Consider the following 119,796-nt stretch of genomic DNA (forward strand, 5'->3'; position numbering starts at 1 on the left):
CTGAACAGAAATATTTATGGGGAACGTGGTCGGTTTGATTATTGAAAATTAAAGGGGAATGTTTTCATGGGAGCGCTGTGGCTATTCAAAATAAGCCCTTAAGAGGAACAGTTAAGCTATTCAGTGTCACTGTTGAGTCTTAACCTGGTGTCAACTGTTTTCATAACTCAATAAAGACCAGACAGTGAGCACACGTACACTGCAGCTCCTTAGATGAACACAGTTAGGATACAATGTAGCCTCCATTCAGCCAGTACATTTAGCCAACGGCTACACAATGAAACAATCTGAACTGACATTCATTCCTATCTCTCCGTGAGACTACACAAAGCGCCCCTCTCCCTTTTCCTACAAATGCTTTACCTTTATATCGCTCCAACACATCTTCATACGCTTGGGCGAATTCCATCTCCTGCGTATGACTGGTCGGAAGTAAGCCTGGTATAAAGCCGGCCATGGCTCTCCTTTCCTCGGTGGCCCGGCACCGACAGGCCCGTTAACGCATCAATCCTGGACGGTGGATCAGGGTCTTCGGCAACACAGCTGTCAAGTCCGGTTTGCCTTTAAATCCACGGTGGAAGTCAAGTTATCCGTGCTGCGTTTTAAATTGTATCACCAGTTCGCAGTTTGTTCTTCAACATGCCAAGCCTAGCCTACTGCAATTGTTAGAACTTTCGACTGCAAAAATTACTTCTTGTCATCACTGGGTCCTAAAATAGTGACAAACATCAGGCGCTATCTATTCATCCTTTGTTAAATGGTGAAATTCATTACGCGTGACGAACGCTATAACTTGGATATTCAAAGTAGGCTATATGTTTACGTACGTGTCCATATTTTATCTAAACATATTACACAAGATGCATCGCTGGCCGCGTGAAACCAAGTCGAATCTGCTATCTTGCCCGGCGAGTGCCTCCGAGTGCGCGAAGACGATTCTGAAGTGTGTGTGTGTGTTGGAGGGGCGGTCGTAGTGGGCTGGCCTTGCGGTTCCTTCCGAAATCCAGAAGCGAGCCTCAAAAGAAACAGTATCCGCACACCGGCTCCTTTATCTCTTGAGGACTGGATCCTCTTCCGACGGCACCCGCTGCCGTATCCTCGGCGTTTCCTCTGCTCCACGCCGCGGTGTAATGGCCGCTTCGATTAAAGGGACAGCTAGTGGATGCGATTCCTAGTTTGCATCTCTCTCTATCTCTATGCCTCTCTCTCCGTCTATCTCTCTCTCCCCTCCTCCCGCTCTCTCTTTATGCCTATGGAGCTCAGGTTTCCCCTATTCTTCCTGCAGTGCTTGTCATCCATAGCTGGCCACGCCAGGCACATCCAGCCTGGACGGAACACCACGGCAGGCGGGCCAGATTGCGTGCGGAGAGGTGGGGTGTGTCGCCACTCGGTGGTAAAATTAGAGTGGTGCAAATAAGCCCCGTTTCCCCTTTAACGTGACGTGTTCGATAAGCAGCTTTGCAGGCCTATTTTGTCTTGGAAGAATCCGTCCTAAAGCCGCCATCTAATGGCCATGGAGAGCCTATCCAGCATGGGTAACATGGACAGACACGCACTACACACATAGGCTATCAAATACCAACCAGCTTAATAGGTATCAGCCACATAACATGTGGTTCTTTGATGTGATCAGTTAATAGTCCAATTATGTAACAGCACACAGGTCATTACACAATTAGACATAATGGAACATGCTGTGAGTTGGCCTATGCTTGATTCAGTGAACATTTGGCTATGACTTTTAAATTATTATAGAGTCAAACCGTACCTTATCAATTATGTTATTTTTAACCACAGAGGAGAGGCCAGCCAGAAGAGGGCCTGTTGAGAATGTGATGCACTCCTCTTTCATCAGGTGTAATTCACCTGCCCAGCTGATAACTAGAGAATCTGTCCCAGATGCTGATCTGACCATGCACATATACCTTACGGACCAGACCAACTCCTCACACCCAAGTGTATGTCTGTGATGGGGTTAGTTGTGTGTGTGTGTGTGTGTGTGTGTGTGATTATGATTTGTGTGTGTCGGTTGTTTGTGTGTGTGACTGTGTGTGTGTGATTATGATTTGTGTGTGTGTGTGTGTGTGTGTGTGTATTTGTAGAGAGTGTGTGAGAGAGAATCAATAGTGTAGGACTCTGGGGGGGGTTAGCTCCACCATCTCTTCCGGTCAGTATCCGCTCAAGCTCTCCTCCTGAGCTATTCTCTTACTCCCAGTTCCAAGTCATCATCCCTCTTTTTCCTCTCTTTCTCTCCATCTCTCTTCCTCTCTCTGTTTCACTGCTCTGCTTGGTTCTGGCAGTACACACAAAAATATCACACACTGACACACACAAACGCGCACATACCCTCACACATTACTTCTAAACTGTTGGCATTCTGGCCGGCACACACACACCCTCTTTCATACGACATCTCCATTAGGCTGTTGGTGTTCTGGCAGTCATAGCCCTCCACTCACACAACACCCCCCCCCACACACACACACACACACAGAGGGGGAGGCCCACAGGCATCTTAAGTTTCAGAGCAGAGAGGGGGGAAAAGCCCGGATACTGTGGTTGGCACCACTTCACCCACACACAGCCAGGCATTTTACACTCTGAACACACACACAAACACACATTTAAAAACACAACTCATAGACAGCTTGATACCACACAAAGGATAAACACATATGCAAGACAAAAAGACCTACACACACACAAATCTAGAATATGCACACCCAAAAACACACAGGACAGTACAGACTTAAACACAAATATTGTCCTAACGAAAATGCAAAAGCAGTGGTGACTCAGCCTGGCCAGATAACTCCCCCAACACACACACACACAAACACACACAAACTCTGCTGGCTTTCCCACCATCCTGTCACATTAAAACTTAACAGAACAATTGCACCACACCACAGTGGGCACATATAACGAATAACTCTCCCCAACACCCCCACATTTCACAAAGTCAGGCTGCATCTATCTATCCACGGGCCTCCACCACCTTTAGCGGCAGCCGAATCCGTCTGCTAATGAGGGATCTGGGGATAGAAGCGTAATCCTGAGCCCATGCTCCTGGATCTGCCTTAACACTGCACCCTGCAGAGAGGATCAGTCACCATGATATACGAGCACCCTCTAGTGGACAATAAGGTGAACTACACCATGGTGCTGGGGGGTGGGGTGGTGGTGGGGGGTTTTGACAGATACTGTAAATGCAATTACACCTGTTTGAATCACGGTCTTGTCACGCTCTATTAACAAGATGACCCCATATTGAAAGGCCATCAACATTACGGCATGAGCGCATTCACACTGTGACTCTATAAGGCAGATCCCACTTATTTTGTGGGGAATTTCCGATAAGATATTTGGAAAAAAAGCTATGGCATTCAATCACTTACACACACACAGCACACACACACACACACACACACACACACACACACACACACACTCCATTGCCAAGACTAGAACATGTGCATGTGTGTGACCTCTCTGAGTGTTTTACGTAACTGACAAAATTGACTTAGTGTGGCATTCCAATTCCAAACATCAACACACACACACACACACACACACACACACACACATGTGTGTATTCACCATCACACACACACACACACACACACACACACACACACACACACACACATGTGTGTATTCACCATCACACAAACACTCCTTCTGTCTCTTGATATGTCATCATTACTCTTCCCTCTGTCAGCCTGCTTTTGAACCCTAGTGCTCCTCTTTTTCTTCTGTCTTCCTCTTCACTCGCTCCTCTTTCAAGGCACTCAATCTTTCCCCGTGCTTCTCTCTGTCCTTTTTCTCCGAGGCAGATTAATATTCAGCAGCTCTCTCTCTCTTCCCTCTCTTTACTACACTCCCCTGTTTGTTTTGGGGTTTCTCACCCTTTCTTGCTCCCCGGGTCTTTCCTCTGCTTCCCCCGTCGCCATGGAAACCAGACAACTGGAGGAGTGTGAGTGTCCCCATGGCAACAGGGGAATAGAGGGAGCCAGGCTGCCCTTTCAGTTGCCTGAAGAGAAAGAGAAATAATTAAAAGGCACAGGCAGGCCCCCTGACACCTCTATTATACACACCCGCCAACGTCTGGGAAGCAAAACACACACCAAGGCATGTCCTCCCCCGAGACCATTCAAATCATCACCACTGGGGACATGGCCAAAACCAGGCCTGGATTTATCAGCATGGAACAGCCGGTGAAGCTGCCAATGTCGTTTAAAGAGAAAGCATGAACTGCATATAAACATATAAATCCTATGCCCTTAAACTCTGCAAACAGAAGTCATGGGAGTTTCCTCTGCATGTATTTGACATGGTTCTAAAATGTGGCCAGGTCTGTGTTTGTGTCACATTTAGGTCAATCCATCTTAAGATTCCACCCACAGTACAACAGCTCGAGAGCTCACCAGGGAACGGGGTGTTTCGGCTGGGGGATTCACTGACTCATCACATCTTTAGAATCACAAACCCCCAAACCACCGTCCTCCTTCTCCTTACCCCACCCCCACACACACACACACAGCACCAGACACTGAAATAGCCCAAGAGCAGCCACTCGCAGTCACCCAGCTCCACTCATCTGCTCTTCTCCAAGACACAGCAGACCTAGGAGTCGCACGTTCACACCAGGGGAGAGAAGCTGAGTGTAGCGTGGAACAGCAGCATGGAAATCAGCATAGCATCTCTGTTATGCTACGCTAACACACACACACACACACTCTCTCTCTCTCTCTCTCTCTCTCTCTCCTTCCCTCTCTCTCCTTCTCTCCTCTCTCTCTCTCCTTCTCTCTCTCCTCTCTCTCTCTTCTCTCTCTTCTCTCCTCTCCTCCCTGCCACTCTCTCCCTCACATTCTTTCTCTCTGCCCCTCCTCTCTCCTCTCTCTCTCTCCTCTCTCTCTCTCCTCTCTCTCTCTCTCTCTCTCCTCTCTCTCTCTCTCCTCTCTCTCTCTCTCCTTCTCTCTCCTTCTCTCCTTCTCTCTCCTTCTCTCTCCTTCTCTCTCCTTCTCTCTCCTTCTCTCTCTCTCTCTCTCTCTTTCTTTCTCTCTCTCTCATTCTCTCCTCTCTCTCTCTCTCCTCTCTCTCTCTCTCTTTCTTTCTCTCTCTCTCATTCTCTCCTCTCTCTCTCTCCTTCTCTCTCCTTCTCTCTCCTTCTCTATCTTTCTCTTCTTCTCTCCTTCTCTATCTTTCTCTTCTTCTCTCCTTCTCTCTCCTTCTCTCTCTTTCTCTTTCTTTCTCTCTCTCTCCTTCTCTCCTCTCTCTCTCTCTCTCCTTCCCTCTCTCCTTCTCTCTCTCTCTCTCTCTTTCTTTCTCTCTCTCTCATTCTCTCCTCTCTCTCTCTCCTTCCCTCTCTCCTTCTCTCTCTCTCTCTCTCCTCTCTACTTACAACCTGGGAGGACAGACAGTGATTAGGGATTCAGACTCATGCCAGGGCTGGGATCATATGCGAGCAACTACAAAACAAATTGATATGATGTAAATGTGAAAGAGGTGTAATCCTCGCTAATCCACTACTAGCATCATGGACACAATGCTCTTCCTGTAGGAGAAACTGGAACAGGGATCTGGAGATCCCTCACCCTGCCCTGGTGGCTTATCATGATGGAGTGGTGCAAGTACAGAGAGGAGAGAGGTGGTGGTGTTTTAGACAGAGTGGATGGAATCGATTCCTACCTGCCACGCGCACAACGGCCCTCTCGGCTGGGTCGAGCACCGAGTCCTGGCTCTTGCGCTTGCGGCGCTCGTGGCGCGAGAGATTCCAGGGCAGTGTGTCGCCGGGAGGGCCGTGAAGCGGGGCGCCGCAGGCGGCGGGACAGGGCGACGGCTTGACCCGGGCTTCGCTTCTTGAGGGCGACTCGGCCTCACACCTGGCCCTTCGCTCAGGCTCTCGTCATCCGAGGACAGCATGTCGCCAGAGGGCCTGAGGAAGAAAAGAGAGGGATGAACAGGAAGACAGGAAGAGAGGGAGGGAGAGATAGATAGCCAGCACAGACAAGGGGGGGGGGAGGGAGGGAATTAAGGTCAGACCAACGAACAGTAGAGCAGTAGAGTTGAAGAGTCACTCCCCAGTATTGTATAATTCATCAGCATCACTATAATCCCATTTAGGTCATGAATAATGCACTCCCACCGCAACCCGTGTCAGTCACCTCGCTTCGTGACATAACGCTGGAGTAACAAACATGAGGTCGAAGGAGGCAGACGCACAGGGGCACCAACTAGGCTCAGATACTCTAGCTGCGCATCTCTGTCAATGAAAATGGGCGTCAGTCGCACGTCCACTCAGACTGCACGAGAGCATCCAGGAACCAGAGACAGCAGAAGAGAGGGAGACAGAGAGGGACAGACAAAGAAAGAGAGAAAGAAGGAATGAGGGAGGGAGATAGGGAGAGGAGAGAGAGAGCTTTTTAAAAAGTACATGAATGAGAAAGGTGAGATTGGGAAAGGAGTAGGCCAGTAGGGTAGAGAGAGTGAAAGGCTTGCAGGCACAGGAGAGTGGAACAGCCTCTGTTGCACATCTATTAATAATGTGTGTGTGTGTGTGTGTGCTGATCGATGGGAGAAATCTGGCGCAGCCCCAGAGAGCCCTCAGCTTTGCCTGTGATCAGCTGGAAGAGAGGAGGCCCCTGGGAGCAGCAGAGGGGCCCTGTCCATCAAAGCTTAGGAGGAGCAGATCGATTGTCTGAGCTCAGCGCGTCTGGGGCAGGCCTCTCCTCGCCTGGACCATTCTTTACCGACTCACCTGACTCTGATTCAATCTGACATCACCCCCTTGTCTGAGTGTGTGTATGCTTGTGTGTGTATGTGTGTGTGTGTGTGTCTATGTCTGTGTGTCTGTGTGTGTCTGAGTCTGTGTGTGTGTGCGTGTTTGTGTGGTGCTACTGTTCATCTGCCTCCCTGGCATGGTGTGTGTGTGTGTGTAACGGATGCCAGCTAGCTTAGCTGTTCTTGTGGAACGTTGGTAAATCTCACTCCCCAACGCCTCAAGAGTGCTGCTGGCATGCGAGCCTCCCGATCCGAGGTGCTGCTGTTCGCGGGTTCGAGTCCGGGCATGAGAAGGGCTCAGGTTACATTGGTGCCATGACCCAGATCCGGAGTGAGGTTTAGGGGGTGAGTGTAACGGATGCCAGCTAGCTTAGCTGTGCGTGTGGAACATTGGTAAACTTAACTTCCCAAGTCCGACACCTCAAGAGTGCTGCTGCCATGAAAGTTAGTAGCCTGGGCTTTTAGCTCGATTGTCAGCACGCTCAACTCCTGATCTGAGGTTTTGCTCTTTCGCGCTGTCCGGACATGGGCGGGGCTGAACCGCGCAGGTTCAACACAACGCAGGGTATGGCTGCCAGAACTCCAACAGCGCACAAGCACATACACATAAGATCCCCCAAGTGGCTATTGCAATAGAACGCTCAAGATTATTCATTATTATTACACGGCTCTTCATCGCTCTTCACAAGGCAAGTAGAACACTCCATTGACTTGAATGAGATTTCCCAAAGTTCTAGCGGTCATTATTTCTGAGGAAAGGACCTCTGAAAAAAATAATGACGCTGTCAATGGCAACAGAGTTTGTGCTTTTCATATCACTACGCAAGGACTAGAACTTCATTCAAAAGTGAAAGCAGATGGTTGATCAGCTGTGTTCTAAAGAATGTTTGATTCAATTTCAGCGTGTGTTGTTGCGAAATATTTGTTTCAGCAAATGCCACAATGAACGGTAACAAATAGGCTAGGCTATGTAGGCTAAAGTCATATCGTGGGGAGTTTATTACGTGTCAATTTCAGCGTGTGTTGTTGCGAAATATTTGTTTCAGCAAATGCCACAATGAACGGTAACAAATAGGCTAGGCTATGTAGGCTAAAGTCATATCGTGGGGAGTTTATTACTCCCCACGATTAAAAACGTGGGGAGTTTAAATTTCGTTTTGGGAAAATAAGTCCCTTCAGGCCGGAACAAGTCCGGTTTGCCCTGTCATTGCCCTGTCATTGCCCATTATTTTCCCAATAATGACCGGCGTTCTATACATTATCCCTTACATAGCAATGATGGCTACAACCTGATCACGTCTTTGATATCATGTTCAATATATGCAGTGTATTGGTCCTTGTCTTTGTTCTGTGCCGTCAACACAGAAGTATCTACACATCTATTTGTAGAAGGGAATTTGATAGGGATTTCAGGGGGGTGGATGGGATTTCTACTCGATCAATATAATGGCCAGCCATCAGTTTCACAAGCATTTTGTAATCACCACTGCTGCTGAAAGCATGGTAGCTTTGCCCAATGTCTTTGATTTCAGAGTTTACCAAGCTCTGCTCTCTGCCTGATTATTCCGCCAGCCCAGGGGTACTGTTTGTGTGTGTGTGTGTGTGTGTGTGTGTGTGTTTCACGTATGAGTGTGGTCTGTGGCAGGCAGAGGGAGTATAAATAGTGACAGAATGGGGGTTCAAAATCACGCTGTGTCATTACGCTTGCGTGCCACACCATGAAAACAGAAAACAGTTTTTGGGGACATAAACAAAAAATACTAATTTAATCATCTCTGCCTCAGCTCTCTCAGTGGCACTGTAGGGATGATACTGGCACACATACTGCATGCACAGTGTGTACACACACACACACACACACACAGAAAGAGAGAGTAGAGTACTTGTGATGATACATAGAAATTGGTGTTTGCATTTTGTATGGAATTTTCCAGTAATTTGTGAGTAAAAAATGTATTTCTTATCCTACTAAATAGTTTAGCATTTTGGTCAGGATTACATTGCAGACTTCATTTATGAACCAATGTTTGTGTTTGAATGGCTCTCAAGAAAGACTGATGAGTTGTGGTAAAAAGACAGTGCTGAATGGTACTATTTTCATACAGTCAAATATAATTACTCCAAAAACACCATGATATATCAAGACGGACTTATATTGCCTACTCCCTACGGTGTACTTTGGACTAATGAATAACTCCATCACATAAATAATGACCATTTAATTGAAGCACAACACAGGCTATATCCATTTTAAAATGTGATACAGAAGTCCAGTAAATATCACCCTCAAAGAGAGAACACTGATATAGCCTAAACATGATCACCTTGTTGCATGTCATGTTCACTTGTTAACAAATTGTTACTCCATTCTCCACAGCTTCTTTATTGGGTCTGAATATGTAAAATGTTAACTTTTATAAATTCAGAAAACATGTCTATGTCTATAACCCAGAGAATGATTTTAATATGCCGATGTGTAAGTGGTGACCCTTGTTAATTGAAATATCAGTTAGGACACCCAATTGGCTGTTTCCTGCTACAAGCTCATTATATATGTGCTGTGCTTTATATGACTAGTTACTCTGATGAAGGTCTGACTGACCAAAATATTAGTTCATCAATAAATTGGTTGATCGGTTGAATAGGCAACAAGCAGTATTACACTCTTCTTGTTCTTGCTCTTAAATTATAGGCTACTTTGCAAAATAGATGCAAAGAGGCTCTCCTCTTTGAGACTTCATTTATGGCCCAATATTGTGTTTAAATGAATCTCAAGAAATACTGATGACTTCAAGCAAGGGACAGTGCTCAATGGTACTTTTTTTTATATAGTCAAATATTATTACTGCAAAAATACAATGTAATAGCATGACATAGTTATAAGTGTAGCCTATTGCCTATTCCCTATTCTTAAGGTCTCCTTTGGACTTATGAATAATTCAGGCATATCCATATTAATATTAACCATTTAATTGAAGCACAAGACACACTGTATCTATTCAAAAATGTGATATTCCAGAGGTCCAGTAAATATCACCCTCAGAGAGAGAAAACTGATACAGCCTGAACATGAAAAATCCCCAGACATGACAAGTGAATAAAGATACCATGAGAAGCCCTACAAACTAAGCTATAACGGAAGCTCCACTCTACCACAGAATCATACCCTACTTTTTCGGGCTCCGGATATGCTTGCCCACATCTACTGGCATGTATGATAACTGTGCTAATTAACAGCGAATCAATGATGATTAAACAGAAAGGACAATCTCTGGTATTTATGTCCAGACTTTTCCTTTGGTAGCCCGACCATGAGGTGTGTCTCTGGCGGTCACTGCAGCGGAAGGAGTGAACGGGCACGCACTCAGTTCCATACCATGAATTCATGGGTAGGCTATAATAGGTGATTCCACTGATTTTGCAAACACAACCGTTCCCTAACAGACGGTGCAGACAGTGTGGTGTCGTGCATACGGCCGCTTGCACCAGGGGCGGCCAACCATCTGGAGCTAATCAGTAACCTATGCTTACACGAATCGTGCTCTTTCTCGTTTCTCCTTTTTTTTTTTTTTTTTTTCTTATTTTGACATCCTTCAGTCTCCTCACATGGGTGTGGAGAATAAAATGTGGAGTTGCTTTTTGGGGAACATGAACGGTCTCATTTTCTCTCGCTGACAAATTAGCCTACCCGAACAGTCCAAATAGTAGCCTTGCCAAGTCTATAATCAAGAGTGAACAAAAACTCATAGATAGTCCCAGCCCCCTTACTCTTTGTGGAATATACTAGCCAAGGCCCTCTGTGACAAACCAATGGAATGCAGTCATGAACTGAGAAGTAATTTTGATCATCAAAGAGCAGGAGCTCCACTCTGACCAGAACGGAAACAGTCTGTAACCTATATGCGAGTGTGAGTAAGCTATGTGCTGCAGGCAGCAGTGATTTTAAAAGCAATGCCATGCACGAAGCACACTGAACCTCTTTGTTGGAAAAGTATAGTGGATGACGGTGTTGTGTTTTTTATTCGTATGACTAATTGTCGTCACGATTCGCTGAAAAGCAATTATATGCCCATAGCCTTTGGTGCATACACGCTCACAGACAGAAGCACTTTACGTTCTCACACTCGTGTCGGTGTTACACTATTTAACAAATGATTGAATAAACGTTTACGCATAGTTGCTTAATAAAAAAAATATGCAGTAACAACAGTGAAAGTAACGTCTTTGAATAGCCTACCATTAACAAAATGTGACAGTATTCACATTATTCACGATGGTAGCTTTAGTTCAAATCAACAGTAGCCTAGTCAGTAGACCCAGCCTCGTTACCCATACTCTCACCATTGCGCTAACGGATTTGGACCTTACCGGATAGCCGTGGCCACCGGAACCGAACGTGGGATGACACAGATGAGGATGCGGTGGTTCCACGAGCCCTCTTCCTCACAACAGAGACGGCTGACCGTCCTCTCCTCTCTCAATTGCGGGCCTGCAAAAGACAGCAGCCTAGACGTTTGTACCGACCCGGTATACGGAAGAGCAGGGTACCGCGACTGTGATTCGGTAATGGCTGGCGATTCCCCTCCTTTCCTATCTTTTTCTCCCTCCTTCTTTCCCGTTCTCCTCCGACCCCCACCTCTCTCTCCCTCCCTTACTCTCTCTCGCTCTCTTTCTCTCACACTGACTGATTTCATGTGCTCAACCTTTCCACTAGGCGAATGAATAGTAGGCTACGGGTAGCCTAGACTAAATTGGGTATCCATAATTTTCAACAAAACAAGAAAGCAGAAAAGTGCTACATTAGGACGGGTTTTGGCACATTTATTATATAGAAAGGCAGCAAAAGACACAATCATATAGGCTAGGCCCTATCCCACCGTTTTGGCTGTTTCTCTGATTGATGTTAGTCTGCGTATGATTGAATTAATCTCTAATCCTTGTGGCAATCCTTTGATTTTACTACAGCATCCTTTATCCGTGGTCATCCTTGTTTAAATTCAAAGATAACGGGGTAACAGCGAGTGACCCAGCTATTTTCAAGACTTTCAGTTCTGCACCTGTACCCAAATGGTCACGATCACCGAAATCGATCGCCCCGGACGCACAGTCGTATGGGCGGAATTGCGCCCGACATTTGGGATTAGCTTGCTGGGCTGCTGATGGTCTAATCAAACAAAAGCTCAGCGCAATTCCGTATGAATGACCCTGCGAAAAATAACCACCTCAGTTTACGGTCTGAGAGTCCACATGGGCAGGCCTACCTTGCCTGTCTCTGCGCTCCTCAAAGTTGGGTGCATGGATAAGTGCACTGAGATACAGCCGGCTGATTGTAGCCTACTCTGTTTTCTCCCCACCACAAATAATTCGTTCCCTTTGTATAGTGCATGACAACTTGGTTAATTTAATAATGTGTAGGCTATGGCATGACTTCTGAGGACGGATTTAATGAAATGGTGAAGCAGTGACGCACTCTGCTCTTCATGTAACTAATTTCACCACTGACTGGAACCTCGTGATTTAGGGTTCGCCTATTATCAGTCCGTATAGCCTACTGTTCTTCATGCACATCCAGTTCGCCAGTTTTAACAAGCTGACAAATTAACACTGGTCCCCAGAATTCCATTCTTCGTAAATGTTGTGACATAGCAATTCTGTCCTGAGTGATTGAAGTCTAGTTAGGACATGGAGGTCGAGAAGAACACTTTTAAGGGCACCCAGGCAAAAACGTCCTACACTGATGTATCCATTTCTTTGTGTTTCAGCGCCATCTGGTGATCGAACGTCGACCAGGTAATCTCATCAAGATGGAGACAACCTTAATTGAATTTTTAAAGTGGTTGCAGGTAGTCGTTTTGATTTTGTAACCGCGTAATCGTTCTGTGTTATTTAGTGCTCCTGCTGCCAGGCCACTTGGAAATTCAATTTTGCACGAAGATGCCTTCATATTTATCTGATTATGTTATGGACAAACGGTCTCAAGTGAGCAATTTGTGGATGAATAATAGGCAGCCAGCGAGTATGATCCTTTAGGTTGGGTTGTGGTGGGTTTTCTCATAGATTATCAATTAATTTACCATTTACTTCCAGTTCAGTTCTCATAATAAACTGTAGCCAAAGAAAGAATTTTGCAGATTTTCATTGAACATATGGTGACCGTGAGCCCTCTGTCCAGATGTTGCCGAAGTCTCATACAACACATGCAAAGTTTGCTGTAGCTAAAATTGCCTAATCTATAAGAATTGAATCACCTGACCAGACAAGGTCAATGACCACTGCACTTTATACTAATTGTCATTAAACCTCTCAAGACATTGTGTCAGAATGTGGTTTAGTCATGTGAAGGAAGACTTGGTGACATTGTTTTCTAAGAACAAATAAAGTTGTAAGCATTACACAATAACCATCACAGATGATTTAATTATAAATGATTAATAGGTATTTCAAGGAATAACAAAATACTTCAAGAATCTCTGATTATCAATTCAAAACATTTAAGTTACATAATCATAACACAACATCCATTCAAGACATCATTCAGAATCATATGAATGCCACACGTAATTGGAACCCACCAAGTAATGTTTTTGTTCAGAAAATCATTCTGATCACAAAAGACACTGTTCTTGTCCACTTGTATCACATATTTATTCTGTAAGGTATCCAGCTGTGTTTTTTGACAGTAGCATCTGTTCCTAGAAGCCTCTTCATGTGAGGAGAATGGAGAAAAAGGCAAAATAATTCCTAAGGTTCATAGTTGGAGAGATACAGATGAAAGTAGCATCTTCGGGTCACCAAGTGTACCTCCATGCTAACAGATTGTTCAAAAGGCATGCCAGGAAAAAACGTTTTGCCATCAACCATTCAAGGTGGTTTGGCATACATAGTACAATGATTATACTGAAAAGATGCCTAAGTATAGTGGAGGGTCTGTGATATTCAGAGTTTTTACTACAAAGGCCCTGGGAATTAGGATGCATGCACGGTATCATGAACTGAATGAAATACCAGGGCATTTTATATCAAAATCTGGATGCCTCAGCACTAAAAGTAGACATGATTGGATCATCCAGTATGTTAATGATGCAGAAATCTATGTCCAGATCCACGCAAAAACACAGAAAATAAAATCAAGTTTTTACTATAATCATCTCAGTTCCCTCATCTGAACTCCAAATCACAACAGAATGCACAAGACAGGACCTGGGAATTTGGATGTTCCGGAGATATGTTGTAAAGAAGAATGCTCTTTAGGACCACCCAAAAAAAAAAAACAGAGCACAGAAATAATTATATCCCTTTTAATGGTTTAACTCCACAGTTCAGTATCACAAAGTTCACAGCATTTTCACATTTTCAGGAATAGTTTTCTAATCTATACAAAGTGTTTTCAAACAAATCTCTGACTTTGGTTTACAAGGCCTTTAAATATGGAGTGACAATTGTATCCTCATCAACTGGCTCAAATTGCACCTGTAAAATAGCATGACTGACAAATGACAAAAAAATGCCTGTAAAAGTTACATTTTCAGACTAAAAGTAAAATTTTGGTCTAACATTGCTTCAACACCGCAACATTTTTTTTCCCGGACTTTCAATAAAGTCTGTACTTGAGCGTCATTTTCCTGAATTTCACACAATGACTACCTGGACTAAAAATGATGAGCAATGGCTGTATATTGATAGAGAATTGATCACCTTAGCCAACTGTTATTCAGCTGTTGAATGTGGCATAGTGTATCCATTGCGGCGTTTTGGAAAAGCCTCTCCTCTCTCTGGATTACACAGAACCAGCACCGCCAGTCACCTCCATCTACATTCGTCTCTGGGTCTTGGGGAACATGAGTCACTTACAGCAACATCTTACCTGGTTTAATGTTTGTTTCTCTACTTAAACCCTTGTTGGGAAATTTGCAGTAGGTACTGCCATCCTCTGGTAGATTATTCCTCCCTCTAGTTTTAAACATGCTGCTTTTTGAGCTCAGCAATCACATCTGTCCAGAATTGCAGTGTTTCACTGACCTGACCAGATGACATTTTGAAGCGTTTTGCCAAATCACATATAACAAAGTTCTGTCTGAGTTTCATCAATGTCAATAGAATTTGGTCCTCTGCTGACAATACTGATGATTTGGGGGCAAAACGTTGCAAGCAAGACACAAGGGTTTTGAAGTCAAGTAGTGGAATCCCTGTGTACAGCAGACAGTCTGCATCATCTGTCAATAAGACATCTGCAACAGTGGTGGTAGGTGCTTTGGAGTAGGTGTGGTCCTTCATTGCTGGGTCTGACCACTGTGTTTGGGCATCATGGAAGATCTGTGAAGTAGGATATGGCTCCCCAGAAACCTCAATCTCATCTGCAGAAAATACATTAAGTAGCCTACATATTTAGGTTACAGCATCAGATTAATTGCTGTAGTATCAGTTCAGGCATATTTGAGCACTCCGAGTTTGTGCTGTGTTTGTAGCGGTTATCAGACTATTCTCTACTGCAAATAAGAACTATGGCTAATGATGTAAACTTGTATACAAGCATCTAGATGTTTGTATAGGCTGCGTTTTATAGTCTCAAAATAGATATTCTTTAAAGGGAAACTTGGCAGGATTTCCCCCTCTGCTGGAGAAATTGTGCATTATGCTATTTCAAACTGTAGGGAAAAGGTAACGATAAAGAACATGGATTTGTTTACAAGCTACCGAACGGTTAGCATAAGTTTGGCAGAACTATGTGAATGTTACAAGGTAAGAAACACGATTTAAAACGAGTTTCTTGTTTCTCTTTCCGGGACGGCAAGGTTGGTTTTCCGCCTGGGGACGCTAGCATAGACAGGAACAGTCTATGGGCGCAGCCGGGAAAGTCACCATTTTCACCGGAACAGGTCATTTAACCATCCAAATTATTTCTAAACGGGTTTATTATGTTGAAATAGTTGCCAAGTTCCCCTTTAAATATTAACTTGAAGAGGGTGCCATGGTGGAGGACAAAAGGTTATGTAGAATATCAGGGGGCCATTCCAGAAAGCAGGTTTTGTTAAAAATCAGTTTGTTTGCTGTAGTTCTGTAGTCAATACAGAAATTGCACTATTCCTTAAGTTTCTCTTCAGGGAAATGTTTTGTGCAATCCATAGGTTTGACTCGTTGAGAATAATATGAGACCTTTAAACCTCCTTTCTGGAATAGCCCCCGGTCACCTAGGCCTACCTGTTGTTGTGACATGTTGTTGGGTCGGCGTCTCGTCTTCTCCGGTTGCTTCTCATAACCCAGAAAGAGCGTTGGGTACGGGTTATCCTGTGTTGGCTTCTTGTCAACGAAGTGAAACGAGCACACAAACAGTTGTTTGGGGGGATTTTTTAAGTTTAGATTCTTCAGCCATTTTCTTCTTGATTCGTCGTCTTTCGGGAGGCGATGGAAACTGTACCACCGTTGGCAGGAGCACTCTGATTTAGTTTTAGGCTTATGTTCAACACACTCACGTTTACGCCACTGATTTAGTTTAGACCAGTTATGTGGACATCCACTAACAGCACATGTTATACCTGAGCTCCGTAACGACATCTGTCAAACTTTTGCGACATTACACAGCAATAAAATAAACAATCCGAAAAATACTTCGGCTCTTCACCACAAAAAAACAGGGGTACTACTTCCGCTGCCTCACCGGAAGTTTTACTAATTTTCCCATTTACAGCAGCAGCGATCAGCGATTCGCGGAAACTTGTGGATAACCCAAATTGTCTGTGGATAATGAAAACTAATGAATCCTTAAAATAAAAAATAGATCGGTTTAAAAAATCTATAACAGAAGGCTATATTGTTACAGCATCACACATAATTAATTCCCATACAATCTGATGTATAAATCAGTCATATCTTAAATAAATTCAATAAGAGGCTAAATGAGAGAATCAGCAAGTACTCAGAATTAATTATATTTATTCTCATATTTCAACAGGACAGATAATATTGACACATTTTTTATGTTACACAAGTCTAAGGAAACGCACAGGAAAGGGTGGCAGGTGCCGGACATGGTCTCTGGTTAGGTCACGGCCGCATCTCTTCCTTGCCAGTGTGCTGAGGAGGTGGTGTATATTTCCCAGCCTGGATCAATTTGTCCCGCTGCTGCCGGATCTCATAAAGACGCTTGTTCTAAGGGAAAGCGTGAGAGAGATGGGTTTAAATATACTGGTACGCGGGTGTCCCTTGCTCAGACAGAATCTATAATGTTATCACATTATATGTCTAATCAACCTCATACGATAAGCTATATAGTAACAGTTTGGCCCTGTCACAGGATACCTTTATATATTTGGGAAGAAGTTTTTGTTATGTTTATATGTTATATGTTTGTTGCAGAGGTCCTAAAACTGATTTTACACTGACTACACAAATGACTATGCATAAAGTGTGCAGATATTACTATTACTACACAAAGCCAGTGATGAGGGTGGCATGCATGTGGGTGCTGTATGTTTGTTTTCATGACCAAACGTTTGTTTGTCCCACTCAGAAGTTAGATCAAGAGTCAGTTATGATAACATCCAATTGCACAATAGAATCTGCATTTAAAGTGTAATTTCAGCGAAAATTGACTCAAGGGTGTTTTTCTGCATTAAAACACATCAAATAAGCCGTGGAGACAGTATTTTTACGTTGATCAAGCACTACAGAGCTTGCTTGATGTGTTTTAATGCAGAAAAAAACCCTTGGGTCAAATTTAGCTGGAATTACACTTTAATTAGGAACTTCGTGAAACTTTTTCATCATGCTGCTTACCGTCTTTTCACGATGCATACATTCATAAAAATCCTCAAACTCCAGTTTACACTCATTTTTGGCTCTGGTCTTCCCAATGCCACTCGAGCACTCAATCCATTCCTTCTCAAAGGCGTGGCAGTGAGCTACACGTTTGTATGGCTGCTCATAGCTCTGGGCCAAAATCCATTTGTCGACGTTGACTCCGAACTTCCCCTGCAGGTCTACGAATGGCATGGTGCTGATGGCTAAGGAGTAAATAACATGTTACACATTAGTGAGATTTATTACTTATTAATGAGATTCTAAAAGTCACTAAAGGTTTACTCATTGTTTGATAGCATTACTATATGCAGCTCTAAAAGAAACCACACTGACCACACTGCACATTTTTCTGATCCTACGGTTGCTGGGTGACATTTGAATGAGTTTATGGTCATATTCAAATTTGCAGTGGTCTCTTCATTTTGAATATGACCGCCAACTCATTTGAATGTCAACTCAGCAACCGTAGGATGACGTCAGGAAAATGTGCAGTGGTCTCTTAATTTTTTCCAGAGCTTGTTATTCCAAATTCGTTGCACTGCCATTTCAATTCAATGCGGTGTTGTAAAATTAATCTATAGCATGCAGTCCTATGAAAGAAAAAACCTCACACTCCAACAAACTTACATGAGGAATATTCCGCCTCATTCTGAATCTACAACATTTGCTGGATTGATGTGTGTGTGACAGCCCTAGCAATTCAGACAGGAACTGCACATTTAGTAATGAGCAGGGATGTAGTGGAGGCTACACACGTAAACGCCGTTCACGTTCCTCCTGAAATTTGGAATAGCGTTTACGCACCTCTGAATTGCGTTCATCCACCTTTAAATAGCATCCCATTCATAAACAATTCTAAATTAAGTTTACGTCGTTTTACAATTGTTTGTAAAATTGTAAGTTTCATATTTTTGAACCTGGCCTGTGCAAAACAGTTTATCCATATTGCGATGCATTATAGTGTCAGTGACCAATCGTCTTGCAGCAGTCAGCAGGAAGCATTAAAGTGTCACACCACATCTCATGTAAATGAGTTTGTATAATGAATGGATTTTTAAAATGGATACAGATTTCTGAAGCATCAAGACTGCATCCCTCCTACTGATTATGGCAGAAAACGGCCTCGACTAAAAGGCCAAAGGGTGGGGTGATTGAGCCCCAGAAACAATACAAAACTTCATGTATTTGAGGTTGGTTTGGTGCGCGGTAGATTCAAGCCACTGAGTCAACAAGGCACGGCGTTGACATTATTAGGTTACCTCAAACACAAAGTTGCAAATCAACTTAGCCTATCTTACAAGTAAAATTCAGGATGTAAAGTCAGATAGATACTGAAATAAAGCTTAATTTCTAATAATTAGCTCACCAATAAAATACAATCTTGGGTACAAAGTCATCACAACTAATTGTGGGTGATGCTACATGGCTTCACATCCCAGACATAATACATAATACAACATTGCCCTTTTCGAAATGCTACTGGCACTGGCAGAGACATGTACAGTATTAGGTCAATTAACTTAAAGGTGTAGGTAGGCTATATCATTCAGACTGGACTCCTACACACTTAATGCACACTAAATGAATTGCTATATATTATTTAATTAAGTTTATAGGTAGTCTGTCTGTAAGATTTTACTTTTTATGGTGATTAGGCCATTCTGACATACTTATTACATCCTGGCATTTTTGTTCTCTCTTTATTCTGATTTAATAAACTTCAATCATATTTAATCCTTCTGGAGTTGACAATGAACTTAGATAAATGTAGGAATTCAATAGTGATTGTGTGGCTTACGAGGGAACACCCAGTGATACCCTTGGTACCATCAAATGGTAGCTTATAGCGATGTGGTCAGGATACACACCGGTATACCGTGGTCCGCCTGATCACAGAATGTATAGTTTTACCACTATACCCCTGGTAATGAGTGATATTCTGTTTTGTGAGAAAATTAGGCTATAACTTTCAGAGTAATTTATTCTTAAGAATGTAGGGTTTCTGCAACATCCAGCATACTGTATATGGCTCTTCTTCTACTTCTGGTTCCATATTTCTATCTTCTACCTAAACATTAGTAGGCTACTTAGTTCACTTCTAAACACGTTTTGCTTGCGAGTTATACGCGGTCATCACCTGCTTATTGCCAAGTAATAAAATGTAATGTTTTACAAAAGAAATAACAATCTGGCAACCCGAACATCGTGCAAAGTAGCCTACGTTAGGTAACGTTAACGTAACTAATTACCTATAGATTTCGTTATCTATAAACAAGCCAATTGAAACAGCCTACACGGAAATGTTTGTAAACCATCACCTAAGACGAGTACAACTAATCTAAACGCAGATGTTTCTTTCTTCACATGCCAAAATCAGTAACATTAAGTCACTGCAACCTTTACAGCTACACAACGTTTCAAAGGAAACATTAAGTTATCAATTTCGGCCAATTGCCCACAAATCGTTGATAGTATGAAATGACAGAACAAGTAAGAGCTAATTAACTTGGGACAGGAGTAACCTACATTGAGTTCCAGTTCAGCTGGTTCAGCTCTGGAGATTGCTAACGTTTTCGTACCTACAGATAGCACTAGCACTAGCAAACAAACAAGTTAATGTGGAAGGCCGCTTGGCTCATTTTCAACTATTTCACATTAATAATAACGTAGACCCTATGTATGATAAAAGTAATACTCTTATTATTTAATTAACAACTTGATATCGTATATTTCTGCAATCAGAACTGAAGAATAGACACTGAATCTTACCTTACCCTGCAAACCAGAGTCACCTTCTGAAATCCTCTCAAAATATACGGCGTATCGTACTGTCGCAAAATTCTTCTTCTCTTGTTTTATTTTGTGTCGCAAAATTCTAACATGTTATCATGTGTAACGATAGAGGGCGTAGCAACATAGTATACGCTCACAGCTCAGCAAAGGTGAAAACCCAGATAGCAGTTTTTTTTTTTTTATCAGACTATTGTTGAGTATTAAGACTACAATTGACTAATATTATTTTTTATGTACACATTATTTAGGTCCTCAGCATAGCATATTTTTAGACAACTTTCCTTTTTAGGCTACTGTGGAGTAGGCTAGATTAGATTAAATTCAACTTTATTGTCATTGTGCAGTGTGCAAGTAAAAAGACAACTAAATGCAGTTTGCGTCTAACCAGAAGTGCAAAAAAGCAGACAAGTGCAATGTGATATACAAAGTATAGACAGGTGGTGCATAGGCAGGACAATAAATATACTACAGTATGCAGTTGGTTTACTGAAGGTGGTTTAGAGTCATATCAATTTATAGAAATATGTGCAGTATATTAGCAGTTACCTTATAAGAGCAGATTAAATATGGCTATGTAATATGAACAATCTATGAACAATATGTACAGATATGTGCAATGCACAATATAATAGTAGTAAGAATAATATAGATATATGCAGTGTGTTAACAGAATGTATTATGAGAAGAACAGAATAAATATGGATATTCAGTACGAACCTTATAGACAGATATGTACAGTATGTACAGCTATGTGCAGTGTGGTAACAGTACCATTGTAGTGCAGAAACAGTAACATTATAAGAGTAGTATATGGCTATGTATAAGTGTAATTACAGTATGTAGATTTGTAATAAACAGAACACTATGTGGGATAGGATAGTGCAATTGTCCTTGTTGTCCCTGTCAAGGTTGCCATGGTCATGGACACCTCAACAGGCACAGGCAGTAGCCTTAGCCTAGGCCTACTTCTCTCTTAGAAGTTGGTTACACTCACCCTTCTTTAAAAATACATTAAATACTGAAAAAGAGGGGATAAACACAAAACAGAGGTCTCGTGTGACTTGGTATTAAACCAAATCTATAATAGGCTACGGTACTTGCCAAACACAAGTAGCCTACGTTTTCATAATCTAAAAGTATTCTGGTTGTTTTCAATATATTTATAAACAATTCATGTTTTTCCTGCTGATTGAAAATACAAACCAAGACACCACTTTTTGCCACAGAAAAGAATGTTTTATTTTTCCAAAACATCAGTCTTATGATATAGTCTAACACAGAAGAGCCACACAGTAACAAACTCAGCAAATACATGGTCTTCCTTTTACCATTCTGTATTGCTGTTAGTTTCAGGGACTATTCTCAGTCATGTGTACTTCTTTATTCACATTTCATCTTGATTTAATAGTCGGAGTCCATTAAAATCATTGGTCAGACTGCCAAAATATCTTTCTCATAAGTAACCCTCGGCAAACCTGTAAACTTAAGCATTCAGCAGCGAGAGCGAGGAGAAGGTACGTAAGGCCCCTTTTCAAACTGTTGGGCTGTTAAGTATCTGTCAAATTTAAGTCACCTCCTCATCCACACACGTAAACAGAGTATAAGACAGCAAAAGGAAAGAGTAGCAAAATAAAGGTAAACATAGCAGTAAAGTGCTCAAGTGCTCTCACATCCATTCATTCTGCAGTGGGACAAACAACATTCACATTGGATAAACCCACCTCGCTCATCTTTGAAGATGTGTTCAAAACTTTGTGCAGCTTACCATTTGCTCTGTGTTCTGTGTATACTCACAAACGAACAGTACACGCACACACAAGATAAATCTACACCCACACATATGAAAACCAACACATACAAACACATGTTTGCGCACAGACAGTGATGTCACTATATAGAAAGATTGTTGCAGAACCAGTGTGTGTGCTGGGCTAGCACTGTCATTTTAAGGCAGGAAGTCAGCCATTCAAGTGAACTTGTGATCCCTTTCAGCCTCTTTCTCGCTCTCTCTCTCTCTCTCTCTCACACACACACACACACACACACACACACACACACACACACACACACACACATAGTCTAGCCAACTTCAGACCTGAATCTCTGTGCTAGTGAGATTCATGTCTGAACATTAGTCTCTGTGCAAACTCCACACACACACACACACACACACACACACAAATTCTCACACCATGGCCATGCAGGCACATGTTCACAAACATTCTTCCAGCTTCAAAGTCATTCAGATATTTTATAAATAATTATTTAACAAAAATGAACAAGCAAACTTCTTTGACAGTAAGCCACTCCCAGGTACATTCAGACACCCATGGGCTCCTCTTAAACCCCACCATGGCTATGTGCTCACCGATTCCATCCATATCATATCATCATTGTTCTGTCAGTTGTAAGGGTTTTTTTTTTTTTGCAAGATTTGTTTGTGGCAAATTAATACATTTTTAATTAATGTTATTTTCTGTTAGTCTGTTTTTGCTAAAGTAGCCAAGGCATTTTTGCACCAAGAAGTAAACAGATGAAGTTGTACAAGTTATCTTAGAGGTAGACCCCCAAATACACACACACACACACACACACACACACACACACACACACACACACACAAACAAACACTCAAATTCTGCTCTCAGAAGTAGAGCTGCCCCATCGCCAGTACACTCCACCAATAAGTCTCTATGGTAGATCCCTGTCCCTTCTTTTGTGTCAGAGGACCCGAGGGCTTTGGGATGGCAGGTCCAAGGAATTCTGGGACTGATGGCACTAGTGTCAATGGGCTGCCTGCCTTTAAAGGAGTTTGTTAAAAAAAATAATAAGCAGCAAATGTGGGGAAAAAAGCTTCATAAACAAACAAGGAGCTGGGGAGATGTAGGACTTGGCTGATTGTGCATTACGTTCGCCAGAAACTCTTCCTCTTCATCTCGTTTCTCTCTTGCTCTCTCTCTCTGTCACACGTACAAAATGACATTATCAGGACAGTGCAGGCCGTCGCCGGGAGGCGGAACTCGACAGGTGGGCTGGAGCGGGGCCGGAGCTCTAGGCGAGTCGCAGTCGTCCGAGGTGAGCTCGGCGATGTCGTCCGACTGCGTGTCCGACATCTCCAGGTCACTGCGGATGCTCTCCGGCTGTGCGAGCGTCACGTCCCGGAGCCCTTCCCTGAGAGACACGCCCGGTGACAGCCCTAGTAACGAGCCCGCCAGCACACCGCCCCTCCTCGAGCTGCAGTCCAGAGGCTCATCAGCGGCGGCCGCCGCCGCCATCATGGCAGCCGTGGGAGGGGCCAAGTCCTCCTCGCTGGTCAGACAGAGGTGGCTGGGTTTAGTCTCAATGTCCACCTGAATCTCCAGGTTGGTGCCCTCCCTGAAAGACAGACAAAACCAAGATGAGAAATGTTCAGTACAGAGGATCAAGTGTGTGTGTGTGTGAGTACTGGTAGTTACTGAAGGCATCATGCATGTGTGTGTATATGAACGGGCATATTTGGCTGGGATCATGACGTTGGGAGCGTTTGTTTGCGCGCGTATGTATGTGTATCTGGGACAGAGTCTGAATCTGAATGTATGTTAGGGTGTGAGGGAGTGGTCTAGCCTAATGAGTGAGTGTGTGTGTCTGTGTGGGCACGCATGTGCATACCGGTCTGGTATGGTGTAGGAGGAGGTGATGGATCCTGCCATGCCCCTGGTGCTGGCACAGTCGCTTCCAGTCTCCCGCCTCACCGTCTCTTTCCCCAGCTCACCGCCTTTCACCTCCAGTCTGTTCACACAAAACACAATATACATCAATCATCACAGTTACATCACAGTTACATCACAGTTACAGACATCACAGTAACAGACCTCTGTTATGTCACTAGGTTATATGGTCATGAGCCAGCTGAAAGTCCAGCTTGATCCTGATAAAGTTCATAATAACTTGGAAGGAGAGGTGCAAACGCACACCAAAAACGAGCTGCAGGCAACTAGTTAGCGCAATTAGTTGATGGAGAGAGATGCCGCACACTCCGAGTACGCTAATTACTTTATTGAAGCGATAACGTTTCGGCCAGTCTGGCCTTCTTCAGATCGCATGCGTACCATGCCAGACTGCCCGAAACGTTATCGCTTCAATAAAGTAATTAGCGTACTCGGAGTGTGCGGCATCTCTCTCCATCAACAAAGTTCATAATAACAACACATGTCAACAGTCTAAATGTGCCTGTTAGTACATTGTTGAGAAAAAAAATAAGTTAATAAGGGGTAGAGAAGGTTTAGCAGGCGGTTTATTGTAAGAACCCATTAACCTCCAGTAATCTCCACTTTATATCATCCCTCTAAGCCCTCTCTCCTCTCACCTACCTGCTGTATTTGCCGGCTCTCGCCCCTAGAGCGCCCCCTGCCAGTGTGTTGAAATGTGGCGTCTCAGTGAGGGGTCCTGGTGCCACGGAAACGGCCTCACTGGGAGAGGTGGTACTCAGGCCGCTGGCCCCTCCCTCCAGGCTGCTCTCACCAAGACTGGGCGACTTCAGAGCACGCCATGCATCGGCCACTACAGAGACAGGTGAGAGAGAGAGAGGGAGAGAGTTAGATAGTGACAGACAATAATTGCTTTTGAATAATTTAACATTATGCGTAATGATTTAATAATTTAAACCAAGCCAGATGGAGTATGGTTCTTTCATTACCAGTAATTGGCCCATCATCTTCATCGAAGTCGATCCGCACACCGTTCCCTTTTCCACGGCTCACACCGCATCCACCCCCACGGCAAAGAGAGATAGGTACAACCCCGTACACATACGCCAACATGATAGGCACACCAATACCTGCCAAGCAACAATGAGCTCATCACTGAGTGACATTTCATTACAAAATATCAACTACCAAATGGGATTAAAACCAAAGTTAACTTAAAGCAATCCCTGTCTATGTCTAAAGTGTAATTGAAATACTATTCATGGCAGTGAATTGTTAACCACTCTAATGGGTTTTAGGAACCCTACTTTTATACGACTGTACATAAGTGTATTATTTTTACTCAGATCAATCAAGTCAGTACCCACCTTATCTACCTCACCAAAACTGGTGACTTATACTTAAGTATATTTATAGAGTTATAAGAGTATATTTAAGAGTTGATTATTAGTGCGGTATTTTAAAAGATGACCATAAGGATCCTTACCCACGCTGACCGCAGCGATGACGGGAGCGGTGATGACAGACAGGGCCACGCCTCCTGTGATGGCAAGGTTTCTACGGTGATGTGACGTCTTCTTCCCCTCATAGTGTGAGTGGATCTGTCACAAACATTGAAGGAACATTCATTTAAGCCATTTGTTTAATCAACATCCAGTAAACAGCCATTAAATAAACAGATTTTGTTTCAGCATAGACCACTGAATTATACAGGTAATCAATTATCTGATGGGCCTTAGGAGACACGGACAAGGACCAGGTGTAATGGTAGCCAGAAGGTTCAGCCTATGGGTTTTAGCTCCCTTGCTAGCACACCCGCCTCCCGTGTCCAAGGTTGCGAGTTCATGTCCAGACAGAGACTGTAATATCTCTCCAAAATGCAGGTTACACAAGCAGCCTGCGGCCTTTGGCTTAGTTCTACTGGTATGACTTTGGAGGATTCAGAGGAGATATTTATAGCACTGCATTGCTCAACAATAACACACTGTACAAAAGTAAATACCCCCTTGGTTTTGAATGAGCCATGGTCAGGAACAACAGATGAGCCATAAGCCTGGGGTTAAGACTTCTCATATTTATTTCATCGGACTTACTCCCTTTCAATCTGACAACAGCAAATCTTTTTAAACTGCTGAACCCTACAAGGTCAAAGACCAGCACACTAGGCACATCATAATAACAACAAAGGGGCTTGACTCCTGCTCTTGTCTGTTGAATCCCACCATATGCAGAGGTAGGCCGTGTTTAATGAGGCTGTCCATCACCATCTGCACTTAATTAATCGCCACTAATCAGCAGTTAATCAGTGACACTGAGGTGTAATGTGATCAAAATTGGACATCTGTCACTAAAGAGGATTCTAACGAACTTAATCAGAGATGACAATCAGCAAGAGGAGGTCACCCGGAACAAAGGGAGGTTTCCAGAGAACTGGTTTCCAGAGGACTGAAATCACATGTGTTTACAGTAACGTGCTGCTGTGGGAGTAGAGGTCCGCCTGTGCTGAGCGGGTTATGTGTGGCGCAGTTTAACACTTGTAACTTATGAGTAATTCATGTTGGAGCCATCATGACTAACACACTATTAAGTTTTTCTCCTCAAGTCCACCTAGTGAGAAAATGGCCTCTGTCTCTTTGTCCTCCCTTTTTTTTCCTCATATGAATATCTATTAGGGGAATTACCGCACAGGGAAATTCACTGTTATAATGCAAATGTGTATGTAAATGTTCTTCCTGCAACTTGTGCACATTGATGAGGCCTTTTGCACCGTTTGCAGTCTTGTATTTGCATTTCATGGTACATTATGTCAGATGCCATTATCAACAACAACAGTCAACAAATCTTTACCTTACGCCCCACGTACACTGGGATGCCAATAACCATGGCAGGCACTGCAATGCCCGCGATCAGAGTGATGCCCACTGGCGCCCCAATGAGAGTGCCTAGCTGCCACAGGATCTTCTTCTTACGACTCCATGGCTTCTTACCCCAGAAGGTACAACCAGATGGGCTAAGACAAAAACAGAGAGAGACAGAGAGAGTTCAGTAAAGTAGAAGAAACTAGGTAGAAGGTGTGCACATGGAACCATATTAACAACTGTGGCTTATCTCAATGTCAATTATAATATTACATACCTAATATCTTGCGCAGAAATAATACTAATATTTTAGTCTAACTGTAGTTTGTTGACTCATAATAACGTGGACATGTTCAGCGCTGTAAGGGTAGGTAACTCTGTTGTGTTGCGTCCTGTTGTGTCGCATTGTATGTGAGATGGGACACGTTATGTGAGCGACAGGTCTCACCTGAGGTAGTGTAGGTCTGAGATCTCCTTCATACAGAGCCAACAGAACTCACAGCCACACACGGCGCAAGTCATGTGATTACAGCTCCCATCATTCATCTTAATGATGTAAGCACCACAGCGTGGGCAAGGCTTAATGTCGTCCGCTATAGGGAACAAAAACGTGTGACAGTGCATCAGAACAATGCTGTGAGGGGAACAAACAACTGGGACATTACATGCTTGTTTTTATTCATCTTGAATGAGTAATGGTTTCATTTCCCCTATCTCATAATTGGTAAAAAAATGAGTTGGCTTCCTCAACGGTCTGTTGGATGTCTGAAGTGGCAGACAGGGAATTCGTAATGACAATGAATACACGGGGCAAACTCAAAATGAGAATCGGTAATACAGTCCCAGCACCATAATACAAAATCCATTTCCTACGCAGGACAAATGGAGGTAAGACAGGAACATGACTTGAGGGTATTACTAACGACAGAACAATAGAGACTAATGGAGACGAACAAGGAATAAAGAGGTAGAAAGAAGGCTACTGGGAAGTGGGTCGAGGGGAGTCTCTTCACCTGGGCCTTGCTCTGCGGTGTAGCTGGGTGAGTGGTTGCTGTTCCTCTGCTGGCGGGCTGAGTCGCACGTCTGATTGGGGTGCCATGGCTGCTTGCAGTGGTAGCAGAACTCCGCGCCGCAGCCCTCCCTTCCACACACCAGCCGCGGGCAGCTGGCACAGCCGGATGCGATCAGTGCAAAGCTGCCAATGGGAGAAAGAGAAACCAGGTGATTAGACAAAAAAAACAAAATCCTTATATGCAAGTCCCCCCACTCGGCAACCATCTTGATAATGCACTTTGGGCAGTTATTCAGGGCAGCTAGGCATATATTGACATAAAAAAGTACATCAGGCAAATCTGTGTTTAAATCGGAATTGAATAATATAAATGTCTCCCCCAAATCGCTAAAATAAGGTAAAACGAATGCAAATACAGTTGGTTACTTACAATACAGGAAGGTGCGGGATATGTGTAGACAACATTACAAACTAACCCTATACATTTCTATGTAGGATTCTTTGAGTGCTGTGTCTCCGCGTTAAAAAGTCTTAGATTAAACTCTCTCTCTGTCTCTTTCACACGCACACACACAAGGGCAAACTGCCAGTTTGTTGTCTGGGCATGTATGCTAGTTGGATGGTAGGGTGTTAAGACCCAGAGAACTGGCCGGCCACAGACACCAGGTTGGCACTGACACCAGCCAGTAGCACTGCTGGATGCGTTGGTGTTTGCTGTGTCAGCTGTGTCAGCTGTGTGTGTGTGTGTGTGTGTGTGTGTGTGTGTGTGTGTGTGTGTGTGTGTGCGTGTGTGTGTGTGTGTGAGAGAGAGGGGGCAGACTGAAGAGGCCTTACTGGCAAGGTTAGTAATTAGGCACACACATGCCTCCTAAACAAAACCAGACAAAACACAAACCCAACTCTCGACTCTCAGCCATTCACTCACATTCCTGCTGTAATATTTCCAATGCTAATCTCCAGCCCAAACCATAACTATGTGTTGAGATGTTTTAAAGGAAAATACATCCTTAACCTAAGGCCACTCTTCAAGCTAAATACAGCCTAGCTACACCTTCATGTAACAGAACATGCTAATTTCCTCGCAGTTGAATTTACAACAACTCCGGCCTGCTAATGCTAATATTTTGTGCCTAATCATCACATGCGCTTTGAAACAGTTGGTCCTGAGCACTAGACGCAGCTTCAGAGGTATCCATCATTATCTAACACAGCTGTGATCAGGAGAGTGACTCACCCACACACACACACACACACACACACACACACACACACACACACACACAAACACACAAACACGCTAGGACATGCACATGCAGCGTGAAACGCAGTGTCAGTGGTCAGCTTGTCTGCAAAAATGTGAGGTGTGAATCAGCTGGTCATCTCACACGCCGTGGACCATGATGCTCTGAAAGCCACTTCTGGTGTGAAGTGTGAGCGACTGCAGTGGCAGATCACGTGCACCACTTCACCATCCCACTACAGCACGGATCTGTCTGAACATGCAGCCATCTCATTACGAGAGAGTGTGAGGCCGAGACATCACTATCACTGTGGAGTCTCTAGATTTTGTATGTATGGCCACAAACACATTTATATAGACAGACAGGCACAGACACACACACTTTAACACAACAGCACATACTAACACCATGGTGAAATGTAAAGGGGACAGCCTTCATACTTCAGCCAATGGGCAGCCAACACTAAAATCAAATCTTAGTCTTTGTTGCCCCTGGCAACACTACTTGTGCTGCATCAGAGCACCATAGCAACCAACAGGCACTGGAGAGAACACAGAGTCTGGTGCTCTGATTGGTTCTCCTCCTCTGTCAGTCATCTTCATGCTGAGCAGGTTGGAGATTTTTAGAGTGAGGAGGGGGCTGCACTGGAGCTTGCAAACAAAGAGCGAGCACTCTCAGAGAGAGAGGGAGAAAAAGAGGAGAAGAAAAAGGCAGAAGGTGAAAGAGAGATATGAGAGCCCATGCATGAGACAGGCAGAGACAGAAAGGGGAGAAGGATGTGAGATTGAAAGAGAGAGATAAAGTCTGAAAGAGAAAGATGCACAATGTGTGTGTGTGTGTATGTATCAGAGTGAGAGGATGGGAGGTAATGATTAAAGCCTCTGGATTGCCATAAGATTGCTGTGTGTCGGATGCAACAGCTGGGGGAGTTTCTGGTTACACACACACACACACACACACACACACACATTCTTACGCACACACACAGGAACACATAGTCACGTACACACACACACACACACACACACAGAGATACACACACACACACACACACACACACACACACATATACTGTACAAGGCCGGTGCTTCTCTCTAAAGTGAATCATTGTGTTTTTCTATGATTAAGAAAAAAATGTTCCGATTGAAACACAAAACTCAATTGAAATGCATAAACGAGGAAGTGGGTCTTGGAATACTTCTCTAGATTTACATTAAACTGTAGTCATCTAAATGTATAATAAGGTCAAAGCATCAGTCACCAGAGCTCTTATGTTTGTCCTTGTTTGGTACTGATCTGAAAGAGGCATGTTATGAGATATCTTCCGTGACTCACAGTGACTCCAGTGAGTAGTTGCTGATTTGTCAAAGCCACAAACTTATCAAATAATATACGAAGATAAGATAATTGCACTACATATAACATAACTTGACCTCAGAGAATTAACTTTGTAAGGAGAAACTGAAACTGAGCGAGCTCCTTAAGAGAGCCAGAGATTGATTGATGGCAAAAGGGTGGAAAACAACAGCTTTTATACATTCAACATTGACATCAACATCAACATTGTGATCAATCAAGATTTTATGAGCTCAGTCATCAGAACTACAGAGAAGTCTAAACAAGCACAGTCACCCACTCCAACATCGGCAGAACCTCCGGTCTTACACGTATGTCTGAAAGCGCTTTCTATGTCTTACTCTCTCTCTCTCTCTCTCTCAGTCTAAACAAGCACACTCACCTACTCTCTCACCCTCATGCCTAACTCTCTCACTCCCCTATGTCTAACACTCCCTCTCTCTCTCCCTCTCTACAGTGATTTCTCCATTCTACATTTGATTGCACAATATTTGTGTAATTTCATGCCCAGACAGACTAATGTTTGCCTAAACATTACTGAGTTACACAAGAGTGGGAAGAATCATAACAAAACCACAATCAGACTCTCATTTACCTACAGGAAATACCTCCCACACTTTCATACACACAAACACAAGATGAAAATCTCCCTCCGCACAAAAAAAATCCCAATTTACTGGGCCAAATGGCTTCACAGCAGCGTGTCTCTGTGTGTGAGTACTTGTGTGAAGGGCATTGGATGTGACACACACACACACACAGACACACACACACAGACAGTGACAGCAGGTTGCAGTATGTAGGTCATCTCCATTCTGCCCACTGATGTGACATTACAGCAGAGTCTGCTATCCCTAGCTGTATGCTAACATGTTTCCACACACAACACTAACTTTCATAAATGGAAAATAAACACAATTAAACAGAATGTAAACATCCCCACACAAAGCCATCCAGACACATTATACTATAATCTATCTATACTATAATCTATATAATCTGTACCACCCCCTGGGAATCAGTGAATCTAAAACAACAACTCTCTAGGTCACAACCACACCTTCCCTCCCCAAACCTCCCAGAATCCTTAGGGTGTCTTACCCGCAGTCCGGGGCGGGGCACCAGCGGCAGTCGGGGTCGGAGGCAAGGCAGCGGCGCAGCAGGAACTCCTCGTACTTCTCCATCATGGGCTGGTCGTCCAGGATGGCGGCGACCTGCGACGGGGCCAGGCGCTCGGCGCACTCGGGGCAGGCCAGCTGCACGCGGCTCTCGCTGATCTCGATGCGTAGGTACTGGCGCAGACAGCCCAGGCAGGAGCGGTGGCGGCAGCCCTGCAGCTCGGGCAGCTGCTCGGCCGGCTTCTGCGTCAGGCACAGCGGGCACTCCAGCAGCTCGCCGCCCGAGACCGAGCCGGCGGCCGTTCCCGTTCCCGTCGCCGAGCCGGAGCCAGAGCCTTCCCGCGAGCCGCCCAGTGACCCGTGGCTGGATGACAGCGGCTCCGACGTCTCGCCGCTGGGCAGGGGCAGTGGGGCATCCGAGGGCAGCGCAGGGGAGGTAGCGGGAGCAGTGGGGGGCGGAGGCTGGGGCTGCTGCTGCTGGGGGGTCAGGGGTAGGGCAGAGGCCCCTTTGCCCCCACGAGGGCCGCCGCGGCCCCCTCGTTTACTCTGGAACAAGCTGTGGAAGGAGATGCGCCGCTGCTTCTTGCCCGGCGTCCGGCATTTGGGGTTGGCGAGGCCACTGACAGACGAGTGCGGAGATTCGGCATCTTTCTCTGAGCCCATGTTCCCACAGAGACTAAGTCCACTGCTAGCACACAGATGCCGGTACACTTGTGTGTATGTATGGTCCTGCTGTGAAGAGGACGAATGGATAGCTCCTCTGGGCTTGGCCTCTAACACACACTGTAATACTGTCCTTACTAAAAATGTCCTACAGTCACTCACAGGTCGACACTGAGTGACCAAAAACAGGATGTCAAAGCAGTGTATTTCAACAGTTATAACAATTAACTTCTGTTCAAGGACAAAAAACTAAACAAGGATGTGGTCAGCAAAACGAAAGAGAAAATGTTTCTCTCTCTTTTGTGTCCGCGGTAGTTGTCACATCCAGTTGATCAGTGCAGCAAATACAAAACAATATTCTGTTACCTGTATACTGGCATCATTGCCATTGCTGTGTTCAGCTGTATAAAAAGGTATTTAGAAAAAAGCCGGTACAAAACAAAGAAGAGGCGCAACGGGAAGTGTCTAAGGCAAGTGTTTGATTCAGAAAAATCCCAAAGGGCTCAGTTCCAGTTCCTCCTGTTCTTGAGTACTCGCAGGCTTTCTGGTGAAGTTGCTCCTCTCTCTCTTTCTCTCTCGATCTCTCGCTCTCGCTCCGTCTGTGAGAAAGACAGATAACACAGGAAGTTAACACACTGCGAGCAGCTTACAGAGGGAGTATGCTCAGTGCTACTGCCTGCGCACACACACACACACACACACACACAAACACCTCCTCTGTTTCGATTTTAATGTTAACTCTTGAAGCACCAGAATGGGTAAAATGGGTACGCTGAAATCTGAATGACTCATCGTGTGTCATAACGAAAATCTGACACACACAAAAATAATTAAAGGAATACACAACAAGATCCAAGAACATCCATACACTCATGTAGGCTACATTAGCCACTGCTAAATCATATAAAGACTTACCACGATGGAAGGCCTTATAAAAGCAAATTCAGTCTACAACGTTAATGTTGTGTACAATTTCATTTGCTTTTTCATTATCAGTCAGCATCCCTGTGTCTCTTTATTGATATGCGAACTTCTCTATGTTTGTATCTCTCTTGCTACACACACACACACACACACACACAAAAACACAGTCTCAAGCTCTTCCTCTCCACTTCACACTGTGCTGCTACTGTGGTTGCCATGGTGATCCCCTCTACGAGAACAGCAAACAAGGACCCACACAGTGACTCTGACACTTGTGTGGATGCTTTTACACACACACACACACACACACACACACACAGAGTCATTGACATATACAGGGCGGGCGGATAGACAAACACACTGTATGTTTGTGCCGACACCAAATGTACTAACGTAACATTGAACGTGTATTCAAATGCTCAGTGTAGCTACATCAGTGCAGAGAAGCTCCTCTAATCAGGTGATGCTGGGAACTCTGAAAGAGGGAAACCACGAGATGGTGCGGTGATGATAAGCCGTAACTGAGACCTGACCTGAGATATGCACACACAAGGGAGGGGGAGACAGGCAAGCGGTAACGGAGAGACGGAAAACAGAGAAATCAAGTGGAAAAGGCACGAATGGGGGTGTTCAGTACAGAGCAAACAGGAACTCTCTCTGACTCAAAACAGAGTGCTCTTCAGAAACAACCAGTCCCTCACACTTCCAGGCCTATGTTCTTCAGAGCTCTCTCTTATCGCACTGTCCTCAATGGGGCAGTGAGGTAGGCATTACAGAGCATCCTCTAGCGTGCTATAGATCAACAGGGTACCGATGCCTTTGACATTATTCCGTAAAGTACACACTACGTGCACAAAAAGCAAAGCCATGCATATATGTCTACTATGTGCACATAAAAATATCCCTGCCTAGATAAATATATCTTCTCATGTGATAGTAAGATGCTTCTCTTTGTTACAGTAAGGGTTTCTGGCATTCAAAATGTGCCAGTGGAGATCATCAGATGAGCAGGCTGAGAGTCAGAACTCTGCACACAAGACCTAGATAAGAGGGCTCTCAGCCGGTAATGTTAACACACGTATCATATCCTTTTAACACTACTGAGTGTGCATTGAAGGGGTTTGGCTTGGAACTAACAGCACAAACACTGCACACGCTCCTAAACGGCGAGCACCATTCCATATATGACATCACCACAGTTGCCATGGAGCTCGAGTGAAGTAAAATGCCAGCACTGATCATAGGAGACACACACATGCATACACCCTCAACACACACACACACACACACACACACACACACCCTCAACACACACACACTTCTGTGAAAATTTAAATCAGCAAGTAAGAACCCTATATGCTCCATTCCAGTCCCTCTTCAGAGCCAGCACTTTCAGATGATGACATATAATTACCAGTGCATGTGTGTGTGTGTGTGTGTGTGTGTGTGCGCGCGCATGTGGGCAGACGAGTTTCACTTTGAAAATCAGCATGTCTACAAACACGCACACAACCTCACACACGCACCTGCAGCTAGCAAAAATATCTCCCCCCCCCCCCTTATTTCCTGTGGTGTGTGTAGTGATGGCAGGGGGATGTCATGACATACAACTGTCCTAAAGAGAGAGTGTTTGTGTGTGTGTGTGTGTGTGTGTGTGTGGTGGTGGTGGTGGGGTGCACCAGGAGGTCATAGGAGTTCAAACGTAGCTCTATTCTCTGTATCTACCATGCGGTCTAACGTGCGGAGTAATGGAGTCTGTCACTACTTACACAGTTCTCCTACATCTCTACAGGGTCGAATTACATTTTTATATTACTTCTGGAAATATACGGTACACTCCTGTTTCATTTTTTGTATGACTTCAGGTGAACATGGCACATTTTCTAAGCCTCTAACATCTACAGGAAACCTACCACCTCCACATGCATGCATATCACCGTCAAATCTACCTGTTGAACTCGTATTGACAGCTCTGCCCTGTTGATATTACAGCCTTACAGCCAACATAAAATAGGTACCTTAAAACACTATTAAACTACCTTAAGACACTATGAAATTACAATCATGATTTCAAAATTGTGTTGTATGAGTCAAGCCATATCCAAGTCTTTGAAGGCCTCAGACAGTATTTTTTATATATATATTTAAATCTTATCAATTTGAAACCTTCCATTCCCTCAAGACAAATAGGTGGGGCATTTTAAAAAGGTGAAAATAATGGAAGACACTTTTGGTAAAAACAAAATGAAAGTAAAAGATGTAAGGTCAGCAAAGACATGCAATTCCTGGATCTCCTAGAACATCTGGTAATATTTTAACTTGTTGTCTGAAGAAGAAAGTTACAGATGGCTGTGAATCACCCATCCTAGAATTATGTCAAACTGAAACAAAAAACATCAATGGTAGGTTGGGTAAACTTCATTTGTTGCCCAATTGTCTCAATTCGTAAATACTCACATTTCATTTTGGACATACAATTACACTGATGAAATGCAATGTTTTAGTCATTCTTTAAGATAGCAGTCCCAAAAATTCAACAGCATCTCCTTTTTTGGTGTTTCCACATTCAATAGCACGTCTTTAACTTTATTTGCTCCTTTGTGATAATACCTCTTGTCAGTGGCTCTATGATGAACTACCTTTAACCCTTAAAGGTGTACTGTCACACCGGTGTGATGGGAATGTTGGAAAATGAACGTTCTAAAGAATATCTGGGTTCATTGAATTCAACCAGAGACTTGCAGTTAGGGCACTGAATTCAACATAGAATTTTAGAATTGTTGCGGAATGGAATCTTATGTTAGAATGTTCAAATACGTAAAATCTCACTCCTATTTCAATGCAGGATTGGTAGACTTTGTCCGTTACTGGATGAGATAGCCATCTACACAACAGAAGGAGCACTTATATGGAACATCACAAATGTGTTATGAAACCGCATTATGACAGAGAGTGTATGTAATAGATGATTCTCTGCTAGAGGAGGAAGTTCAGAAGGCTGCAAGCTGCAAGCCAGATGGACAGAGACAGATTGAACTCCCTCTGGTCTTTAGTCAGTCTCCCAGACACACACTTGAACACATAAACATATACACACGGCACACACACGCACACTTACACACTTGCATTTGTTCAGACAGATTAATCTAGACTGTATAGGCTAACATTGCCATAACTAGGTCATCCCAAAATCTATGTCAAAGTGGTTAAAGTCTTGTGAATTAGTCATACTACATCACAAAATTGTTCCACGGCCTACATTTATAGGTTTATATTCTACAGACACACACACACACACACACACACACACACAGCAGTGAAGTTGTGGCTCACATGTCTGTTAAGTGTCCAGGTGGGCTCAGTTAAGAGTGCTAGCTGTTACGCAATCCCTTCAGCCTCACTGCTGCTGAGCAAGTGAATGAGAGAGTGTGTGTGTGTGTGTGTGCTGCAGCAAAAGGCTTAGGCTACTGCTATAAATGTCCCAGACACAGGTGCCCTGAAAACAGTTCATGCCCAGCACATCACAGTGGGACTGATACTGGCAGACTTAAATAAGTAGCTTCTGTGTAAAAATATCTAATTTACCGTACTCAAACTGTACGGCTCAATAAGGGGAAATCTTTCTAAAGAGAAAGGAGAATGTGATGTCTACTTGGCAATGTAGTAATGTCTTCTAAAGAGAAACATCCCCATTTCCAGTTCAGGACTTCCACAGAGGAAATTCCTCTATGAAAAAAGTCCTTTTATTTTCTACAGAACAAAACCACATACCGGTTTGAACAACACACTTTGCCTAATTAGTCTCCAACATCATTGGTCTAATAAAATACAGAACACACACAGCAAAATGATCAATTGTGCCTGTGGCTATTTAGGATCAGATTATGATGTTATCCTGATGTCTATGTGGACTGGCCTACCCATTGACCTGTGTATTTATATGTGGGAGGCTCTGGGAGCTCACATTCATGTGCGAGTTACCATCTGATAAATAGGCCTCTGTATATGAGTGTGAGTATGTGAGGGAAATAGAGGGACCAGCAGGGAGAGAATGGATGAGAAAGCAGATGAGTTCACATAACACTCCCTCACAACCTCTTTAAGATCTTTCCTGGGACTCTCAGCTCATGCAAGTCCTACACAGCAGCAGCACCTCTGTCTGGTGCCACCTGACCTGACAGACACAGACACAGGACACACACACACACAGGTCGAGACCTCAGCACACAAACAGATCAGACATCCTCTCTCACAACCCTATTTTTGTCAATCAGAGCTGTCCACTAAGAACACACACAAACAAATTCAGCCCCACCTGACGACCAAACAAACAGACACACACACACACACACATTGTTGACCAAAGCTCACAGACCCCACTCTAAGACACAGAGCCAGCTGGGTGTGCCCAATACCCATGTCGGTGGAGGAGTAGGGCTAGACTGCTTCTTCTGGAACATTCTCTACACCTGCCAGACCTACTGTGGAGTGTAACACAACGAAGGCTGCATTTGCCTCAGTGAGAGGGCAACTGGTCAGAGATGAACTCTTTTTCTTTGATACGCAGCTGACACTAAACACTGTGGTTACTAGATCGAGAGCGTAGGAGAGACAACCACAGCCATGTCTTTTATGGAAAGCTCTCATGCTGTGTCTAACCAAGGCTGCTGTGGAGTTCTGCTAAGCCCCTGAGCTGAGTCAACCTGGTGAAGTGAAACCAACTGATGCTCTTAGTGGAGACAGCACAGGAATGAAAGGTAAAGGGAGACAAAAGCACACACTCAAACACACATAGAAGGCTATATGTGGACACATTCGGGGAAGTAGAGAAGGTGCTGGTCAGTTCTATAATTAGAGGTGTGTTTGGGACGCTGAGTGCTGGGCCCATAAATGTTTAATGTATAGCAAGCTGAAGCTGAGGACGGTGAAGAGAAAGTGTGGTCCGCCAGACACTAGGCCTAAACCTTAAAACAGCACAGTTGAAAATCACATCACATACAGGACAGCGAGTAGAAACAGACTAAGATATATCTTTATGTCCCATCACTGCAGATAGGGCACAGTGCAGAGTTAAAAGCAGATGAGGAATGACATGGGGAAAAGCCAAAGAAAGAGAGCAGATGAACTAAGCCACATCACGGATAATCCGAGTGTGCCTCCCCTTTGCTGTGTGGCATGATATTAATATCTTAGCCTCAATACAACACCACTAAAAGACATGAGAAAAGAGGAGGCGCGGAAGGGCAAACGTCCCAGGGACTCCAGAGAGATGCTAACCCTAAAATAGTCCATTCACTAATGTGCCACCTCCCGCTGGCAGATGGGCTACAATAACGTCACTGTATTGGACTGATACACACCTTCGTAGCCTAGTCTACACCTCAGATTTAACTAATTGGTAAGTTTGCCAACTCTGAAAGGCAATAGGCTATTCAGCATTGAAACAAAGAAACGATTGTGTATATCAGTCGTACGTTTAGCCCAATGCGGCCTGTATTGGGCTGTCAGCAGTGTACGATGTGTCTCATCCTGAAAACCATATCACGGGGATGTGAGCGTGAGAGTCCAGCGGCCCGCTGCGACGATATGGCTAGCTCATACTGACCGTACAGGTGTGCTGACGGCTGACAGGGAACACGCGTTAAGCTAGTAGCAAAGGTGTAGTGTCGAGGTGTAATAAAATCTAATACGGTCTTACCTGGCGGGTGAGTTAGAGCCAGCTGAAACCAGTGGTATTAAATCTTCGGGCGCCGCTGTGCGCAATGACGCTTCAGGGCGTGTTTTCTCCTTCTCTTTTGTATCGGCAGCGGCCCACCTAACCAGATCCTCTACCTAGGTCCAACTGAAATAGCTGCCTTACACACAGCGATTTACAGACTATCCAGACTCGCCCACCGGCTCAGTTCCCTCAACCAGTGCCACACAGACTATCACAGCTCGCTTGCTTTGCTTTTCCACTCACGTCAGAGAGGAAAGCCCCGAGCAGTGACGTAACCCGCATTCTGCTCGGAAACCCCACCCCGTGACGATATATCGGAGAAGCAGAAGACGGAAGAGCAGAGTGTGGATCAGAACCCCATTGGTTTCGGTATGAGCGCACAGATCCTATTTATTGTGGCCTTTTGCACTCTCTTTCCCCTGTCCTTTCGTTCTCAGATTGAAAACACTTCTAAAATATGGATCCTTAAAAGGAGCCTGCTTACAAGAAATGGAAACAGAAATTCACAAATTTGCAAATCCGTGGAAAATTGGCTTCCTCTAGTATACCAAGATGCACTGTGCAAATATCCAAACATATGAACAGTACACAGACAAAGACATTGCAAGTCGATTATGACTGTACAAAAGAGTCTTCTTTGTTTATTAAACACATGATCCAGGTTTTAAGTGATGGTGGCTGTTATTGTTTTTCTAGGCAGAAGGGCACTTGATTAAGCAACCCAGAAAAAAAGTCCAGCATGATTTTGTATTAAGTGCTAGAGGAGAGCTGAGGCTCTGGTTGCTAGATTTCCATCCCCAGGCCTGGACTGGTGACTGACGGGGCTTCACACGGCTGAAAAGGAGAACAAAAAAAAACAAAAAAACCTTCAGACAGCAACAGACGAGACATGACAGACATTCATTCAGAGGCAACCCCTGTATTTAGCATTTAGAATACACTGGCCTGAACAGAACTTACATAAACTGAGCACTAACATCTGTGCCCAAATAGGCACATCTAACACTGCTGATCACTGTGGGTCAGTGTGCTCATATCTAGACCACACACTTTTACATTCATAATATTAACACAACTTTAAAAAAAAAAAAAATATGGTATGGCTTAGGTATGCCCTGACAGCCTGAAGGTGGCTGACTTTTATATCTAACCCTATATCTGAACACTGAAACGAGTGCATTTCATGGAAATACACATCTGTATAACTGACCCGAGTAAATGCAAATCTATAATTTCTACAGAATTAAAGATGATAAAATATAAAATTAAATAAGCCTGCAACTGATGCACATTATATTTAAGTCTAGTTTTGGTCAAACCGACCGCATTAAGCATTAGACACATACAGTCAAACTGTCAGTGAGTAAGAGCATGAGTTAGGTGAAGTTTTAGGTGGATTTTATCGAGGACAGAAAAATACCGAACACAAACACAGAGACGAACCACCGAAAGAAGAAGATGGGTGCAGACTAGGACGGAGATACACGGTCAGTAGTGAGACTAATAAACCTGACAAACAGCTGGGCATGCACATCAGATGGAGAGAACAAGGTGGACAGACATGCAACAGACAGGCGGACGGACGGCGTTAAATGAAGATCACACGGTCTTTACAGGGAGAGGTGGCTGAGAAGGCGGCGAGAATGGAGGCGAAGACGAGGTCAGGGGACTGCGCGGCGTCGATGGCTCGGTGGAGGCCACGGGCGGCGTAGTACTGGACCAGCGGCGCCGTCTGCCGGTGGTACGCCTCCAGTCGGGAATGCAGCGTCGTCGCGTTGTCGTCACTACGGCGGGACAGGGGCTCGCCTGTCACCTGGGGAGAGAAGCAGAGGAAGTCATGTGACTGAACATTGGACTTGGTTGATAAGAAACCGAAGGATGGGCAGCCTCTTGTTTATAGGTCAAAAGGTAGAACCACATCCATAACGTCAAAATCATCTGTATATCATTATCTTTCAAAATAGTCTACAAGAGAAGATTACCATATCTAGTGTTTACAAAAATATGCAACATCCACATGTCCTGAATGTTGATGTCCTTGAATGTCTCAACTGAGGACCTTTAACACCATTCTTTAGAAACTTATGCAATACCGATTTGGAAATAAGACTACTCCAGACCTTCAAATATGGGTGCCTGCTTGATATTAAAAACAGACATTGCAGATGCATGTAGGGCTGAACTTTTTGGGCAAAATATCAAATTGTATTTTTTCTGACATATTGCGAGTTGATTTTCTTAAAAGTCAAGCCTCAGTTCTATATTCACTATACAGACGTTGAAATATTACATATTGTGCAAGACAGACTTTTGCTCGCCTTTTTGGCTGCAAACTGCTGCCTATGATTTTTAAATGCTTTTGCATTTAAAATGTTTTCTTGTTAATTGCATTTTTTCAAATTGTGATTTTGATTTAAAAAATATAAATAATCTTTCAACCTTAGATGCAGGTCCTCCACACTTCTATGCCTGGTCTGACAAAACTACAGAAAGTCAGTGAACAAGCTGCATATGCAAAGGGTCAGGGATAGAATTCACTAACTGCTTCACAGGGAGAATGCTCAATCATTCAGTGAGTCCTGCCCAAAGACCATAGGTTCTGCAGTGAGTGCTTTTTTTTGGAATGTGTAGAACAGAATTGGTCAGAACTATATTTGGTTCAGATCACTACCCCTGTTTTGGGCTCCTTTGCAGCGTTTGAATTACACTACAACAATCGACTATGTTGTATTTAAAGGCAGTTTTTTCTTTTAAACTCAAATGTCAATAGTGTAATACACTTGTGTAGCAAACAGTTAAAAGTGAAGCCACCCAAAGGAGCATAGTTTGAATGGGGGGGGGGCTTTGGGTGGCTTCAATTTTAACTGAGCGCATGCTGTCCCTGCTTTTTCATCATGGGTCCAGCCCAATCGTTACACTTCCTGTTCGAAAATGTATGACTGTTCTTCACTCTATTAAGGTAAACATAAAATACTCCTCCTTCCTATATAACTGCATGTACATTCTGCCCAATCACCACACCCACACCCTGTCTGATGACCGTCTGTCAATTAGGCCACACACACACACACACACACAACTTACATCATCCTTCATGGGCTCTTTGGGTGGGTTGAACTCCTCATGGTAGGAGCGGCCACTGGGCTGATGGATCAGCCTGGGGAGAGAACGAGCACACCGGTCTGTTAATACACACAGAATCCACAGTCATCCAAAACGCTGCATGGCAGACTCACAGAGCAGACAATTCAATCCCTAAGCAATCTCTTCTCTGCCCAATGCAGAGGCATCTACACCTAATGTAGGACTTTGTACACACTAGATCAGCACATAACAATAAATTCTCTCTTCAGAGTAAGTATACAGAAAATATTGTTTCATGATTACCATTAACACTTGATCAGGGGTGGGTAGTAACGCATTATAAGTAACGCACAAGAAAAAAAGTATTTTTTTTGAGGCACGACAACTTTTCATATTCCTTTTTCAAAACAGTACTTCTACTCTTACTCAAGGCCATCAAAAATATAAAAATGTACAATTTGTTATATTTAATTTATTAAAGGAAAATTCCAGTATTTAGCACTTTGAGTCCCTTTTCAGGTTTGTTTTGGATGAACTAGAGTGGTGGACACAGACATTTTGACGATTGGTCCTGTCTCGACTTTTCCGACTCGTTTTGAATCGCCTTAAACTACTTTAGAGTGGCTGCCTACAGGCATGCACAAACATGTCCTGAAACAACCCTTAACGTCCGTTTTCAAAACTGTGCAACTCACCGAGTGGTTAGTGGTGTTCGTTGATGTTCCAAAACAAGTAGCGTAGCGAAATACAGTTTGTTGTGTTCTATTTGGCATTTTATAAAATCCCATTGATTTCTGTTGGAAGACTGATGCGTTGATATTACTGCGCCACTGGAAACGGAAACGGGGGCTGTTTACATTTGGTTGTAGTCTTTTCCGAGAAAAGTCAAGACAGGACCAATCCACCACTAGTTCATCCAAAAGAAAACAGAAAAGGGACTCAAAGTGCTAAATACTGGAATTTTCCTTTAACAAAGTACTTTTTTACTTTTACTTACTTACTTAGAGTTCTCAGTTGGGAGTATTTACTTTTACTCAAGTAATTTTTGAAGGGAGTAATTGTAATTTTACTTGAGTATAGATTTTCAGTACTCTACCCACCCCTGCACTTGATCAATGGGGACTTTCTTAAATCAGATAAACATTTTGTTCTCTGGCCTCGTGCCCTCCCCTAATACAGTACCTGCCACAGACGCGGCGAACCAGCAGCGAGTCGTCCACAGAGAACTCAATGACTGAATCCAGTTTCTCTGTGCGTTTCTCCAACAAGTTATCCAGCTGAGGAGTGCGTGGGGAGAGCAGATCAATGTCACATACAGAAGTTTGGAACAAAGAACAATACATATTCATCAAGTACAGTAACAAGGCACTCTACAAATACAAATGCAAAGACATTTTGACAAAAAGCTGACAAATAACTACATAAAACACAAAAAAAACAGTCAAGCCATATTTAACCTAGATGAACCCAGACGAATCTGTGAGTGCATTTGATTATGCTCTACAGCTGTCTGGCCATCCTCCAATCCACAAGGATTTCCAAAATCACAGAAAACCCAGGAACCAATCACAACCACGTATTCGTTATGGGGAGCGCTTCATGCGATAATGGACAGAATAGTATGGTCAGCAGCACTGTTGAAAAATCAATGGCTGCGCAGATGGCGTCAGTGTGAAACAACACAAGACGTGTATCTTTTATTGAATTGAGTAAACAACCGCATTAAAAAACTGTTTACAAGAAAGATGTGTTAGCTTTATTTCCCTAATTTGGCAAGAGTTTAATGTATCAACTTAACTTTAATTTAACTGCTGACAACGCCGCTTGGCAATCGGAAGTGAAAAGATAGATAGATAGAGATACTTTATTGATCCTCAAGGGGAAATTCAAGAAATTCAAAAAAGGGTCCCCAGAACAATTCTCTTTTGAGAATCAGTCTTGGCGTCAGCTAGGCCATATAGTAATACTTAATAGATGTTTCAATGCAAAGAAAGCATTACAATGAATTAGCTACTGGTGATAAATCCCCACTCTGACCACCCACACACACACACACACACACACACACACGGGAACCCACCATCTCGGCCTGCTTGACAGTGCGGGGGAAGCCGTCCAACAGAAAGCCGTTCTTACAGGGGGGCGTATCCAGATTCTTCTCAATGAGCTCCACCACCATCTCGTCACTGACCTGCAAGAGGTTGAGGTTACAAAAGACCAAATGAGAACAAAAAAACCAAAGTGAAGGGTGGAAGAGGCAAACCGTTGAAATGACATTAGACGGTCATAACGGCAAAGATGATGCACTGTAATCTGTAAAAGCAAAGACTAAAGTGCATTAGAAGAACTACACACACACACACACATTTCGCAAGGGGCAGGTGAACAACTTCATGAGCTAATGACTGCTTTCAAGATTACGCTGGCCTCATTCAGCTTTGGTGATACACACTAGTAAATTGCATGTTTATAATACTCTGCGTCCTCAACTGCCCTGCAACCCAACACTTCAGTGTTCACCCACCAGCTTCCCAGAGTCCATGGTCTGCTTCAGGCGCTGTCCAAGCTCAGAACCGGACGCCACCATGGCACGGAGCATATCCCCTGTGGCCAAGTGACACACGCAGTACTTCTCTGCCAAGCGAGGAGCCTGAGAAAAAAAAGAGACCAACGAAATACATAAAACATACCCACACATGGGCTGGCATACAAATACATTATTTGCCCACCACATGAGCTTGGGGCAAAAGAGCAAGAGGTTAGGTAAAACATTACAGATGAGTAATGATGAATAATTAACTGTAAACACACAGCTCAATTTGTGTTCAAACCCTACTAAGCTTGGCCTGTGACATTACACCACCTTGTTTAATGGTTTTACTTTTCTTGTAGAGAGCAAAATGCCTGATAATTTTGTGTGTGAATCGGTGTTGACAGATGATTTATAAATAACGTTAACACAAAGAAGGTTTACGGCAGAAACCTTAAAAGCAGCTAAGTGCACGTTAATCCAGGTAAGTGCACAAGATATAAGTTACTGAGTACTGAGCCACTTGTACTTTTTTGTAACGTTAGTTAGTAATAACAAGTTGCCTACACCGTGAGGACATATCTGCCCATGCTGATTATTCATTCTTATCGGTAAGCAATCAACCATATGTGTGTCAATTTCAATGTCCCACCACTAATGCTAAAGTTAACTGGAAGGTCATAAGGCTTATCTAACTGCAGTTGGCACAATAAGGATGGCTTGACATGACCAGCGCGCATCTTAATACAGTTTAAGAATTCACCAAATTAGTCAAACCAGGGTTTCACTGCAATCTTCATGAGGTGTATAGTTTCCTAATGACAGAGCTACTGGGATTTTACTGTAAAGTGTCTAATGTAGTTTGCTGGAGTAACGTCAAGTACAGTCGAGCTAACGTTTCAATCCGTTAGTTAGCTATGACAAGAGGCTGCCATGTCCCAAAGCCATGCGGTCGCACCCCGGCATTATACTTATCCATTCTCACCTGTGTGCCTTTGCCAGCGCCCGGCGGCCCGAGCAGAATGGCTCGGATACCCTTCCGGACGTCGGACACAGCTTCGTTTAGCTGCGTGCTGGGGGCCATGATCCCAATTCAAATACGGTGGACTGTAACTTTACCGTCCTTGCGTGCGCCCCGTGCCTGCCAACTCAGTCGAGAAAGGAAGAAACTCCGCCTCCGTCTTCCTCACTTCAGAATAAAGGCCCGCCTACTGAAGTACAAGTCAGCAGGTCATTGGTCAATACCTAGATCCTTCACAAAAATATGTTGCGCTGATTTGTTTATCTGTGAAGTCTGTGAGATAATATCCGGGTTTGGGGAAAGAAATTGATCCCCTTTCAACAGTTTTCTAATGTATTTTGATGTGTTTTTAAAACTCGAAAAAGATTCTTTGTTGGCTATATATGCTCAACATCAGTTGATGAATAACATATTAGTAGTCAAGTATAGTATTCAGTATAGTTTAGTGTTGGCTGGCTTTATGAAAATGCTCTGCCAATAAGGCTGTGTAGGGTCAGAGAATGTCTAATAGGGATAAGACTTAACTTCATACAAAAATTTTTGTATGAACATAAACAATTGCAAAATGTTTAAAGGAATCAGAAACTGCTGCTGTTACACGTGACTAGAATCTGATCTAATGTAAGACATCAACAGAGAAAAACTAGCAGTATGTGCCACTATCAGACAACAGCGTGTTAAGTCATATTTTCACACTAGATAATTGTACCCTCTTCTGACTGAGAAAACCTGTATCTGAGCCAAAGATTGTTAAGACCTTAACAATCTTTGTCTGAGCCTTGTGTTGCAACTTGTGACTTGTGCAAGCTGTGTGACTCTTGGCGCCATCTGATGGGTATTTACTTAACAACAACCAAGACTAATATCAGAGCCCGTTTATGGGCCGTCAATCTGTTGCAGTTCCGCTAGGGGCGATCGCGAGCAAGTGGAAAAACATGAGCTAGACCAGGGGTCCCCAACCTTTTATGTGCCATGGACCGGTTCGATTCCCATTTTTTTTTTTCACGGACCGGTGGGGAGGTAGTGGGTTGGGGGTTCGATGTTCCATGTGTTGTGCATGCATTATTTGAAAAGAACTAGCTCCAGTTATGTATGAACAGTGAAGGTAACGAACTCTAAAAATGTGAAAAACGTGAACTTGAAGAAGTAAAAATGTAACAATAGGCCTATGAACTATGAAAATTGAACAACTTGAAGCTAGTGTGAACATGCTTAACAAAATATGGGAACAAAACATGGGAACGTGGATTACGAATATAATATGCAACAAAAGGTTCCATCAGTGTGTTTGAAATGTCCAGTCGATTGCGCAATTTGGTCTTAGCAGATGGGCTCCCCCTATTAAGTCAGGTTCTGCTCAAGGTTTCTTCCTGGAATATGGGAGTTTTTCCTTGCCACAGTTGCCATATGGGTGATGGAAGAGGCTGCCAGTCTTATGACGTCATTTTCTATATTTTTGATATGTTGCTGAGTATAACATAAACAGCATTGATAATGACTGTTTGAAATGTCCAGCTGCATTCTGTGTATGAAAGGTGCTATACAAATAAAGCTTTATTATTATTATTATTATTATTATTATTATTATTATTATTATTATAGTTGCAGTCATTGCAGAAAACCCGGTCTCGCATAGATACGTGGTGGGAAATGGTAGCAACGTTTTCAGCGCTTTTACGGCTATCTCGGGATATTCTGCTTTGGTTTTGATCCAAAAGCCAGCCAGAGAGGTTTCCTCATACACTCTTAAGACCACCGTCATTTGCAATTTCTATCAACTGCTCTTCCTCCTGCGCTGACAAGGTAGGACTATTCTGGATATTGACAAATGGGTTGCGGACCCACTCATTGGTTTGCCGTGGATCTTTGGAGGATGGAAAGTAGCCTAACGCTCAAACTCATTTGAAAGCGCAACAAGGTGATCGCGCACCAGCTGCGAGAGAAAGGGCCCTGCCTCAGTCTCTCCCAAACCCCCACTGTTTGGAACATATAAAATACACCCTGTTCCCATTCATCCCCACAAATCAAGCTTGACTTTAAATACAGTGACTTTATCTGCCAGTTTAAAGACAGACGTCATTCTCCCCTGGAGTGACAGGTTGAGGTCATTAAGCAACCCGAATATGCCACACAGGTAACTGGTAAGCGAGTTTTGACACCCAGTCCTCATCACTAAAATGTGCAGCTAACGGTGACTTTTTTCTGTAAGAAATCTCTGCAGCGGCTCTCGCAACTCAAACACTCTGGCCAGTTGCTTGTTTTTTGTTGCTCATTATAGCAGTTTAGCTAACTTCGTGTGACACTACCGTTCGCAAAGAACTGATCAAGTGAAGTGAGCTGTATTTACAATATGTAAAGTGTTGAAGGCGGGACAGACAGACGTAAGAAAATAGACCTTGCAAAATGCAAACATGCATGCAATCAAACAACTGCATATAGGCCTATGCCATGTAAAAACGTGACATTATTGCGAATTAAATTTAGTTTAGTTTGCATGCATTTTTTTTAAAACTCATGTCGTAGGCTACGGCCCGGTTAGGAATGTCCCACGTCCCGGTACCGGGCCGCGGCCCGGTGGTTGGGGACCGCTAGTTGGGGATCGGTCGTCCATGCTGGCAAAACGTAGGAATCAAATGTGGCGACGGCACCCAAATTCGAAAAATTTTTTACAATGCACTGGCGGTGATAACCTACAGTTAATGTGAATCGCGGTAAATAACCAAAGAAAGGAATTTGCACTTCCATTCACCAATTAAAGGCTGTAGTAGGCCAAGTGTTTCTACATTTTGGCACAAAACGTCATTTCTGTCAGAAGCCAGTCTGGTAACATGAGGTGAATCAGACAGAAGAGGGGCCTGTCTTAGTAGCCTATTCCTGAATCCTGCCCCTTTCATTAAAATTGTGTGATTAGCCACCAGCATAATAAAATGTAAATTAAAAGACAAAATCTTATTAGTCTATAGGTCCAAACCTATGAGTGTAAGCCTTAGTTAAAACAAATCTTCAGGTGTAAGTAATAAGTCAAAGAACCATTTTCTTTAATATAGAGGTTAACAACGATAGTTTGTAATTTCTTTTAAAGTATACATTTAAAACAAATGTAGTCATACCACAGGTCCAGGGATGGATTACTGAATGGGTTTACTGGGCCCAAGAGCTCAGGGGGCCCTGAAGCCCAAGCCTCTGTGTGAAGTTGCTTCTTCTCCACCCTTCTCTTTTCACAAAACTCCGCAGAAGTCATAATGAAAAGGGTCATTTTTAAAATAATAAAAAATGAGAATGCCTCAGGACCCCTCTATCTGGAGGAGGGGGGGGGGGGGCATCTGTGCCCAGGGGTTCATAATCCATCCATGCCATGCCCGTCAAAAGTTTGGAATACCCTAATTGACTGACTTAAAGACTTGTTTGTGATTTTTAATAATATGTTTTGCATGGTAGGAAATGTATTGAAATTCTGTTTGGGGGTCCCACAGACCCCACCACAGATTTGGTCCTAACAACGCTATCGCTAACAACGCTGCCTTGAAATTGACGGTAGCAGCGCTGCATTGAAGTCAACGGTGGGGCCCCAAAAGACCATCAAACCGTATAATTCAGACGAATGGTCACCCTAGACCAGGGCTCTCCAACAGGTAGCTCGCGAGCTACCAGTAGCTCCCCACCTGTTTCTGAGTAGCTCTCAAAATAAGGTTCACGGAAATTGTTTGTGAATTTGATAACACTTGGTTCACTTGGTTAACCTGATAAAGTTCCTATCAATTCAAATTCACAATCTACAAAGACAAAGGTAAAAGAATTGAAATGAGGGTTAAAACGCATACAAAACTTATTCAGCTGTTTTGGGTGGAGATCAGCTATGTGAATACATGCTACTACTAATAGCCTATAAAATATTAGTAGCTCTCGGCCATGTTCATTTTGTCAAAGTAGGTTTTGGAGGGGAAAATGTTGGAGACCCCTGTCCTAGACAAACAATGGCATTGGCTAATCATTGTGGCTAACTACCTTGTCAGTAGTTAACATTATTTTACTGTTGGATGTAATGTTAAGCTGGAAATACAATACTGGAAATTTAAATGAAGGATCAATATTTTTATTTTATTTAATTTTAAAATCATTAGCGGACTATACAAACGCAGATACTGATAGATTGGCAAAGCTAATATCGGCAGATAATATCAGCACACCGATTTATCGGTCGGACTCTAGTCGTGAGCCTGCTCAAACCAGAGACTTTCTAATGAGGAGACACAGCACTCCAAAAATTCCTCCATAGAAATGCATGGGGTTAGTTTGTAACGCCGGCCGTTGTCTACACATATTCCACCCCTTCCTTGCCAAAACGTCGACATGTGTATACATTGAGCCAATCATGTGGTGTGATGTGACTACATTGAGCCAATTATGTGCTGTGTTGTGCAGACATCATGCCAATCATGTGTTGTGAACTCGCCGCTGGAGCACGGTTGGTGTCGTGAAGCCTTGCGCACGCGCATTTCTGCCGAATAGGTTGCCCGATGAGTACCCAAAAAGCGTTGCAATATGGCTGCTGAGTGGAGGGACTTGCCTAAAAGGACTTTGCTCAAACTTAGTGGCGCAAAAAGTGGGTATGCGCTATGCGGCGCATAGGGGCGCCAAAGCGATGGTAAAAAAAAAAATTATATATTTGGTATTTTCTATATGTAGCTACTGTACTGCTGTCCGTTTCTAAATCATTTCAACATTTTATCAATGTTCTATAACATTTTAGAGGACTAACAGGCTAGAGTAGGCGCCCTATCTCATAAGATTCCATCATAGAATTTTGACATAGAAGAGGGAGTGGGGGCATGGTGAGCGCTGGGCGAGCAGATAGGCCTATGAGTAGTGAGTTGCCGTCTATGGAAAAAGATGGATACAGCAAAAAAGGCGGTGAAAGGCTTTTGAAAGGCAACAGGTAGGATTTAAAGTGACAACGTCTGTACTTGGAATCTTGCAAATATGAATGTTAACAGACTAACTAGCGTTTGTTAAGCAATGCCGATTGAAACATAGCCTATTCCATTCAGATAGCTAGGTGGCTACCATGCTCATACTGCACTTTTAATGGCCAACTGCAAACAGAAATGTCATGCTAGCAGCAACTCATTACATGTTTCCATATCCTAACAATTAAGGCTCCTTGTAATAACATAATATTGTGTTGTCAATGTGGTGCAAACAAACAAGGCTAGAGTGCCTATCAGCCTTATCCATTGTGAGCAATAGCTGGCAAAAGGACGTTATGAGAACCGTTTATACTCTCTTAAAGTGACAATGCACCATTTATCAATACATACAAGTATAACATCAAGTTAAACATCAAATTGGCAGCCTTTCTTTAAAAACATATTCAATAGACACGAATGCACAGTAATAGTGTATTTATTGTAATTATTGGCCTTTTGTTTTGCTTTAGTTGTTTGTGTTTTTTTTGGCGGGGGGCGCCAATATTGTTGTTGCATACCCCTCAAAAATCTGTAGCTGCGCCCCTGCTCAAACTACACAACACATCGGACAGACCTGATTCAAAAATTTGTTGGATCCAACTGATTCTGGGCTAAAATCAGGTCAACATCACAGTGTCTGTCAGCACCAATTAGCTCATCATTCTGCGCTTATATGACATAGATGTCTCACAGAGATTATTTTGCAGTATTTTTAAAATATAAAAATACAATAAAGTATTTTCATACAAAATATAGAGGAGAAGTGGTAGAAGAGGAAGTAGAGGGGGAAGGGAGGGAAGTGGAGAGGAAGGAGGGAGAGTAGAGAAGAGAGGGAGGTAAGTGTGTATCAGGTGTGTGAGCTTAGGTGTGTGTTAGAAGCACTATAAGGATATCATTTAATGATATCAGGTGCTAATATAAGAGTCAATAATGGCCAAAAAGCAAAATTTCTAAATTGATACAATGGAAAGAGTGATGAAATCATGAAGTTCTCCAAAAATCACACCCACACTCAGAACATAGAGAAGTTGGATTGCTGACGAAGCGTTGTGAAGCTCACATGCTGTCTGCTTAACAACATGAAACATGGCTGAGTCGTTGGTCTACTCTGAAGTGAAGTACAAAAAGGAGTCAAATGCAGACACAGGCCGAGCTGGACCACAGATAAAAGGTGAGTTTTCCTCTGTAGAGAGAATGGAACAGACTAATTGATGACATGAGAGGAAAACATTATTTTAGGATACTAACATCAGATAATAGGGAGAGATCACTGGAAAACTGCTACTCAAACAGGTATTATATTTTATGACAGTTGATGATGGTAAATATCAACTGTCATTTCTGGTTGTTCTATCACTGAAGTTTACAGTTTCATCTAACTTTTACAAACGTTCATTATAGTAGTCTACATTGTGGAAAAGAGTTACACAGTTTAACCGAATAAAATGTAAGCTATCAAAGTTGCATGATGTTGGCATAGATGTGGGTACGTTGTTGTTTTTGGCATATAAATACCCTCTAAGACTGTTCGGACATGAAGCTTCTGACTAATGTGAGAGTATGAGAATTTTGAAATGGTTCTAGAATAAGACGACATGGATGGGATCTGAGGGATCCTCTACTTCTTCTGCCGTTATTGTGTATTGTTAGGGCTATTTGTACTGGCCTTTTCAATTGATATTTCAGCAATTAGGCCTATAATTTCTGCCCTCCATGTATTCTCCATTATATTTTACTGTTCTTCTCAGTCGCTTTGGTACATTTCCTGAAACATTCTACATTACAAAACAAACAAAACAGTAGTGCACTGCCAAAATGCTGTGGTCTCAGCAGAATGGTGATCAAAGTTCCATCTATTCTTCCCTTTATATTATCCAGTGAAGAAGCTATTTCTGGAAAAGGGTAAAACATCTATTTGAACATCTATCACAAATGTAATTGGATAACCGTATACTTGCTTCACAAATAGTTATGGTGTAAGAAAAGGGTTCCTGTTTCTCAGGCTGTAATGTTTGCATTCTCTTGTTGAACCTGGGGTCAGACATAAATAGCATCCACTTGCAATAGAAATCCATTTTGAAATACAGGGCTCTACAGTGCGCCCATTTCACTCGCACATGCGAGTAAAAATGATGCCGTGCGAGTGCAAAAAAATATTTAGGCGCACTGGTGCGAATGACTTCTAACCATGTCAATGTTTGTCTATAAAATACACCGCAACATCGAGAAACATTACTGGTGCAAACCATAGAATCACGTCGCGAATGCAGCATAAGAACTACACCTCCCATCAACGTTAGCAGTTTCGCTAGTAGTCGCTTCTATCAAATCCAAGAGCTGCAGAAAAGCGGAAAGTTAGACTAGCCAGCCAAGATGCATTGAAGAAAAGTTCTTCTAGAATTCATTGGATATAGGAGGAACAGGATGAGATTTGAGAATGCAATGAGAGAAGGAAAGGTAACCTAACATGCCTTTTAGCCCAGTTGATGTATTGGCTGAATATGCAAAATATAGCTGTAGCTTAACCGGCACAAAAGTAGCCTCCCGTAATACTCCCATTTTATTCAAAGGTAGAACGCTACTGAGAACTCCAGGCTTCCACGCATGCTTGTTTGTTTACACCGAATACAAGCTGGAGTGCAAAACGAAAGTAGGCATAACGTTTGCCTACTGCCCCCATCAATGCAGATATTTCAAATAAAAACTAAAAGTATAAAACATATATCCTTGATTAGCCTATGTTGGGTTTTGTGGAAGAGAAAATGGACTGTTTTAGTAGTAGTGTTAGGCAGTATGCTGTCAGATAGGTCACCATGGGCATATTTGGATTAGCTATAGATGGATTCACAAATAAATAAATTAGCCTACATTTGGCAGGATACTTAATAACCAGGCTAAATGCAAATATGGCAATGTATTATATTATTTTACATTAACAAAATGTAGGAAAATAGAACAGACTGAATATAAAGTAGGCATTGATCTTTGAAATCCTGTTTCCTGTAGCCTAAATGTTGTCAGTCATTCTTAATATTTGCAATTGGTGCACTGGCATGTTTAACTGTTAGCTGCAGTATAATGTTACATTATGTGTAAGTTAAGTACAGAACTGACTGTGCGCCCAAATTTTTGTCTGTGCTCCTAAATTTTTTAACTTGGGCGCACAAGTGCTCCTGAAAATAAATGTTAGTGTAGAGCCCTGAAATAGTTTGAGAAATGCTATTAGTCATGGTGATATACAGGTGCTTAGTTAAAATATCATGAAAAAGTTGATTTTGTCAGTAATTCCATTCAAAAAGTGAAACTTTTAATTCTTTTAATTTTGATGATTATAACTGAAAACTAATGAAAATCCCAAATTCATCTCAGAAATTTAGAATATTATTTAAGACCAATACAAAAAAGGTTTTTTAGAAATGTTGGCCAACTGAAAAGTATGAGCATGTACAGCACTCAATACTTAGTTGGGGCTCCTTTTGCCTTAATTACTGCAGCAATGCGGCATGGCATGGAGTCGATCAGTCTTCATTAGTTGTCAGTTATAATCATCAAAATTAAAAGAAATAAACACCTGAAATATATCAGTCTGTGTGGAATGAATGTATACATTATACAAGATTCACTTTTTGAATGGAATTAGTGAAATAAATCAACTTTTTCATGATATTTTAATTATATGACCAGCACCTGTAAATATGTTAGTGAAAGAGATAAAAAAGAGACAAAAATGAGAGACAAAAACTCTATTTGTTAACACTTTACTTGACAGTATCGACATAAGTGACATGACTCCTGACACATGAACCCTAACCCTAACCTCTAACCTTAATTCTAACCCTAACCTAACGAATGTTGATGTGTATTTGTATGGTCTGCTTTATGATGTGTATTTGTATGGTATTTGTATGGTCTGCTTTATGATGTGTTTTGTATGGTCTGCTTTATGATGTGTTTTGTATGGTCTGCTTTATGATGTGTATTTGTATGGTGATCAAGATTTCATTTATAAAAGCAGTAAAAGGGGGAAATATCCAAGGGGTGGGGGATATTTTTTTTTAGCACTGTAACATATTGACTTCTGGTTAGTACACAATGACATTTGATGTCACACTTTTAAATACACTCTTAATAGAAGATTTCACACAAGAGTTTGGAGAACAGGAAACACACAAAAACAGGAACAACGTATCAAATGATTACAGGAACATGCACCCCTATGTTACATTTACAGTAAACAGCTGCAGTATCTACAGAGTAATTTTTCAAGTGTACATGATCATCCTGTACACAATGTGGCATCCTATTCTCATGAATAGGGTTTCATGAATGTTATCATGTAAAATGATTAGCTAAGTTAGCTAAGTAACATGGTTAGCATAGTTAGCATAGTTAGCATGCTAGCATGTTAACATGCTAGTTAGCATTTTTAGCAAAACTGCTTAAAATGATTAGCTAAGTTAGCTAAGTCACATGGTTCATGATCATCCTGTACACAATGTGGCATCCTATTCTCATGAATAGGGTTTCATGAATGTTATCATGTAAACCAAGGTCTGAGTAACAAGTAGCAAACGATCCAAAAATACTATGTCAGTGAAACTGATGAGGCATAGTTTACACAATGAACAGATACACATGCAGACGGTTTTAAGCATACTTTTCTGCATGAATGTGCAAAAGAATTGGCAAACAATCAAAAGAATGATGGGACTACTAGTAGATGTGAAGCTTTTCGAGAATTTTAATTCTGACCTGAGAAATGTACCAGCAACTGAGAAAAAGGGTAATAGTGTGTACTATATCATTCAACTATATGTGAAGTCATTTTCAATACTTGGTCTTGTAGTAAACAAAATCTCTCCTCCTCAAAGTCATCTACAGGGATCTCATTAATCTGATTTTTTATAAAGAACAGTTGTATGTGGTTATCCAAGTCAATTGCGACCATGACAGAGAAAGAAATTCACATATTAAGACCCACATCATCCAAAACGCCAGCTACATCTCCGATTTGCCTCCCACCTCGTGTAATGTAATGCAGAGAACAAAACATATTCAATGAAATCCGTAGAATTTTAAGTTTCGGCCCCCCTCCTGAAACCTCATGCCACCCCTTCGCCACCCCAGGAAAAAAATCTCTAGATCCGCCCCTGATTGCAACTAGTGTCACACTAATACCAAGGATTATATCAAAACTGAATGACATGTCAATGAATATAGGTTTACACTTTACTTGACAGTATCGACATAAGAGTGACATGACACTATCATGAACATGTCATAACGCTTCTGTTATTAAGCAACATTCGTTATGATTTATTTATCTATCTATCTATTTATCTATCTATCTTGTTTTCCTCTACATCAACTTTTTTGTTGCTATCTCTCACTGTTCTCTCTCTCTCTCTCTCTCAGTTTTCTTTCCAAGTGTACACATATACTCACGCCACACATATAAAAACAGATATCGGTACTTGTTCATTCTGTTGTAGTGATAAGCTCACAAAAATACATTCCAAGACAACGCTCTCTCTCTCTCTGTCTCTCTATCTCTCTCTCTCTATCTCCCTCTCTTCACTGTCATTACCCAATTTAATTTGGCCTTTTTTACAATAATTTACAAAACTCTCTTTAATGTCAAAGTGAAAGCAAATGTTTACAATAATGTTAATGAATTAAAAATATATAATGCAAAATAAGTGATTGCACAAATATGAAAGCACAGATCAGGCTACCAATGCAGGCTATAAATGTGGGCAAAGGTATCACACAAAGCCCAGCTTGCAGATATGTTCAATATAGAGACTATCTTCCAAGATGCTGCAATACAGCCCTTAAGTGATGGGGTCTGTAGCCTGATGCCTTTTATGCTGTCATCACTGAAATCTGGGCAGAATCTTCCCTCTCGATACGTAGAGAGGAGGTGGTGAGCTCTCTCAAGAGGACTAAGCAGAACTCTGTACCTGGGCCTGACAACATCAGTGGCCGTACCCTCAAGGACTGTACGGAGTAGCTAGCAGATGTGTTCCAGCTCCTGTTCCAAAGCTCTCTGGACATTGGTAGGGTCTTACAGGTGTGGAAACACTCTACAGTGGTACCATACCAAAGAAAAACACCATCAATGACCTGAACAACCTGAGACCAATAGCCCTCACTTCCCTTGTGATAAAGGCAATGGAGAGGATCATTAAAAACTGCATGACGGGGACTCTGGACTTGAAGATGGACTCACTTCAGTTCGCCTATCTTAGCCTACTGGTAGAGGAACTGATGATGCATAACTATTCATTAGTGAACACCTGGAAACCCTCAATTCTATAGCCAGACTTTTTGTTTGCTGACTTTTCTTCTGCGTTCAACACCTTGCAGCATAATATCCTGGCCCAGAAGCTTATATCCATTTTCACGTGGATGATCAGCTGATTCGGTGGACAATTGACTTTCTGACTAACAGGTCACAGTGTGCTTGTTAACCAAACATTTTCTGATCTCACATACACGTCTACTGGATCCCCCAGGGTTGTGGGCTCCCTCCACTGCTTTTCATTCTTTATACTGATGATGTCAGGTTTCTTAAAGAAGCACTAGGCTTTTTTTTTTTTTTAAACAGTGCATCATATCAAAACATCTGAAAGTAATTCTCTTTCCAGAGTCACCTGAGGATGACGTGGTGTATGCTGCTGTGGTCCATAAGGCTGATCACACAAATCAACCAAACCCTCCTACATGTAAGAGCTTTGCTCCAACTCCTGTCTAAACTGTAAAAAAGACTGGTTATTAATTATTCTGATTTAGTCATGTGTGGTCATTCACACTTAGTAGCTTCAACAGCACGGTGACAAAAACACTGTTGATAAACAAGATAAATATACACAGAAAACACATATTCATAATCTTCATGTAAAATTCTATACCTTATGGTTGTTTGTCTTCTTACATCTGCTCTATCCTCTAACTTTATACAGTACATTCCCCTGCTGACTCTTCCCCCAAAGGGTCAAAGGGCATCAGGAGGCGTGGCCTTCTCCTATTGGCTGTGGTGGTGCTCATTCTTATCCTGGGAGTGGCCATCAGTCTTAGTTTATACTGTAAGTCACTGGGGTCATTAGGAGCATCAGGGGCAAAGTTAGATTAACAATGTCAGCATACTAATTGCTTGCCATATAAGAAGATGACTCAGTATAAGATAACTGGACAGACGTTAGACTACAGTTACTTCTGAAAGATGAGCATAGAGCAGACACTAGATCCAAGGGACAGGTGTTTCATTTCATGTGTTGTGGAGGTGGGCACAGGACATTTCACAAGTCGTGGAGGTGGACACAGGACATTTCACAAGTCTGCTACTTAACTTTGTGATTATAGTTGCCCTCCTTTTTTCAGATTCTTTCTAAACACTACAACAAATGCTGCCAGCAAACAACATACAAAACAGGACAATGGACACACAACACAAAGTACAACATATTCAACATCAGAAGAAAACAAATACACAAATCCCACAGGTGGGCTTTTGAGACAGACTTATAACAGACTTACAGAGAGTAGGGACGTCGCTGAATACAATTGTAGCGGTCCTTCTCTGGTTATAATAAGGTTAGACTCAGAAGTTTGATTTTTTTTGTTCTTCAGCTGGATGTCAGTCTGCTAAATGTAACGATGGCTGGGAAGCACATGGCAGACAGTGCTACTTCTTCTCTACAAAGTCTCTAATCTGGACTCTGAGTCAAGAAGAATGTGTCCATAAGAAGAGCCATCTGGCAATCATAAATGATGAAAAAGAGCAGGTTTGCTGAAAACATCCTAAAACTCATCCATCTTTTTCTCTACTCTACTGGTACCGCTTCAGCTCAGCTGATGTTTTATTTGTTTATGATGAATTGTGTTTCACATGAATTATGTATAATAATAATAGGTGTAGACATTGTTATATACTCTATCAGAGGTACTGGGCAAAAGAGAAATCTTCCTATGCACAACTCTAAATGCTTTCTTCTGTTTCAAAGAAACTGTTGATGGAGATAATCGCACCAAAAATGCAAGAAGCTGAGGACAAGTTCTGGATCGGTCTGAATGATAAACAGACGGAAGGAAAGTGGCTATGGGTGGACAACACTCCTCTTACAAACAAAGGGTATGCAGTTTCACTCCACTTCACATTTTCATCACTCCACATTTTACAGTAATCTACTATGACACAGTAATCTACTATGATACAGTAATCTACTATGATACAATAACACCCAAAATAAGAATCATTTTCTTGCACAAAAGAATCACTGATCTGAGGCACTCTTCTCTGGGATGTCAGTACTCAGTATAATGTAGGATGTTGAATTCAAGGTTCAAGAAGCTTTATTGTCATTCCTACATTTTCATGTAAAAGCGAAATTTAGTACTCAGATCCCGGTTGATTAAACAAAGCAAAGGCATTAATAAATTAAATTATGGGTGAAACAAATGTATCATCCTATCTAAGAAATATCTATCATTGCAGTATGCGAAGTGAATGACATCAGTGTTCAGGGTGCTCAAGTCCATGAGTAAGTTCATGACTGAAGTGCAGTGTGTCGGGAGCAGTCTGGTCAGATCAGAGCAGAGGTGATGAGGTGATGAATTTATCAGATGGGAAGAAACTGTTCCTCAGTCTGGTTGTCTTTGCCTCGATGCTGCGTAGCCTCTTGCCTGATGGGAGGGGGGCAAACCGTCTGTGTGCAGGGTGAGTGTCATCCTTCATGATGAGGGAGGCTCTGTTTTTGCACCTGCTGGTGTATGTCCTCAATGGTAGGTAGGCTGCAGTCGATGGTCCGCTGAGCCAGCTTAACCAGCCGCTGCAGTGCCTTCTTGTCTGCAGCAGAGCAGCTGCCATACCACACCGTAATGCAGGAGGAGAGGATGCTCTCCACTCTGCACCTGTAAAAGGAGGCGAGTATGGCAGGACACAGACCAGCCTGCTTCCACCTCCTTAAGAAATAGAGGCGCTGACGGACTTTCTTCAAAGATTCTTTCTTTAGACAAGATCCCTGTTAGGGCCTTGAAGGACTGCGCCCACCAGCTTCCAGAGGTGCTGACAAACATCTTTAACACCTCACTCTTCCAGAAAGCTTTACCAACATGCCTAAAGACATCTACTATCATCCCAGTCCCTAAGAGCTCCACAGTGTCATGCCTGAATGACTACCGTCCAGTGGCTCTGACACCCATAATCACAAAATGCTTTGAAAGGCTGGTAATGGCTGAGATAAAGAGGACGATCAATGTAACTGTGGACCCCCATCAGTATCCATACAGGAAGAACCACTCGCCTGATGCCATCTCTTCCGTGATCCATCTAGCACTCACTCAGTGAAGGATCTGAGCTTTAAAGTGATGATGGTTAAATGAGAAGAAGCAGCTTTAGGTGCTCATTCCTGATTTCTGATTTGCTGTTTCTCCACAGATTCTGGTTGAATAGACAAGAGCCTGATAACTGGAAGGGTAAAAATAATGAATATCCTAATGGAGAGGACTGTGTACGGATGGGAGAGATCGACTTTATTGCCAATAGTGCAGCAGGCTGGGTGGATACAGCCTGTGAGAGAAAGTTCAAATTTATTTGTGAAGCTGAAGCTTGCTTATGATCACAGAGCATCATACAACTAATTTCCTGTAGTCTCATAGTCAATATCAATGACATCAATAAACATCTTTATTACTGATCTGTTGCCAGATAATACATATTTTACCATGATAACTTATGTAATTCATGTGAATATAATAATTCATGTCAAGAGTGTGTATTACAGTTTTTTCTCAACTAATAAGTCACATGTAATGAAACAGGGATCCAACGAAAAGTTGAGAATGAGGATAGAATATTTATGAAAAGATTAGAATCCTTTTTTCTTCTATACTTTCACATGTTCCCATCATCCTGTAACAGCTGTTTCCACATGATACTTTACATTAATTCTATAGTTAAACTTCATAATGGCATGGGAAGACTTGTGCAATGTGCAATATCTCTCAAGGATGTGAACAGGCAGAATGTACTGAATATGTACTGTATCTTGCATTTTTACACCTAACAATTCTTCTCAGCAACAGCAGCATTTTACATTAATTCATAGTCTCACCGGACATCAACCTAACGTCATACAGAGGAATTCATTCTGCTTAAACAAGTTGTTCAGGTAATGTGTTTGACCCTGACTCCATAAGCAGTGGCTTTGGAGCATCATCATGAAGATCTTTTTTCTCAGTGGACAGTGTTGTACAGTAAAGGTGGCTTCACCTTTGGTTGTTCTTTTCTGGTTATTCTTCTGTATTGCAGCTCAACATTTCGAGTCTTTGCACACATTGGACCAGAAGTGGACTTAAAAAAGAAAACTTAAAAAAAAAAAAACTATAACTCTTTAGCTATAAGCATTAGTTCAGAGCTCTAACTGATTCCTCCCTTTTTGTAGAGATGAGACAACACATTCACATCACCTAACTCCATCAGTTCAACATTTGAAACGCTTTGTGTGTCTTTGTACAACACTGCGCTGTAATAAAGACTGAAGCCATATCTATGATCACAAAATAGAAAATAGGCCCATTTTTAAAAAAAAATTACCATACACCACAACATCTTTGTCTTAAACTTCTTGCTAAGCGGACGCAGCTAAGCAAATAAAGTGGCGAGGTGCAAGCGTGGAACAGATTGTGTCAGAATCGTCGATAAAAACAGGATTATCATCTACACACATCTTGTAAATGCAAGCGCAGAACTGATCGAATTTACCGACAAGGTGTGTATGCAACAACCAGCAACAGTGTCCAATGTTGAGTGCCGATATTCAAGTCTGTTAAATACGACAAAGTCTAAAGGCCAATACCCACTGGCAATGACATTCGCATCTATGGATTTGATGCCCAAGAGATAGAACAATTTTCTAAACTTTGGCATCAACGCCCATCAGACACCGCCAGGCTGTAGTGGAGGCTAAACATAGTAAACACAGTTTATCCACCTCTGAAATTTCAGAAATACTGTAGAGTTTATCCACCCTCTTATTAGAGTTTATCCTCTCAAAAGAGTTTATTCACCAATTGCAACTTTATCATTGAAAATTCAAAAATCAAACTGTATTATCCACATTCACAATATGTACACTCATCAACACACTAGGAACCATTTAATTCCTGCATTGTTAACTTTGGACAATAACCTCCACCATCATCAAACATGTTAAAAATCCAATTTCGCATGGTATAGTCCACCTTACTGTGATTCCAGAATTCATACCCACCTCTTATTTTACCACTACACCCTGGACAGTTCTCTGAAAACCACACAAGTTTACTGCTACAGTTGTACTGCTAATGAAGCATCGTTGTCACAGACACAGGCTCAGACAACCAGTGGTGGAGGAAGTACTGAAACTCAGTACTTAAGTAAAAGTACAAATAAGCAGAGAAATATTTACTCTAGTAAAAGTACCACAATGACAACCCTACTTAAGTAAAAGTAAAAAGTAGCATAATGATTTATTCTCTTAATATCTATATTCTAATTTTTTAAAAATCAGTATGGGCTGTGGCATTTTAATTAAGCTAGTTTTAGGTTATACTAGACTAGATAGTTGTAAGCTAATTGTGCTTACCATCTGTCAACCAGTTTACATTCTGACTTACAATTCTAGAGACTGTAATTCTGGTCTACTAGATCTACTAGGGTGATCTGCTGGGTAAAATATCATTCAGCAAAACACGAGAGCCTGAAGTTTGAAGAGTCCAAACAACAAAATATGCCTTCAGTATGGGTTCCATTTTTGTGTGGGGGACAGGCTGCCCCCAAACTGTTTGTTTCCTCTTTTTGGATCCTGGGCTGCCTACAGAGACTGTTCTTTTTACTTTGTACTCACATGGGCAGCTAGCGGTCGTGAGGAGATGATTGCTGAATGCGACAAAAAATGAAATTGCGTAAAATCCCAAACTGCACCTTTAATATAAGCTAACCACATTGTTGAGTTATCTGCAAACGTCTACCCCACCCCCTCCCAGAACTGCTTTTTTTTTATTTTTTAAACAGTGCATCATATCAAAACATCTGAAAGTAATTCTCTTTCCAGAGTCACCTGAGGATGACGTGGTGTATGCTGCTGTGGTCCATAAGGCTGATCACACAAATCAACCAAACCCTCCTACATGTAAGAGCTTTGCTCCAACTCCTGTCTAAACTAAAAAAAGACTGGTTATTAATTATTCTGATTTAGTCATGTGTGGTCATTCACACTTAGTAGCTTCAACAGCACGGTGACAAAAACACTGTTGATAAACAAGATAAATATACACAGAAAACACATATTCATAATCTTCATGTAAAATTCTATACCTTATGGTTGTTTGTCTTCTTACATCTGCTCTATCCTCTAACTTTATACAGTACAGTCCCCTGCTGACTCTTCCCCCAAAGGGTCAAAGGGCATCAGGAGGCGTGGCCTTCTCCTATTGGCTGTGGTGGTGCTCATTCTTATCCTGGGAGTGGCCATCAGTCTGAGTTTATACTGTAAGTCACTGGGGTCATTAGGAGCATCAGGGGCAAAGTTAGATTAACAATGTCAGCATACTAATTGCTTGCCATATAAGAAGATGACTCAGTATAAGATAACTGGACAGACGTTAGACTACAGTTACTTCTGAAAGATGAGCATAGAGCAGACACTAGATCCAAGGGACAGGTGTTTCATTTCATGTGTTGTGGAGGTGGGCACAGGACATTTCACAAGTCGTGGAGGTGGACACAGGACATTTCACAAGTCTGCTACGAACTTTGTGATTATAGTTGCCCTCCTTTTTTTCAGATTCTTCTCTAAACACTACAACAAATGCTGCCAGCAAACAACATACAAAACAGGACAATGGACACACAACACAAAGTACAACATATTCAACATCAGAAGAAAACAAATACACAAATCCCACAGGTGGGCTTTTGAGACAGACTTATAACAGACTTACAGAGAGTGGGAAGTCGCTGAATACAATTGTAGCGGTCCTTCTCTGGTTATAATAAGGTTAGACTCAGAAGTTTGTTTTTTTTGTTCTTCAGCTGGATGTCAGTCTGCTAAATGTAACGATGGCTGGGAAGCACATGGCAGACAGTGCTACTTCTTCTCTACAAAGTCTCTAATCTGGACTCGGAGTCAAGAAGAATGTGTCCATAAGAAGAGCCATCTGGCAATCATAAATGAGGAAAAAGAGCAGGTTTGCTAAAACTATTCCATCTTTTTCTCTACTCTACTGGTACCGCTTCAGCTCAGCTGATGTTTTATTTTAAAGATGATTTGTGTTTCACATGAATTATGTTTAATAATAAGAGGTGCAGACATTGTTATATATTCTATCACAGTTACTGGGCAAAAAAGTAATCTTCCTATGCACAACTCTAAATGCTTTCTCCTGTTTCAAAGAATCTGTTAATGGGGATAATCAGAGAAAAAATGCAAGGTCCTGAGGACAAGTTCTGGATCGGTCTGAATGATAGACAGATGGAAGGAAAGTGGCTATGGGTGGACAACACTCCTCTTAATACAAACCAAAAGTATGAAGTTTCACTCAACTTTTCATTGTGCATTTTATTGTAATCTACTATGACAAATACAATAACATCAGCATAAGAATGATGTTCAAATTGATATCTGACAATATGAATACTGCACAAATTAATTATTGATCTGGGACTTCAGTGTCCAGACTGTTGAATGATCTCAGCTTTGAACTGATGATGGTTTAAATGAATAGGAGCAGCTTTAGGTGCTCATTCCTGATTTCTGATTTGCTGTTTCTCCACAGATTCTGGTTGAATAGACACGAGCCTGATAACTGGAAGGGTAAAAATAATGAATATCTTAATGGAGAGGACTGTGTACGGATGGGAGAGATCAACTTTATTGCCAATAGTGCAGCAGGCTGGGTGGATACAGCCTGTGAGAGAAAGTTCAAATTTATTTGTGAAGTTGAAGCTTGCTTATGATCACAGAGCATCATACAACTAATTTCCTGTAGTCTCATAGTCAATATCAATGACATCAATAAACATCTTTATTACTGATCTTTTGCCAGATATTACATATTTTACCATGATAACTTATGTAATTCATGTGAATATAATAATTCATGTCAAGAGTGTGTATTACAGTTTTTTCTCAACTAATAAGTCACATGTAATGAAACAGGGATCCAACGAAAAGTTGAGAATGAGGATAGAATATTTATGAAAAGATTAGAATCCTTTTTTCTTCTATACTTTCACATGTTCCCATCATCCTGTAACAGCTGTTTCCACATGATACTTTACATTAATTCTATAGTTAAACTTCATAATGGCATGGGAAGACTTGTGCAATGTGCAATATCTCTCAAGGATGTGAACAGGCAGAATGTACTGAATATGTACTGTATCTTGCATTTTTACACCTAACAATTCGTCTCAGCAACAGCAGCATTTTACATTAATTCATAGTCTCACCGGACATCAATCTAACGTCATACAGAGGAATTCATTCTGCTTAAACAAGTTGTTCAGGTAATGTGTTTGACCCTGACTCCATAAGCAGTGGCTTTGGAGCATCATCATGAAGATCTTTTTTCTCAGTAGACAGTGTTGTACAGTAAAGGTGGCTCCACCTTTGGTTGTTCTTTTCTGGTGATTCTTCTGTATTGCAGCTCAACATTTCGAGTCTTTGCACACATTGGACCAGAAGTGGACTTAAAAAAGAAAACTTAAAAAAAAAAAAACTATAACTCTTTTGCTATAAGCATTAGTTCAGAGCTCTAACTGATTCACTCCTTTTGTAGAGATGAGACAACACATTCACATCACCTAACTCCATCAGTTCAACATTTGAAACGTTTGTGTGTCTTTGTACAACACTGCGCTGTAATAAAAGACTGAAGCCATATCTATGATCACAAAATAGAAAATAGGCCCATTTACTGAAAAAAAAATTACCATACACCACAACATCTTTGTCTTAAACTTCTTGCTAAGCGGCGCAGCTAAGCAAATAAAGTGGCGCAGGTGCAAGCGTGGAACAGATTGTGTCGTAAATCGTCGTAAAACAGGATTATCATCTACACATGCGCGAATGTGCGCAAGCGCAGAACTGATCAGGTACCGACAAGGTGTATGCAACAACCAGCAACAGTGTCCAATGTTGAGTGCCGATATTCAAGTCTGTTAAATACGACAAAGTCTAAAGGCCAATACCCACTGGCAATGACATTCGCATCTATGGATTTGATGCCCAAGAGATAGAACAATTTTCTAAACTTTGGCATCAACGCCCATCAGACACCGCCATGGCTGTAGTGGAGGCTAAACGCAAGTAAACACAGTTTATCCACCTCTGAAATTTCAGAAATACTGTAGAGTTTATCCACCTCTTATTAGAGTTTATCCTCTCAAAAGAGTTTATTCACCAATTGCAACTTTTATCATTGAAAATTCAAAAATCAAACTGTATTATCCACATTCACAATATGTACACTCATCAACACACTAGGAACCATTTAATTCCTGCATTGTTAACTTTGGACAATAACCTCCACCATCATCAAACATGTTAAAAATCCAATTTTGCATGGTATAGTCCACCTTACTGTGATCCCAGAATTCATACCCACCTCTTATTTTACCACTACACCCCTGGACATCGCCAGTGGACGTTGGCCTAAATTAAATCAGAGATACCTTTTGCTGAATTGAAAATACGACGTAGGGGGCGTTGTGCATATGGGCTAATATAGCCAGTAAACAGTGCAAGCAGTAGACAGTGGGCCAGTGGATAGTCAGTACACAAATATTGTTATAGGAGGTAGTGGAAGTGGTGGAGAGGGTGGAGAGGCAGACAGTCTATATAGAGTCCATCTCTCCTCTTCCCTTTAGTGAAGCATTGAAGAGTTATTTATCACCAGTGAATGATCACAGAGCTGCCAACCCTCACACATTCGATTGGTGTAAGAGTGCATGGAGCCAATCAAATGAATGAATTTCACTCTCAGTGTGTGAGAGTTGGCAGCTCTGCTGATCAGAATAGATTAAGAGGAAGTTCATGTCTGCATTTTAAACTATTGCAGAGATAAAAACATAGTGTATCATTGGTTATGTACAGGGGCGTTATCAGGGGGTGGACAGGGGGGACGTGTGATCCTCAACTTTCAAAAAGGTGGTGTTTGTCCCCCCCAACATTGATCTTACATGACTGTTGGTTTCTGGTGGTACCTTGCTAAAGATGCAGTCAGCAATTGTGCAGGAAGTCATGTTTGTTTATGTTTATTTTAAAATTATTACCACCTTTGTCTAAAACAATATACATTATATTTTAACCAAGGACCAGATTAAACACTTCATTTAGTATTCCCAGAGAGACTCCAAACAAGTTTTCGTTTTTTTCCCCCACTTTCTTTCTTTGTGCGCAATTTTCAACTGAGACAGGGGAAAGAGTGAAGAAGTCATCCGGTTCTCTAAAAAGCACACAAGTACTCACATCCAGAAAGCAGATAGAGAAGTTGGACTGCTGATGAAGCATCGAGAAATTTACATTGCCGTCTGCCTAACAACATGAAACATGGCTGAGTCGGTGGTCTACTCTGAAGTGAAGTACAAAAAGGAGTCAAATGCAGACACAGGCCGAGCTGGACCACAGATAAAAGGTGAGTTTTCCTCTGTAAAGAGAATGGAACAGACTAATTGATGACATGAGAGGAAAACATTATTTTAGGATACTAACATCAGATAATAGGGAGAGGTCACCGGAAAACTGCTCAACAGATTTTAAGTTTTTCTATGACAGTGGATGACAGCAAATTTATATCAACGTTCATTTCTGGTTGTTCTATCACTGAGGCTTATAGTTTCATTTAACTTTTACACATGTTGATTGTATTAGTACACAATGAGTGACACAGTTCATCTGTGTGACATGTAAGCTATAAAAAAAGTTGTACAGGATGCAGGATGTGCGTTGGTTGTTTTTGGCCTATAAATATGAGGCAGTTCGGACATGAAGCTTCTCACTAATGTGCCCTTAGAGGACAATCTTCTACTCTTTCTACCATTATTTTGTGTCATCATTAGGGCTAGGATTTGTACTGGCCTTTTCAAATGTTTCAAATATTTCAGTAATTAGGCCTATCATTTTAGCCCTCCATGTATTCTTTATATTTTACTGTTTTTCTTAGTTCTTTGATACATTTTCTGAAACATTTTACACATTTTCAAAACCATAAGTGCACTGTGCAATGCTGTGGTTTCTGCCAAATGATGATCAATGTGCCATCCCTTTACAGTATGTTATCCAGTGAAGAAGTTATTTATAAGGGGTTAAAACAATGAGCAACTATCACAATTGTCATGCTTACATAACTTTACTTGCTTCACAAAGAATTTATGTTTGATGTAAGAAACATTTCCCTGTTTCTCAGGTTGAACTGTTTGGTGCATTTACTTACTGTATTGTTGTGTTGAAACTGTTGATGGAAGTAACTAGTATTCCACTGTGCCATGAGCTTGTGTTGATTTCCAGGTATGTTGTAGTGCTGCAGCAACCAGCCCTGCTTGTCTCACCAAGACCAAATGTGACCCTGCCAGGCGAAACTAGTCGCTTTGCGCACAGTGCTATTTTGAGAAAATCCACGATAAACAAACATAGGCTAAATGTCGAATTTCACATTTTCGCATAATTCATATACAGTCTACACTTTCATATTGTGAACAAATTTCACGGATAAACATACGTTTTGACTGTTAAACCCTGACTTTATTTAGGTGAAGACACATTAGCAGTCATTCCCTTTGTCCACGCCGCTATAAGGTTTTACAGTAGGCTAGAGCTAAAATGTACTCATTAGGCTACTCATTACTCGTTACTCAATGTGCCAGCTCTATATCCTTCTTGGCAGATGTAACCAAATATGAATATGAAAGACTTGCCTTTTAGGGCACGAATGGTCAAAAGGGCTTAATTTTGTAAATTGTACAAAAGTGACTGGTTTCGCCTTGCAGGGTCACAAATGGACTTTGTAAAACTGTGTCCTGCATTTTACTATTGGGTTGCTGGGGGCAACCACGTCCGACACATTGTACCTGGGACTTATGTTATGGTTGCTGGGGAGGGGGCTGTGGGACCTGTAGGTATTCGCATTTCTGTGTTTGTGTGACTGTTTCCCATTTTGGACTTTTTACTCTATTGTCTTAGATAGAACGATGTCTTTTTACTAGATGTCTTACTTTTGAACAGAATTAATAAAGCCTCAACAATCAAGTACAAAACAATGGTTCTAATGACAAACTAGATGTACCGCAGAGCAGTACAAAATATCACCGCCGCCCAGTCCAGCACGTTTTCCACAAAAATAAGTCACGCGGAAAGGCATATATTCTAACTGTCTCACTGAATTGCATTATGCACACTCAATTCTCACTGGTGTCTGCTAGACAACAAGTACCAAAACATGATTAGTTCATAGATTTCACATGTAATATAGATTTTTATACAACCCCACACCCATCTTGCCTGTTCATAATTCTGAGAAATTCTTGAATTGTGTGTATGTGTGCGTGTACATGTTTATGTTTATGTGTGTGTGGGTGTGTGGATGGTGTGTGTGCGTGCATGTGTCCATGCGAAACTTGGCATGCATTCGGAGGGTGTCATAATGATCCTACACTTTCAATTTTGTGCAGTTTTGACTATGTCAGCCAGAGATATTGTGATGAAAACACCTAATGTTTTGCTTTTTAATTTTTAACTAGGTGGCGCTATACATGAAATAAGTGGTAATGGGATAGGTTGACATGGCCCTTTAAGACCAACATACAAAAAAAGGTGGACCTCCTAGGCCCTACGGTTCTCGAGATATTCACAGAAAACTGTCTCCGGCCACCTACAGGCCAGTTGGTGTATAGTAACATAAATTAATTTATTTTGTGGCCCCCCATGAACGGAATTCCACGAAACTTGGCGTGCATTCAGAGGGTGTCATAATGATCCTACACTTCCAATTTCGTGCAGTTTTGACTATGTTAGGTCACAGATACCTGCGATTACAACACCTCATTTTTACTTTTTTGTGTTTAACTAGGTGGCGCTATACATGAAATGAGTGGTTATGGAATGGGTTGACATGGCCCTTTGAGATCAACATACAAAAAAAAATGGTCCTTCTAAACCCTACGGTTCTCAAGATATTCACAGAAAACTGTGTCTGCCCTACCCTCCTTTTCAAGGGTCCAGTCCAGCGGGGGGCTACAGATCAAAACGAAAAAAGGAGGTTCCATGCTATCCATGTGGGGTTACATGCCCACCAAGTTTCGTGTACCCCGGTCTTACAGTGTCCCGGGAATCCTTGACGGAAATTTGGACATGCGAAAAAAAAAAAAAAAATCTGACTAAATCTATATGACCGCCGCTTCGCTGCGCGGCGGTCATAATAATGTTGCAGATATTCTAAAACTATGTTTCTGAATCTGAGGTTTCATTAATAATGATAACTGTTTTTGCATTTTGATGCAGTTGATATCTAGATGTGCGAACAAACTAGAGTATCAGTTGATGAGAACTTACTTCCATTCAGAATTTATACAACACATGATACATCAGTAAAACCCACAGAATAAGATCCCAGTCACCTTAGCCACAGTATGTTGCAGTTGCTGCTGTCTGGCAAAAGGTATCGCTGCCTCAAGGCCCGGACCTGCAGGCTGAATAACAGCTTTTCCCATCAGGTAACCAGACGGAGGAACAATGGACAGTGTCTGTGTTAATATAAGCAAACCCCATTGTTGAGTGGTGCATCTTATCAAAACATCTGAAAGTAATTCTCTTTCCAGTCTCACCTGAGGATGACGTGGTGTATGCTGCTGTGGTCCATAAGGCTGATCACACAAATGGATCAGACCCTCTTAAGTGTAAGATACGTGTTTGTGTGGGGAGGGGTCTTTATTAATGCTTTGCTTCAACTCCTGTCTAAACTGTAAAAAAGACTAATTATCCTGATTTAGTAATGTGTGGTAATTCACATTTAGTAGCTTCAACAGCACTGTGACAAAGACACTGTTGATAAACAGGATAGATATACTCATTAACATACCAATATACTCATTGGAAAGTGAGGAATTTGCTATTTTAATTTAAGTTACCAAGAAATTACACACAAACATGGTATGTGAAACCTTTTAAAATGTGTAACCTCAGGATAGAGTTTAAAGTGACTCTGCAAAAATTTGCCACTATTTAAGGTATGCTTTTATCAGTGAAATCATCTTCAAACTAATTAGGTATAGTCATGTGAATGACACACACACACACAATTCTATACATTATGATTTGTTGGTCTTCTTACATCTGCTCTATCCTCTAACTTTATACAGTACCTACCCCTGCTGACTCTTCCCCCAAAGGGTCAAAGGGCATCAGGAGGCACAGCCTTCTGCTATTGGCTGTGGTGGTGCTCTGCATTATTATCCTGGGAACAGTCATCAGTCTGAGTTTATACTGTAAGTCAGTGTGGTCATTAGGAGCATCAGGGACACAATAAGATTAACAATGTCACCATACTAATTGTTTGCCATGTTTGGGGAGAAAAAGACTCAGTGTAGATGCCAAACACAAGTTAGACTAGTTAGTCCTGAAAGATGAGCATTATGGTTAGACCAGAGGAGTAGACCTGAGGGACAGGTCTTTCATTTCATGAAGTTGTGGAGGTGGGCACAGGACATTTCTGGTACAAGTCTGCTATGAACTTTGTGATTATATCGTTGCCCTCCTTTTTTCAGATTCTTCTCAAAACACAAAGACAAAAGCTGGTGGGGTCTGAGTTTATACTGTAAGTCACTGGGGTCATTAGGGACACAGTTAGATTAACAATGTCAGCATACTAATTGCTTACCATATAAGAAGATGACTCAGTGTAAGATGCCAAACGCAACTGGATAGAAGTTAGACTACAGTTAGTCCTGAAAGATGGTCATTATTAGAACAGACAGTAGACCCAAGGGACAGGTCTTTCATTTCATGAAGTTCTGGAGGTGGGCACAGGACATTAAGTCTGCTATGAACTTTGTGATTATATGGTTGCCCTCCTTTTTTTTCAGATTATTCTCAAAACACAAAGACAAATGCTGCCAGCAAACAACATACAACACAGGACAATGGACACACAACACAAAGTACAACACATTCAACATCAGAAAAAAACAGACACACAAATCCCACAGGTGGGTTTTTGAGACAGACTTCTATTCTATTCAGAATTCTAACGATCCTTCTCCGGTTATAGTTAGAATCAGAAGTATTTTGTTGTTGTTGTTGTTCTTCAGCTGGATGTAAGCCTGGTAAATGTAACGATGACTGGGAAGCACATGGCAGACAGTGCTACTTCTTCTCTACAAAGTCTCTAAACTGGACTCAGAGTCAAGAAGAATGTGTCCATAAGAAGAGCCATCTGGCAATCATAAATAATGAAAAAGAGCAGGTTTGCTAAAACTATTCCATCTTTTTCTCTACTCTACTGGTACCGCTTCAGCTCAGCTGATGTTTTATTTTTTAAGATGATTTGTGTTTCACATGAATTATGTTTAATAATAAGAGGTGCAGACATTGTTATATATTCTATCACAGTTACTGGGCAAAAAAGTAATCTTCCTATGCACAACTCTAAATGCTTTCTCCTGTTTCAAAGAATCTGTTAATGGGGATAATCAGAGAAAAAATGCAAGGTCCTGAGGACAAGTTCTGGATCGGTCTGAATGATAGACAGATGGAAGGAAAGTGGCTATGGGTGGACAACACTCCTCTTAATACAAACCAAAAGTATGAAGTTTCACTCAACTTTTCATTGTGCATTTTATTGTAATCTACTATGACAAATACAATAACATCAGCATAAGAATGATGTTCAAATTGATATCTGACAATATGAATACTGCACAAATTAATTATTGATCTGGGACTTCAGTGTCCAGACTGTTGAATGATCTCAGCTTTGAACTGATGATGGTTTAAATGAATAGGAGCAGCTTTAGGTGCTCATTCCTGATTTCTGATTTGCTGTTTCTCCACAGATTCTGGCTGAATGAGCCTGATAACTGCAAGTGGGTAAATAATACTGAATATCCTGATGGAGAGGACTGTGTATGGATGGGAGAGAATAACTTTATTGCCAATAGTGCAGCAGGCTGGGTGGATACAGCCTGTGAGAGAGAGTTCAAATTTATTTGTGAAACTAAAGCTTGCTTATGATCACAGAGCATCATACAACTTATTTTCTATACTCTCATAGTCAATATCAATGACATCAATAAACATCTTTATTACTGATCTGTTGCCAGATATGTACTATTATTACCATGCTAACTTAATTAACTCACTGTCATGTCAAGAGTGTGTATTACAGTTTTTTTCTCGATCAATAAGTCACATGTAGGCTAATGAAGCTGATCTACATCATCACCTTCAGGTCTTTTTCAAGTATTTTTTTTTTTACTCTTTTTCATTGGTTTCACACATTTTTCACACTCTTCAACAAAACTGTTGACACAGAAAGACACAACTCTTGGATTACAGTTTCCTCAGTGGCTTTGGCACATTTCTTAGATCAGAATTGAAATTCTCAAAACTGTTCAAACACTGGGTAAGTAGACCAAGTTTGATGAATATCTTTCAATTGGCTTAAGAGATATCAGCTAATATCAAGAGGTACTAACATACGTTTTTGGCCCAAAAATCATTGTGCCATGCTCCATTCAAAGCCCTATATATTTTTTTCGGTACAAATTTGCGCTGTAGGCACCACAAATTCGTAATCTACAGAAAATTATGATTCAAATGATACCAAATATGCTTTTGCTGTATTTACTTCCACCTTTGACCCTTTTCTAGGCTAATTCCTTCCTTGGCCTTATTTCTTTGCTTGTGTCATTACTGTACATGCAAATGTGTTGAACTAGTTGTCATAACTAGTTGCCATAGTCTATCTAGTATATATACATATGTGACGTGACAGACAGGAACGTCAGGATGTATAGAAAGATATACAATAGAGCACAGCTCTGACCATAGGGTGCTCTACTGTATGCTCTAGGTCAGTTTTCATTTGCACAATGCTGTGTGGCTGCAGAGAGGGAAAGCCACCTCCGTACAAACAGAAGGCTCTACATTACTCTAGAGGAGTGCTTAAGAACAGAGCAAGAAGGGGGTATCAACAAAAGTGAACAGTCTTGGGTGCTGTCTTGTTTCTGATGACAGATGTGTGAAAGACTGTTGTAGGATGGAAGATTACGGCCACAAGTGTTATAAACACCACTAAAGCGTTTAAAAATAATGCATATACTGTATGCAAATAATGAAGTTCTCATTGCTGTTTCACAAGCACTTGATTTGTGACAACACTGGGTAGATGTATCGAAAAGGGGAAGATTATGGGCACAAGAGTTATAAACACCACTAAAGCGCTGTTTACAAATAGTTGTGTGTATGAAGTTCTCATCACTGTTTTGATCGCAGCACTTGATTTGTGCCAACACTGTAGGCTACTCATATGATGTCTGCTAGACTTAAAGCAAACAGCATGCAGCAATTTCCTCGCTTTTCTGGTATTTCATAGCAACTTTTTACAGGTGAATACTAAAAAAAAAAAAAAAAAAAAAAAGGCAGATAACAGGAGACTGAGGAGCTACATTTTCCTCCAAATTGAATCTAACCATGTCTCTGTATACAAAAATTGTCAATATGGGGATCATCATTCCTTCTTAGAAAACAGTAGAGACATTTGTGCAATTGTTTTATGTAAATTCTCTATCTGTCTGGCAACTCATGAAATTGTTGTGAGAGTTGTTCATACGATCGGAAACTCTATACAATGGATACATATACAAGCATACTAAGGGGGCGATCAGACAGGATGCGCTTTGCCACTTATAAATGCGAGGTGCACTATGTTTTCATAATAATGCCAGCGCTTTTCTACTTTGAGTTTGATTTTTCAATTCGAGTACACCACGCAAAAGCGAGGCACAGCAGGCGCACAAAATGTGAGGCACTCTGGGCGCATAAGCAGCGTGCAAAATGCGTAGGCCCTACTGCCAATAAGAAACATCAAAAAGGCGCACCTCACTGCAAAATCCGCGTCCTGTCTGGTCGCCACCTAACACTGCACTCAACACACTCATTGTGGGTCAAGATCATTTATTGTTGTGTACACACAGTTTTACATACGCACATCATGTGTCTTTATCAATACATATTATTATACATGTGTCAAGTAGTCCTGGTAGATTGTGGTAACTCCTTTATGAAAATTATTTCCATCAGCAGACTGTGTCTGTGTTTGCATTTGATTTTGTCCTGTCCATCACATGTGTGTATGTGAAGTGATTTAAAGTTTCCAATTGGATTTTCAATTTCAATTTCCATTAGGATCACATCAATGTTCTCATTAATATCAGGCATTAATAGCTGGCTCCGGTACTGGTTCCTCTAAAAATCTTTACTATCATCACAATGTCAAGTCAAATGTTGAATTTAATTTGTCTTTAAAAGGTACCATCAGCAATTGCAAGTAATTTCTAACCCCTCACATTCAGCAAATATCTCCTTACGATCTTACGATTTCCTGTTTCATGTTTCCTGAGGAAGTTGCCTCAAGTGGTCACGAGCCTCTCATCCCTATTTCAGTCAGAAGTGTGAACAAACTTGAGTGAACATACAGCAGAGCAGAGCTCTGTCCCTATATATAATAGTCTAACTAGACTGTTTATGATTCTGTTGTACCATAAAGAATGTGTCAGTCGGGTTTGCTAGTTTGTTACTAATTGTCACATGATTGTTTGTCAGGGAAGCTAGATGAAGGGGAACACTTTACTTGTGGAGAGACACCTCTACACCACTCCACTTGTCCAAAGTGACTTACAGAATATTAACACTACATTAGTTAAAAATAATAGTTTCAAATAAAGTTGAAAATGGAAAAACAAGGAATTTGACTTGATTTGACTCAAATAAAAAATAAAAATGGTAAGTACAAATATAATATATATAATAATATACTATGGGCCTATACAAATATGACAAATTGCAGATGCAAGTTCAAAAACACTACGCAGAAAGGGGGCTATGTTTTGTTGAGGAGTCTAACTGCAGAGGGGAAGAAACTGTTTTTGTGGCGTGAGGTCCTGGTCATGGTGGGAGGGGTGGGCAGGGGTCTGCAGCAATCTTTCCTGCCCGCTTCAGGGTCCTGGAAGTATACAGACTTTGGAGAGAAGGCAGGCTGCAGCCAATCACTCTCTCAGCAGAGCAGATGATGTGCTGCAGTCTTCTCCTGTCCTTGGCAGTGGCAGCAGCATAGATGGAGATGGAGAAGGTGAGGATGGATTCTATGATGGTAGAGTAGAAGTGCACTAGCCTGGCTCCGCCCTCCTACGTAGCCTACTTCCGCTCAATTTTCATTTCCCTTCAGTACGTCGTCTGGGTCTGCGGTATATTCGCGGGTTTTCTCCTGCAAAAATCTGCAGGTCCAATCAGCGAACAGAGGGAGTAGCTGAGAACGATGACGTTGAGGTTGTGCGCTAGTTTGAGTCAGAAATACGTCACGACCAAATGTTAGCGATTGGTTATGGTAGCTCCAGAGTGGCTCTGAACAGATCCAATAGTTTTAAACTTCAACAGAGTACTAGCCTTCAAGGAAGTTAATGCTTGGCAATGGAAAGTGGCCAGACTCTCTGTACATTATGAAATCTGTCTGAGTCTGGTAGTGCACCATCATCGACGTTGAATTTCCTCAAATGCCGCAAGAAGTACATCCGCTGGTGTGCTTTTTTGATGAGGGAGCTGTTATGCTCCCTCTTAAGATCATGCTAGATGATGTGTCCTAGGAAGGACTCCACAGTGTTTACAGGGAAGTCATGGAGTATGATGAGGGCTGGTGGTGTTGGATTCCTCCTGAAGTCCACAACTACTGTGGCCCCTATTTTCCACCCTGGCGCATGGCGGAAATCTTGTTTTCCACCTGGTGCAAAGTTTATTTTCGTATTTTGCACGTCTCGTTTTTAAACAATGTGCCAGGAGGTGTGACAGTGAACAACCTAGGGAGTTGTCTGGCACAAAACTCGCTATCGTACACTACTTAAAACGCATTACGTCATTGACAAAGAGAAACCTGGTCAGAAGTCCCTGGGGAGTTGTTCATATGTTATTTTAAGAGCGCATTATCAACAGTGATATGGGCGGGTGCACAACGCACCATCCTTCGATCATTCATGAACGCGCACCAGCGCACATCCATGCAAAACATTACGAGAGAGACATTGAGCACAGATGAAGACACACTGTCACAAGATATAAGCAACTACTCTGCAGGATAAACGTTATTTTATTTAGTCATTCAAACATTATTAGGGTAAGTGTTGCTTTTTCCAGCCTATGTTTTCGATGCGATTGAAAGTCAATAGTGAAAGTAACTGTGTAGAACTGTTTTGTCGTTAACTGACACCAAGGTGAAGTTAGTTTCACTTTGCCAATGAGTTCAAATAATAGACGAGTGCAAATGCGTGAAGGCTATACTATGCTAGGTTTTAGTAAAGCATGGTTTAGTGGAATAACTGTTGCATATGGTCTCGCGTGCAAGCAGATTCCTTCAAATGCGCCACTGACAGTCAAAATACCGATGCACACTTTGAAGCTGTTAAATGGAATGACAGATGTCATTCTCATTGATTTAAATGATGTTACGCCGAAAACACACCCATGATTGTGATCTACAGTCTACACATTGTAGGGAATGTGCCATCAGCTCATATCCCAGGATACAATCAGTTGTTTTAAATGACCCTTTAATAACCACTTTATTAAATTTATCTGTCACAAGTGGTTTTGTTTTTAGCTCTTGTAACTTAAAGAGTGGGTGAACTGCATGCACTTTCAGTGAGCCCCTTTTGCACCCAGTTTACTGCAGATAATTATAAGGTGCTTCTGGGAACACACCCTGCCTTTGTGTCTAAGGTTGTGTCTGCAGTTCAGTCTTCAGCACATATCAAGCTCTTCCTTCTGTCCCCCACAGCTTTCCTCCAATTTGTATGCTTTGTCAAAACAATTAGCCTGACGAGCCAGACCCACATTAAAATGTAGGGTCTGGGCATTGTTCGCAGTGCTCAGTCCGAGGGGCGGGATAATCGGTTGTCTTTCAAATTCCCTTTGCACGCAATAAGACTGTTTTCAAGTACCAGGGAATTCAAGCCAAAACGTTGCAACTCTGCCATCAATCATTATGTTAAGCCCACCTAACAACTCTATACACGATTTGACTGGCCTGATAGAAGTTTAATTTTTCGAGCTCACAAGCCAACGGAGAGTTGCTAGACTAGCCCTGGCAGCAAATGTAATTTGTAGATTTCTAGGCTACAAAACAATGTCTTTCACACTGGATTGTTTAAGCTATTAAAACCACCTATAAAGGCGTACATTTGCTATCTACACGTGGTATGGAGATGTCTTGGGCATTTTTTCATGGCTTAGACATAAAGCAGATTTGTTTAGCTGATTGGGCCAATTCTCATACATTCATTCGTTTTTGTAATTTCGATGCATCACTCATTGTATTATGCAGTCAGAATCTAGTGCAGTGGCTCAAACTTTTCCTGTCATTCCCCACTTTGGAGGTGGGGAATTTTCAAACTCTATCTGACCCCATTAACCTGTCAAAATGGTAATGTTAAAGGAACACGCCACCCAATGTCAGTAGTAATATATGTTCTTACCTTAAAGGAACCATATGTAAGAAATGTATTTCAATTAATCATAAAATGGCCCTGATATGTCACTAGACATTAAGAAATCATGTTAATTTCAAATACTTATATCACTGACAACTGTAGTCCGGCCAGGATATTGCCATTTAAAAAGTAAAGTTGCAGCCCTCAACTGATGTTGATGTTTTGTCATGTCATGTTGTGTTTTGGCCCGATGCGCCACCCTCCACCTATCTACTAATCACATAGTCTGTAGTGTTTCGGCATCCGGGTTGGCAACCTTGGAGGAGGAGGGGAAACACCGCTCTACAGTAATTTGAAAGTGATTGCAGTACCAGTTTTGGCTTTCACGAGTTGAGTCATCCCTCTCCCGTGTCGGTACGTGCACTCAAACGCTCTGGTGCGCGGCTGGACCAAGCGGCAACATTCTAATCTGAACAATAGAGCTGGTAAGTCCCGCCCTTTCCGCTATCCCCGCTGGACCTCTAGATTGAAAAATCGTTAATGCAAGTGAATGTCTGAAAATAATTATTTTCTGGTCCCGTTTGAATTTTGCCATGAATGTGAACATATGTTGTCTGTGAATTTTTAACATCAATTTTCGTGTAAAGATTGCTACAATTGAGCGGGTAGAAGTTTGATGCGGTTAAACTTTGTGTGAGAGCACTTTGTGGACTACAACTTTCCGCTAGACGACAGCGAACTAGTTTCCCATAACAACCATCAGTTGGTCGAGATGTAGAGGGTTATTAAGATCGACTTTGAACACAGTGAACCATACAACTTTACAATCACACTGTATCATAGTGTTAATGTGTTGAGTGAAGCTAGACATGTTTCGAATATTTTTGTAACCATGTGAGTTCATTCCTGCCGTTACAAAAACTAGCATCTCAGTTAATGTTAGCGATTAGAGCTAGCTCCGCCACAGGCGACATGTAGTCTTTTCGTTATGTCTTTTCCACAACTGATAGCGAAGAATCATATAATATACTGTCAAACTCGTAACATGAAAAATTAAATTAAAAATTCACAGACAACATATGTTCACATTCATGGCACAATTCAAACGGGACCAGAAAATAACTAGATGTACCGCATAGCGGTACAAAATATGACCGCCGCTCAGTCCTGGACATCCGTTCCGCGAAAATAAATCACACTTCAATTTGTCTCCATATTTTACTCCATCCCCCCACTCTTGAAACTTTTTTGTGTATGCTTGTTTGGCATGCCTGAGTGTGTGTGTAGCGGCTGCACAGAAAGTAGCCTACTGGTGCTGAAAAGGTGAATAGATTGTAGAATAGCCAAAGAAGATGTAGCATTGTTATAAAACCTTTAAAATCTCTAAACAATCACAAGTAGGGCAGTTCATCACAGTTCATCCATTGCAACTGGATTGATGAAAGGTCACTTACACCTGTAGGCTACATTGTATTTGGGAAAAGCAAAAGGTATCAGCATGATGTTATTTATTTATTTATTTATTATGTATTTATAAACAAAAACATCTCTGTCAGTTCCATGCCGTTTTCAACAGCTATCAAAAACAAAGGTCATTTTTGGATGGATGGATGTTTCTTCTTCTACATAAGATTTTAGTCATATTTAGTTCATGTAATACTTTATTGTCAATGCACAAATTAAGTAACAGTAGTCTGAAACGTTATTGTTAATGCACAAATTAAGTAACAGTAGTCTGAAACGAAATGCTGTTTTACATCTAACCAGTGGTGCAAATAACTGACATGTCCAAATGGGCCTTGATGAAATGCGTCGCTAGACTGTTCATACACATTTTAACGGGCCAAAGTTGAAGAGCTATTGTCCGTTATTGTTTGTGCAAATATAGGCTGATTCATGTTCCCTTGCATTGTGTAACTGAGGTCCATGGCTAGTCTGGCTTTCATCAGACCAAGCTCAATGTGCAGATCAGGCTGGGTTCACCCAGCCTAGTCCATAGGCACCCGATATTGTTTCATTTTCCGATTGAGATATACACGCTCTGGCTATTCTAAATGCAAAAATGCATCAGGGAGTTATGACAAAACGGTAACTAACAAACTAGATCCTAATAGAAAGCTGTTAGCTTCCCTAAGCTACAAGTAGGATTATAAGGTAGGCCTATTTACAACATAAATTGTCAAAAGGCTATGCTGGCGACACAAATAAAATCTCCTTTGAAACCAATGGCTACGCCTTACAGTATCAAAGCCGGACTTAAACTGCCATATAGGTAAAAGCAAAGTTTGTAATAACATTCACGCAGCTCCATGAGTCAAGGAAGCCTTGAATGAAGTAGCCACTTCTAAATGGGACCCACTACACAGTAGCTTAAGGTGTGTTGCTAAAGCAGCCATAATGAAGGTGTCATTGTTTGGATACTTCACACGCGTGCTTTTAATTTCACAGAATACAACTACCAAGCTGGAATCAAAGCACATCGATTCCCCTCTCACACCCTGCACGCACTTAAAACAAAATAAACAGGCGTCTCAGTCTCACGCATGTATAGGCAAAACTGTATCAGAGCGGTGTAACGTTGGTAAATCTTCCATTGCACAGAATGATTTTGTAGCGCGTGCAATAAATGACAGTCGAAAGATACAAACAGTGCTGCTATCAATTTGCTTGGTATAACCGCATTTATAGTTTTCTACAAAATGCAATCAATCAAATGGGCCTCCATCACTCAACCAACGCTACTTGGTAACATTACCTAGGTCTTTATTGATATTACAAGATTAACATTGCCTGCAGTAAAACCAAGCATGTCCGATAAACATCCTCAGATTTATTTCGCTTCAAGAAGAAATGGGAATTACACTTCATGTGAACATCGTCCTATCCTTATTAGATGTTCGCTGCGGTAAATTACAGTCCTTGTAGGAAGCGTCCATTGTTTTTCCAACCCACTTTTAACTTCCAACAAAATTATGTCTCACTGCAACGATCGCCATCTAGTGGACAAGCGACTACTTATCGCCAATACTGAAAATGCAGCCATGATGATGATGATGAATATTTATTTTGGCTTTCTTTTAATCCTACTGAATCTGTAATTATGTATCGGCCGTTCTAATACCGATAGTATGTGGGTGCCTGTGTGTGTGCATGTGTATATGTGTGCACCGCCATTTACAGGCCAATGAGTGAAAAAAGTCACTAAATGTACACATAACCTAATTTTTTAGACCCCCCCATGGATGAAATTCTACTGAGAAACTTGGCATACCCCAGAGAATGCCAGGTCAATCATACACATAAAATTTGGTGCAGTTCTGAACATCTTAACTGAAGATAGGGGCGATTAAAGCAGAATAATATTGCATTTTCATTTTTTACCGGGGGGGGTAGGGGTGCAAATCACAAATGAGTGATTATGAGCCAGGTTGATGTGGGCCCTTGAGACCAACATACCATAAAAGATTCTTCATCCTCAGTGCCAGGTTCAGGTAGGTATTTAGGAAAAACTGTTTTTTTTGCGGTTCGGGGCCCAGCACGGGGTGTTGATGGTCCCGGGGACGAAATTAAATTTTTCCGTAAAGTCTAGTGGGGCTACATACCCACCAAATTTCATGTACCCCGGTGGTTTGGTGTCCCGGTATCAATGACCAAAAATTCAGGAAGTAGATGACGGGAAAAATTCTTGAATTGTGTGCATGTGCGTTGTACAAGTTTATGTTTATGTGTGTGGGTGTGTGTGTGTGTGTGTATGTGCGTGCTTGTGTGTTTGCCTGCGTATGTGTGTTTGTGCATGTGCATGCATGCTTACATATGTCTACTGTGTGAGTATGTGTCATACGTATGATTACTGTAAATGTATGTGTATGCGTGTGTATCTGTTTATGCACATGGAATGGGTTAACATGACCCCTGGAGGCAAACATACGGAAAAAATTGGTCATCCTAGGCCCTACAGTTCTCAAGATATTCACAGAGAACTGTGTCTGCCCTACCCTCCTTTCGGGGGGTCCAGTCCAGCAGGGGGGCTACAGATCAAAACTAAAAAATGACGGTTCCATGCTATCCATGTGGGGGTACATGCCCACCAAGTTTTGTGTACCCGGTCTTTCAGTGTCCAGGAATCCTTGTTGGTGTATCGTCACTAAATGTACACATAAATTATTTATTGTAAGGCCCCCATGAACGAAAGTACACAAAACTTGGCATGCATTCGGAGAGTGTCATAATGATCCTACACTTTTAATTTCGTGCAGTTTTGACCTTGTCAGCCAGAGATATTGTGATGAAAACACCTAATTTTTGCTTTTTTAATTTTTAACTAGGTGGCGCTATACATGAAATAATTGGTAATGGGATGGGTTAACATGCCCCTTAAGACCAACATACATAAAAAAGGTGGACCTCCTAGGCCCTACGATTCTCGAGATATTCACAGAAAACTGTCTCCGGCCACCTACAGGCCAGTTGGTGTATAGTAACATAAATTAATTTATTGTGTGGCCCCCATGAACGGAATTCCACAAAACTTGGCGTGCATACAGAGGGTGTCATAATGATCCTACACTTCCAATTTCGTGCAGTTTTGACTATGTTAGGTCACAGATACCTGCGATTACAACACCTCATTTTACTTTTTTTGTGTTTAACTAGGTGGCGCTATACATGAAATGAGTGGTTATGGAATGGGTTGACATGGCCCTTGAGATCAACATACAAAAAAAAAGATGGTCCTCCTAAACCCTACGGTTTTCGAGATATTCACAGAAAACTGTGTCTGCCCTACCCTCCTTCGGGGTCCAGTCCAGCGGGGGGGGCTACAGATCAAAAGCGAAAACGATGGTTCCATGCTATCCATGTGGGGTTACATGCCCACCAAGTTTCGTGTACCCGGTCTTTCAGTGTCGGGAATCATTGACAGAAATTTGGGCATGCGAAAAAAAAAAAAAAAATCTGACTAAACCTATATTACACGCTTTGCTGCTTGGGGCGGTCATAATTATTTTCTCACATTCACTTGCATTGACGATTTTTCAATCTAGAGGTCCACTGGGGGTTTAGCGGATGGGCGGGACTTACCAGCTCTATGAAGCCTACCCGGAAGTTGGAAAACTGCAATACATCGAAAATCCGCTAGGGACTGGTCCCAAAAGCGAGCAAATGTCCATAGACTCCCATGTTAAAATGTCCGTTTTCACAGCGTAAATACATGTTTTTAAACCTGGTCCCATGGACTTATTGTACTTTTCGGTAGTTTCCCAGTGCCTGACAACTGTGAGGGGGGTGATTTTTTATTATTTCATTTTCATTAGTTTAGATCACATTTAGATATAAAATATATGAATAATTAAGGGCATGGTCGGCTTGATTGACGGCTGACGTCAAGGCATACAGCAGCAGACGTTGCCAGCTGAGAGGAAAGTGGAAACCCTGAAACTTTGACGTCTCAGCCATGATTATACACAAAGTTACCACATCCTTTCTGAACATCTTTATTCAAAAAGCTGACATAAAATGGTTTGCTAAGCTATTAATTGAAGCCTACTAACCGACACTTTCAGAAGACTTCGTTCCAGTTTTTTCAGGTAAGTGACATTCATTCCACTACTATTTCACGTAGCACTAGATGTTAGCATTATTAAGCATCGAGTGGGCACTAACGTTAGGCTACGTTAGCGTCATATCGCCTCAAATAAATTAATGTTGAAAATGATGACCGAATGGCAGAAGCACACACATACATTTAGTTAACTTGAATAAAGTTAACGTTAGTGAAAACCATTGTGCTTCCGTTATGAGTTAGCTTAACGTTGGTCATACTAGCCAGGTGTGAGTCAATGAACAGACAGCTCTAAAGTTAACGTTAGTTCACAAACATACTGGGGCAACAAAGCATGTTCTCGTCAAAAAAAAACCTTTTGTAAATCTGGCTCTGTGGGAATGCTTAGTCCTTTGACAATTTATACAGTCTTTGGGTTGTCACGTTTAAGATAAAAACTTCAGCCCGGAAGCATTAAAAGGCTTGTTGTCATTAGCTGAGGCAAAATTGTGAACCGCTATGAACCATTGACCGTATACTTTGAACATGGAGCTGTAATAACAAGTGATAGTTATAACTGACGTTTGAAACTCTTATTAATGCCATTTATTTGTTAAACACAAATTTGAACGAACACTTCTTGTCTATGCAAAGTTTCCCTGTAGGTAATCCAGACAGGCTGGGTGCTGGAGAGGGCTCTGGACTCCTAACTTCAATTCTCGTCTGTGCAGTCGACACTCAGAAACATCACTTCAGCACTGATTCCATGGTACTTTGACATTTTTCATACATTTAATTGGAGCAACCTACTGGTTGTATATTCCAGTTACCATATACTGAACAAACATGAATGCATTTCAGACATTTAGAGTGGCCTTTTATTTTCAGCAGTCCAGGGCACATCTGTGCAATAACTATCAAAATAATTTATCATTAGCATCTTTTGATAAGTCACACACGTAAAGTAGTTGTATTATGCCTTCAAATCAACAGGTTTTGGTTGGATACAGATTGCATAATTAAACAATATGGCACCAGTGGCTGGCTACTGTTTGACTGGACCTTGGCTTAACTGTTAATAACTACCTCAATAGGGTGTAGATATGAGCTTACACTGTTTCACTGAAAACACAAAAATACAATAAATATTTTTTCTACATTACTTTAAATACACCACATTTGTTTTTGCTTATTGCCCGCATAAACAGGGCATGTGCAATAGTTGAATACGCGTTCATTATAAATATTGGGAGTGAGTCTACAAATCTTACTTCGTTGTTGTCATACAGTATATTGCCTCCACAGTCTATGATTGCCACATAAAAAATATTTTTTTTAGCTTAATTTGTGAGCACTTGTTCATAGTTTACAGTAAGTTCAAGGATGTGACATATACCAATATTTCTGTTTTCAGATCTGGAACATTTTGAAATCCTACCAGATGGGGCAGAAGTCATTGAGCAGTGGCAGCTTCTGATTTCATGGACTTTGTTCACCTTTATTTACAGCATTTGCATCTGTGTCTTTAAAGTGATCTAATATGTATTGACTATGTACTAGCTTAGTACATATTAGTTTTTGTTATTTTAGTTTCAAAAATTCAGTGGTTACCTGTAATGCTCAAGATATACAAGTAAAAAAAAAATCACCTTTACTTCTGCATCTGGGTCTTCAATTCAACCTACTGACTGAAGCTGACGGATTTGTATAAATGTTTTTGAAAGCACAGGCAAATTGGTTTGGCATGAGTTTTAATGTAATTCGCAGTTCAGAAAAGTTCCATAAACATTTCCAAGTGCAAGTTCAGTGCCATCAACAGTAAGTTTGCTTTCTGATATTTAAATAACAGAAATGGGTTTGGCATAAGTAAAGGGTAGGTGTAACAGTCCGTCAATAGACATAAAGTGAAATGTACTGTATAGTTAGCCTGGGTGCCATTCCGAACTTAGTCCCGCCCCACGGGAAGTTTGGTCTGGCATTGCTCCATTGTGGAGCAAGTATGCTCACCCTAAATCAGGCGGACCAATCAAATCAGGCTTTACGATGATGGACAGGTGAGCAACAGCGCTTGGTCTATCACGTCATCTGAGCACGCTTAGATTAGGCTTATGTTTGAAACAAAAACGCTGTGGCTAGAAGGATACATGGCTTTTAAGACCCCATATGGAAAATTCATATTATTTAATGAGTTTGTATCACTGAAAACGATTATTTCTGAAAACTTTGGCCAAAGTTGAGATGTGGGAAAACTGGTGGTTTCACTTTCATCAAGGGAAAACGTAAGTTACGCATGTAACTATGGATCTGTTTCGACCTCACTCTGACCGTCACTACGGTCTAAAAAAGGAATGATCACCTTCGTTCTGCCTATCACCGAGACCATATGTCAACAAAGTCATGCCCATGACCTCCGGAAGCAGAACGACTTCGAGCTTGTAAATAGCGGAGATTGCTCGGTTCAGTCTCCTACCTTGAGCGTCTCAGGATGGTCCGGCGACAAGGATAGTGGCGGTCATCCCTCGGTCTCACAGATCCATAGTTACATGCGTAACTTACGATCTGTTTCGACCTCACTCTGACCGTCACTTCACGGTCAAAAAAGGCATGACACATACTCAAAAAAAAGTCGCGAGGAGCTCTAAGCTAACCATTAAAACCTCGCCGGTCACGGACATGAGGGCAGCGTCGCCAACCGAGCTGGGCGAAAGTGGCGTCCACCCTATAAAACCTGGTAAAGGCGCCGCCCATGAAGCCGCTGCACAGATATCGCTTGCTGGTGCCCCCCTTAAGGGCAGCCCAAGGCGTAGCCATACACCTGGTGGAGTGAGCCCTTGTACCGAAGGGACCGGCATTCCCAGAGCCTGGTAGGCATGGGAAATAACCTCAACCAGCCAACGCGACAGCCGCTGTTTGAAAGCGGTAGTCCCTGCTTCGCGCCCCATAACAGACAAAAAGTTGAGTGTGTTCCCTCCTCAACGACCGCGCACGGGCCAGATAAGCTCTCAAAGCCCTGACTGGGCACAGAGTGAGCAACTTGTCGCGCTCTGCCTGTGAGGCAGCAGACGGCTGGAATTGGGTCAGCTCCAGAACCTGGTTGATAGAACCTTAGGCAGGAAGGCTGGATTAGGCCAAAGTGACACGCCAGTGCCCCCTGCCTGCCACCTCAGGCAGTCTTCGCTGGCCGGAGAGGGCGACAGCTCCCGACGCCTGGCAAACAAAGAGCCAGGAGAAAGCTAGTTTTCAGAGACAAAGATCGCAGATCTGCATCTAAAATGGGCTCATACGGGCCTTCAGTAAGAGACTGAAGGGCAAATCCCAGCTCGGTGCCCGCAAAGTGCGAACTGGACGCAACCGGCGGGCCCCTTTTAAAAACTGACCAATCAGTGGATGCCTACCCAAGGGCCTGTTATCCGCACCCTGGTGAAAGGTTGAAATGGCCGAGGCATAAACCTTCACAGTACTGACCGCCTTGCCTTGATCCAAATAGAACTGCAAGAAGCGCAAAACTTGTGGCACAGGGCAAACCGCTGGCTCAAGACCCAAGCTGGCACACCAATCCGAAAAGATCCTCCACCTGAGTGCATAGCAAGCTCTAGTAGAAGGAGCCCTGGCGTTGTCTCCTGCACAGACTCAGCTAGCTGTTCAATGACGGACTCTGCAGGGGCCAAACCCACAGGCGCAGGGCACCTGGGTTCGGATGCCAGATCTGCCCATCTGCTTGTGACAGAAGATCTGCCCGGCAGGGTAACTGCCATGGCCGACCCCGCAGGAGCCGGAGAAGGTCTGGGAACCAAGGCCTCGGAACCAAGGCCTCGCCGGCCACCGTGGAGCAACCAGCAGAACTGTGTGTTGGCCCTCCCTGATCCTCCGCAGGACCTGAGGTACAAGAGGGGATGGAGGAAAAGCGTACAACAAGCCTGTCGACCAGTCTTGTGACAGAGCATCCAGGCCCAAACTGCCTCCCTGTCCCACGAGAGAGTACCACTCTGGGCAGTGAGTCGTTTCTGCCGACGCAAACAGGTCCACTTGTGCAGTCCCATACTGAGCCCAGACCTGGCTGACCACCTCTGGGTTCAATCTCCATTCCCCCGGGAGTGGCCCGGGCCTGGAGAGAATGTCGGCCGCCCTGTCCACGCTTGGAACGTGTACTGCCCTCACTGAAGCCAGACGCGGCCATGCCCATGACAGCAACTCCTCGCGCCACCTGGAGGCACCGCCTTGGTGATTGACATGATACACCGCTGAGGTGCTGTCTGACCTCACCAGAACATGTTGGCCTCGCAACCCTGGCAGGAACCTCTGCAGGGCGAGATGGATGGCCTTCAGCTCGAGGACGTTGATGTGCTCTGACGTCCAGGAGGGAGGCCACACGCCCCTCGCTGACAGCCCTTCCCAGACAGCTCCCCAGCCTGTCAGAGAAGCGTCTGTCGAGATGACTTGCCTCTTGTGAGGAAGGCCCCCCAGTGGAACACCCTGGAGTAAGAACCTCCTGTCCCTCCAAGGACGCAGGGCTCGGATGCAAGCAGGAGACACCCGCAACTTCACATGCCTGTCGTCTCTCGGGTAGAACTGAAAGGCATTGAACCAACACTGCAGGGGGCGTGCCTTCAGCAGGCCCAATGGCAGTACCAGCCTCTGGACTTTGTGGGCGGTGACCAGTCTGCCCAGCCGAAAGCCTGTCAGAGCCTCGGTCAAGCTGTCTGCCCTCCGTGGAGTGAGAGACGCGAGGAGGACACCAAGGAAATCCGCCTGCTGGCGGGGCTGCAAGTTGCTCTTTTTCCAGTTGACCGTGAAACCCAGGGCCTGGATATGGGTCAGAACCGTGTTGGTGTCGTGCACCACCTGCACCTGAGATGGGGCACAAATTAGCCAGTCGTCCAGGTGCGGTAGGATCTTTGGCCCTGGACCTGCAGGGGGGCTAAGCGGCTGCCACCACGTAAAATAAAAATTCTGGGGGCCAGTGAAAGGCCAAATGGGAGGACCTGAAACTGGAACAGCCTGCCTTGGAAGGCAAAGCAGAGGAAGGACCTGTGTGCTGGGCAGATAGGGACGTGGAAGTACGTGTCTTTTAGATCCAGAGACGTAAACCACTCCCCTTCCTGGATGGAACGAATCACTATTCCAACGTGGACCATTTTGAATGGCAGCACCTTGAGGTACTGGTTCAAGGGCCTGAGGTCGAGGACCGGCCGGTAACCTCCGTCTTTTTTGGGCACAATAAAATATTTGGAATAAAACCCAGTGTGCCGTGCGTGCAGCGGTACTTCTGAGATGGCCCCTTTCAGAAGCAACTCCTGGACCTACTTGACAAGCACGGAATTTAAAAGGGGGTCTTTCACAGACGTCATCTTGACCCCTGAAAACGTAGGGGGCCGCCGTCGAAACTGTAGGCGGTAACCGTGAGTCACCGTAGCCACAACCCAAGAGTCTGGCACAATCCCTTCCCAGGAGGTCCTGGACAGCTGGGAAGGGCAATCGACGGGCAGCCCCGGATCCCTAGGCAGGACCGCCACCGTGGCCTGCACCTCTGCCTGCGCCCGCCGAGGTCTTTTGCTGTCCTCTGGGCCAGGGAGTTGGGGCTGAGCTCTGGTCTGGTGCACGAAAGCACCGGTCCCGTGGGGCAGCATAGTTGATACTTACCTGTGGTGTTCGGGCGGGCTGCCACCGCCCATACTTACCTGATGCTGCCCTGTGGGGAACCGGAGCCCGCCTGTGGCACACACGCTGACCAGTTTCTCTAGAAGCGCCAGCCTGTTCCACTCTGTCCAGCACCGAGTCTGGATGGTACACATGCCCAGGCACCACGGGGAGACCTAACAGGTCTGTCCTGATGGCATCAGGGAGAGAGGTTTGGGCAAGCCACACCTGTCTACGGCACAGCACCGCAGAGGCCATAGCACTCCCCACATCACGCGTCAGCTGGGAGTGGGCTGACAGTGCGGCATCCACCAGGGCTCTTGCATCATGGTCCTCCGGGCTCATCGTTTTTCGCAGAGCCGCCAGAGTGATAGCCAGGACGTTGCCCATACGGGCTGCCCGTGCTGATGCGTCAAAGCAGTGACTGATGAGACTGTCCGTCTTGGCACACTCCTTACGCGGGCAGCGTGGATTGGGAGATGCATTGGCAGGCCCCAGGGAAGTCCAGGCGACGATGGACTGCTCGACCGGTGGCATATCCCCTAGCCCTGAGTCGGCCGGATAGGCAGCCTTTGCCAGCTGACGGCAACCTGGATTGAATTGGGGGCGCTGTAGCGACTTACCCCATGCCGTCCGCAGCACCTTCGTGTAATCCACTGCCACGGATATACAGGGTGGTGGGCTGCTGTGCGAGACGCCTTCCCAGACGCCCCCAAGGGAAGCCATGTCTGGCATAGGGGCCTGAAGACCCAGGATCTTGGAGGCACTCAACACCCGTGACATCAAGGAGCCGACGGGGACCTCCCCTGGCACAGTGGATTCATCAGTTGGCTCCACCATGTCTGAATGTAGCTCATCCAGGAGGCCGTCCCCGCTTACGTCATCGATCGTAGAACGAGGGGCATGGAGCGACAGCACATCCACATCACCCAGATCAACATCCGCACCATGGCTCTCAGGCCTGGATGGGGAGAGACCTTCCTGGCCAGGGGGCAGAGAAGGGAATGACGTGCCCTGGAGACCCTCCAGCCTGTCCATCCTCCTAGCCAGAGCCTGGAGAGCTGAGAGAATCTGAAGAGACTCCGTGCCATTACCCTCGCTCACGGCAGCTGGAGCCGAGCGCTTAGCAGGTCCAGGGACCTCCACCTGATCATGCCTGGAAGGGGACTCATGTTGCCGTTTATGCTTGTGCGTATGCTTACGGCCATGCCTATGAGAGTGGGATGGTCGGTCGGGTGAGCGCCGCCTGTCCCGTCCACGCAAGTGGCTACATGCCTGGTCAGCCCGGCGGAGCCGTTCCTCCCTAGGAAGGTCACAGGCTGCGCTGCAGGGGCTGTCGACATCCTCCAGGAGGTGGGCGGCCCCAAGGCAAGCGGGACACTCTCTATGCCCGTCATTGGGGGCCATCGTGGCCCTACAGACTCTGCAGTAGTGTGCCGCCATAGCCTACCACAGAAAAACACAATGCAATACAACACAATACAATACAATAAGGCACTTACCTTGGCCGCATTAAGCACTGGGTCTGCAAGCAGCAGCCCGTAAAGAGATACAGCAGTGGTGTAATACAGTACACGGGTGGCCTGAAGCAGCGTGCAGACACGCTTAGCAGGCTCACACTGGCCCAGCTAGCAGCGGACAGCAGCGACGGGGTACACAACAGATACACAAAGAAGGCGGCCACCAGTGCGCGAACGCACGCGCCGACGTACACCGGTGGACAACTGGAGAAAAGACACACAGCAGCCCGCACCTCGTGCAAGACTGCACCTAGCAGACACAAACAGCTAAACTTACCTTTTGCAAGTAGCCTAGCATACAACAACAAAGCTAACAAGAAGCACACAGTAACATTAGCGCCTAAGCGGCCGAGCAGATACGCGCTGATCAGGCCCACACAGGTTCCGGCTGCCAGAGCAGTAAACAGAAATAATAACGGTGGCCCACGCCAGTGCGCGAACGCACCCAGCAGGCTCACACCAAGCCCAGCTAGCCGCGAACAGCCAGATAAGGTACACAGTAGTTAACAAATAACAACCCGGAAACCTGGCACACACAAAGGGAAAATAACACTGAAACGGCGGCCCGCAGCAGTGCGCTAACACAGGCAGCAGGCTCACACTAGCCCCTCCACCGTGCGGTATGGGGTGAACTCAGGAAAGGCGTCAACAAGTTAAACGAAGTTTCCTGAAAAAAACACAAGTTACTGCCACATGCAGACTAACAAACACAGTCAAGCAAGAAAGCAGTGAAAGTAAGTACTCACGTATCACAGGTCTCAGATGAGGCGATCAAGGTGAGAGACTGAACCGGTGAAGCACCCGATTTGGTTCCCCATGCAATTCATGTTTCCCCTCTAGGTCTTTACATGGAAGCTCTAGTCGGTTACCGTAGCTGAAAACACGGAAAACGCAATACAGCACTGTGAATACGCACGGTAACCTAGCAACAACGCAAGAACTTCAAAACAGTGGCGTAAAGGAAACAGGAATTCCGGGGGAACCAAATCGGGTGCTTCACCGGGAGCAATCTCCGCTATTTACAAGCTCGAGTCGTTCTGCTTCCGGAGGTCATGGGCATGACTTTGTTGACATATGGTCTCGGTGATAGGCAGAACGAAGGTGATCATTCCTTTTTTAGACCGTAGTGACGGTCAGAGTGAGGTCGAAACAGATCAGCGCTGTTGCATTGCGACATGTTCCCTCGTTCGTTTGAAATCTCTGATTGACCACCTGTTCGAGGGATTTGCGACAGCCTTTCCCAGCTGTTTAACATGTTTGTAGCATATCACTGTTCAACAGAATTATTTTAAAACGGAGGGATATAGGAGCAGAAGGATGGTTCGTGTGTTTTCTTCCTACACCTCACGGTAAGCTATTTTGTTGCTCTGATTGGTTAGGTCTATCCAATTGAGTGCAGAGGCATTCCCCCCCTGTATTGGTTGAAGCACGCCCCATAATTACGTCCCAATGGAGCAGTATCAGACTCATATTCTGACTAGAATTTGAGTATGACAACGTCAGGCTCCTGTACAGTATAGTCTCAATGGGTTCAATATCACCACACCCCAGCCAAACCACTTCACCTGGACCTCTAGTCCCAGGTTAGAGCCCATGGACCTCCTTGGCACCGAACTGCCAAAATAGAAAGGTAAACTTTTCATTAGTACCTATATATCTTACAAGATAATACAATAATGCAAACCAACACTACTTGTTGTAATCAACAAAAGTACAGTTATTGTACAATGCTGTAGTACTATTGTGCGATTTGAAATGGGTCTTCAGTGACAAACTACACTAATATTGGCATTGTTATGCCAAACACCGGACACTGTAACTGGATTTAACGTTTTGATAATAGCCTGACAAGAAGGGGAAATAAGGCAAGCTAACCGAACATGAACGCTGGATCGTGAAATGGCCACCGATGAGAAATTTCAATGTCATCTTAGACCAAGCTACCACTGACAACTTTAGAGCAATGTAGCGATTTCAAAACGTGATATTAAGAGTTAATCAAAATGAATTCATGATGTACAAGTTAACTAATACCCTACTACGATTTTGTTATCAATTCACACCACACGTTGACAGAATACAGCGAGCTGGCTGATGTTATCGTAAATTAACGTTACAATGATGGCTGCCACTGAGGATATGAGATGCTAACGTTAATCACAAAACAATAAAGGCAAAGATACATTTTTGTCAGTATGAGTTGCTGAGCCTGTAACGCTAAACTGCTAAATTACTCTACGTTATTTTACCGTAACTTCAGCAAGGGAGGGATAGCTAACGTTAGTTTATTTTACCTGTTAGCATGTTGCTATGCTAGTGGGCTTTGCCGTAACTAGCCGTAGAAGTAATCAAAAACATCCACGTTTTCCCGACTTAAATACAGTAGTAGTTTTCCCGACTTAAATACAGTAGTTGATAGAAATGTCTACGGCCACGCATCATGAAACGTGGCGATTTTCCAAGCGAATAAACAGGAGAACTACAATGTGTGGCGCAATAGCACTTGGGAGTACTTCGACCTAGCGTAGTAGTATTGTTAACACCTAATTGTAGATCCTATCCACCACAGAGTTTAGAATCCATGCTGGATCGACCCTCAGCCTCTCCCTCCCCTCTGAGCGAGAGAGAGGCACACACACTAGAGATGCGCTGATGGGCTATTATTTCAACCATAACTGCATAGCAAAACGTATCATCCATCAGCACAAAAGTTTTTTGACCAATTTTCAAAACCGCACCCGCCCACCATCCGCTGGTTGTTTTAATGTAGGCTATATGGGTGATGCAGCGCTGCTGACGTGAGGCTAGAAAGCCCTTGCCTGTTCTAGAAAGACTGATCCAATGCAGCAAATATATTAAAAGGCTAAATTCGTACATTGGCTATATGTTGTAGCCTATCCCTAGAATATCAGCAGCAAACTCAGTCTCTGTCTCGCAAAACAGTCTCCAAATAAAACGTACATCGGCCTGTTGCCTATTCTGCCAGCTTGTGACAATATATCATCCAAAATGCTTCATTGCATTGCATTCTCCACATTTTTAGCTACATTTTCATGTACCACATCAGCATTTTTGATTACAGAATGTGAAGCTCAGTGCTGTTCAAGAATGTAGGCTCTAGAAACTAGAATTTCCCTCACAAATCCAAATGTATTTTGGTGTTTTCTTTTGAAAAACTATAATAAAAGTCTCAGCACAGACATTCTTTGTATTCTACAAAACAAAGCTTTGCTGTAACCATACAATGTTCTTAGCTGGAACTCATACAATGTTCTTTTTTTCTGATACTGCTCATAGAACAGGATATTTCAAGAAAGAGTGTCAAACAGCAGGCGTAATGTCAAATTCTACAGGTTGGAATGACGTTAAGGAAGACCAAGGTAAACTCTTGATGAAACACACTATATGACCCACACGAGTCCAAATGCACTATGCAGCAGACATGGAATTCCATTGGAAGGAAACAATTTATTGATAATGAAAGGGGAGAGGAGGAATGGGTTAAAGGGAAAAAGGAAAAAACTGAAAGACTAACAAGGGTTAAGCAAAGTAATAAAGTAATAAAATATTCTTTAGCTCAATGCATGAGGTGGGGTCCTAACTCCATGAAAAGACTAAGAAAACAAATATAGTTAAGTGGGGGCTTACTTGAGGGAGACAGGGGGGAGGCAGTTACAAGCTCAGTCACCTCATCAGTGCTTCCAAGTATTTTATATGTGTTGGGTAGCAGCTGTTAATAGCAGGGATTTGCAATTAATTTGGCAGAATGACTTTACAACCTGGGAAGTCCAGGGCGAACGATTCAACCCCACTACACATTGTTGCAGGTAAAATCACAATTTAGGCTAATACGGATGAGGACCATTCAATAAGGACAAACAGCATACAATTCAAAGCACCAAATTAAATAGAAGCAATAAGGGTCTTCATACTGTCAATGAACACAGCCCAAAAACATTTGTTCAGCTCTTGTTTGCAGACTTCCCCTCCCCTCTCTGCATCTGAAAAAAATAAAATATTATGAATAAATCCATTGCCCTGACCTGACTTAGAAGCTCAGGGAACCATTGCCGATTAAATTAGCTGAGCTTTAGGCTGAGGTCGACATTTCTTTATTAAAAATTCTAATATTTTGAAATTCTGGATTTTTGATTTCCATGAGCTGTAAACCGTAATCATCAAGATTAGAACAAAAAATACATGAAATATTTCACTTTATGTGTAATCAATCTAGATTATACAGTTTCACTTTTTGAAATAAATGACATGAAAAATCTTTTCCATGATATTTGGTTTTTTTGGATGCACCTGTAGATTTGATTAGATTGACAGTTTTATAAAACACTAGCAGAGAGTATAGACATTGTGAACCTAATCTAGGATGAAATTCTAGCAGTCCTTTTTCCGCATTTTTTTGTCTCTCTCTCGCTTGATTTGTTCTTTAGCTGGATGTCGGTCTGGTAAATGTAACAGCAGTGTTTCCCACAGAATTTAATTTTATTTGTGGTGGTAGGTTTGCAGAATTAACTCGAATGCAACAGTTTTTAACAAATTGGTGCAGCGCGGTTATGATTCTAACCAGATTTAAGCACAATTTAGTACAACCAGGAAAATCATTGTGTTGTGGTCAATGTTGATATTGTGGTGGGCCGCCACAAATAAATCAATGTATGGGAAACACTGGTAACAGTGATTAGGAAGGACATGGCAGACATTGTTACTTCTTCTCTGATAAGTATCTAAACTGGATTCAGGGTCAACAAGAATGTATCCGTATGAAGAGCCATCTGGCAATCATAAATGATGAAGGAGAGCAGGTTTGCTAAAACAATCTAAAGCTATTCTATCTTTTTTTTTAAATCAGACACATTTGTTTGCTAGTTCCATACAAAGGAAAGTACAAAAGCAATAGAATAAGAATAATAGCCTAAACAAGAATGGAGAAAATAAATGCCTCATGAGGTGGACTTGTTTCTCTCCTACCTTATTCAGTATGTGTTTTTAGACATGAATGTGTGAGGCTCTACTGGCTACCGCTTCAGTTTGGCTGATGTGTGTTATTTGTTTTGTAATGAATTGTGTTTCGCATGAATTATGTTTAATTATAACAGATGCAGATAATCTATCATAGGTAGCCTACTGTGCAAAAGAACAATCTTCCTAAAAACAGCTCTTATTAAATATTTTTTGTTTGTATATTGTTGAATAATTTTCTTGCACAAATGAATTACTAATCTGTGGCGGTTTCAGTTTGGAAGTAATGATGATTTAAATGAGTAGGAGCAACTTTAGGTGCTCATTCCTGATTTCTGTGTTGCTGTTTCTCCACAGATTTTGGATATATAATGATCCTGATAACTGGAACGGGGTAAATAATGAACATCCTAATGGAGAGGACTGTGCACAGATGGGAGCGAGGACCTTTAATGGCAATAGTGCAGCAGGCTGGGTGGATACAGCCTGTGAGAGAAAGTTCACATTTATTTATATAACTGAAGCTTGCTTATAATCATAGAGAATTTACAATACAATTTACTTGAATTTCCCCTTGGGGATCAATAAAGTATCTATCTATCTATCTATCTATCTATCTATCTACTTCTCATAGTCTCATGGTCAATATCCATTACCACAATTAACATCTCTATCTCTACTGATCTGTTGATAGATATTACATTGTAGTCTGGTTAACTTAATTACAGTTGTTCTATTGTTAAGATGCTCTTAGTGAAACTGGGATTCACAACATCATGATGTTGCCACCTCTGTTCTGTAGGCATTCTCATGCCATTGCACACTAGTCAGTATGCCTACAAAAGCTGACTAGTCCAGGTGCTTACTGTAAGTCTATGTCAATGAATATTGACAAGTGAATTGTACTTGAATGTATGGACTTCTCTAGGTTCTTATTGGAGGTCTTATATGTTAATGACAGATCTTAGGAAAGAATACAATTCATGCTGTAATATACTTTTTTGCCTTGTAAAAACAAATAGCACAGACATCACAAACAAAAAGCGTTGAACCACATTGAAAACTACAGTATGTTTACATTTTGTTGTCCATTGTGTAATGATTGACACTGATTTGACCAGAGGTTATGTTGTTTGAAAGAAATAATTGCTTTTATGCTTTGTAAGTGTTAGCCAAACAAACTGTGTCATTTTGAACATGAGTGCTTCTGTTTAGGCATACGTACTGTAATGTTAATTGTTTTAAAAATGTCTGTTTTGACAACCGAACTGCTAAAAATAAGTTACTACAGGCGAGAAGCTACCTCCCCTCAACATCAATGAATAGACTCTTGATCCAGACCCTGTCTAGAAACTTTCTTTGAGCAGAGAAAAAGTACAATGTTGTACAGATCTCTCTATTAGCCTTCATTTTGTTGTTTTGGGTCATTTGCATTGTAGCTTTAGTCATCGAGGCACAAAGAGAGAGCTCTACATTTCTCTAAAGTACAGATTAATAGAACTGAGCTGAGCTGAGCTGAGCTTTTATGTTTTAAAAGTAGTTGTGTCTGCTGTTTCCCAAACACTTGGAAGCACTATATTCACATGCTTTTTGAAAGCCTTGACTAGCCTGTTTAGCATGCAGACCTTCTCAATTGTAACTGAGAGTGGGTCTGGAAAAGGTTCATTGACTTACGACTTCCAGCAGGGGGCGTAACTAACACTGAAACAGCACTGACACTAAAAGACCGGGCTGCACGAAACTTGCATGCATGTAGCACCACAAGGATGACACAGAACTATTGATTTTCGTTTTGATGTGTCCCCATAGCCTACCTAGCAGCGAGGATTCTTATGAAAACCTCAGGAAAGATCTCAGGAACAACATTTGTTAACCAAACCCTTTATCAGAACCGAACCAAACCAAACAGCTTTAATGATGTCTGTTAATGTATATTTTAATCACCTTTTTAAATCATTTTATTCTTATTCTGTCCCTCATGCTTTTATCGTTGTCTGCTATTTTCAGTTTTTCGAAAAGCCCATTGAGTTGTCTTGTGTATGAAATGCACTGACTATAACTGCTTTGCCCAATGTCCAGCTGGGTCTTGGCCTCTGAGCCACTGCTGCAGCTCTATCGCAGCTCTTCACTGGTATTGCTCTTTCTACTCCTCTCCTGTTCATCAGGTGAGGGTGAGGCTGCGTGTTGAGTGCTGGGCTCCTCTGACAGTGAGGATGCGTGTCAGCATAGCCTGCTGTGCACCACCATCTAGTGGCTTGGAGAGGAATCACATGATGCTGTTGGACTTGCAGCAATGCTCAGCCTGCCCTGCAGATGTCTCAGAACATCGGGTGTCTGACAGAGACAGTGCCAGCCCTAATCTCCTTGGGGCCCTAAGAAAAGTTCTGTGAAGGGGCCATGTAAAAATCACACCTGACTCCCTCTCACATACAGTCTTCCCATTCCCTTATAGACCCTTTCGACAATAGACCCTTTCAACAATAAAAACAAAAACAATGCTTGAACGTTATATTTGGTTCCCAATCTACTTCCTCTGCATTAAAGGTCCAGTATGTAGGAAATAATGGAAAATAAACTGTAACCATTCCAAAAATGATCACCATATGTTGTCAGAGAGTGAGGAAACACGATGAATTGAAGTAATGGCTTATTTGACAACATTACTCTAACCCGTGAAACCCCGTAAAACCCATGAAAAAAAATCAGTTACGGGGCGGAATCTCTTGGAATTTTCATTTATGTTTTGAACAATTAATTCTAGAATAGCGTATTAATAATGGGCTAGCACGTCCTCCTATGGGTTGGGTTGGGTTGGGTTGCCAAATTAGCAAAGGCCAACTGTCAACAGCTGTCAGTTGTAGTCATGAACGCATATAAGAGGCAGGCAAATTTCCCAAATTAAAACAAGAAACAAATTAAGTGGACATCGGAGGAGCTTCCTGAGATGGTGACGTCTTCGTCAAACGAAGAATATCAAGTCTGACGCAGAGCTGGCCATATTTCTCCACAACAGGTAGCCTATGCTAAACTTCATCTGCATCGCTAACTTCAGCTATGTTACGTTGATTAGAGAGGTATTTTTTGTTTTCACTGTTTCCGTAATGTGTAGCTGGGTCATGGTTGGAGAAACGTTAAAGCAGCTGCAGGTCAACTAACGTTAGCTAAGTCTTCATTACATCTGGCAACCCAGAAGAGGCTCGCGTCTGTAGTCTTGAGAACGTTCACCAGTGTTTTGATTTTGGCCAACAGAACGTTCGGTAACAATCCTACAAATCGCACCTTTAAAGGTCCAGTATGTAGGAAATAATGGAAAATAAACTGTAACCATTCCAAAAATGATCACCATATGTTGTCAGAGAGTAAGGAAACACGATGAATTGAAGTAATGGCTTATTTGACAACATTACTCTAACCCGTAAAACCCATGAAAAAAAATGAGTTACGGGGCAGAATGTCTTGGAATTGTCGTTTACGTTTTGAACGATTCATTCTAGAATAGCGTATTAATAATGGGCTAGCGCGACCTCCTATTTGGGTTGCCAAATTAGCAAAGGCCAACTGTCAACAGCTGTCAGTTGTAGTCATGAACGCCTACGAGAGGCAGGCAAATTTCCAAAATTTAAACAAGAAACAAATTAAGTGGACATCGGAGGAGCTTCCTGAGATGGTGACGTCTTCGTCAAACGAAGAATATCAAGTCTGACGCAGAGCTGGCCATATTTCTCCACAACAGGTAGCCTAGGCTAAACTTCATCTGCATCGCTAACTTCAGATAAATATGTTACGTTGGTTAGAGAGGTATTTTTTGTTTTCACTGTTTCCGTAATGTGTAGCTGGGTCATGGTTGGAGAAACGTTAAAGCAGCTGCAGGTCAACTAACGTTAGCTAAGTCTTCATTACATCTGGCAACCCAGAAGAGGCTCGCGTCTGGTAGTCTTGAGAACGTTCACCAGTGTTTTGATTTTGGCCTGCAGAACGTTCGGTAACAATCCTACAAATCGCTCCTTTAAGATAACATATATGGAATGTTAAAACAGAAGCCTTGTGGGGCCAACTATGATGCTGATAATGGAACTCTCTTGAAAGGGTCTATACTCTTTTCTTTATTCTTTTTGCTTTTCTCTTCTCTCATCTGTGTGTTTTGTAGGATAAGCAGCTGTATGTAGCACTGTATGACCAAGACAAATTTCCCTTCTGGGACAATAAAGTTCATGTAATCTAATCTCTTATCGCTATGGACCCTTTTGTGAGATTGAAATGAAGACTTGAATATCGCCACAACTTTTCACTTTCAACCAAATTGTTTCAGTGTAGTAGCCTATTAATGTAGATCTTTCACATTTGGTCCTGACTAAAACATTGTGTGCCACAGATGCTTCTAAACATAGCTGAGAACACACAGATTATTTTAATTCCCTTAATTAAAAAACACATTGTTGGAAAGTGTAAATATCCATTGATATAGTATAAATCCCTCTCAAATGTGCTGATTTTGCAGAAACTGCAGGAAATGTTTGTCACATGACAGGCAAAAAAGAGGAAGAAGGCTCAAGTGGTCAACAGCTGCATCCCTGATTCGATCAAAGCTGTGAATAAACCTGAGTGAACATGCACCACAATTTTGCCTCTTCCAGAACACACCAGCACCAGACTAATGAAGAGCTACAGACAGCAGGTGAGCTTCTCTTCAGTGGGGAACCAGAGAACTACACAGCACTGGGAAATCTACTGTACGACTGCAGTAGAAATGATTGATTAAGGGCATGTTAATAAGTTATTACATTGTGTTTGTTGGGAGAAACATAGTTAAATGCCACAATTCCATACCATATAACAATTATTTTAATCAATCATTTTGATCACCTACTACATCTTATTTCAATATTAGGGAATACATCACCTGCTTATAGCTCAAAGAGCACAATCAGTTGGTTCCAGATGGACTACAATAAGCTATGGAATAGTCTACTCTTTTCTTTACAGTGTAAATGATTTTGTGTTTGCTTTTGCAAAGTTAGCCTTTTAGGTAAAATTCATATAGGGATCATTTGGGTCTTCTGTTAAACAGAAGAGCTTTGCTGTTACCATGGTACCAGGTCAAATGTCAAGTTGGTCTTGCCAGTGCTTATTTCTGGCCTCCTCCTTCTAACCGTGGTCATCACTGCTCGCGTTGTTGGTAAGAGCATCTTTCACATCAATCACATCTTTCCATGTGTCTGTAAAATGTTGTGTAAATGTTATTCTGTAGGATATTGAGTGATGTGATAACTTTTTCTTTAAAGGTGCAGTCAGCAATTGTGCACAAAGTCATGTTTGTTTATGTTTATATTTAAATTTATTAGCAGATGCTTTAGTCCAAAACAACATACATTATATTTTAACCAAAGAAAGGACCAAACGAAACACACCAAAGAGGTAACCCTCTCTTCAGTATTCCCAGAGAAACTCCATACATGGTGGTTTTTGTTTGGAGGACAGGCTGCCCCCACTTTCTTTGTTTCCGGTTTTAAGAGTCTGGGCTGCCTACAGTTTTTTTTAGTGTACTCAGCAAGTGGTTGTGAGGAGATGATTGTTGAAGGTGACAAAAAATGGTATGGGCTTGAAATCGCACACTTTCACTGACTGTACCTTTAAAAGGTTTTGAATGAAATGATTAGTCTTTTGAAACGTATTAGCTCTTGATATCAACAACCTCCACAACACTAGTTAATGTGTTTAAATGTTAATTTAAAGGTATCTTTATGTCTTCTATCTGTCTGATACAGCTGATAAAACAAGGTACTTTCAGAAAATATGCCAAACAGCAGACAGAATGACAAACAGACAGTATCCGACATACTGTTCAAATTGTGTAATCCAAATCATTTTAGTCTCATGGCTTTCACATGAGGCCAGATTGAAGTCTTACTTTCATCAATACTATTATTAGTAATCATTACCTGATGACCATATTATTGTCTAGACTCTTCAACTGAACATCAGTCTGGTAAATGTGAGCATGACTGGGAGCCACATGGTAAGCAGTGCTACTTCTTCTCTAAAAGGGCTCTTAACTGGAGTCAGAGTCTAGAAGAATGTACCCGTATGAGGAGCCATCTGGTAATTATAGACAATGAAGATGAGCAGGTTTGTTGTGTTTCCTTATACAGTTTTTAACACTGTTACTGCTTAACTTTTTAATTATTGGGAATACTATGAAAGCAATTGAATATTCCACAATAACAAAAGTATGGAGAAAATTAATGCATCAGATGTTCAGTATAGGCTATGATTATACAGATGACTAGCAAAATGATCTCTTGGCCAATTTGACAAGAGTGAAGGTAAAAAACTCACCGAGTTCAGATGATATTATTTGTGTTGATGAATTATAGTGTTCATGTCTATAGCATTTCACAAGTTGCATTTTCTCTTTTTTGAAAAAAAAAAAAAAAAAAAAAGATTGATCGATTGATTGATTGATTGATTGATTGGACTGGTCTATCATCAAAAGCATTATCTCCCTTAACACAGCTCAAATTAAATTATTTCCTCTGTTTCAAAGATATTTTTGATGGGGGAAATTAAACAAAAAATGCAACATGCTGAGGACAAGTTCTGGATTGGTCTCAATGACATATAGAAAGAAGGAAAATGGCAATGGGTGGACAACACTCCTCTCAATACAAACCAACAGTATGATGTTTCATTTAACCTCATATTATAGGCTATACAGATATTAGAATTACACGCCCATCAATATATTAAAGGGGTAGTTCAGGATTTTGGACATAAGACCTTATTTCCAAGTAAGCAAGTGTGATATTTATCAGTGGAGACCGTTTTCAGCACGTTCATCCAGTCCTTCTAATTGCAGAGTTAAGAGGTGCTAGGCTAGCGCAAGTCAGCGGTATGTGCTAGCCTGCCACTAAAGACAGTCTTACCCACTCCAAAGTACACCTGAGGCAAATTCCAGACAATCGATGTAAATGTCTGTGTTGATAGAATAGTGTAAGAAATACAACTACCCTTGCATCGCGTTGCAATAGTTATACTTTGGTCCCTAAAGTTGTTAGTAGTCATTTTGCAACTCAGCGGCGGACTGATATTACCAAGGCTACTACTAGGTATCCCCATTGGAGTGTGCTTTACTGTTTACTTTTCGGCGCAGTACTACTAACCGGAGCAAGTATAATTCCGCCGCTGCTAAGAAACTAGTCCCTCAAAATGTAATGCGGTCGTTGAAATGCAAGGATAGAATAACGTTAGAAATAACACTGTCAATACAGACATTTACATCGATAGTCTGGCGTTATAATTTATTTGCCTCGGGTGTACTTTGGAGTGGGTAAGACTGTCTTTAGTGGCAGGCTAGCACATACCGTTGACTTGCGCTAGCCTAGCACCTGTGAACTCTGCAATTAGAAGGACTGGATGAAACGTGTTGAAAACGGTCTCCACTGATAAATATCACACTTGCTTACTTGGAAATGAGGTCCTATGTCCAAAATCCTGAACCACCCCTTTAAGGGCATTAACATCACTATTAAGTAGCCTATTCTTTTGACTGTACATTTTCAGTTTAGCAGATTAGGATTAGGAGAAGCAGCTATAGATGGTTGGATGGACTCAGTTTTCTTCTTGACCTTTTCTTTGATCTCTCCAGATTCTGGACAAGAATGCAACCTGATGACTGGAAAGGGAAATGGAATGTATATCCTAAGGGAGAGGACTGTGTCCGGATGGGAAAGATTGATTTTGATGGCAAGGATGCAACAGGCTGGTGTGATGCAATGTGTCATAGACGGATGACATTTATTTGTGAAACTTGAACTTAGTCACAGACTCACAGTGCATTATATGGAGCCCTCACAGAGTCATGGTCATTCTCTTTAGGTGGGAATTAATATTGTTGAGCTTTGCATTACCTCGCAAAGGCAAATGTGTTAGCTTTAAGCAAATGAGTGTTTTTCATCTGTTGTTTTTCATGTACTTGTTTCTGTTTACACATGTAGGCGATTTGTGTTTATCCAATCTACTTGTGTCCAGTAAGTAAAGCACAGGTTGGTATTTAAATCATCAGATAGTCCTGAAGATCCCCCTACATGACATTGGCAAGTTCCTTAAGACTTTTTTTTTTAATCAAAACAATGGCCAAATATTTTTAAAGGAGTTCAGTGTCTTTAGCTTGTATAAATACTTCCCTTGTTCGCATCATCCTCGAACATCTCTATTCACATTCTATTCCCTATACTGACACCTAAATCTATTGAAGCCAATAAAGGTATAGGAAGACAGGGTGGATGGGATGCTAATGGTATAAGTGTTTAATTTTCCAGGATAGCCTAGTGTGTTGTGTATTACTACTGCAGTATACTGCCAAGGGTTATGTATAGTGATGTTATGTAAGAATTCAAGGTGTACGAATGGCACAGCAAGGGTTATGTAAGTGATGTTATGTAAGAATTCAAGGTGTGCGAATGGCACAGCATACATGGCAGGCGACTAAAGTGCCAGAAGTGGCACATAACATTTAACACTGATTAGTCCTCGACATAAAGCTAGCTTTATATTGAGGAAGGCTTTCTGCTTAAAAACAAGTACTGCCTGTCTGATGCTAATTCCAGGCTTGTAAAGCCTCAATAAGATTGTGGGTGCTTTTTCGAGGTGGGAGGCAAATCGGAGGTGTAGCTGACGTTTTGGATGGTGTGGGTCTTAATATGTGAATTTCTTTCTCTGTGTAATCACTATACAGTCTGTGTAGTCTGTACTTAAATTATACAGTGTCAAAAAGCAATTCTAGGGGGGTTTGGAGGTATGTTCATCCCAGAGAATTAAAAAAAAAAATGACCCCTCAAATGATTTCTTCTAGTTAGTTTTGAGGGAATAATATGGACACATTTATAAAATAAGCCATCAATAAATTTAGGTTATCTGGATTGAAACAAGATTCTGGTGATTTGGGGGTATGCTCCCCTGGAGACATTTTTTTAAAACATGACCCCTCAAATGATGTCTTCTAGTTTTGAGGGAATATGGACAAATTTAGTCATACAAAATAAGCCATGAGTAGATTTAGGTTATATGAATTGAAACAAGATTCTAATGCAGGATTGTTGCAATGATAACCATGACTGTGACTGTCAAAACATTTCCATCTGATTCAATAAAGACTCAGTCAAGTAAGTACCTTCTTAGTCAAAACATTCTTTTTGGATTTATTATAATACAATAATTTAAAATGTACATAACAAGAATGTAACTAGATGTACCGCAGAGCGGTACAAAATATGACCGCCGCCCAGTCCAGCTATATCCAAATAAATCACGCTGAAAGGCCTATATGATTCTAACTGTCTTACTAAATTGCATTATCCACACTCAATTCTCAGTACCAAAACATGATTAGTTCATAGATTTCACATGTAAAATTCATTTTATACAACCCCACCCCCATCTTGCCTGTTCATAATTCTGAGAAATTCTTGAATTGTGTGCATGTGTGCGTGTACATGTTTATGTGAGTGGGTGTGTGTGTGTGTGTGTGTGCGTGCTTGTGTGTTTGCCTGCGTATGTGTGTTTGTGCATGTGCATGCATGCGTACATATGTCTACTGTGTGAGTATGTGTCATACGTATGAATACTGTGAATGTATGTGTGTGCGTGTGTATCTGTTTATGCACATGTGTGCACATGGAATGGGTTAACATGACCCCTGGAGGCAAACATACGAAAAAAATTGGTCATCCTAGGCCCTACGGTTCTCAAGATATTCACAGAAAACTGTATCTGCCCTACCCTCCTTTCAGGGGGTCCAGTACGGCGGGGGGGCTACAGATCAAAACGAAAAACGATGGTTCCATGCTATCCATATGGGGTTACATGCCCACCAAGTTTCGTCTACCCCGGTCTTTCAGTGTCCCGGGAATCCTTGACGGAAATTTGGACATGCGAAAAAGAAAAAAAAAAGAAAAAAATCTGACTAAACCTATATGACCGCCGCTTCGCTGTGCGGCGGTCATAATTATTAATCCACCACTTCACTAATAAACATGCAAACACACACACTGGACAGTAACTAAGTACTAGGTATGGGTATCTAATTCAATTACTTAATTCTTTGGAAGGTTTTTACTTCAACCCCCACTACAATTAAAGGTCAAATATCTTTAGCAGGGATTAGAAACGGTTCAAAGAATGAAAATGAAAACCGGAAACAAACACAGTTTTTGGAAGGACGGAACTGAAAACGGGAGCAAAACCAATTTCACTTGTTCCGGAGTGAAAATGTCATTTTCAATTTTAAATAACCGATTAATAACGGTATTTATCATTCCCATTAACCTTTGTTTGAATATTATTCAAAACTCCATAGGCTTGGAAAGTCACCTGCCCACACAGTGTTCCCCAGACCCCTTATAAGATGAATTTAGTCAGATGTTACGAATTGGTATCTCCCCTGCATAATTGGCTAGAACTACTAGTTGATAAAAAAAAGAATATTAATATCTAACACTATCTAACTGCCTTTTCCAAGTATGTAGTCTAAATTACTTAAACAATTTGTGAAATAAGATACCAGAGACACTAGGCAAATATTTATAAGCCTGTCATGCGTTGGTAGCACCATACATAGGTTAGGCTATTGCAAGGCTTAAAGCAAGGACATTTTCTGTGCCTGAAGTTAGGCTATCAAGCATTTTTAAGACCTAATATTATATAGGTATTTTAATATTATGATATCAAATAATGTTTTTGCTCAGAACAAACCTAAATGAAAATCATTCTGTTTTCAGTCCCTGATCTTTAGTGCCAAATTATGTTTTGCCATTCACAATCTAGGCTACTCACTCACTTACAAAGTGATGAATAATGAAGTACATGTATAGTTACTGTATTAAAGTACCTTTATAAATCTCCTATTAAGAAACAACCTCAAACACGAGTGAACAATCAACATGTTAATTTCTTGAGGACACAAACTCCTGTGCTGGCCTCAGCTTTGTTGGTTCATCCAGCAAATGATTGAAATCTACTGTTGAGAGTGGATAAGTGGCCTTCAGGGCACAAACAGAAGATGCCAGCCTCAGGGCAACGGCTGCAGATACAGAGAAAGGGATTGATCGTGGACACAGGCGCATCATCCCACATTATCAATGACAGGAGCAAGTTCAAGAGCTTCGATAACACCTTTAGGCCGGAGAGACACAGCATGGAGCTGGCAGACGGGAAGTGTACTGTCGGGGTGGCACAAGGCCGGGGAGACACACAGGTATGCCTCATAAACAGCGAGGAGCGCCGTTGTGCGGAGAACTTTTCTCAGTAAAGTCTGCTACTGCTCACGGTGCCAAAGTGTTATTCGAAGAAGGTAAAGATGTCATAGTGTTGCCAAATGGAACAAGGTTTGATATTTATGTGTGTAAGAGGATGTACTACTTGCAAACCGAGCGTGATGTAAATGATGTGTCATGTTAGCTATGATATCCAGACATGGCATGAGGTAATGGGTCACTGCAATTAAGAGGATATCTTGAAGTTGCAGGGTATAACAGAAGGCATGCACATTAAAGGTGCAAAGCGTAAACCTGATAAAGAATGTGCAGTGTGCATAGAGGGAAAGTTTACCCAAACGAGAAACAGAGATCCGACTGATAAGGTAAAGACACCGCTTGAGCTGGTGAACACAGATCTAGCTGGCCCAGTAAACAATGAGTCCATAGACGGTTTCAAGTACATGCAGTCTTTCACAGATGTGTATACGGGGGCAGTGTTTGTCTACTTCCTGAAAGCAAAAAGTGATGCAGTTCAGGCCACTGAAAAGTATCTGGCAGATGTAATGCCATATGGCACTGTGAAATGCATTAGATCAGATAATGGGACCGAGTTCACTAACAGAGAGTTCCAAACACTACTGAGAAAGAACAAAATCAGACATGAGACGTCCTGTCCTTACTCCCCGCACCAGAACGGGACAGCTGAAAGGGAAGGGCGCACTCTTTTCGAGATGGCCAGATGTAAGCTTATAGACAGTCGGATCTCGTAAAAACAATGACCTACCTAAGAGTCTTTGGCACTATGCCATTCAGGAAGCAGCCTATACCAGAAACCGGTGCTTTAACAAGCACACAGGCACTACCCCATATACAGCACTGACAGGTAAAAAGTGTGATCTAGCCAGGAAGCATAAATTCGGGTCAGTGTGCTATGCCTACCAGCAAGACAGAGGAAAGCTAGATTCTAGGTGTGAGAGAGGACTCTTTGTAGGACATGACAAAGGCAGTCCCGCCTATCTAGTATACTATCCCGGTAAAAGAAAAGTGCAGAAGCACAGACTGGTGAAGTTTGTCACCAAGACGACCTGCGAAAACGAGACTCAGACACAGGAGCTAGGACTGGACCCCAAAGTAGATTATGATGAGAGAGTAGAGACTCCACAACCCAGTGTACTGAGTACAGATGTACAGACAGACAGTCCAGATTCAGCACCTGAGGATGATGGCGAGATGCACCCTAGTGTGACGCCACATGCCTCAGACAGTGGGAGATATCCCACCAGAGAGCATAAAACTCCAGGGTATCTGAGAGACTAAGTAGACTAACGTAGACTAACAGTGACTAAGTTACCAGAGGGCAGGAAGACAGTGGAAGGAAGGTGGGTGTACTCAATCAAGGGTGACATTGACGGACACGACCGGTACAAAGCTAGGTTTGTAGCGAAAGGGTACAGTCAGAGAGCAGGGATAGATTATGGTGAGACATTCTCACCAACAGCCTTCTTACTAGTATACGTGTAGTGATGCAGAAGGCAGCACAAGAAGATTTGGTCTTGCATCAAATGGATGTAAAAACAGCCTATCTGCACGCCCCTATTGATCGAGACATCTACATGGAGCAACCTGAAGGAAAAAGAGGGAGAGAAGCTAGTGTGTAAACTAGAGAAGTCAATTTACGGCCTGAAGCAGTCGGGACGCAATTTGAATGAGATGCTCCACACATGTCTAGTAGATGACAACTTCACTCGAAACCCGACAGATCACTGCGTCTATACAAAAGAGTCTAAAGAGGCAGGGAAGGTAATAGTAGTTATCTGGGTGTATGATCTTATCATCGCAGCCAGCAACAACGAGAGTCTAGATAAAGTGAAAAACATGCTTTCTACCAGATTTAAAATGAAGGATCTAGGTAGTTTTAATTTTTTTCTGGGCATGGACTTCAGCCAGTCTGATGGCTGTCTAAAAGTGTCATAAAAGAGGTATGTCGAAAAGATACTGGAGCGTTTCGACATGCAGGTGTGTAGAATTAGGGAAACACCATGTGACCAAAAGTTAGACTACTCTGAAGATGCACCTAAGATGTCTGATGTAAAGAAGTACAGGGAGGCCGTCGGCAGTCTCATTTATTTGACAACCTGTACACGCCCTGACCTATGTTTCGTGGTGAGCAAGTTATCCCAGCATTTTGCTGACCCTACAGATGAACATTGGGTTACGGTGAAACATGTTTTGCGTTATCTCAGGGGTACTGCAGACAAACAGCTCTGTTTCAGAAAGAGCAGAGAGAGTCTAGGCCTACGGGCATATAGTGATGCAGACTGGGCTGCGGACGCTAGCGACAGACATAGCATCACCGGGTATTGTGTGAGTATGGATAAAAACAGCTCCTTAGTCTCTTGGAAAGCCAAGAAACAACCCACAGTAGCACTATCTACATGTGAAGCCGAGTACATGGCTCTAGCTCAAACAATACAGGAGTGTATTTATTTGGAGCAATTACTGAGAGGTATAGATACCTACTGTATGTGTATGAGAAAACTGTTGTTTATGAGGACAACCAGGGGGCTATTGCGCTTGTTAGGAACCCTGTGTGTAGACAAAGATGTAAACACGTGGACGTTAAATACCACTTCATTAGGTCTACCATAAGGGAAGATGTCACTTGTTTACTGTCCCACAGATGACAGTCGCGGATATTATGACGAAGCCCGCCTCCAGACATAAGCTGAGAAAGTTTGCAGGAGTCATGTTTGGTGTGTAAAACGTTGACATTTAACTATGCCTTGTTTTTGTTTTGTTTATTTGATTATGAAAAGTTGTACAGTATGCATGTCCTTCATAAGTGGGAGTGTTGAGAGTGGATAAGTGTATGAATGCATGCAACTGTAATTGACCAAGAGGAGGCGCTGTTGCGCCAAATGTATGGAGTCACGTATGACTGATGACACTACTTAATAAGAATGTTACTATACACTTGACTCTCACGGAGAGCTGTATGCTTGTTGTGCGCGGTTCTACAATAAACAATGCCACGAGATTGATGGCTGAAGAGACAAAGTCTGAACGTCTGTTCCCTTAGAATTATTATTCTGCTGTGCAGGTAGACAGAAAGAGTAAACCTACCTGCTAATATCTACCACCAAATGAAACTGGAAGATTTAACTGGAATCTAAGCAATTAGATCTCATGCACTAAGCTTCATGGTGTGCTTTGACATCATCAAACAGCCTACTCTGAGTAGGGTTTGTTTGAAAATAGTACTTTTACTTCTTGTGATTGAGTAGAATTTCAGTCATGTAACTGTACTTTTACTTGTGTAGATTGATTTACACCATATATAAAAAGAAAGGAAAAAGAAAAACGCAACCGCCACCAGCTTGACACCGATATCCTAGTTTGATTTGACATGACGACCAAAATTGGATAGTTATAGATGCTGGGAAAGTGGATGCATGACGATTTTGAGAACCCATGTTGAATTATCACGTGTATTAATGGGTTGACATCGACAACAGTATTTACAATCAAAGGTTATAAACTAGCGACACACACAAATAGACTAACGTTAAGCTACGCATGAGCATACCCTTATTATCTGACCTGACCATCATCGAAAAATTCGATGAGACAAAGTCTTGCGGATGTAGCCTAAATAACGTAGACTAACAGTGAGGTTGTTGCCGGATTAACTGATTATAGACTGACTATGGGTCTGATTATGGACTTTTTCGACTTGGTGGTCAAACTTACCACTTCGTTGTAGACAGTTGACACCTAGTTGCATGCACTCACTGCAACCTGCTGCCAATGGTGAAATTTTGCGGGGGTCACCGCGCTGATCGTGATGGGTGAAACCATTGTGAGGGGGCGGGGGATTCTAAATCGGCGATTTCTGTTTGAGATGAGTTTGGTGCGGGTTTCACACCTTCTCGCAGTTCTCAGACCAACATGTATGAACAATAAATATACTTGCCATATAAATATATTATCTGATTTATAAATGGGGTGGCAACCGGGGTGGGAAGACTGTGTCCCAGGGGTGGCAGCTGCCACCCTGTCCGCGCATGAGTGGGATATAGCTATAAGCACTTTACAGCATGTACATTTGTGAATAAACTAGATGTACCGCAGAGCGGTACAAAATACAACCGCCGCCTAGTCCAGCACATTTTTTCCACAAAAAGAAATCACGCTGAAAGGCCTATATGATTCTAACTGTCTCACTAAATTGCATTAACCACACTCAATTCTCACTGGTATCTGCTAGACAACAAGTACCAAAACATGATTAGTTCATAGATTTCACATGTAAAATTCATTTTATACAACCCCACCTCCATCTTGCCTGTTCATAATTCTGAGAAATTCTTGATTGTTTGTGTTATGTTTATGTTATGTGTGTGTGTGTGTGTGTATGTGTGTGTGTGTGTGTGTGTGTGTGTGTGTGTGTGTGTGTGTGTGTGCGTGCTTGTGTGTGTGCCTGCGTATGTGCCTGTGCATGCAAGCGTACATATGTCTACTGTGTGAGTATGTGTCGTACGTATGATTACTGTGAATGTATGTGTGTGTATCTGTTTGTGCACATGTGTGCACATGAAATGGGTTAACATGACCCCTGGAGGCAAACATACAGAAAAAAATGGTCATCCTAGGCCCTACAGTTCTCAAGATATTCACAGAGAACTGTGTCTGCCCTACCCTCCTTTTGGGGGGTCCAGTCCAGCGGGGGGGGCTACAGATCAAAACAAAAAACGATGGTTCCATGCTATCCATGTGGGGTTACATGCCCACCAAGTTTCGTGTACCCAGGTCTTTCAGTGTCCCGGGAATCATTGACGGAAATTTGGGCATGCGAAAAAAAAAAAAAGAAAAAAAAATCTGACTAAACCTATATGACCGCCGCTTCGCTGTGCGGCGGTCATAATAAATATAATGTTATGGGTGGGATAGAGTAGTGCAATTGTCCGTTGTACAGTAGAGTAGTGCAAATATCCGTTGTGCGGCCAGGCCCGTCGCTAGAAGGCAAGCAAACCAAGCAATTGCTTGGGGCCCCGAGCTGGCCAGGGGCCCCAAGACAACGACTGGTTAAGAATAAAATGCAACGACAAACTGTGAGCGCCCCTTTGATAGTCAATGCAGTAAAGTGCAACGACACTGTTACCGGCAATACCGGGATCCCCCTCAAGGGGGCCCCTCTCAGTAGTCGCTGACAGCAGCCAGCCAGTTTGTGATCTCTGCTGCCGGGAAAATATAAAACCTCGCAGTCATATGCGTCCGGAAGCCAGAAAAGAAAGAAGAGAAAGGAAGAGGATGACAAGAAAAAACAAGATAGTGGTAAGTGATAAATTACACTGGATAAAATAGCTCTACATGTCTTGTACAAATGGTGTAATGTCGCAGCAGGAAGGCTAGCCTAGCAAAAACATTTTTATGTTAACTACCTGCCTGACGGTCCATGCTGCTTGTAACAAACATAGACTGTAAAAAATATATAGTATGAAGGACTAACATACAGAATCCATCAAATGTTAGACATCACATTCATCAACAGGAGCGACTTCCATTATTGTTGGTCAGTGTGAATGCTTATATTGTTATAGTTCTTCTCAGTGTGAATGCTTATATATATATTATTGTGGTGTGAACGGCCTTTATGTCATGACACTTTGTTCACCAGTGCAGTGCTTCGCCCCAATATAGTCCAAAGTCAATACCTGCCTAGGAAATCGCCTCGTCCTAATCTGCATTGCCATTTGTACTCGTTGTGAATATGGAGGCCACAAGTAATTAGGATTCTTTTTTTGTTGGCTCACTTTTACTCACAACATGCTACCCGCCAACGAAAAATACAGGATCCAAAAGGATTTAGGGGCCCAAGCAAGGAAGCATTATTATTGTTTCCGGCTAAAAGTGGTTGTGCAGCAAAAACCTAGGTTGTGCAGCAAAGGCCTAGGACTGAGAAACTTTATAATATTGTGTCAGACCTCCATCTCTACACTGGCCCCAAACCATGAGGTACTGCACCTATGGTTGGTGGTATAATAATCAATAAAAAAATGCTCATATCTCAAGTACAGTTAGGTCTAGCCTCAAAATTCGTGCATCATTTTAATTTTCACAATCATCTGCCTTGTTTTTTGTCTTTTGTGTAGTGTGTGGCACAGCTCCTCTCAGCAGCAGGATAGTTGGAGGACAGGATGCCACTGCAGGGAGCTGGCCCTGGCAGGTCAGCCTCGAGGAGGCCGATAGTCACGTGTGTGGAGGCTCCCTCATCAACAAGGAGTGGGTGCTGTCTGCTGCGCACTGCTTCAGCAGGTGAGGGGCCACAGCATATTTCTTCTAGTTGACCTTTGCTGATGTTTATATTGATCGTGTTTATTCACCAACAGATAGTTATCTGGCACTGTTTCTGGACACTGGTCCATTAACTTGTCTAGCTTATGATTTCTGGTATCAAACATGTAGGCTTAGTTTGCATTTGGTTACAGAGAAGTGTGCACAGTATGACTTGCACTTTAAGTAGTTTACTTTTGTGTTTTTCTGCTGTCATCTAGTGAATGGTTCTCCCTGTTCATCTTTTCCCCCTTCAGTGCCAGCACAAGTGGGTGGACTATCCATCTGGGTCGAGAGTCTTTATACGGTTCTAACCCAAATGAAGTGTCTAGAACTGTAGCTGAGATCATTCTACATCCTAATTATGATGCCTCCACAAATGAGAATGACATGGCTCTGCTCCGGTTGAGCAGTGCTGTCTCCTTCAGCGGCTACATCAGACCTGTTTGTCTGGCGGCCAGCGACAGCATTTTCCACCAGGGACCAGACAGCTGGGTCACTGGCTGGGGAGCTATCGGAGAAGGAGGTGACAGTTCTTGATCAAGTACTTGAAATCAATACTGTTGGTTATCCTTTCTGATAACACCATCTGTAATAGCCAACTAATGGGTTTGCATTTTTTTAAATAGAAAAACAATTAAGTTAAAAGAACTCTGAATAGAAATACATTTTGTTAGATAAAATGTTACAATGGAAATATATTGGTCAAACAGACTGAAGAATAACACATCTAGTTTTCTTACCATGATTGGACAAGTCTACCATCATCAGTATAATCAGTCAAGTAATCATCAATTATTTACACTTTCCACTTTTATAATAGGGGAACAATACATTTGCTATTATCGGTCTCACAAAACTGAGCACTATTTTCCAATCGTTACAAGTTTAGCACTGTGTAACATCAGTACTATGTCCTCCTCCCTGCTCTTTCAGAGCCTCTTCCAAACCCAGGGGTTCTTCAGGAAGTGGAAGTTCCTGTAGTTGACAACAAAGTGTGTGCTGAGCTCTTAAGCTTTCAAATCACAGAAAATATGATCTGTGCGGGCCTTTCCGAAGGAGGGAAAGACTCTTGTCAGGTACATATGAATTGACTTTAAATATTGTATATCCATTATTAACCTTCTAACCTCACGCCACTCAGATATTTTAATATTGTGAATGGTTTGGTTGAATTTGGTTAGGCAACTAGTCAAGAATTGGTTAGAAGAGGTTGCTCACTTCAGATCTATTTATTTGGTGTTTTCCCCAGCACATTAGACATACAAAAAGCTATGTTTAAAATTGTTTTACTCCATTTCCTTTTGAATAGGGTGACTCAGGTGGTCCAATAGTGATGAACGACAACTCTGTGTGGGTCCAGTCCGGGGTGGTTAGCTTTGGGATGGGTTGTGCTCGACCTGACCTACCTGGAGTCTACGCCAGGGTCTCCCGTTATGAGGACTGGATTAAATCCCACATCAGCAGTGACCCACCAGGCTTCGTGCAGGTCATCACCCCTACCCCACTGCTTCCTGTTTCCACCACATCCAGCGGGACCAAAGTCACATGCTCATTCTGCCTCTACATCCTTCTGTCTTTTCTCATCCTTTCTTTCTTCTGACTGAATAAATCCTTGTTTATAATGTTTAAAAGGTTAAACCCTTTTAAATAACTAGCTGTGACATTCGTATTTCTGTCTAAATAAATCCAAATGTTTTTCAATAAACACCAAAGTGACAAAAATTGGAGTTCTGAAGTATATATCAATCTTGGCAAAGACTCGAACATTATTTTATTTTAAGTGGAGAATATGCATGGTATAAAATAATGGGAGAGGTAACAAAAACATATGCAGCTAAATTAAGCATTAAATAGAACTGATAACAAAGACACATGCTCATATGGGCTTTCACTTTATCTTCATATTGGATATGCCATTTCAAGGAAAATAAGTACTAAAACTGAAGTCACACATAATGCTTTGTCAGTGTGGATTTTCATGGAAAAATACTGAGGATCACTGCTCTAAATTCATATTGGCTCTTCAATTTCACACAGTCTTTATATACAGTTAGGAAGTAAATTATGTTTGTGTTTTGTACAATATCTGTGCCTGAGGTTTTTAATACAAGTCCAGGGCAGAACTGAACAAGATGGTCATGAGGCTATGCATCTAGAAGTTCCTGCATATGACAAACTTGATGTGCCTAAATATCTTCAACCTCAAGTATGCTGCTAATGAGGAAATAGAATTGTTTATTAGACGAGGTGAACTCCCCACTGTGTAATGTAGAAGGGGATGCTACAAGGAAAGGAATTCAAACTCACTGAACACCTTACCATTTAAGTGTTCATGGTGGTTCATCGAGATATCCACTGGTAACAATTCAGGTCAACACTCGGGGGTCACAATATAGTCAGGGGGCCTATGTGGTTTCTATGGGTTTGAAATGTTAAATCTTGGAGAGTGGTTGGACTGTCTTTACAGGTCACTGAACATGGAGAAAAATTATGTCTCCATTTTTTTTATCCATTTCAACCCTATTTTTCTGAAATTGTATATTTCACAGTAATTAACACCATAAGTTTCATCCTAAATCACTGGCTATGTTGAATAAAGTTCACAAAACAGTTATTTTCAACAGTATGACCAATCAGTTTCACCAAATACACATACTCCATTGCTGAAAGATAGCGAAATCATAACAGAATCACAGATGAGACCTCGAAAACATTTAATTAATTTACATATACACAACATATTAGATCTCACCTCCACAATTTCCTCATCAAAATCTACAACTAGTCTACTAGACCCTATTTCTACTCACCTTCTTAAGACTGCTCTCCCCTTCCTGGATAATGTTTTGCTCTAGATTATAAACAATTCAATGCTGTCAGGGCCCTTGAATTTCCCCTGGGGATCAATAAAGTATCTATCTATCTATCTATCTATCTATCTGTACCGCAGTCGTTTAAGACATCTGTTATTAAGCCCTCCCTCAAAAAACCTAGCCTTGTATCAATATTGGTCCTCCTGGACCTCAGCGCTGCCTTTGACACCATAGACCATGACATACTACTTAGGCTTGATAATTTGATAGGCATCAAAGACTCAGCACTCGCTTGGTTTACATCATACCTTCCTAACCGTCAACAATTTGGGGTAACAATTGGGGCAGCCGTGGCCTACTGGTTAGTGCTTCGGACTTGTAACTGGAGGGTTGCCGGTTCGAACCCCGACCAGTAGGACCGGCTGAAGTGCCCTTGAGCAAGGCACCTAACCCCTCACTGATCCCCGAGCGCCGCTGTTGAAACAGACTGCGCCGGGATTAGTGTGTGCTTCACCTCACTGTGTGTTCACTGTGTGCTGAGTGTGTTTCACTAATTCACGGATTGGGATAAATGCAGGGACCAAATTTCCCTCTCAGGATCAAATGAGTATATATACTTAAATACTTATACTTAAATACTTAACAATTTGTACAGGTCCATAATAAACCATCTACCCAGACTATGGTAAAATATGGAGTTCAATGCTCAGTACATTATTCGTATGCAGATGATACACAACTATACCTCTCCATAAAACCTGATTAACCCCGTTAGCCAAACTTGACACATGTATAAGAGATAAAAAGACATGGATGATGAATAATTTCCTGCTTTTGAACCCAGATAAAACAGAAGTCATAGTTTTAGGTTCTAAAAAGATGAGGGATATCCTATCCTCATCATTGGCTACATATAGTGATCTTCCACTGACCTCATCCACAAGTGTTAAAAACCTAGGAGTTATAATTGACCAGGACCTAGCACTAAATAATCACATAAAACAGATCACCAAAACTTCATTTTACCATTTAAGGAACATTTCAAAGATAAGGAAGTCCTTATCCTTACCAGATGCCGAGAAATTAATCCATGCTTTTGTCACCTCAAGGATAGATTATTGCAATGCTCTATATGCTGGCTGTAATAATACCTGTCTAAAGAGCTTACAGCTTATACAAAATGCAGCTGCTCACACACACAACAAATATGAACATATTCCCCCCATCCTAGCATCTTTACACTGGCTACCTGTTAAAAGTCATTGACTTCAAAATATTACTTATATCTCTTCGTTGGTTGCCTGCATTGAAAGGACACCTCATGAAGACGCTCTTTTGTCTGCCTCTGACAGAAGATCTATGCTGGCAGCAGCTGCTGCTGAACAAGTGTAGTAGTCCCTCTAGATGGACTTGATGCAGTTGCAAGTGTTGCTGCAGGTTCAGAAGATGGTCTACCACGTCTTTTCTGAAGACACAGAGTCAGTGCCGGTTCAGACCTCCATGGGGCCCTAAGCAAAATCCTGCTAAGGGGCCCTCTTACCTGAACTTTGAGCGCCAAAATGTAACCATTTTTTTGCAGTATCATCTGACATCTCAGTGCTCCCAATACAATCATCCCACCCCATTTTGGATATCTATGGAAGTTACCAAATATAGTGTTTTTCCCTATAAAGGGTCTGGGCTGTTTGCTTTTGATGCTTGCTGTACATATACCCTTGCAAAAAATAACTGCAGTTTTTTTAAAGTATAGCCTATGTAATGGGTAGAGAAAATGGCCTCTTATATTAGTTTAATTAAACAGTTACCCCCTCCTATTTTTTTTGTTTTAGTACATTTAAGATAACATTCCCATGTATTTCACTTCATGCCAGTAGATGGCGATGTTACACTGCTTTACCGTAGTGGGTTGCCGTGGAGACGGTAGCTCGAGCACTCAGAAATAAATGTCCAGTGCTTGAGAAAGACATAATTTCTGTATCTCCACTTCTTTTCAACCCACAGGTATATTTTTAAACCTTTCCAATTTCTGTTAATATGTATCAAAAGAGTATTTCACCAGTACGTTTGTCTGTGTAGTGTAAAAAGTCATGTCATGTGTAGAAATGTGATTTAGAATGTTTAGAAGTATTTTCTTTATACTGTAGCTAGCGAGCTAGCAGAAGCTAGATTAAGTTAGCAAGCTACCGTCAGTTCAGCTTCCGTTCTCTCGTCTTTCTGTATGAACTATAAAACAGGTATAGCGTCGAGTGAACCAGTATTTTAACGTTTAAGTGTATGTAACATGTATGTTAAGTTTCTCAGTACTTTGTACTTTTGTTTGGTTTAGTTGTGCTCCATTCTAATTTGCTAGTATATCTTGTTAGCCAGAGCCTGTCAGGTTCTCAATGCGTTACGCCAGTGTTGTCAGTTGGTGTGCGGCGTGCATGTAGACACACATAAAGCGGCAGACCGATCGCGTTGTGTTGGTGAATAGTTATGACAGTCACATGAACAGTTTCAATGGTAGTTTTTATATTATTATCGTATAGTATTCTAAGTATTTGATTAATGAAAATGTTGTTAATGTATTTGATGAAGGTAACCCAATGTAACCGTTGTTATTTTATGGGTGTTCACTTTGAAGAATTAATTGATAACAAGATAGCCAAGTAGCCTGTGTATACAGTATGTAGCCTACACTGGAATGTATTAGGACATTGTATGGTTTACATACAATGTCATTTGATGTATAGTGTTATTTGTTGAAGCATATTGGATATATTATAAAGGTATACCACTGTCTATTTCATACTATCTAGGTAAAGTGTTTTGTATTGTATATTATATATGCCAATGCTTTCTATATGGGTCTATTGATTGCATTTATTATATTAGTAATGTTTGAAACTATGGTTTATAATATCAAGAGGTATTTCAATGTTTATATTATATTGATATATTATATTATTATAGTATATTTTATAATTGTATATTTTGGAATATGTCCAGTGCCATAGTGTGTGCTAGGCCTATCTGTTATTGCTCTCTTGAATGATTTTTTACTCAGAAATAAACGTCCAGTGCTTGAGAAAGACATAATTTCTGTATCTCCACTTCTTTTCAACCCACAGTGCTATCCCATAGACTGTATATATAGAACTGGACAGTGTGCCGTCTGTTAAGAGTGATGCGAGCGTTAGTCCAGAGCCCCCTGGTGGCTGGCTGCAGTACAATGTGTAACTCCGCCCATCCCCATGTATTTCAATGGCCAAGTAGCCAACTTTCCGTGTCACTTTTCTCACCTAAAACTATTTTTGTATCAACAACTTTTTATTCGAAAAAATAGTTTTCAAGATGCTTCAATACACACAATTTTTCTTTTCTCGCTGAAATTATTTTTTTTAATGTTATATTAACAAATCTAAAAAGGGCGTGTTTACACCTATGATTGACAGCTGGCT

The 119,796-nt window shown here is 42.1% G+C and overlaps 6 protein-coding genes and 3 long non-coding RNA genes across 12 annotated transcripts; 5 read left to right on the top strand and 4 right to left on the bottom strand.

Moving 5' to 3' along the window:
• Positions 1–14,067: 14,067 nt before the first annotated feature.
• Positions 14,068–16,483, bottom strand: LOC125285843. Its single transcript, XR_007192077.1, has 2 exons — positions 15,982–16,483; positions 14,068–15,137 (listed from the first exon to the last, which is right to left on the bottom strand). It is a non-coding gene; the product is annotated as an uncharacterized LOC125285843 (long non-coding RNA).
• Positions 16,484–16,696: 213 nt separating this feature from the next.
• ndufs5 (NADH:ubiquinone oxidoreductase subunit S5) lies at positions 16,697–20,437 on the bottom strand. 2 transcript variants are annotated; one of them, XM_048229706.1, is made up of 3 exons: positions 20,350–20,437; positions 17,557–17,783; positions 16,697–16,929 (listed from the first exon to the last, which is right to left on the bottom strand). In XM_048229706.1, the coding sequence occupies exons 2-3, from the start codon at positions 17,770–17,772 to the stop codon at positions 16,825–16,827; spliced, it is 321 nt and encodes a 106-aa protein (XP_048085663.1). In that variant the 5' UTR covers positions 17,773–17,783; positions 20,350–20,437; the 3' UTR covers positions 16,697–16,824. The 2 variants fall into 2 exon arrangements, with proteins under 2 accessions (XP_048085663.1, XP_048085665.1); XM_048229708.1 differs by having other exon boundaries at positions 20,355–20,402.
• Positions 20,438–22,943: 2,506 nt separating this feature from the next.
• rnf19b (ring finger protein 19B) lies at positions 22,944–39,212 on the bottom strand. Of its 2 annotated transcripts, none has more exons than XM_048229523.1 (10): positions 38,930–39,212; positions 31,628–32,906; positions 27,931–28,112; positions 27,366–27,510; positions 26,907–27,069; positions 25,546–25,660; positions 25,049–25,189; positions 24,723–24,912; positions 24,022–24,141; positions 22,944–23,748 (listed from the first exon to the last, which is right to left on the bottom strand). In XM_048229523.1, exons 2-10 carry the CDS (start codon positions 32,305–32,307, stop codon positions 23,337–23,339), a joined length of 2,148 nt encoding a protein of 715 aa, XP_048085480.1. In that variant the 5' UTR covers positions 32,308–32,906; positions 38,930–39,212; the 3' UTR covers positions 22,944–23,336. The 2 variants fall into 2 exon arrangements, with proteins under 2 accessions (XP_048085480.1, XP_048085481.1); XM_048229524.1 differs by lacking the exon at positions 38,930–39,212 and adding an exon at positions 33,223–33,394.
• Positions 39,213–39,565: 353 nt separating this feature from the next.
• Positions 39,566–45,733, bottom strand: ak2 (adenylate kinase 2). 2 transcript variants are annotated; one of them, XM_048229526.1, is made up of 7 exons: positions 45,550–45,732; positions 44,559–44,684; positions 44,115–44,225; positions 43,217–43,311; positions 42,035–42,107; positions 40,565–40,763; positions 39,566–39,784 (listed from the first exon to the last, which is right to left on the bottom strand). In XM_048229526.1, the coding sequence occupies exons 1-7, from the start codon at positions 45,646–45,648 to the stop codon at positions 39,777–39,779; spliced, it is 711 nt and encodes a 236-aa protein (XP_048085483.1). In that variant the 5' UTR covers positions 45,649–45,732; the 3' UTR covers positions 39,566–39,776. The 2 variants fall into 2 exon arrangements, with proteins under 2 accessions (XP_048085483.1, XP_048085482.1); XM_048229525.1 differs by lacking the exon at positions 39,566–39,784 and having other exon boundaries at positions 39,802–40,763; positions 45,550–45,733.
• A 5,791-nt stretch (positions 45,734–51,524) lies between these two features.
• Positions 51,525–60,250, top strand: LOC125284825 (C-type lectin domain family 4 member E-like). The gene is made up of 6 exons (XM_048228956.1): positions 51,525–51,723; positions 57,203–57,280; positions 57,518–57,640; positions 58,185–58,339; positions 58,559–58,686; positions 59,992–60,250. Exons 1-6 carry the CDS (start codon positions 51,639–51,641, stop codon positions 60,170–60,172), a joined length of 750 nt encoding a protein of 249 aa, XP_048084913.1. The 5' UTR covers positions 51,525–51,638; the 3' UTR covers positions 60,173–60,250.
• Positions 60,251–61,898: 1,648 nt separating this feature from the next.
• LOC125285655 (C-type lectin domain family 6 member A-like) lies at positions 61,899–64,629 on the top strand. The gene is made up of 7 exons (XM_048230192.1): positions 61,899–61,949; positions 62,530–62,725; positions 62,962–63,084; positions 63,380–63,502; positions 63,628–63,782; positions 63,989–64,119; positions 64,371–64,629. Exons 1-7 carry the CDS (start codon positions 61,899–61,901, stop codon positions 64,549–64,551), a joined length of 960 nt encoding a protein of 319 aa, XP_048086149.1. The 3' UTR covers positions 64,552–64,629.
• Positions 64,630–66,186: 1,557 nt separating this feature from the next.
• Positions 66,187–115,175, top strand: LOC125285803 (serine protease 27-like). The gene is made up of 5 exons (XM_048230427.1): positions 66,187–67,232; positions 113,360–113,522; positions 113,798–114,066; positions 114,477–114,619; positions 114,853–115,175. Exons 1-5 carry the CDS (start codon positions 67,148–67,150, stop codon positions 115,141–115,143), a joined length of 951 nt encoding a protein of 316 aa, XP_048086384.1. The 5' UTR covers positions 66,187–67,147; the 3' UTR covers positions 115,144–115,175.
• Positions 83,672–85,408, top strand: LOC125285804. The gene is made up of 3 exons (XR_007192069.1): positions 83,672–83,870; positions 84,479–84,593; positions 85,239–85,408. It is a non-coding gene; the product is annotated as an uncharacterized LOC125285804 (long non-coding RNA).
• LOC125285805 lies at positions 100,493–105,122 on the top strand. Its single transcript, XR_007192070.1, has 5 exons — positions 100,493–100,630; positions 101,024–101,131; positions 101,918–102,081; positions 102,500–102,630; positions 103,601–105,122. It is a non-coding gene; the product is annotated as an uncharacterized LOC125285805 (long non-coding RNA).
• Positions 115,176–119,796: the final 4,621 nt, after the last annotated feature.

Source organism: Alosa alosa, chromosome 20 (assembly GCF_017589495.1).
Source record: "Alosa alosa isolate M-15738 ecotype Scorff River chromosome 20, AALO_Geno_1.1, whole genome shotgun sequence".
NCBI lineage: Eukaryota > Metazoa > Chordata > Actinopteri > Clupeiformes > Clupeidae > Alosa > Alosa alosa.

Coding starts and splice junctions, on each gene's coding strand:
- ak2 (XM_048229525.1), bottom strand. CDS start 45,648: ATGGCCCCCAGCACGCAGCTAAACGAAGCTGTGTCCGACGTCCGGAAG. Junction 44,685..45,549: donor GCGCTGGCAAAGGCACACAG/GTGAGAATGGAT, acceptor TTTTTTTCTCAG/GCTCCTCGCTTGGCAGAGAA. Junction 40,764..42,034: donor AAGAGCCCATGAAGGATGAT/GTAAGTTGTGTG, acceptor TTCTCTCCCCAG/GTGACAGGCGAGCCCCTGTC.
- rnf19b (XM_048229523.1), bottom strand. CDS start 32,307: ATGGGCTCAGAGAAAGATGCCGAATCTCCGCACTCGTCTGTCAGTGGC. Junction 27,070..27,365: donor TCAGACCTACACTACCTCAG/GTGAGACCTGTC, acceptor TTTTTGTCTTAG/CCCATCTGGTTGTACCTTCT. Junction 24,913..25,048: donor AGATGATGGGCCAATTACTG/GTAATGAAAGAA, acceptor CTGTCTCTGTAG/TGGCCGATGCATGGCGTGCT.
- LOC125285803 (XM_048230427.1), top strand. CDS start 67,148: ATGGCTGAGTCGGTGGTCTACTCTGAAGTGAAGTACAAAAAGGAGTCA. Junction 113,523..113,797: donor GCTGCGCACTGCTTCAGCAG/GTGAGGGGCCAC, acceptor TTCCCCCTTCAG/TGCCAGCACAAGTGGGTGGA. Junction 114,067..114,476: donor GGGAGCTATCGGAGAAGGAG/GTGACAGTTCTT, acceptor CTGCTCTTTCAG/AGCCTCTTCCAAACCCAGGG.
- LOC125284825 (XM_048228956.1), top strand. CDS start 51,639: ATGGCTGAGTCGTTGGTCTACTCTGAAGTGAAGTACAAAAAGGAGTCA. Junction 57,281..57,517: donor TCAACCAAACCCTCCTACAT/GTAAGAGCTTTG, acceptor AACTTTATACAG/TACATTCCCCTGCTGACTCT. Junction 58,687..59,991: donor ACTCCTCTTACAAACAAAGG/GTATGCAGTTTC, acceptor GTTTCTCCACAG/ATTCTGGTTGAATAGACAAG.
- ndufs5 (XM_048229706.1), bottom strand. CDS start 17,772: ATGCCATTCGTAGACCTGCAGGGGAAGTTCGGAGTCAACGTCGACAAA. Junction 16,930..17,556: donor GTATGCATCGTGAAAAGACG/GTAAGCAGCATG, acceptor GCTTTCCCTTAG/AACAAGCGTCTTTATGAGAT.
- LOC125285655 (XM_048230192.1), top strand. CDS start 61,899: ATGAAGCATCGTTGTCACAGACACAGGCTCAGACAACCAGTGGTGGAG. Junction 63,503..63,627: donor CAAATACACAAATCCCACAG/GTGGGCTTTTGA, acceptor TTTGTTCTTCAG/CTGGATGTCAGTCTGCTAAA. Junction 63,783..63,988: donor TAAATGAGGAAAAAGAGCAG/GTTTGCTAAAAC, acceptor CCTGTTTCAAAG/AATCTGTTAATGGGGATAAT.